Below are 121,896 nucleotides of genomic sequence, written 5' to 3'. Positions count from 1 at the left end.
GATGACATGCATGGAGGAAGACAGACTTGTCATATTGAATTCTTAGTTTAACAGACATTTCAGAAGGCAAGTTTATGCAGACTTGGTGCATGTTTGGAGAAGATAGTTTTCCATTTAGTTTCAAGTAGAATTTCAAGCAGTCTTAAAGTTTGGTTGCAAAAGCACCATTATGTATACAGTTGTTTCAAAGCAGTTCTTCCAGCCTACAATGTGGTCACCACTAAGAAGTACTTAGTTTTCACAAATTAGCAAGCTTTGAATCTGGCACTACTACATTAATTTGGAGGTCTGGTTTTGGTGACTATTGGTGTTCTTTTGATGCCATTAAACAACAGAGATAGACAGACTAGTAATTCAGTGTTACTTACACACAATGCATCAAGCCTTGGGCACGTGTGGGTCTACTCACAGGTCATGTTTTTTGGGCCTGCAATGACTCAACTTGCAGTCAATTCAAGCTTTAGGCTATGTCTTCATTAGCAAGTAATACACTGCAGTAGGGGCAGAGCTGTAAAGCAGAATGGTTGGTGCTGAGAACCTGACATCCCTGCACTATCATCTTTGAAGTTTTTATTTCAGCCTAGAAATAAAAGACTTTTCTGTTTCAGCCCAGACCCTGGTCTGGTCCAGCTGAATACCAATTAAACAGGTCAAATGCAGTTAGAGGCATTCCAAGAGCATATTTCTTGCTCCAGTTTGTGCAGCGAGAACAGTGCACTAACAAGCCACATCATGGTAAAGGGTCTGCTAGCTTGGAAAGCATAGAAAAAGCTCTTAGTTAAACATTAAGGTAACTAAAAATGTTTTTTATATACTTAGTGCAATGTTCCTGCTGGTTTCCATTTTGCAAGTGTTAATTCACAGAACACTTAAGATCAGTCAGTACATATAATAATCTTGAAACAATTATTCTAGGTTCTGCTCCCCCCATTTTCCAGGTGCAGGTGTCTTTTTGATGTCATATCCAAGAGAGCCATCACTAAGAGTATTATGGTTGCATAGCAACCTCAATGTGATAAATAACTGGTTTAAAGCACTCCTTTGCTGTGTATTTCTTTTCCGACAGGAGCCAAACAGTTTCCTACCACTGCAACTAATAAAACTCTTGAAGAAAAACATATGCGGTCTTTTATGACTAAATAAGAAGTTTCTTTATTAAAATATCTTGTTATTTCTGGGCACTATCACCAGATTACTGCACCAAGTTAGTTAATCTTAAAGTACTCAGTATTCCAGCATTATAATTTCTCTGCAAACAGAACACCAAGCCCCATCTTGTCTCTCCCCCTGCTTGGATTATCGGTTGAAAGCACAAAAGAAATATTCTATGTATGAAGGTAGAAGTGAAGTAATATGGTACTAGTAATCCAGCTGTAATTTCCAAAAGCATTAGTTTTTTATGTAGTCAGCTATAATGAAAAAAGTCTTCTCTACAGAACAACACCTAAACATGGACATACACAACATACAAGTTATATATTCCCAGTTTTGTTTATTTTCATGGAATGCTAATTTAGTTACAATATGGCAGTTCATAACTACTGAAATGTGACATTAATTCATCTCCAATGCTGCAGAACAGTCTTGATTTATATATATTGTTTTAAAACAATCTTATTTTACATAGTTGAGGTCTCTGGTGGTTTTTAAGCTCTGATGCTTAAGCACACAGCAAGCTACAAACCTTAGGTTTTATATTTATACATATATTCTATGTATTCAGACAACTGCTGTAAGTTATCTATAATTTAATATTTATAAAAAGTGCATATACTGGTACATATGCACATCTAGAAACACACTTTTACTACTGCCTCCCTTTTATAAAAAGCTGTGTAACATACAGCCATATTATTCTCACTCACTGCTATTAAAGTCCTTTACTATCTTTGTTACACAATTTCAACTATTTAATTCCCTCAAACTGAATGTAGGTATTTCTATGTATATTTTCTCCTAAAGAAAAAAGTCCTCCCTATTCCTTTAAGAAGCTTTAAATCATGCATCAGTTTAGTAAACAGTCACTTTAGCATGGATTTTAGAATCCTAGACAGTGTAAAATCTACTTCTGGAAAATGTCTGTCTGTATATTTAATTTCTTTTAGTTACAAAAAATATATAGGATTGAAACATACTGAATACATGCATCTCTCAAAGTGGCTATATTCTAGCCTTATAGATAAATTAAAAAAGTACACCCCTGCTAATAGGATGCAAACATGGCCTCAATAGGCCATCACCTGTATTTAATATAGCTCATTACATTAAAAAGTTCAAGTCAGCTGTTCTCTCAAGATGGTGTCAAAAGACTGAAGAGCATAATATATTTATGCTCAATATACAAAGGTGGGTGCACATACCTAGTGCCCTTTAATTATTCAATACTTTCAAGGCTTCTAGGCTTTGCCTCTGGTGATACAAGTCCTGAAATGATCTGAATGAAAGTTTAAGTTGAAAATTGTTTTTTAATATACCATAAAAGCAAGTTGTGTTTAAAAGAAAAATGTACACTGAACAACCTGAAGTACTCACTGAAACAACTGTACAAAACTATTATAGATACAGAAAGAAATAATGGTGGACTTAACTTCAAACAGAAGTAACACTTGTTAACATATGTAAAAACTTGCTTTGTTTTATTCTTCTACCAAGTAAGAATTTGCAGCCATTCAGAACAAGTAAAATTCAAACCACCTCACAATGTTTACATTTAAAGTTCTTTTATACAGTGCAAACGTTTAAGACAGAATAACTCCCCAGTGAAACAGGTGACATTACTCAGTGCCAGTCTTTTGAAGATTCTTCTTTCAATAAGTCTATTTACACATTAAGCTAAAGGTTCACTATATATGCTTTGAAGTTTGCTGAATATCAGCAGAAAAATACGTGAACTAGCAGCAGTTGTATTATGAATATATGATGGTTACTTTAATGAATGCATAAAGTTTTCAAGACTGTATTCAGTGTCATACTGTTCTTGATCCCATAGTTCTCCAAGGTTTTCGAGTACTGATTTCATTGATGCTTTCCCAGAAGAGGTAGAGGTATCTGCTTTTTCAGTTTTCCCATCCTTCACAAAAGAAAAAAAATCGTCAATTAATATACAGAATAATGTTTTCAGGAATATACTAAATTCTTCGAGTCTGATGATTCTTTTGGGAAATATCACTTCCTCCTGTTTTTCAGAGAGCTGTCTACTATTCATCATTCCAACTTCAAGTGTTCGTCTGATTAAATTTTACATTTCAAAGCAAAGCTCTTCCCTAAGCTTACTCTATTTTTGGTAGGTATTTGTAAAAATGGTTCTTTACCTTGTCAAGAGTGAACAGATCAAGAAGCTGTTCTGTTCCCATGCTCTGTAGGCTTGCGTTTTCTTGGCTGATCACTGTATTTGCAATATTCATTTTGAACTTTTGAAGACCCATGATCTTCTCCTCCAGAGTTCCCCTGGTTATCAGGCGATATACATTAACAACACGTTTCTGAAAGAAAAAAGCACACTTAGTGAAAAAGTATCTTAGGTATTCAAGAAAGCATAACCTTTTAGTATTCATCGTGGACAGTCTGGAAGCAGTTTGGCTTGGAGTTACCCTTCAGTAATTGTACTCAGTAAGTCTGTCTGATGTTAGATGAAAAGAATGAGACTATGCCAGCATAGAGTAGAGGCACCTGTAATTGCATCTGTACTCAGAAAGTTAAGAATTCACTGCTTTTTACAGCTGTAAAGGGACACTAACAGCAGTCACCCATTCCCTGTCCAGGCATCAGAGAAGGACAACCCTGTGGGGCTTCCCTTCAGTTCCTTGTCTCAGTTGCATCTCTTCCTCGATTGAAGGGTGATTCTTCCCTGGCCTCTCCTCAGCAGCTCAGGAAGTACAGAAGAGAAAGCATACCAAGTTTGGGATAGGATAAGAAAGTACACACTTCAACATCTGGCATACTTGCAAGAAAGCAGTATGAATGGAAGCTTGGTGGAAACCCCTAGATGTCACTTTTATTATATGCTACAACCTTAGCCAAATTCAAAGAAGCAGGAGTTCAGCAAGGGAAAAAAAACTTATGGGACATTAAGAGTTTTTCACCTGCCCAATGCGATGTGCCCGATCCATGGCTTGCAGGTCTCTCATTGGGTTCCAGTCATGTTCCACAAATACTACTGTATCAGCCCCTGTTAAGTTAAGTCCCAATCCACCAACATGAGTGGTGAGCAAAAGAACATCTATAGATGGGTCATTATTAAACCTGCATACAAAAAAAGTTAAGCATGGTAAATGTCATTTAAATAATGAATTTATGAACCTCAACTGCTCTGAGGCAGACAAAAGAACAATTTTGTACCATATAAATAATATAGTTCATTACAGTGGGCCTCATACTGGTTATGGAGGGATATGCTTACCGTGAAACAATGGAATGCCTCTGACCAGCAGGTATGCTGCCATCTAGTCGTAAATAAGTAACTGAAGGTAACTGAGGTCTGAGAAGGTCATGCTCCACTATATCCAGCATGCTTTTAAGTTGACAGAAGATAAGTACTCTGTGCTGGGCCACAACAGCTTCTGTACCGCTTTCTGAAGATCCACCATTCCCCAAACCACAGTCTAGCAACAGCTTAAAGTAAAAGAGCATTAAAGTGTATCATCAAAATGACAGTAGATCTCATGCAAATATTGACATTGATGGACTATCAAAAGTAGAAATAAAAGAGAAACAAATGACAGAAGGAAGTCTGTAAATGACAGTCACTTAAATGACATAATGCAAAGTTTGGCTTCACTGTCAAACTATGAAAAATTTAAGAGTGAACAGAATAGTAATTTTCTTCATTTTGCTTTACTTACAATAGAATTTAAGTATGTAATGCAATCTAACTATCAAGCTAATAGTCTCATGTATAATAAATAGGAGAAAAGTTTTTCTGTAACGAGGGACAGGAGTAACAGAGTAAAAGTAAGGTTTTTGACAAGGCAGCAAAAATTATGTAAATATCATCACCTTGAAGCAAGCTTGTGCTTCCCCCTCTCCCTTAAATTAACAAGAAAAATAGGACATATGCCTAAAAACCCCTTGTACTCTATTTCATTTGCTTCTTAACTAGTGTTTCAAGATCAGTTTTCATATTGGTGAAGTCTTAAACAAAACTTTCTAAATTGTAATATCAGTAGAGACACATTTAGGAAATTTAAGGCACAACATGCAAGTCTACTTACTTGTTTTAAAGCAGACAGCTTAGGTGCATGTTGGATATCTCGAAGGGATGAATTATGAGCTGCAAGTTGCTCTGTAATTCTTTTATATTCTGGATGTTGGCTTGTTAACACTAATGCTGGATGGTTGCATAGCTTCCGTAAGTATTGCAATGCCTTTAATTATTTAAGAAATGAAGTTCAAAGCAATGGTTAGCAACAATGTAGTTACAGAAAAAGGATGAACAAAATTGATTGTAAGTATAGGGGCCACTCAGCCACAGTCCACAGTTTGGACTTTAGGGTATATTTTCATTAAATTGAAGTTGCACATTTATATTAAGAAAACCTGTATTTCAAACTGTATCCAATAACTGTTAGGTTCATAACGATCTTGGTTCCTGTTGCAGGAACAGTACAAAGACTACCATTTCCCACACTTTCATGTGAGTGTGGGATATAGTAGATGGGTTTGAGAGCTGTGCAGAGCCTTTGAGAATTATTGTTTCCACGTAGCCAAGACTTAATCTGCAATTCTCTAAGACCATGAACCTTCATAAATTCAGATCTAACCTTAAGGAAACTACTTTGTTCGTGTTTTAGAATCTTAATTTTGTAGTGTAACAACTGATGACATCAAAATTAGCTCCCCTCTTGTTTTGAGGTTTTGTACTTTTGCTAATCAGTTTTTAATTGAGAATAGTATCCAAGATCCACAAAATAGCTGAACACCAATTGAGCAGAACACATTAAAAAATTTAAGACAGTTTTATATGACTTAAGACACAAAAACATAATTTAAGCATAACAGCTATACATCACATTCCAGGCAGTCTGATGCAAAATCTAAATATTTTACTTAGATCATATGGCCACAAATGTATAAGTTAACTATTTTGATTTTCATTTTTTATTAAACCCAGAAATACAGTTACCAGAAATAAATGAACTAGGTAGTAAAAATTACTGAAGAAATCTGTACCTGAAATACATGACCTGTAGCTTTCAGCTTTGGTTTTTCAGTTTCTTCATTCAGTGAAATTGAAGAAACTGTTTCATCAATATCACATTTGGCACGAGACTTGGCAAAATCTTCATAAAGCTGAACCTGTAGACAAGAGAATGAGTATGTTTTTCCTGACAGAAGTAAGACAAACAGTCATTTTTAGAATTTAGTTCCAAGTTAAAGTTCTGAATTATCGTAAATCAAGAAACCTATTTTATATGTAGCACAAGACCAATGTTAGCAGTGGAATCTCTTGGAATTTATTTTCTTTCAGCTTGGAAAGTATTCTTTAAAAAAAATCTGCAGATGCCTAGATGTTGTTCTTTTAGAACAATGCCAGAAATTAAGCTGAAGAAATACTCTATTGCAACTGGACTGAAATTAGTTTTTAAACATTTACTAGAAAAACTTTTTAGTCCTGTGGTCCCAGAGAATGTCAGAGCTGACATGAGACTGACCCAGGAGTACTGAAGTGGTTCCTTTGTGGTCTTAACTGTGCTGAAAAAACTAAGTTTCCAGCCACTTTTTAAGCATACCTGTAGAGGACTGAGAATACAGTAATAATCTTGAATAATTTTGGGTGGAAGATCTTGCAGTACATCCTCTTTCATTCTCCTTAGCAGGAACGGCAGAACTTGGCGGTGCAGTGCTTCCATTGCAAGAACCCCTAGTGAAAGCAATGGAAGCAGTATTTTAGAAAGAAAAATTTTTTTTCCCCCAAAACATTCAGCGCCCCCCCAATCTCTTATGTTGGAACTGACCTCACTTTCTCTTTTCATTAGCAGTTCTCATTTAAAGGAAGAAGACAAGCAAACCAAGATTTAACATTTGATCCTTACCAGCCTCTTGTTCTCGACTGGAGCTTCGGGCATCTCTACTTGCCAGGATTGGTTTGCCATAACGAGCTGCAAATTGGCGTTCAGTACCCAAAAATCCTGGCATAAGGAAGTCAAACAACGACCACAACTCTAAGACGTTGTTCTGAACATAAAAGAAACATTTGTTAAATTATTTTCAAAAGTAATGAATTGTTACAAGTCAACAGAAACATTTCCATACATATTTAACACTGCCTATAAAACACTACAAACATAACACTTCAACATACTTTTGACCTCCTGAAACTTAGTGGCTCTTTCATGAACCTAAGTTACAGGAAGACCTGTACATGCACTTTAACATATAAATAGACTTTCCGCTGTCTCTGATGTCTTAAGCCACACGCTGAGTTCTTCTGGACAACAAAACTCAGGAGACACCGGTGGTCTTAGTCCTGGATGAGACAGATACTCCACAGACAAGTCATTAAGACAAAGCCCAAAATCTGGAGTTCTCAGAGGTGAGTTTCTTGCTCATTTCACTAGAGGCGTAAGGAAATGCTCTTTCCCCTTCCCTGCCTGCTACTTAAAGAACAAGTGGTAAGGAAAGTCTTGTTGCCAACTTTTGAGCCCTGTTAGTACCACAGATCCTGCACCCATTCCCCTATACATGGGTATACTGGGAAAGGAAAAAGATGTAGTTTCAAGCATTTAGCAATGAAAGGCTTTTTTACAATTTATACTTTGAACAAGACAACTCTGATAAAAAGCACAATAAAAAGGACAGCAAAAGAGATCTCTTTTGGTTGTTTTCTACTACTCACCCAGCTTCTTAGGAAAAAAGAAAAGCAGTTACCTGGATTGGTGTCCCAGAAAGAATTATCCTGTAATTGGCAGTCAGTTGTTTTACTGCTTTTGACAGCTTTGTTTTTCCATTTTTTATTACATGGCCTTCATCAAGAATGCAGTAATTAAACTTAATATTTCTAGAACAGAAGAACATAGAATTAAGTAGCATTTAAAATTCTAAGCTATTAAAAACCTCAGAAAACAAACCAATTCTTACCTGAAGAAGTCAATGTCATTTCTTACAACATCATATGAAGCCACTATGAGATTGTGTCTTTTCACCTGGTGTTGTAATCTTAAGAAAAGAGAGGAGATCGTAACTAAAGTGTTCCCTACATATGTTATTATTTCAGCCTTTAAAGGTACCATCACAAGTTTTACCATGCCCACAAACTATGCTTCAGCAAGTAGTAGTGAAATGAACTACAAAATTCTGTGTGTGATATTTTACTCTACCCAAGTCATACATGCAAGATACATTACCTTGCTCTCTCAGTAGGAGGTCCTGTATAGTGCAAAGGATTAAGATATTCTTTTGAGCAAAATTTGCCCACTTCATCCACCCAGTGTCCTGTGAGTGTAGGAGGGCACACCACCAAGGAGGGAAGAGGAACACTGTCCACCAGTTTTGTTCTTGCATATTCCTGAGCCCTTTAAGAATATCAAAACAAGTTTGAAAAAACCCTGTTTTTCACAGAACAGTTGAGGTTGGAAGGGACCTCTGGAGGTCATCTGGTCCAACCCCCTGCTCAAGCAGAGCTACCTACAGCCGGTTATCCAGGACTATGTCCTGGGTCATTACCATACGTAAAACCTATCATTGAAGTCTTTAAGATAGAATGGCATTTGTTTAAGCTTACCTAAGGCAATGATCACCTGCAAGAATACAAATGGATTGTAAAGTTTTTCCTAAGCCCATGTCATCACAAAGAATTCCATGAAGTTTGTATTTATTGAGAAATGCCAGCCAGTTCACTCCATCCTGAAATCAGAAAATAAGAGGAATGCCTCAGAAGTAAAAACTGGCTTTTGGCTAGTTAAGCTTCAGTTCAAACATCTGTATGTTCTATCATCCATCACTGCCAAACTATGAGCTTGTTTCCCACCATAAATGCATCCATTACAACCCATTCACTCAAAGCAGAGGGGAATAAAGGGAGAGACATAAGCGGCCAAACAGTACAAGGCCTGGCTTTGCAGTGGTGGGCTGCCACAGTCAGCCTAAGCAAGGCACAGCCCTTTGGCCATTCCCTGAGAAAAGTGACAGAATCCGGGGGGGGGGGGGGGGGAAATCACTAAAAGAAAACCAGTATAAATGGCATGCATTACTTAATTTGTTCTTCCTTACCCAAGAGTCCAAGATACACACTGCACAGCTAAAAACAAAACAAAAAACCCACAAGCAAAAAACCCCAGCACCCACACAACTCCTACGCTTCCATAAAATCCTATCAGACTGGAACTTACTGCTCTTTTAAAATAAAAGTATAAGCTGTTACCTGCTGATATTTTCTGAGCTCTGCTTTGATTGGTACTGGAATTTTATAGTTTTCCAGTTTTTTTCCATCCAGTAATTGTTCCAGAAAGTGACGTTCTTTAGCTTTCATTCGGATTAATTCTTCAGACATGTTTGGTGGATCTGGTATACCAGCCTAGAATAAGATTTTTAAAGCAGTAATGTAAGGGCTACAGTACTTACTTCTCACACAGACAATAAGAAATAAAACCTCATACTAGCTTAGACATTTTAAACAAACAGATGGCAAAGACCTGCAGTCTTCTGAATTGTATCAATCCAAACTCAGTGCTATACTTTTTTGATTCCTTGCAGATCAACTCATCCAGGGTTGGTAGGGTGCAAAAGACAAATTCTGCCCCAAAGGACACACTGAAAAGCTTGATAGAATCGCATAGAAGAGGGGAAATCCTGGTCACGCTTGGAAGATTTTACAAAGACTGAGCTATTCTGCCTCTAATCAGAGAGTTTATCTGGCTGGCTAGTGAATCCTTTGACACCCATTTCTCCTTAGTCACAGTCTACCATCCAAAGTTAGATGGATTTTTGTCCTACAGATGTTAGTAGAATTAGATCTAAAGTGATACTGAAATCCATAGGATGAATTCAAACAGTTGGAAACTATTGGGGAAAAAGAAAAACCTAAACCCCTCCAGGTTTGTAGCAGCAGACCTTGGCTTCCTAGGTACTTCCCATACTAGGCCAGAAGCACAAAGAAGCTATCTAGGGACCAAATATGCTCAGACATTCTTGCTTACTGCTAATATACAGTAGCAAAAGAGGCACTGATATTTTCCATCATCACATCTGTCATCCCAGTTTTCTGGGCCACCTCCATCTTTAGTTAGCTTTACTTCAAAACCCAAGTTACTAATCACTTAGGGAAGGCTCCTGGCTGAAAAGAAAAACTCTATCAAATAATTCCACCATGTATGCGGTTAATAAGGAAGGGGAAAAACTAACTCAGATTTCAGATGTTGGAAGTGCTCCAATAAGGTATTTAAGTATGTACATACACACAGAAAACAGCCTACTCATTCAACTGCTCTTCCTACCCTCCCTTTTAAAAGAACATGTCTGAAGTGTGAATACCATGCCAGTTAATTTGGTTCAAGTATATTGTCAACTTGCAGCATGATTGCTTATCAATAAAACAGGACAGATTAAGTTGAACCGTTTATCTTACAATCCTTCTCTCAGTCATACTTTCATTTTTATGGTTGAATGAATAAAGAAATTGAGAATAAAGATACAGGAAGCTGAGCATAGCTAAGTTCTCAAAACTCATTTACTGCTATTGTTTCCAATTCCTCACAATTAGAAACCAACACAAAAATATAGATGAGAAACTCCAAGCTTATTCAGACCTCTATCACTTCTACTTATCCAGCAGATGAATTCAGGTCTTGCATTTTAGGCAGTATATAAAATGCCAGCAATAAACACAAAAGACTAGATATAGTTCTGCAACAAAACAAAGAGTGTAAGTCATGCTTCAGGGACATGAAAGAGTGCAAATTTTTTTGTTGTTGTTTTAGTAATACCACTATAACTACTGAAAATTGTAAGAGTTTGTCGTATGAAATATCCGCAAGACTACCCTAAAAAGTCTTCCCATTTAAAAAAGTAAAACTGTAACCATAAAACACCACTCCGTAAGTTTTTTCACACAAAGCCTGTGTGAAACTTTGTCTATGAAAACTTGATAATAAAGTTATTTCAATCTCAAAAAAGGATTCCTTAATAAAGTATTTCCCCGTCAAACATCTATTTCCCTAGTCCCTATCAATCTACCCCCTACTCTTTCCACTGAGATGACTCCAACCCCTCTACAGTTATCAATTTAAATTCCTTGTTTGGCCTAACATTTAAAATTGCTAGTATTCAGAAGACTGTCCCACTACAGTACTGGTATTTTCTCTCATTATTAATCTACTTCACTCTAAGTTTGCATATTTCTAAGTTTGCATATTTAATATAGTTCAATATCTGATACTGAACTTCCTTAACTGGAAGGGGAAGTCCTAAGGGAGTTCTTGAGTAACTATGGAAAAGAAACACGAACTGATCATGCATACGTACGCAATTAATAACAAGTATTCTACATTTTTAAGAGATGCTCACTAAATTCTATTAAAATAGCTTTAAAAAAAAAAATCTAAGCTACATGTATTCCATAGGACTGTATTTAGATGCATATGAAGGGCACTGGTGCAAATGGCACTGGAATGAACAGCAGTATGCCAGAAATTCATTTTATACTTTGCTCACTTTCAACTTTTTCAACATTTCAGTGTAAGCATACGGAAAGTAAGTGCTCCATTTAAGGCAGATTGCTAGTTATCAGATTCTAAGTTTCTATTATGCTAAATTAAAAATTGAGATAATAAAAAGACACTAAACCCATTAAACTGACAATTTTTTTTTTTTCATTAGAAACATGCAAATGAATTCCAAACTGTCTTCTATTACCATCTGGTGGTGAAAATAAGTTAGTTAGAAGCCTTGTAGTCCTTGAAGTGCAATATTAGAAAGTGTCTGAGGTATGCAGGTTGTAGTAGGAGTGAAAAACTGAAGCAAATCTGTACTGATTAAACACTACTGGATCATAATACAGATAATATATTGCCCAAAGCTGTAGGGTGGGGCTTTTTGATTTTAAGAACTAGGAATAAGTAACTGTATTGGGTCTAGCTGAGATAGAGTTAATTTTCCCCACAGCAGCCCTCGTAGTGCTGTGCTCTGTATTGGTAGCTAGAAGGGTGTTGATAACACACCAGTGTTTTGGCTACTGCTGAGCAGTGCTCGCACAGCATCAAGGCTGTCTCTCCAACATTGCCCCCCCACCAGTAGGCTGGGGGTGGGCAAGATCTTGGGAGGGGACACAGCCAGGACAGCTGACCCAAACTGACCAAAGGGATATTCCATACCATGACGTCTGCTCAGTATAAAAGCTAGGGGGAGGAGGAGGAAGTGGGGGCATTTGTTTGTTTACGTTTGTCTTCCAGAGCAACCACTACGCATACTGAAACCCTGCTTCCTGGGAAGTGGCCGAACATCGCCTGCTGATGGGAAGTAGAGAATAAAATCTTTTGTTTTCCTTTGCTTTCACGCGCGACCTTTGCTTCTGCTTTATTAAACTGCCCTTATCTCGACCTACGAGCCTTTCATTTTATTTTCTCCCCCTGTCCAGTTGTGGAGGAGGAGTGATAGAGCGGCTTTGGTGGGCACCTGGCATCTGGCCAGGGTCAACCCACTACAGTAACTGTACTTCTCTCCACACTATTTCTATTACTGCTATTTCATTTTCTCCTTTTAAGTCAGTATTGCTTTTTTATGCATTTCTCTTGACCACATACATACCACCACACACACCTAGGGAGAGAGCACCTATAACTCCTAAGACTTTTGAGCCAAATCTAGCAAAAGCAGCATTACCCACAAAATTAATGAATATACAGTTTAACTTCATGTGCACAGTTGAAATGAGTTTCTTATAAAGAGAAATTTTACTTTAGAAAATTACTAACAGAGGGTCCAATTTTACTCATTTTACATTATAAAGGACACATCTTCAATTATCTGATATGGACTCAACATCTGTAAAAACTGTTACTTATTCAGCATTTAATAAGCCAGAACCTTGGACTTTGCAGCTGGTGAAAAAGCGGATACAGGACAGTTCACATACTCAGTATACTTACAACTTGAGCTTACCTCAAGAGGCATTAGTCTAATTAGTGTTGCAAAGCACTGAGTGGCCATAAAACGGACACTGTTTGTCTGATCACTCATTCTACCCAGAACTGGAACCACTAGAAGAACAATATATGGAACAATGCCAACGTCCAGCTGCTCCATTACACCTGGATCAGTTATTAAGGAAATAGTTTTTGCCAGTTCAGGGTTGTCTGACATCAATATATACCTGGCAGATTTCACACTCAATAGGTAAAAGTCATTAATACATTACATTCAGATGAACAAGATTTCTACTAACAAAGCAAGGGGCGGGGAAGTCTGATCTACCCAGTTACATTTAGCCCAGTGAATGCCATGGTTTGAGAAACTGAATTACCTCCACCAAAACTTCATTTGATAGATAAAATAAAAGCAATGGAAATGAAAGTTTCTTTTATTTCTTGTCTACAGGAGGCAAACAGCTTAACATTTTATTTCATTCCTCCTCACATTTTTTTCAGGCAACAGTTTTTGTTCCCCCAAATTATGCAGCTGCAAAGAAGGTTGAAGTTTCTGCATTTTTGAATACTCAAGCAAGGATACATGCAAGTGCTTCAATTGCACCTTCTTGTTTGGTGTTGTCATCTATTGCTCCCAACCATGGTAGAACTTTCTCTAGAAAGATATTCATGGTTTCCATGGTAGCTATTTTGCTCATAACACCGACACAACGAGCAGCCATGTGTCTCACTGCAGTGCTGGGATGTTGAAGGCACATGTAAAGATGAGGCAAATGCTGTATTAACTGAATAGAAGCAGAGGGTGGGGGGAAAAAAGTTAATATGAATTATAAACAAATTACTGAATTATTTTGAAGTAAACAGTCTTTTTAAGTCACTGTTGCCTTCCAAAGAATGCTTGAAATGGCTCCTTCACAAGATCTAATTGTTTAGAATCAAAAAATTGTTTCAGAAGAAAAAGACAATTGAACTTTGAACAAGTATTACTCCCCAATGCAGTTAAAATTCAGAGTAACAAAATATTTAGGGTTTTAGTCAAAATGAAAGTTAAAGCCCTTGATAATTAAGGATGTATCTCACACCGGAAAAATACAGTTCTAAGTACTCAGAACTTTTTATAAAAAAAAAAGAATTATTGCTTAAATACAGATACATAGATTAAGGAATTCCTTCCAGCTAGCAAATTTGTCCTAGACTCATCCCATTTATTTTTAGACAGATGAATTATCCATGTTGGGAGTCTTAGTAACTCTGTGTGACAAGAAAGGCACCCAGAAGGAAATTCACATCTTCCCAAGGGGGTACATGTGTACATACATGTCTTTTTTTCATCAGCACAAATACATTTTTATGTCAGATATCTTAAACAGATGGTCAGGTTTTTCCTAGTGTGGAAGTCCTTAAATACTAGCTTTGATGAACCAATTCCACCCTCTTTGACTTTCTATGATTTTTATTTTTCTTTTTTAAAAACCTGTATACAGTATTAGCACCCCCAAAAACAATCTACACATTAACTACACACCATATATATGTCTATACATAAAATACGTATATATAAAAAAATCTTTCCATATCATATGCTAAATTCACTCAAAATCACTGCAGTATTTTATTAAAATAGATAAGAAACAATTCCATATGTTCCATATGAATCTTCTCCATCTGCTCAGAACTCTACAGCCATTCCTTATACCCATCCTTTCCCATCATAGCCTTTCCAGACAGAGTTCTGGCCTACTTATTCCTTGCATGGGAGCCTTTTTGTGTATTTTTACCATCCTGTTGCCCTTCTCTATGCCTCTTCCAGTGCTACTATATTTATTCTGAAATACAGTGCTGCAGATAGGCTAGTACTGAAAATTGTGTTCAGATGCAGGCATAATGATGACTTTCTTGTTCTTTCTTAACTTCCTTTTTTTTTTTTAACCAGTATTCTACATTCAGCTGGTGCTTTCACAGAACTATCCTAACTCCAGGATCTCTCTTCCTGAGTAGAAATAGTCAGTTCAGAGCCAACTACTGCATGTAAGATGTTAAGTCTTTTACATTGAGTGGTGGGTAAAAAGAAATAATTTTAAAAATTAATCAAATCCAGCCTACTTAGGGGTAAACTGAAGTCTCCCGTAATTTTTGCATTCCCTGCACAGGGAGCCCTTCTGACAACCTTCAGCCTGTTACACAGTAGTCAGGCAGTAAACTGTGCAGTCTTTATTACTACCATTTTCCCCCCACTCTGGCCACACAAACTACATGTCAGTCTATTAGAAGTCAACCCATTTCAGTCAGCCACATAATGCAGCATAACAACATTTTTATCTGTACTTTAATAACAAAGAGAAGGCATCATATTATCAGTCTGTTCTCCAGGTTTAGGAAATCTGGAATTAGAATAAAGCAGAGCTGAGATGCTGATTTCAATGTAACACAATAGCATAAATATTATCATAACTCAAACTTTGGACACTGTCTTGTTTGGGCATCTCATCCAGAAAAGGGTAGGCCAAAGCTAAATTGTAGGCAGGTGTTTGCTTTTGTGGTTTATTCTACAACCTGCATAAACAAATACAGAATTTAACATCCTATAGGACACAGGGAAAAAACAGCTTTAAAACGTAACAGCTTAACTGCTGAAGACAGAAGGCTATGTCTTCAGTTTATCAAGACTAGGATACAGGACTTGGAATACAGGCATGCCAGCAAGTGAATAAAAACACCATTTGAGCAAAATTAGAAAAACATCTAAAAAGAAGCCTTACAAATCAAAGATTTTTAAAAGTGGCAATGAACAGACTGAATTGCTGCATACAAAAGCTGCTTTGGAATATGATTACCAGAGGGTGTAGCTGAGTATCCATTGAAGCTGCTGTTGTTTCAAAAACCTGCAAAGAATTCACTAGCTCCTGGGCAGGAGCATCTCCTTTTTCCAGTAAGGACTTTCGGTCTGTTAAGAACAGAAAAGGTGTTCAGTTTAAGACTGACATACTGCCCCCAGCCTACCAGCCCCCCCCAACTTAAATCAGAAGTGTAATTACCAAAATTATTTATGTGAATGTTGTTCCTTAATGAACCAACCATAGCATCCCAGAGATGTGGCAATCCTGTTGCCATTTCAGCACCAAAATGTTTAGCTATAGTAGATAAGGCAAATTCAGCTCCTCTTCTCTGTACAACATAAGGTTTCTGAGCCTAGAATTAAACAATTTAATGAAGTAGTGAAGACAGATACACTTAAGAATAACAATTATTTTCAAGGAGGCTCCCATTGTTATACAGGCATTCAATTCTGATTGTGTTTATAGCTACCTACAACACATTTGCTGGTCGATTTTTTTCTAAGTTATTTACTTTATACAGTTAAAAAAAGGAAAATCTTTTATAGCAGATTATTTAAATCCTATAAATCTGGGGATTTGGCTTTTGCTGACACAGGCCCGTTTCAGCAAGAGGTTTTCAACTGGTTCCAGTTCCAGAACCTCAGATTGCCAATAGAGGGACACCAAGAACAGTAACATGCTAGCAAAACTTCCCCAAAGCAATACCTGATTTGTTACTAAGCCCCTTCTCTTGCTCCCACCCTCTTCGGAAAGTGGAATTGATAAAAATCACTTTTAACAATTAAGAACAAAATCCACAACACTGTTTAGGAATCACAGTCCTGACTAGGATCTTACTAAAACATGCTGAAGTTTTATATGAATAAAACAGCAACAAAAAAATTTAGCTTATCAAGCATGGAAGTCACACGTACATCCTAAAGCCAGTCATATTTCAAATAGTGTTTTTAATGCTTCAGAGCATCCATTGTGCAGCAAGATGACCGACACTAACATGGGTGATGGGACACAGTCACAGCACAGTTTGTGGAAATCCATTTGCGTGGATTTATATCGAGATATTCATATTCTGTACTAAATGTAAAATATTTCAGGAGTTATTAATTTTCTTAATGACACACCAAAGATTTAAATCATCATCATCGAACATATGCTGCTTGCATCACAGAATTTTATGTCAACTCAGTTCTCTCATGAAAAGATCCTGGACATCCCTATTATAATGCCATCAACTCCAGTGAATTCAAAGTAATGGAAGGAGGAGGTGCATGTGCAAGTTGCAAATGCAAGTTTTTGAAATTTACCTCATCAAGTTCTGTAGGAATGCTTCCACTGCTGCCAGCGGGGAGATCTGCAATTGGGGCTTTTGGAGCTTTTGGAGTAGGACCTCGCCGACTTGTGATGGCAAAAGCAGCTTTCTGATGTCTGTACAATGTAATTATTCCCCTGTGCTTAGTAACTGTATGATGCATCCCATCTTTATCAGAGTTGGGCCCTAAAGGAAAAGAGAGAATAGCTGACAATAATTCAAGCTGCAGTTTAAAACATAGGTGGGAGTGACAGCTACCTACAAGTCATCTGCAGAGCTCAACGTGCTTTAAAACCACCATCAGTATCATAGTCCTCAAGGATGGAAAAATTTAAGTACAGAGTACAGCTACTCTGTTAAGAGCACATTACAGACTTGGCATGAAAATCTAAGTGTGCAAACTGCCACATAAATTCTTATTCAGCAGGAAACACAGGTAACAAAACTTCAGCCAAATATAAAAAGTTTGCACAAGTTTGTTTTTTTTTTTTTTTAAATAAAACAACACATGTTCTAAAGTTTTGTTCTAAAGTTTAAACAAGCTTATGGTCTGTGTCCTTTACAAACAGTTCAAGACTTCTATCATGATACGATAGCAGATGCCATCAGTGTCTTTAGCATAAATAGAAACATCAACAAATCCAATCAGCTTAATTTTCAATCAGATATGAATGGTATTCTACTGTGAGATGAAGGAGGACACATTCATTAAGAAAAAGTAAAACGTGTAATGGTCAAACCTTAAAAGCAGGTTAGAATCTTTGAGAGTATTAAGGTCTTAATTTGTGGCGTTCATTCAATCCATACATTTTCTGCAGGGGACAGTCATTTAAAGAAAATCCATGACCACAGCGTGCACAGGATTATTTGTTCATTTCAAACACTGTCCTCACCTTTTGTTATCTTACTGTTAGCCTATGGAACGTAACACAAGTCAGGCTTTTCTCTAACAGGCTACTCTAATTTCCATACTTATTCTATTTCAATGAAAAGCTTCATAACATATGTAAATGAAATGTGATCATAAGTGGATAATAATTGAACAACAGTAAATAACTGAAAATTGGAACTAAGATCTTTTATATATAAATTTTCTGAAAAGTATACACATTATTAGTTGCACACAGTGTGTAGTTTAAGACACCTAAATGAAGTAATTACTAATAAATGAAGACTCAGTTGCTGGCATTTTAAAAACACTGAAAACAAGACTCACTCAAATACTTATTTTAACAGTTCAGACACAAGCACAGACATAAGAATCCCGGCAGTCTTAGATATCATACCTTTTGAGTTTTCATGGCTACTCTGAGGCTGTGCAGGACATGCTGCTAGTGGGGTAAGATGTGGATCCACACAGAGGGAGTTGCAGAGATTTTTTATAATCTTTGAGTTGGGACAAGGAGACCTTGTTGTACACTGCTGAAGTAACTTTGCTATACATGAAGCCACATAGTTTTGTACAAGTGTATTCTCCTCTTTTTTGATAGCTTCCATTAAGGGTTTTATAACAGGATTTAGTTTTTCTGGAAGTTGCTGCAAGTTCACAACTGCACATGCAGCAAATGTATGGACTCGCAGATGCAACACTTGCCATTCTTGATTTGTTTCTGTAACAGTCATTTGGACTTGTTGTCGTTTACTGTCCAACTGTTGTAGAATTTTAGGATTCAAAGTAAAGGATGATGTCACTTCATGGAAAACAGAAGTAACCTAATAAAAAGGAAGAAAGAGTGTTACAAATCTGTTTCATTTACTGTAAAACAGGATATCCTCTGAAAACCCTGTTTTTCATGACAGAACACAAGTCACTTCACCAGGTATTATCAACTCTATTTTTCTAGCAAATAGCAGGAAATGCTCCAAAATGTAGTTTCTGGAATCTTGAACTGCAGCTCAAGGGGAAAATCAGGTATATTATGAACATTTCAAGTCTAGATTCCCAAAGCTAAAGAGGTGTTTACGTACTCCTCCAAATTTAGATTGTCCCATATCTGCCAGATACATCCAGAAATTCTGGCAATACGTAAGCACGTGACAGATAAGCAAAGGAGAATATGCTATGAATACAAGAGGCTAGAAAGCATGGGCAAGGTCCCGTGCATGAAGAAGTTGTTTCTAAGCTGATTTTCTTTTGAGGAAAGAGACTGGGATAAAAATCTAAGGAACAAGTCAGCACAACACAGTAGTTGCAGGACTTGCCATATCCTCCCCCACTCACAACTGGCTGACTACTGTTGCTTCATCTTTCACAGGAAAGATTAAAAGCAACGTAGAATCATGGAAGTGCTGAACTTATTCTACTGATAGGATAGTTAGGCTCCTAAGTACAGGAAAGATGACAGCTGTTGAGAGGGTTAGTCTGAGGGCGTTTTTTTGCCTTTTACTTTTAAAAGTTCAGGCCAAGTCTTTCAACTATCAGACTTGTACTGCTTCATTCTACAGATACCTCAAGCTCTACTCCACATGACCTTGATGACCGGAATGACCAAAGGATGCAAAAAATATGAATAGCAAGGAGGAGCACAGGGTTTTTCCATCCAATGCATGAAGACCCATACTACAACACAGAGTAGGTTTGGTGTATGTATTTCCAGAAAACTTGAAGAGTTGAAAGGGTGCAGAAGACAGCCATAGAAAACAGCAAATAGTTATGGAATGAGTCTTCTAATCCAGAATGGATCTCTTTTGAAAAAACACGCATTGGTCAAGCAGCCCTATTACTAGACTTAAGAGTAAACAGTTGAGGTATATGAAAACTCATGTACTTCACAGACTATGAGCTCACATGATTATGTCTGGCTTTACCTTGGGAATTTATTCATTTTAGATGGTAGCCATAATCAGACTGGCTGCCAAAATCCCCTCAGCCCATATACACAATTATCTATAACTTGAAAGATACGTTGAGATTTCCAAGTTAATCTACTGCATATTACTACATAAATACTACCATCTGAGAATTTCAAGATCCATCATGCTACAGTCATCATGACCATAATTGTACAAACTTAAACCTTCTCGTATTCTTATCCTTATTCTCAGCATCCCAGTTGCATACACAAACACCCTCCTCCCCTGCCCCACGCTGCACCACATCCATCACCATTCTTTAATCCCCCCAAATCTACACACCCCTCTCACCCCAGACCCTTTTATTTTGCAGGCTCTCAAATCCACAAGCTCGCTATTTACATCCTACCTCATCTGTCCATACTCATCTTTCTCTCTGCTTAAGAGGCCAGTTTGGGGTTGGAACAAAAACCTTTTAATACGTTGCCCCAACATTATCAGCTCTATTTTTGCTTACAGAGCTTTTCACGTCAAGAGCTACCTTTTATTAGCACATCTAACACTGATGTTTTCAGATTAAAAAAGACAAAACAATTGAACAGTCAGGAAAAAAACACTTTAAAAAACACACGCTTGGGGGGCCGGGGGGGAGAAGGTCTAGAATTTACACAGTTTATTTACTAGTCTTTTGACAGTGGTTTTGAAGGAGTTCCAGCCTGCTTTGTTTTATTCTGTGTAGATTTCAATAGTGAATCTACACCTGGAATCAGAACACTGTCAGTTTTTTCTCCTGTTAAGTATCTACCTTGTATTCTACTCCATTTTTGGCATAGTCTGTAAACACCGCAGATGAAGCGGTAAACATCTATTACATATCTCAAAGGATGTGTAAAGTCACCACATTATTTCTGAAAGTTACTGTCTATGTAATAATTATGCTGAAGATGTATTTCAAGACAAGAATAGATTTCAAGGAAGGGCAGGCATGCCTCTACTTACCAACTCATTAGCTTGATCTATTGTAAATACACTGCAGTTTACTCTGTTTCCAATGTCAATGTGTGCATCAGCTAACAATGAGATGAGTTGTTTACATTCATTCTGCATTCGTGTAAAAGGAACAGCAATTTCATCATAATAGAGATGTTCAGAAAGGACCCCAAGTAAACGAGGCTGCACACAAATGGCCACAGTTCTACACTCCTGTAACAGGAAAAGACATAATTTGTACTCCTGAGTAATCACAATTTCTTTTGTTCGGTTTTGGGCACTAAACAGTGCAATCTAGCTACAAAAATCCAGTTTCCAGAGGGACCATTAACATCTGTAACCCTGAATATTAAAGATTATGAACAAAACGTTCAGTCTGCTGCTAGAACAGAAGTGATAGTGAAGACAGTGAAGACAGTCATGTTAAAAGGAAGCATTGACCTTAGATAACACGCATCTTGAGAATAGACTTGTTTGTAGAAGAAATGTGAACATATTTACTGATTCATAGTTCTGACAGTTGGTGTTTAGCTACCGAGTAAGGTATTCCTCCATTGTCTAACAATCAAGATTTTAGTATTTAGATGTATAAATACCATTTTAGCTTATCAACTGAAATTTTATTTCAAGCTAAGTAGCAGACGACAAGCTGTGGATTAAGATAGTAAGTAAAATTTATTTTTGCTGCAGAAACATCCTACCTTTTGCAGGGCTGCCCACTCACAGATTACTAATGCAACACTAATCCTCTGCAAGGCAGATTTAGAATTCAAGTGGAAGAGCAGTAGCTGAGCTAATGATTCAGCTGGCTTTATTTCTTGAGTAACAGTATTTACACCTGGGTCACAAATGCAGCAACAAAGTGCTCCCAGCAACCTGACAAAAGGAGAAAAACAGTCACTTTAATGTTAAAATTACTCTGCAATTAATGATTCAAAATGAAGATGCCAAAAAATTCTACATAATTAGGTTTTGGCAAAAACACTATATAATGAAAAAGATAAATTGCTTTTAAATATTTTTTCAGATTCCAGTAAACTGACTTTGCTGCCATCATCCGAGCTCGCATGACAACGTAATCCCTGGTTGCTGGATCTTCTGCAATGCTGTCTGCCCCAGCAATATATTCCTGAATCACTTCCTTATTCTGGGTTTGACCTTGACGCAGTTTAGCACCTGCCTTTTCCTATGGAATAAAGTTGGGAGAGGTTGAAAGTAAATGTGTTTGTAACAGAAAAGATGAATTCATATTCCATAACATTTCCAATAACCATCGTACCCTGCAGAAGTTGGACTAAGCCAGAATGTTTCTTGGATAACAGACTTCTTAAAGTAGTTAATCACTGTAAATCATCTGTCTGCTAATAACAATTCTGTGGTCCTATAAGATGTATGATATGGTTCCTTCACTATAATATTAAAACTAATACTAAACATATAGCTGATAAACTGAGTCCAAACAGAGGAAAATGGAAACCTCTTTCAGCATGTTTTCAGAAATAACGCAATGCTTTTAGACTTAACTCAGTCCTACAAACAGATGGTTAAGGAACCATGCAAATACAGACTTTATAAAAAGTATTCACAGGGAGCATGCTACATGACAGAACTTTGAATTCTCATTGATAACCTGACAAGAACTATTTTGCTGTACAGACTTGAGGTTTGTAAGATAGGTTACATTTAGAGTTGTAGAAAGGCACCATCACTCCCCTCTAACACCTTTAGAACATGTCTTTATACATAGCTAATCAATTTCCTGCTTTCCGTAGAACAGTTAGTGAGGTCACATTTCACTTACTTTTGATCTGGTTTTTACTTCTAGCAACATGTTTAAGTCAATGGGCAAGTGAGATGGCTGCATCATTAAGCAGAGCCAGGCTCCCATCCATGGACAAGCAGCTGCAACCACATACTGTACAGACGCCTTGTTTAACAGTTCCAGCCATACCTGGGGAAGGAAACATAGTGGAAGTCACGACAAATTTGTACGTGGTCTACGTAAGATCATATATGTGCTGATAAACTGTAGGAACCATCCTATTCTCCTTCACTCTGTAATAAAGCATCACATAGGCTAACTACAAAATAATTAACATGAACACACTATTCTTTATCTGCACAGAAGTGAAGAGGATACGAAAGAGCAGGATACACAAACTCTATATATTTAGGTCATAAGTCATGCAAATACCTTGTGAATAAGATCCAGAATTTCTTGGTTGCTTTCTAAGATACAAAATTGAAATATGTGCCTCAACATGTCTTGCAGAATTGGAGTCAGCCACGTTGAAGAGCTCTGAAACAAGGATATCATTTGATCAAGCAGATTCCAATATGTATCACAGTAAACCACTAGTAACTCTAATTCTTACCTGGTCTTGGGTAGACAGCAGCGTGAATAATGTTTCCAGTGCCGCTTTTCGCACAGAAGATATAGTATGATGCAAGAACGGCCAGACACGTGGGACCAAAACTGTGAGTGATTGCTGAATACTAGTACATGAAGGGGAAATGTAGAGGCAGTGACAGGGATAAAAAACAAACACACAGAGCTAAGTTAATTTTGTTTATCCTCAGTTATAAAGTTTTATCCAAAAGAAAGCTTTTTAAAAAAAGAGAAGTATTGTTGCATATGCTTGGTGATTGTAAGTGAAGGATCAAATTACTATAGCTTAAACATTTAAAATAGTTTGAGTCAGTATCTTTTTTCAGGAAAATACTGTTTTTTCTTAGTGGTATAAAGAACTAGTCAATTCAAGCATGTATTTTTACTGTGTTGTTTCCCAGATTATACTTTGGGCTTTGTTCAACTATTTAGAAAAAAGGGTTTTTTTGGTTTTGTTTTTAATTTATTATTAGGCATTTATGAGTTTAGAGATAATTTAAAACAAGCTTGGCTCTTTTGTGCATGAACTTGCACGTCAACTGATGCAAGTAGTACATCTGAATTAAAGATGGCAGTAGTGACAAAACTTCATTCTTAATTTTGGATTTGGGCAAAAAACAGCTTCAGCAGTGACACTCATACAGGATGAGAAAGATGTGTAAAATATCTACCTTAAGTGCAGATGCTGTGAGTTTACCATGTGTATTACATACTAACATGCAATTCCTTTAATTTGACAGACTCCCAAACAGAGAGGAACTAGGCATTGTCTTCAACCAGTCACAGAATTACTGGTTGTACTATTGATAACAATTTCCAAGTTTGTAGCTTTCTTTAGAACTGTTCCAATAGTAAAGTTCTACAGGTACATGCATGTGTTTTGATGTACATAGTTTGCTCTCTTGTTTGGAGTTTGTCAACAAGGAGCAGACAAACAAGTAGTTTGTGGGCAGGACCACCATATGAGTGCAGCTGATATCCTTTACTAAAATACCCAAGATGAATGGAGAGGGGGGTGGGGGGGGAGTCACATATAAACAATGCCTAGTACCTTTTAATTATTTTGTTGCCTTTTACTAATGTAATGAAAATAGAAGCACTGTCCTAACCTTCACTTTAAGGAAAAGCAAGAGTAAAATTAAAATACTGATTTAAATCAAGCATCTCCTTGGCACATGATTTGAAAGCAACTTTGATTATTCCAATTTGAAAATAACTGGACAGTCAAACCTGCAATACTGAAGCAATTCTAATTAAAAAGTTACCTGCATTTGCGGACCTGAGGATAAGTCAGAAGGGAAGAAAGAAGGATCATGATACTGTTTGTGGAAGCTGTCAAGTCATCCAACTCCAGAAGTGCATCCCACAAGGTATTAAGAATAAAAGGCACCTACACAAATAAGCAGAAGAGGTTATCGTAAAAAAAAAAAAAAAAAAAAAAAAAAAAAATCCAAGTGCTGACTATAAGCGTTATTTTCTTCACTCAGACCAAAAACGACCTTTTCAATCAGAACTGATGGAAAACAATTCAGTCACCTTCTGAGACTGAAGTTGGACCAGGCTTTCCACTACTGGTACTAAAGATGCTGCAGCAACAGCTCGGACATCATCATCCAGATCTTGGAGACCTTCAATTATTGCAGGCAACACTTTAGGCAATAAAGTGTTGATCATGTCCTGCCAAAAAGATCAAAAGCATTTTTAAACTTAACAAGCATATAATGCACTAAGACGTACTCTGAGTGTGTGAATAATCCTGTTATATAAAACAGAAGCTACAGGTCCAAGACTATAATCTAAACATTGTAAGTTGCCATTCATGAAGTAAAACCTACATCATAAATTTGAATGAACTGTAACTCAGCTCAGTTTTGGTGTAAAGAAAGCTCAGTGTTTGCAGAGCACCACCATGAATAGACTAAAACTCTCATAGCACTCAGCTCTGTTATCCTTGCACGTAAAAGTATCTTCAAAACCAGACAAGCATAGTCTCTATAATGTTTTGTGCAAGTAACTTCTCAAGTTACAACAGTACAACTTGCAGATCTCTGCAGCCTGGATATAAAACCGCAGTCACACATCTTATAACCCACATGAGGCTGCAGTGCAAGCAAGCTTGCTTTATCATACCTATCTAATGTTTAGCCACATCCTCAACTTTGAGCAGAGCTTTTTGTTCCAAAGCTCTCTGCAATTTGTCATGAAGGTTATTACCTGACGTACTGCCAAAGCGTACTTTATTCCTAGGAGACCACCATGTCTTACTTCCCACTGTTCCTGTGTAAGCAGCTTCAGGAGAACATCCACAGTTTTATGAACTCCAGTCTCATTCATATGTTTCAATACTACTCCCAAAGTCTGAGCACAAGTCTCACGTACTGGTGCCACCACCTAGGATAAAGTAAATAAAACAGATATTTCTGCATGAAATTTGACTTAGAAAGAAACCAATATGAGTCGAGTCAGATGACCAAAACTGCTATATAAACAAGGTGAAATTTATGTATCGGCTACTTTGTAATAAGCATCTGTGAGCAATTACAACAGACACATGCAGTAACACTGTACAAAGCATAGCTGATCTGCTGCAATGCCTCCTGCAGAAGCCTGCTGATCTACCTGTTCCCTCAGAGACAACTTACTTCATCCGAAACAAAGTCTCCAAATCTGTCTAATGCAAACACACAAAGAAGTCTAATAACCAAGTCTTCTAGCCACTCCTGATGCTGCTGAATCATCTGTGAAAAGAGAAAAATTGAACACCTTGACTATATTTATTCATAAAGGATTTCTGATATGCTTGCTTTAGCTAAAATTTATATAAAAGATACGACAACATGTTTAAATTGGCTGAATATAGTCATCTTGCACAGATAGTCAAGGCAAAATAGTCAGCACTAATTCAGCTCACCTGGCTTATTACAAACATCAGAATTTATTTTTTTTAAAAACACATAGTACCTTTATCAAAAGGCTAGAGAGCACCTTGTAAGGTAGACAGATAATTTTATCCCTACACACCACACAAAGGTAAGGTCATTCAGATAATCTATACTGACTAATATCAACACGCCCTAGGCAAATCAATTAATATGTGTTTGAAGAATATTTACAAATAAACATAAACTATGAAGCAGTACTTCTCCACTGTGGGAGAGTGAAAGGAACTTGCTTTTCAGCCAAGTCTCCTCCAGATTCAACAAAGCAATTTAGACCAAGCTTGTCTTGAAGCTCTGGCCTCTGTTAGAGACCCAATAGCTCTGTAACTTTGAATCTCAGGGCAGAAGCCCCATAAAAGCAACTGCTCAGGCATCATCTTTCATCTCCACTGTTTGCCTATAAGATCACCACTTCGCTTGAAAACTGTAATTTTAATGAACAAAACTTTCATCATATTATGGATTTCATACTCCCATACACGTCAAAGAATTATAGCCTGCATATAGCATGCACAGCAGCCTTTGAACCTAGCCTGGAGTACATGCACTCTTTCCATAAATAGGTAAGAAACTGTTTAAAGTATCTTATCATTGCAGTGTGTGTTATTACTACCCTGCAATCTCCATCGAACAAATACTACTCCACATGGAAGCAAGGAGAGATAGCAGCTTTTGCTTTGCCTATATAAAAAGTATGCTGAAGTAGCTTGATTTACATTTGATAAACATTACCTCCTCATTCTTCAACTCTCTCTAAACCACAAGCTCTCCCAGCTGCTTTTACAGCAGGGAAGTTAATATGAATCTGGATGAAATTCACTATTAGTAAACAAGTTATTACTGTCAGGATATTTTAAAAAAGTGTTTTCCTTTTAAATAGACTATTTAAATACTTCTTCGCATAACAACAAAGCAAGCAGATCGAAAGAGTCACCTTATTATTTAAGGGAATAAAATCAGATGGTCTGAGACACTTCACTAGAGTTACATAATCAACTTGTCAGTTCTGTTTCAGCACACTCTTACCATGACCTGAAAAATAGTATTTTCTAGTATGGAAGCTAGTGTTTCATAACTTTACACACAGTCGACATATCAACAGCTGCGTATACAGTAGTATTGGTTTTTGCACAGGCCTTTTAAAAAGAATGTAAACATTTTATCAGTGCATACAGTAATTTCATCCAGATTATTCTGAGCAGACAAATTTCATGGTTTGTATTCCCCCAGATCACCCACCTCCTGCAAAGCTCAAGTATTTTAAGAAGTCTGTTTTCTAAACTTCATTGAAGCAATGTGTTAAGTCTACATGACTGGCAACTTACCTCTTCTAAAGAGCTATCTCCCATTTTACCACCACTTTTACCGTGAGCTTTAAGTATCTCTCTCAGTCCAGTACCTGCACCATGTCGAACCTAGAAAAGTGAAAAAAGTCAATTTTTAAATATTTAGGAACAGAAGATAAAAACCACACTGGGTAACTGAAACAATACTACTTTATTCTTAATAGAGACGTTTCAAGTGCTGCAGAGTTAGTGGTACTTAGACTTGTGGGAAAAGGTAGTATTTTATTAGATCAAATCATATACTTGAACACTCATCCGTTCAAAACCAACCTGGCTTTTTCCTAAGTATTTGCCAGCTTATGGACAGAAGCAATTAAGAATTGCTTCTGTTTTCTAACACAGAAGATACTGTTATCATATTTGCAGTAATGTAGCCAACAAAGATGGTTTTCATTTAGTTTTACCTCACTATGTTATAAGACACTAGTTTTCAGAGAAAGAACAACTAGAAGATATTACTGGTTTTAGTAAGTTTATAAGCTAAAGAAAAGCAATATTCTCATATTTCTTAAACACTTTATATTTCTCTTTATATTATATATTATATTTATATTTCTCTACAACTCTTTGCATTTCTTAAACAGAGTTTGGATTCCCACTGAATATTTTGGGGTCTGCAAAACAAATTTCTGAGAATTCCTATTCTGCATAGCTTACAAGCCTGCCTTGCTTGACTAAATATTAAAAAAGAAGTGAACAAGTGATATGGGAAAGCAAATTGTAGCCACTTGTATGTTCCCACCAAACATGAACAGTTGAACACACTAGGAAGAGTTTTGGAAATGACGGAAGACCAGCAGAAAGATGTGCCAGACACACCTGTTTCTGGTATTTTTGATACGTAGCTGGACTAGTAACTGGCTAATCAAGAAAAGCCCACTCAATAAACACACAGAAAGCTGCAAAAGCAACTTCTGCAAAAGCAAAAGTTTTGAACCGGGTTTTCACTGAGAGGCCTTTACATAGGTTAGAGCAGAACTTACTCTTCTTTTTTTTTTTTTTTAAGGGCACTTCATATATATGCTTGTTGCTAGCAGAAAATTACTGTATTTCATTTCATGATAGTAACAGCTAGAACTGAGTAGTTGGTAGGTCCTCCCTTTATCAGGATATCTTAGATGAAATGCAAGCATACACATCCCCATATGTACAGCTCAGTGGCTATTGGCAAAAGCTATAAGCAAGCCAATAAAAACCAGCCAGAGAGCCTAGTTTTAAATTCCTAATTGTTCATAATACACCAATCATTTGTTTATTTGGTCCAAGATTGCTTATCAGCTAGTTTTTACAAGCCAGAAGAGGAAGACTTTGCTAGTTAACTTTTCAGCTTCTGCAAACACAAAACAACAGCAAGACAGACAAATGTATAAAGGAAATACCAGTAGTAGGATTCATCTTGCCTGACTTCAGCTCCCTGTAAGCTAGGCAGTCTGAATTAGTCATCCAGGCTGCCTCTAGACATTGCAAGATGCCAGAGGGCCTTTTTATAAACAGGTAGTTTGAGGTAGTTTAACCTGTTTTTCATCCAGAACATACCATAATAATGATTCTGTATTGATCTACTTCCTTAATTAAGGTGTGCGCACCCTATATCAAATGTACTAAGAAAGCTGTAAAAATGTCTGCATTCCAGAAGACAAGTGGACTTTGGCTTCGACTGCAAACAGCCTGCTTTCAAATAAGGTGAGGCTTATTAGCTCAGATGCAGTGATGTGCCACACAAATATAATTATCCTTTTTCTGGGCCCAAAATAATTGTGCTGGTTGCATATGATCCATCTCAGTGTTTCCAAGTTTGAGGTTGGTATGGGCAGAACCAACTTGCTATCACTGAAACTGTGCTACAGATATACCTAAGTATGTTATAGTTGGTGTCAACATTTAATCTTTCAAAAGATCAACTTTTTTATTAAAAAACTGTAGTTAGTTGACAACAGTTATTTCCGTCTTCTGCTCAAGGAAGAGACACCATTGTCAGCTACTTCATATTTTTTGCTTGGAACTGATATCAAAGTTTGTGGAAAATAGTATAAGGATTGAATAAAAGGGTGGCAGAACAGGTTTTACTTCTTGAAAAAGTTGTCTAGGCAACCAAATATATAGTTTTTGTAGTTGGTATTTATTATCATTCTAAAAAAAGTTAAAAGTTCCTTTTTATAAGTGAAGAGAACAACTAATGATTTGTAGCCTACCCCCTGTTACCAAAGGAGTGATTCCCCCCACCTTTCCTATGAGCTTAGCATTAGACAAACATGCCACTGTTGTCAGCAAGACTCACACAATATTCCTTAAACTCTTGATGAATCCAAGCCTGTTTTAATTGCTTAATCTTTTTGACCATAGAGTCATGTGCTTTTATTTTGCTTGAATTTCAGTACTTCCAGAATCCTCACTTACAATCACTGCTTTCCATATCTTTCCCACTCTCCACTTAAGTATACATTACACGTCTGTTTTCATTTCCCCTTTAAATGAGTCTTAAAAAACACTTAAGTTCTCTAAAAGCAGATTTGTCTTGGCTATGTAATCTGTATTTACGATTGATGTAATTTTTGATATCTAGCAAAATGCTTTTAAATCCTATGCATACAATTTTTGTGCTTTTGTTGAAGCCTTTTTTTTTTTACTCTACGGTTACACCTTAGATACTGCACATGTGTCTTACCTCCCAAGAAGGGTTAAAGAGATCATTGCACACCTCTTCACAAAAGCTTTCCAGAGGCCATTCATTTGCCTAAATAAAAAATTATTAGGTACGAGATTAAAAGAGAAAGGGATCAGGCAAACATTTCTTATATTGTATGCCACTTAGATATGTAAAGGTAACAAAGACCTCCAAAAGCTTAAGTATTTTTCTTTGTTACTGGACAGAATTGAAAAAAACAAACCACCTTCTTCCACACTTCAGAAACTTTGCTGATTGGCATTGGATCTTTTAAAAAGCTTATGAAGTTTGTCTCTTAGTAGTGTAACCTCTTCTCTATGGTAATTAATTTTGATGTTCTGGAATTCTGGTTCCCTTTAGGAACCACTCTAAGGCAGAAAATTAGCAAAGTTCCTTATCCTCCCCAGTGATTCTTTAAATTTATGAACATTGCCTTTAAAGAACATAACAGGCAAGTCTCAATTAGAAATTACACTACATAATCAAATCGGGTCATTAATCCAGTAAAAAACACCCCCCTTTTCAAAACACATTCCGCATTTGTGAAAACCAGAAGCATATCCACTATCCCAAAGTTTCCTAAAAGGAAACTGACACAGCTGTGAAAAGGAAATTATGATACTAACATTAGTAAGTTCACACCATCACAAACACAAAGCATTTGAAAGGCTAGCAACCAGCAGCTATTCAGCCTGCAGATATCATCAATCTCTCAAATTCATTTTCCAATCATCGTTTTGCAAATAAGAATTTAATTACTAAACTATGTCTGGAAAAACCTTATTTTTGTGGAATACAGACCAATCAAGATAAAGTCTCTTCAAATAAACTTCTATGTACCGTTTGTATTCTGGTATAGCATTTCTTACAATTTTTCAGCTTTTCAGTCTATTGAAATATGCAAGTTTTTCTAAGACTAAGGTAATTGTTTAAATCTAAAACTACCAAAGATAGAACTTAATTCTAAATTAAGCCTAAAGTAAGGCGAAGATTAAATAAAGTGTACATGAACATTTAGATCAAATTATTTATGGCTCAGTGTAATCCTATCATCTAAGTGTTTAGCACAGTTTTACAGTTTAATACCCAGGTCCGACACCTGTAATCCACCTAGTGAGGTTCATTTGGTTCACAAACTGCTATCAATGGATTAAATGTGTTTTCCTCCTCAATGCTATACACAGTTTGAAGCTCATTTGCTTCATTGCATATAAAAGTAAGCTGGCAATGGCATTCTTTACTCCATTCCTCTTAACACTAAAATGACTAAAGAATTTTGGAGCATAAGGGAGTTTTGTTTTACATTACTCTGCTAAAAAACTGAATGATCGTTCCTGTTAACAGCAGAACAATACATCATACCTCTTCTGGAGCATTTTCTACCAATGTTTTTGAGTCTGTGGCAGGCTGGTTGATGACAACATTTGCAACCTTTCTTCTCTTTTCTTCTGGTTCCCCATCAGTGCTATCATTGCTGAGAAGTAACAAGTATAAGTTTATGAACTGAAAGTATGCTTTAGGGGAAGTGATTACTTCTACAACTGAAGTCTTCAGATACAATAAAATGTGGCAAGAATACAAAACAAAACGGTTTAACACTGAAATATGCAAAACAGTACGTTTACATGTAAAAAAAAAATTCAGTGATGAGACAGCAGAATGCTGTCCCAAATTGGCAATCCTTCTCAGCCTTTTGCAAGAAATACAGAAATTCTTAAATAAAATCGAGGAAAGATAATTTTGTTTACTGCATGTTATAAACACAGGAAGTACAATATGTCACTGTAAACTACAGTGAGGAACACAGCATGCATCAGAAAGTTATATCTGAAATTTTTAGTTATTGTTTATCTTCAATCCCCCATTTTCATGCACTATTCTCAAGCCATATTTAATAACAGGGACAAACCACAAATTTTAACTGTGGCATCCCATTATTTCAAGATCCCCTCTGAAGCTAGGTCCTTAACGAAGCTCTACCGGGAATAAGTACAGCACACAAGCGTTTTACCATCAGCACAATTAGCACATAAACGATTAAGATGCAAAGACTGTAGGAAGTTTTTCAACAGATAAATCAAATCACAATCCCAGCTTAACTGAAATAAAAGCAAACCAGTTCACTATTATACCTCTTCTCATTAGCTTCCACTGCATCTCTGGATCTTTGCTTTGCAAATAGCTTGGCCATTCTTTTGGCTTTATTCTTTTGTCTACTGCTCATACCAGCTCGAAATTCTGAGTCAATTAACTCAGCAGCCTGAAGAGTCTAAAAGAGAAGTCATTCATGTCAATTCTTCTTACAATGAAGGTCTTGAAAAATCCTCAAATCCACACTGCTTTCAACTTCCCCAACCCTCCATCATTTCAAACTCAGAGCAGCAGTTTGACATCAAGTAATACTAATATGCAACTACGGGGTGTAAGAATTCAGGAAGCCAAAGCATACCATATTAGACGTTGATCATCATACTTAAAATATAAAGATTATAACCGCAGAAGCACAAATAAAGCAAACCCACTGTATTATTCCTTGCAGTCAAACAGCCCGAGGTTTTACCTACAGGTTGTTTGTTTACTAGTGAAACTGAAGAAGGAGAATAGTCCAGATCTTCATCATTGAACAGATCTTCAGTGTTCATCCCAATTGCAGCACCCATATCTAGGCCAAGTTTCTTTTGTAACAGTTTCCTCTGTCGTGCTATCCTCTCTTTAGGATCAATTTCACCTTAAAAAAAAAGTTTTTAAAAAAAGGGAAGATGTGTCAGATTTCCAACCAGGTGCATTATTGAAGATTTGCTCAATGAAATAACATAAGAAAGCCAAAAGTTACAGAATTAAGTTGTACTTGGCTAATACATCAATACGATCTTTTAAACCAAATCACACTGGTTCCTAGGAAGACCTTTTCTGCTGCTGAAGCTATACTAGTACTTAAACTGTGATCAATTTTAAAGCAGAAAATAGCTCCCATGAAATTCATTAAATTACACTTGGTCTGCAGAAGTAAAAAACCAAGTTTTCCCCAATTTTTTAGGAAAGTGCACTTTGAAAGGAGTGAATTAACACAGTAAAAAATAAAACCAGCAACTGATTCAAGAACTAGTGCTTTTTTATTAAAAGGTTTCTTTTCCTCCTAAACTTTATCTCCTGTTGGGAAACACAGACCTAAGAAATAATGACCACCAATAAAACCCCTCAAATTATATTCAATCCAATATCCTGTATTAAGGTAGGTTGAATCTGAACCTGTTCTCTGCAGAAACATTCTTCCTTGTAAAATGCACTAGACCCACGTTTCTCCTTTCCTTCTGCCCAAACCAACTCCTGATGGCAATGCAGATGGAAGCATAAGCATGATTTTCGTAGGGTGCTGGAGTCTGTTAACAATCTTATCCTCAAGCTTCATGTGTCAAGCAAGGCTCATTTAGGAAGTTCATAGAAGCTACCTCAAGAATGTTGTGAAGCTTCAACACTTTAGTTACTGGACACCTAGACTTTGGGAGCACCCACATTTACATAAAGAATTTACATTGAAGATTTTAGTGCCCGAGTAGAATAAACCCCCCAAGTAAACCAGAACTTGTACCTTGTAGGGCTGTCAGACTTCACTCTCTTTTTACATGTGCAGTGTGGAAACCAGCCAAGAGATTGGGTTTTTTTTGTCAAATATCTGCACATAAGCTTGTAAGTAAGTGACCAATTGGCAGAATTTTGGGGTATACACCAGGTTGAGTAGTAATTAGTAGTTAATTTTATCTATACCAATAAGCCTATTTTTTTTTTTAAATTGCATTTAACTGAGAAGCAGAGAATACAAAACAGCTTCCATTCTCTAGAAAATATTCTTCCTTTCACAAGTTCATCTTAGGAAAAAGCATCAGAGACTGCTACTTCCAAAGATTATTTAACTTTTTTTATGTCCATTCATGTTGGCTACTTACTTGAAAAGGAAAGCTGCTACAAAACGCAGAAGAGAAAGCAGCCTTTGTACATTTTTCCCAGTTAAAAAAAGCAGCAACTAAAGCTATTTTTAGTTTCATTTTCTTATTTTTTGGTATTTTATTTTTTTTATTTATTTTCATTCATTAAAATATTTACGTGCAATCATATGACACTGGGATAAATATCAGACTTCTATGAACTAAAGTGTCCTATTCCATCTATTTGATTTCTGAACAGGTAGGGTTTCATTAAAAAAAAGATGAAACTTGTACAACACCTTATTAACCTAGCATAAAAGATGGCAAGCAATAAACTAGCAGCAAGGCTTCACAGACAGGATACTGCTTAAGTGTCAGCAGCCATAGGTTCTGTTCCTTGCTGAGCTACTGATCTTCTGTGTACACTGCACAGAACGCACCACACAGAGAACAAGTGAATCAGGGCTATGCAGTCAGAGCAGATTCTTATCTATAGCATCATTTCATTTGGTGCAGAAACTGGAAGATGGACTGGAATTAGAGCAGGAAAGTACAGTAATAGCAAAGAAAAAAAATCTTAGATTAAAATAATTCAATACCATTACACTGATATAAACCAGCTCTCAGCTAAAAAGTTGCATAAAGATACCAGACGAGTCACTTGTAACAAAAGACATCACACAGGCACTGATATTTGACCTTCCAACTCTGACAGGTTTATCACAGTATTTTTCATGCAATCTTTCTATATTTGAAACCTTCAAGCTTTTAAATAAGCCACATCCTACTACTATATGTGGGAACACTGTTTTAATGAAGAACAAGTGGTGATAGTTCCTGCACCTCTTAAAAAAGTCTACAGAAATTTTACAGAAGCCTTTAATATTGCTTTTTCTGCTCCCTCTTTCAGGTTTCCACTCTCCTCTTTCTCCTGTACACATACTAATTCTGATAGGAGAAAAACCAAACAATACGCACCCCCTAAAAAAATAGTTTAACTTGAGAAAGATAATACAAACACGTTATGCTGGGGAATATTTTCTTCCATTATTTCCTAGCATTCTGAGAAACCATGGATGACTAGACTCATAATACTGCCACAACAAACTTTTTCAAATCAGTAAGTTATCTTGTCTGCAAGTAAAATATAAAGATATACCTGATTTATCATCTTGGACTTCAAATTCTGCGCCAGCAGATCCAAGAAGAGATGCACCATGTTTTAACAACCGACATATATCAAATCTGTCAAAACGCAACCGATCTGTTGAAGGTGAGTCTTCCATGGGACTTTCTGAGCCTGGTTCTAGATAGAACATTGAAAATAATATTAAAGGACAATGTGATGAAATTTTTATTCAAAGTTCTGGCAGAAGATTAAGCGAGTGAAAGAGGAAGAAATAATTTCTCTCCTCCAAAGGAATCATCAGACATATAGCATTTTGATTCACAAAGTATAAAGGCTCCATTTCACAAAGACAGACTGAAAAAGCTCACTTAACACACTTAATTGAGTAGAAAAAAATTTTAACGTTTTTCCCTTGATAAATTCAGCTTTTTTAAATCTTGGACACCAACATACCACTAGGTCTTCTCTGTACATATACAGCCAGCTTGCAGTTTGAACTGCATATGGCTCACAAATAGTTCAGACAAGTATCATGCCAACACTGTATCGCATCACCAACAGCCAAGCATCCCTGGTATGGAAGCTGGAGAGTCTTAACAGGTATGGGAGAAAGTCAGCTACCAAGGGATGCTGAAGACTAGTTATCAGCTCTTCTCAAATCCAGTTGCAGGTACAGTGCAGTGAAATATTGATACAGAAGAGATCTGTTCCTCACAAGGTGTCTTATCATTTCCTGGTTATGAATTCACTTCCGAAGTATTCCCTCCCCTCAACACTCAAAGATTAGCGTGTTTTGTGGCTCCTTGTCATGCGCAGCTTAGCATCCAAAAAGATTGGCCATTCCTACATAATCCAGCACGCTCACATCCTGAATTACAACCAGCAATATAAATACAATTGTTGCCGACAAGAAATACAGCATTTAGTTTGGTGTGTTTCATCCCACACTCACACTTATTTATGAAAGCTTGCATTTACAGTAGAGTGAGTCTAAGTACACACAGAACACTGTACAAAATAAGCACCACCTACATTTCTTCAGACCTGAAGAAAAAGTTAACATTTCATTACACATATACAAAAAGAGAAGTGATTTATAGCAAGCCTAAGAACCTAAATGCAACCAATCAGACCACTGTAAAACAGGTATATTTGACTACTACATCAAACAATTTAACTGAAATAAAAGAAACAAATGTCTGCATAGCCAGTTAGCCCTGTTAAATGGTGCCTTTTTCTCAAACACACGTAATTACCTTTTCAATTTCGTATCTGATAGGCAGATATGTCAGAACTGGACAATGCGTGTAACCCATCATTCAAAACAGCTGCTGTACTCTGAGACTGACAAGTTGCCCAATTTCCACGTACAAAAGGAGTGCTGTAAGTAATTCTTGGAACTAGACTGGTGAAATTAACTTCTATCCTTGGTAAAACAGTAGAGTCTATAAATAAAGTTATTAAGTATATGGATAAATGTGATTTGCTGAGAAAGAGTCAGAATGGCTCCTGACAAAAACCTCTCTCATTAATCTGATTATCAATGTCCTTAAAGAGCTCCAACAAGTGGATAGAGGGGATCCAGTGGACATAATATATTCAAAAGCTTTTGGCAAGGTTTCATATAAGAAATGGAAGGAACTAAGTTACCACAGAATTGGGGAAAACATCCTTTTACAGACTGAAAGCTCATTAACGACAGATAAAAGTTAGCTTTAGAGTCCTTCAAGGATCAGTGTTGCAATCGATTCTATCATTCTTTAGTAATGGGAAGGAGATTTCACTACACACTCTTCTCCAAGCATGTACAGGACACTAAGCTGTTTTGGGTAACCAAAAGTCACAATGGCACCAAGGAATCCAAGAAGGAGTCTCAGAACAGACTAATGGGCAGAGAGACAGATAAAGTGCAAAATGAATAACCGAAACCATGCCTACACAGCACTGAATTCGGAACTGGAAGTTAACATTCAATAAAGATCTTGGAGGCACTTCTGACAGTTTTCTGTATTCACCAGCTTATTGGGCAGTGACAGCCAAAACAGCCAACTAAGTACTGGGCATCATCAGAAAGGACACTGAAAACATGACAAAGCACATCATTTTGTCACTATGTATAAATATCAGTGCTCTAGAGATGTAGGTACGCTGTGTGCAGGTCTGTGCATCTCAAGGAGGACACAAGCAAGAAAAATCACAGAGAAGGACAAATCAAGTTATCGAAAAGACAAAGCAGCTCTTATGAGCAAAGACTGAAGAGACTGCAACACTTCAATCTGGAGAGAAGTTGTTGGAGGAGAGCAAATTACAACGGTTTACAAAAATCATAAAGGCAGTGGATAAGGCAAATGTAGAACTTGCTTGTCAAATTCTGTAGGAACAGAACCAGGAGGTACTAAATGAAACAAATATGACATCACCTCAAAACAGATATGAGTGGTGGTGGTGTTTTGGTTTGGTTTTTTTTTTTTTAAATAGTTAGTGAATTTCTGGAACCTGGGCCACTTAAGACTGTGAACACAAACAGTGCCAATGGGTTTAGATAAAATCACTGACAATAGGTCCGTAAGTTGACAATAAAAGCAACTCCAACATCCCTAACATGACAATTTCAAATGCAAAGTGAGTACAAACAGAATAGATTTCAGCAAGCTGCCGTTTCACCTCCCTCAGAAAGGTGCTTTGAGCAAGGGAACAGAGAAGAAAAAGAGTGTCTGCAAAATATCATGACAAAGTTGATTGGTTAAAAGTTTTGCTATTTTACTAGTTATTATTCCTTTTATTTATAAAAGCTTTAGGAGGGTACAGAGCACAAGCACGGGGAACCTAGAAGAAACAAAGGTCAGGCACATTGTTGTAACTGAATATAAACATCTAAAGCCAAAGAGGTTTACTACAGAGTCCATGCTTATAAAAAAGTCTATGCTTATAAAAAACCAGAATGACACAGCTGCCTTGAAAAGTCTCATATCACAGTCAGTTTGCATCAGATAAACAATGAATTCTACATAATTCATTTAAGAAGCACCTTGTTTTGATCTTGGAGTTGGATTCCACTCAGGTACATTTTTCACTATTGCTTCAACAGCCTGGCCAGCTGCAATACGAGTATCCCAATTCGTACTTCTTAAATACACCAACACCTTTAAGGAGAGATTAATAAGTAAGTATTTGCTTAAAATGTACTTTCAGAAAATCCATCAGCTGTTATGCTCTATTAAAACACACTTACTTTGAACGCTATGGATTAAGACAACATTCAAAACAACAAAAACAAAGGTCAAGAAAACAAAGAAATGCAAGCAGCCTTCTCTATATTGCTCGCTGCTTAGCAGAACTCTTGCCATAGCCAGACATTAAGAATTTATAAGATATATTTAGTCCCATCAGTCAAACTCAACCTTTGTTTCCTCCAGCTACTGAAGAAGGCCTGAGACTTTTGTTTTTTGCTTTCTAAAAGGAAGTGTTCAAAAGAGATTAATGGACCTTAAAACTCTGAAGTCATTTAACCCAAGAAGAGGGACAACATGGGTCACTTGAAGCAACATATGCTCTTCTAAACTAATTTACCACTATGTCTCAAATCTGGAAAACCTCTTTCTTTTTCTGGAAGTGGTTTGATATTCATGATTCCTTAGCCACTCTGTTGATACCATCAGTTGTGGTGAGGGCACCTGTTCAATAAGAGCAGAATTGAGGTCACACAGCCATCTCCAGCTGTCAGATACGCACTATTTTTGGTGTTTTTACTAGACTTGGCCAGATTGAAGTCTCAAACTAGTGGAAATCTCTTTCCACTTTCCAGCCCTTTTAAAGGCATGCAGCCTCCTATATTTTTAATGCTGTATCACACAAGTAACAATCTGTAAAGGCAGAAACAGAAATTTTTATAAGGCAGTAGAGCTTCTCTTTATAGAAGAAAATCTGAACTTACAGCAAACACTGAATATCAATACTGAATGCAAAGTGAAACCTCACTTAGTAACCATTTCAGAGGCTGACAAAACAGCAGGCTTAAGAGAGGCAGTCTCCTATTTTCAGAGAACACAAGACTACTATGCTTTTTCTTCTTCTCACAGAACCCACACCCCTTTAAACTAGTTTTATTCTCACCATTAAAGTACTGGGGGAAGAAAAAAAAAAAAAAGATGCTTACTTTAGATAAGAGATTATTCAGTTCATGAGGATGCAGTTTCACTACCTCCCCAAGTTGCTGTGCAGCTGCTTTTCTTGTTACTGGTGTTGTACCGGTGTCCAGTAAAATAAAGAGACGATCAAGCCTAAATATGATTGACAAAAACCGAAAATGTTATGCTATTCATAGTTCAGCTGCTTATTTCTATTAATATACCCCCACATTTTTCAGTTTATCTAATGCAAACAGAAGAAATGTTTGCCTGAAGACTGTCAACTGACAGGGTGACAAATGTACTTTTTTCCTAATAGTAAGCGTAGTTGTTCTAAAAGCACATTTAATTTGGTAAGCAAAAAAATTAACAGAGAAATTGTTAGAAACATTAGTTTAAAAAAATCTGCAGTTACAAGAAAAAATTAGATTGTTCCCTTCTTTGTTCTGTGATAGAACATTTTCAATCTTGAAAAATAAATACTGTTAAGTTGTAAATTATCTTCATCAAATTCTGACAGAGAAAGCAAAGGGCTCAACTGCTCGTATTGTGCATTATCATTTCTTTTGAAGACATAGCCTGTGATCTATAATATCAAACTCTGCTTTTCCAGGTTACCACAAATTTTTACTTTTCACATATTTTTCCCCCCTAACTACCTGTAATATATAAGACCAAACTTGTTGTTGTATTTACAGCTTTGAAATAATCCGATACCTCTGGCCTTCCCATGAAATACAAGAATTTAACCAGCAGATCTGTTTTCACAGTAACTCTGTATTTAGTGAAAGAGACCCCGATCATCTATTTTCAGAATAGTTAGCTTATTTCTGTAGAGTTACTGAATGAGAAAGTCATCATATAAAAAAAGCACATAAACATAGAGACTACTTAAATAATCAAATCAATGATGGAAGTAACAAATGTTCCTTATTCCCTCCACTATAAGTGGGACAGTTAGAATTCTCTTTACAGGGTGTCTAGTTTATCCATTAGTTATCGGACAGTATGAGGTTATTACTGAATGTGAGTCTAGAATCTATCCACATAGTGCAATCAGAATTGTCCCTTCTAGCCTTAATCATAAAAATACTCCTCCAAATATTGCAACAATATGAAGCTGGAATTTACACAGCAGTGAAGCTCACCTAGATCAGCCTAACGAAATAAGGATACAGGTACCCTGAACAACTCCCCTTCCTCATAAACCCGTACCCTAGGTTTGAGCAAATACAGGAAAGGACAACTGTGTTGCCTGTTAGTCTGTTGCTACTAATTACATTTCACCAAAATTGCCTTTAACATTAGTTCCAATCATTTTAAAAAAACAAACAAAACCCCCCTCTTTCCAACATCACTGGATTTTGTATTTTCTTTGACATGCTTAAACCGCACTTACTCCTGAAAGTATCTTATGTGTCACAACGCATTAGAAACAGCAGTGCTACAGAGCCAAGGCAGTAATGTCACAGTAGTAGTTCCAAAACGCAAATGCTCTCACAACTAGAGGTACTAGATTAAATATCCGTTAGATTAAAAAAAATTTCTAACTGAAAGTATTTCAAATCATTCTAGTATTTTAGACACACTTCTGATATTTGCCAGCTTTGAAATAATTATCTTCCTGCTACCATAACAGGTGAGCCCATTTCAATTTCTGTACATAAAACTGGAGTTTCAATTGCTGTGATTTACCAGTTAGTAAATTGTTTTGAAGTTACATAAAAATGAAAACCCAAACATATCTAAACCAGCAGTTTTGAGTGATTAGACAGTCATGGACGAAAGCAAAAGCTTTACAGATCCAACTCTTCCAAATCACTGATAGTGGACTAGTCAGGAGGAACACACCAGATACTTAATTATTTACCAGTATTTTTTCCCTAGTGCATTTGACAGTAATAACCCAACCTGATTTGCAGCACTCAGTATTATTCAGTACAAAATATGCTAGCTTGCAGAGCAACCACAGCTTGCTCTAACTTGCTTGTTCTCTCATTCTTAAACTCACCCCTTTCATTCTTCATCTCTCCGTGAAACTTCAGTGTTCCATAGTCCAGAAGTTTGCCATTTAGCACCACCCACGCCTTTAACTATCAAAGTATCTTTTTTTCATCTCCAAAGTCAAGCAGAATGTGCAACTTCGACCACTTCCTCAGCTAGAACTCTTCATGTGTCAAAACAGGAGGAAACCACTATGACGGCCTACCCTCAAAAAAACTCAAGCTTAATTCCAATCTTAGTTACAACACTAGATCTTCACTCCTAAAATCCACAACTTTTTGAAGCTGTATTACCTACAAAATACAGTTGTTTGGTGGTTGTTGTTGTTTTTTAACCTGCAGTATGCTTGGTTTGTAATTTGTGATTTTAAATTGTAATATGCTTAACTTACACACAAATGCAAAACAAAACAAAACAAATCTTTCTATTGTCTCACATCACTATAGGAAGCTTTCAGCGTTCAACCCCAGCAAAATAAATGGAAACAGGATTAGAAAATACAGCTAACAATATCTGACTAACAGTACTCCTGGTCATGCTAACCATTCTTCCTTTCCCTCCCCCAGACTATCCTGATGTACAAATCCCAAACAGTTAGTATTTTGGAGGTATTAAGAGTCTTAAATTAAGTTTCGGTGTTGCTGCAGCAGCATATGGCAGAGCCTGAATTCTCCTGCTCCAGCTGGAAGGGCAGCACTGAGAAAGTTGCCACTGATCAGCAGTGCTAGTTGTTTTTTTTTTTTTTAATTAAAGTTTTCATTCTTGGTTTCATTAACAATGAAAAAATACTAAAAATTCTAAACAAATTAATTTTGAGGACCTGCAGTTTGGAAAGAAATTTCCTAAGTTCTGACAAGGTTTTCGTGCTCAGAACGAACTAACAGTCTCTAAACTAGTTCTTAAAGCCAAACACAACTAAGTTTTCTAATGGCATGTGGTTCTCTGCCTCTCATGCTAGACAGTGCTGCAAGCAGAGCACTGTGTGGCTCACATCATTCACAAATGTAACACAGAAGTTGGAATCAGCGTGGTAGAGTGAAATGCTCTACCATGCAGATAAAATTTTTAATTATTTTATGAAAGAGTTCAACACAGGCTGTCAGAAAAGTTGTTCTAAGCATATGGAAGACAACACACACACAAGAGAAATACAGGCAGTACTTAGGGGAAGAAAAAAATTAAAAAGAAAACCAGAGAGATTTATGGGTTGTTATGAAAAATCTGAATACCAATGAATGCTAAAAATGAAATATATCTCTAAAACGACTTCTCCTGCATGTTAACTGCTGTAATCAGAGCTTAAAAATACAAAGTCCTTCACTTTTAACTCATAAGCAATGGTTTAGATAATCCTTCTGACTGTAATCTTCCAATCCTGAGTCAACTACATCTCACCAATAGGACAGCACCATACACCACCTCTATGCGAACTCGTGCTGTATGAGCTCACTACAAAGCACTAACTTGTTCAAAGAGATAGATACCTTTTTCCTCTCACTTGAGAAATGTGAGATTTTCTGATCACTGCTGAAGTGTATCAGCAAGACAGAACTTGGAGCAGCAATTCAAAGTTCTTATGAAAAGCATTACTTTTAAACTAAGTATTTTTTCTTCTAAGAAATACAACATGAGCTTTTACACTGACACAGAGTTCATTAGAAATGTTTCTGACACAAAGACATCAATTCAGGTGCTTAAGGACAGGCATCTAGTAGCATTTGAGACACTTCAGAATGAGTCATCCACATGGGGTCGGCAGACATGACACCGGATGCAGGAGATCCTTGTCATTCTGAAGTGGCAAGGACACATTATACCATCTAAACTGGCACCAGAGACCTAAATTAGGCAAGTGGATCGTCCCCACGTAAATATTCCAAGTCATCAAACCCAGAGCATTTCATTAAAGCACACTAGTTTTGAAAAGACTAAAGCTTGAATTCTTACTTTCAGAACAGAACCGCCTGACAGATGCTCAAGGATAATCAGTAGGTCTGTGATCAGCATATCAACTGGAACAGCCATCCCAAATGAGATCAGACTCTTCCACCACTAGACTACCACTCAAACAATTTTATCTAACAATCCTAAAAAAAACATAAAGCAATTCTTAGGGAAAGATTGCAGGCAAGAAGAATTCTAACAGTAAACAATTTCATTTGCATTGCTATTAATCAGAATAGCAAGGTTGGCTGTCATAAAGGGGGACATCATCTCTCTAATCAACATTGTTATGAAGAATGATTATGCATACAGGCTTAGTTCAGTTAACTAAAGGGGGTTTTCTGAATAGAAGTACATAGAAACTATTATTGACCCCCAGTTACTAAACATAACAACTCTTTTGCTCCAGTGCATTATCACAGCAAAGACTACAAATAAAAAAATCACAAAAGACAAACATGAGGGCAAGTACTTTCACAAAGCCACCACAACTAACTCAGTGGCACTCTCCAGGTAGCATGGTGATTCCATGTTCTAGTCACTGCTTTCCAATCAGTTTCGCGTATTCAGCATTAACGTAATTTAGACATGACTGTACCCAGGCACAGTAGGCAAATGTTGCAACAAATGACCTGTTCTGTTCTTCATGCTAATCTTCAGTTCTTTGCTGCCTAAAGGTATGTCTCCAAACAGAGGGCTGATCTCCATTTGAAGGGACAGTTACCATAATATTTAAAGTGAACCTTATGGCACTCCTGTGGAAACCGGATGATGTGGACTTGCAAGCCCTTCGGCTATAGAGGCATTAGAAAGCTAGTAGTCGGATAGTTAATGACCAGGTCAAGATACAGAGGTTATCCACAGTATCTCCAAAATGTTTCCAAGAGACAACATATGCAGCTGAATTATATAAAGATCCCGATCATCCCAGTGTAAGCATTCTGACTGGATTGGGTCCCCACAGGACTTCAGGTAGGGAATCTTCCAATTTGTTGATTTCAATGAGTCGAGGCTTGAAAGGGACAGTGAACTGATCACTGCTGCCAATGAAGTGATCTGTTTGGACTCTACATCTCTGTGTGCGCCAGTATATTTAACTGGCCAGGGAACAGTCTCTGACAGTAAAGGCCAACTGGTACAGAACAGCTCATAACTATCCTAGCATATCCTCCAACCCATTAAAATTGTGCGACTGTACAAAAAACCCTTACTGGCGCAGTCCCTGGAACACTCTAATGTCCAACTCTGCGTAGAGCTCTTTGGAAAACTGCTAGCTAGCACCCATCAGAAGGCAAGGGAATACTCTTAGGAGTTTACAGTATAAATCACATTTCAACACCCAGGAGCTTCCTCCCAGGCACTATTTCTTAGTACAGAAATAGCCCAGACACCTAGAAAACATCACTAAATTAAAATTTAGACTTGACAAGGGTTGACACTCACTGTGAAATTCAACCTAAGTTCTAATGGAGATGCCTTAGCTTTTCTTGTTGACCTCATAATCCTTTGGTGTTGTTTCATCATTTGGTCAAACCCCACCTTGGTCAGCTTCACAGCTCAAAAAAGTCAAGCCCCTACTAAAGCACACAAACTGTTAAGTAAACAACTTTCCAATATACAAGCGAGAAAAAAAAAAAATCACTGAACAGAATTCAGAACAAAAAAGCATGATGATACACATAAAGAATGGATTGTGATTTTACTTCTCAAAGCTGGGAGACTGTGGAGTAAATAGTTATGAAGGTGGGGCTATGGACAACAGAGAAATTTTGTTTCCTACAGAACAGTGCAAGGGACACCTGGAATGAAACAACAGCTCCATGACCACACTGGTCACAGTATTATATACTGCATATGGAAGCCAACCGAATGCTAGAATTAGTATAATTAATTCCATATCGAATGTATATTTCATATAATATATGATCCATAGCATTAGGCTGAACAAGTTTTATTTGTAAACTATTACATATGTATCTACATCCAACAATGTAGCGCAAAAATGTATGACCAGTTATATTACAAAAACTGTGAGAAAGAATAGGGAATTAAAACAGCTGTAAAGACATACTAATACAAGAAGTGTATCAACAAGTTATATAGTGAATGCCTTGGTGAGAATTCAACTTCTAGCTGCTGGAGCAGGTGAGAATTCTTATCAGAGTGCAATCCTGACTTTCAACTTCCATTTCAGTCTGTTAGGTGTCTGAGAAATTTTACAGCTCTACCTCATTTGGGCAGTAGTGCACATGCTACTTCTGCTTCCCGCCTCCCCATGACTGTGTCGGCACTCCCTCCCACAAACAGCAACAGGGAAGGCAGACCACTGTTCTGGTCTTCAAGTTAATCTCCATCAGTGAGAGAAGAGTTACACTATTTTTCCCCCTCTTTTGAGTCAGAACTCCTGTAATCACATTGGTTACAGAGCGTCTACCTATTCTGACGGTACAGGCATATGCCTTTAAGTAGTAGTGAAAACATACTTCTTGTTCAGTTTAACTCTTGCTTTTCATGCAAGAGTAGCCATGAAGTAACAGCTTCCAAACAAGCTAGAAGCTGAATTCTTTCTTTAGAAAGTTTGTGATAACCCCAAAAGAACATTTCTAAAAGGTACACAGGGCCCATAAAAGATTTTGGATAATTTTGGTATCTTGTAAAAACTTCAACCTCCCAATGATGCAGTATTAAACTTGAAATGTTACATAAGTAATGATGCCAGCCAGTGCAGCCATTTGTTCTTGGGAAGTCACAGCCCTACGCTTCAGAAGCCAAGGGCAACATATAAGGCCCACTTATTTTCCAGGAGCTTTACTATCATAGCCTTCTGACATTATTATTTACATTAAAATAAAAACTAGGTTCTTAATCTACATATTACCAGTTACACAAAAATCCAAGTAAATGAAAACACTGAAAACTCTAGAAACTACTATTAAACCAGATCAAGAATGGCTTGCAAGAGCAGCAAGTTGTTACGCTCTCCCGTAGTTGCTTAAGGAAGTGTCTTGAAAATACCCTGAAGAGGTTGTCTTTAAGGTATTTCAGGGTGAACTTAAAGATATACCTATTAAAATCAAATTGTTTATTCTTAATGCATCTTACCAGCTTCATGCATTTCATCACATTTTAAAAGCATATTTGTTCTCCTTCGTACTGTGAAGGACCTCAAAAATAGGAGAAAGCCATTAACAGCCTTGGTGTTGGAATAATGATACATGAGGTGCCTTTGAACACATTAAAGAAAATAGAAAAAAGTTTTATTAGATATTGAAAGGGACTATCAACACTTTATTATCTACTGAAACTCAATCACCCTGAGTAATCTATGAACATTGTCATTTTCCTTAAATTGGCAGTATTACTTTTTCATCTAAAGTATCTCAAAAGATCACTAGTGAGTCATTGTATTTATTCACTTGGATCACATACTTTGTAGGAATGAAGCTGAAGCAAAACTCTTCACTTCCTTTTTTCTTTCTCAGTTCCACTATCAAGAATTTTTTTTTTAATTAACTATGCAAACATTATACTACTTCATATATACTTTTAAGACTGGAGACAGGAGATAAAGCCTACCAAATTAGTTTGTGCATTCACAGAAAGAACATCAACCTTCCCACCCACCTACACATACTTCTGGAGGATGGCGTTCATTAGTTAGTCTTTTCAGCATAAAACTACCAAAGATATGAGCATATACAAAGCAACTATTCTGCAACATCTTTTGGTATGAGGTATCTACTGTTCTGCTTCTAGGTCTGTTTTCTAGTGTATCATCACAGTGTTATATAGAAGCAAGTCTTCAGTCCATGTAACAGCAGAATCTGGTAAAAGAAGCATGTATACATATAATGCAGAATAAAGTATCAGAACCTCTTTTGTCAATAGATTACAAGTAAGTGACAATTATTTTTAAGATGACCTCACTAATAGCAAAGCTGCAAATTCTCCATCCAATTTTGAGATATTTCAAAGCATTCCCTGTATTTGTTTAGATCTTCCTGAACAGACCAGCATTTTGAGAAAGGTTTTCAATTGGCCAAATAGCAGAAAATAAACTTTACTGGGAAAACAACCACTTGATAATTTACTGTTTTGAGAATGTAAAAACACCCCTCCCCCCACCTCCAAAACTGGTTATTTTTAAAAATATGGTTCCAATACAGAACTAACCCTAATGAAGTTTTTTGTTAGTATCAATGTTTGGTATGCACTCAGCAAAGACTACAGTCCTTGGAGAAAGATTAATTTGAATCAACTTCTCCCTCACTCTCCACACTTGTATAGTAAGAATCATTCAACAATAAAGTATTATGTTGGTCTTTCAAAAATATAAAATGTAACTGTAACTACCTAGAGGAAAAGTGCAGATCTCTACAATTAAATGGAGCTGGTACAGAAGCTGGAACAACTATACCCTTTACAGAAACATAGCTATGTGGTATATAAGTGTACAAAACAATTATTTGTAATATGTCTGAAAGGAAAGGACCTTAGAAATTCAATGTTCTGAAGTAAAAAGTGAAGAATAAAAATTTATTTTATTTACAAAAGCAACACTGACATTATATCATCAGTGTTCCTATGGTCCAGCTGCCAAAAGGTTCATTTGTAAAGAGTTGCTGTCTAATTTCAAAGGGATACGGACAGGTTTTGCTGTAGCTATTAAAAACATGTGTGAGGCCAAATTTACACAGTATCACTTCTTACAATTATAGAAACATTGGAGTTCGCCAGGAACAACCAAGATGTTACAGAACTCCAAAATGTGTAATTCTTTTACCTAATTTACATGTGGAATTGAAACAATTCTAGACCAACTCACAAGTATTACAGCACCTTAATTAGAGTTCTATACCTTATGTTCAACTTGTGTAACATTTTGATCTTAAAAGTGTACTCTGAAGCAATGTATCATGTGACATTATTAACACACCAACTTTTTAGTGCTCCATGCTGAAGCTTAGAATGAGCCTTATACAAAACAGAATTTTTTTTCCTGTCAGTTACTAGACCAAACAGGCATTAACTAAATCTTTGCGTAGAGCACTACTGCTTTTCACTAAAGCCATGTGGGTTTAGAGAAATACAGAAACATTGGTGACTGAATCTGAAACCAATTTTTACAGTACACACAACCTCAGCATACAGCTGAAAAGCTGTATCTTGATATTCCAGTTAGCCCCCATATCACATGTACGTTAGCACAGTTATTTAAGCAGACTGCCCCCGACCTAATGTAATTAGAATGCTACTCTATTTTACATGATGGCTTACAGTAGTATTTTAACATACATAGTAGTCTTGTTACAGCAATCCTTACTACTGCCAGATTCTTATGGACAGCTTTGGGGAAAAAAACCCACCCCTCTAATATATAACAAGTTGATAAAAAATAAGAGTAGAATAAGATAAAGGGATACTTTGTAGAAACTACAAAGCTCAAACTAAAACACCTGCTACTAGAAGTCTTAAAGGGTGTATTGCTGCTACAAATTTTGATTAATAATGGATTTCCATTATAAATGTGCACACCTTTACTTTGCTACATAGAACTGTAAACTTATTCATACACAGCTTCAGAAATAGAATTTACTTTTGTTATAACATTTTGGAAGTACAGAGATACTACCAACACGTGACTTGAAGCTAATCTATCACAAGGTTAATTTGGATTTATGGTTTCCTTTCAACTATCCTGTTAGGAAGCTTAACATGCCCATTCCACACAAAAAAAGATGGCAGGAATTTGTGCTCAGCATTTTTTATAAAACAGCTCTATTAAGACATATCTCTGTATCTGTGAATACTTTAAATGCTGGCACATCCCAGCGCACATGTGTGTAAGCAGATACTACCCAACATCTTGAGGCAGAGCCAGAACACACTAATCACTTTTCTCCATGGAAGCCTGTTTTATTCCGGTTACTTTACAACTAAGGGCTCTGAAAGGCAAAACCGTTTCTTGCCAGTTTTCGAGACTCGATATCATTATCCCCTATTCCCTAGCGGTTTAACCCGAGGAAGGACTGGCCAACAAAACGAAGGTGTCGAATTCAGGAGGAAGCCCGAGAGGCCCCAGGCAGAGCCCCTGCGGCCTGAGGAAGGGAGGGGGCTTCCCTGTGCGCCAGGCACGGGAGTTACCCCAGGCCAGGAAGCAAACCCAGGCGCCGGAGCACGCAGCTACCCCCAAATCCCACCGAGGCGGCCCATGCACCCGAGGAGCGTGGAGGTCCCGGCGAGGCCTCCGCAGGCTCCCGAAGCGAAAGGAAGTGGAAACCGGGCACCCGTCTTCACCCCCGCACCCCCCAAAGCCAGGCCACACGGAGGGACGGCGACTCCGGGCCGCCGCTGCGGGCTCCCCTTCCCCCCTCGTTTCCAGCTGCTACCGACCTGGAGACGGCCATGGCCGCCTGGAGCTGGGCCTCGCGGGAGGCGAGCAGCGGGACAGCAGGCGGGGGGGGCCGGCGCCGCTCTCCCAAGGAGAAGGGCGCAGGGCCTAGCTCGGGCCTCTCGGGCGCCGCACCCGGCCTCGGCCCCGCCGGTGATCCGCGGGGAGCGGCTGAGCGCAGCTGTGGCCGGCAACGGTCAGAGTTTCGCTCCCCCCGGGGGGGCAGCAGCGGCGCGGGCGGGAGCGGTGCACAACCCTCGGAGCACGAGTTAAAGCTTCTATTCCCCCATCGCTGGGGCGAAGCCCAATGCCTGGTTTTATATGAGCAGCCATCTTGTATTTATTCCCTTCCTCCATGATAGCCGCTTCCTGATTGGCAAGAGCGCCCGGCCGCAGCCAATGGAGAGAGCGCTTCTAAGAGCAAGGAGGGCGGGCGCACGCAGCGCCCGGACTGAGCAGGACCAGCCATGGAGCCTGCTGAGCCGGCTGGGGGGGCGCCGGCCTCCGGCGGGGCGTACCATCTGCACGTGTGTGTGGGGAGGCTCAAAGGAGAGCGCCCCAGTCCCTCACCCCGAGGGGAGAAGAGAGGCACCAGAAGGCGAAGTACATGCGCTTCCTTGCCAGTCCACCGGGTGGTGGCGCTTCTCCCCCGCCAGCATGGCGGGAGAGGGCAGCCGGGAACCCGGCTAGCTCACGCCGCACTCCCCACTCGCCGAAGTGCGCTGCCCCTCGGCTTACGCCCGGTGCTGCAGCGCGGACGCTCCGCCCACGAAGACTACGGCTCCCGGCGTGCAGCGCGCTCAGCGCGGCGCTCCCTGCGCGGGGACGCAGCCTCGGCGCCTCCGGGGGCCGGGCCTGGCCGAGCGGGCGGCAGCCCCCGCCTGCCGTGCCTGCCCGCCCCCGCAGGGAGGTGGGCCCTCGGGGCGGGTGGTCGCCTCACAGCGGTTCACTTGCGTTACTCACAAGGGTTTATTAACCGGCACCAGCCCCCCGCCCCCCCAAGGCAGGAAGGGGGCATCTGAGCCGCTCCCGAGTCACCGACCGCGTTTCCTTCCACTTCCTGCCGTCTCCTTTTTCACTGAGGCAGGCAGCTCCGTCCTCCCGGCCCGGCTGGGCTCCGGGCGGCCTGTAGAGCAGAACGAGACTTAAAAGATCCCCAGGATCCCACCCGGCAGTCTCCTCCGCCCGGGGAGTACCCTGGGCAGCTGGCCGCAGTTCCCCGTAACTCTTGGGAAAGAAGGCCGAGCTTTCCAAGTGCATGCTATCAGCTTCGATCGGATCCAGAGAAACACGAATTAAGACATCAGCCTTTGACTAATCATTTAAATTAATGATCCCAGACAGGGGCGTAAATTTAGCACACATACGTAACCCTTCATGTGATAAGTTGAAAGCACAATAATAGATTTTTCTTTCCTGTAAGTGATGCATAAACGTGCATAAATACATGAATTTGCATAATACTGTATGATAAAGTTTTCCTGTGAAGCCCATTGTGGTGCGTATTTCATACTAAACCTTTCTATAGGGATTTCTGCTTGCCCCAGCCTTTCTACTGGATGGTTTCCCTTTCCCTGTAGTAGTTAACTCTTCATGTATGGGTTTGCTCATTCATTCCCCACTAACACATGCATATTCCAAATAGACATACTAATGCCATCTGCAGGTTCACTGTCTTTTTATAGTTCTATAAACAAGACACGGGTACGTAATACCTCCATCTATTCTTATCCACGCGGGTCCAGCCTATGCTCGAGTCCTCTAGAAAGGTTTGCCCCGGGTGCCTCTTTCCTGTCTGTTCCCTCTCCTGTCCTTTGGTGGGAGCTCTGTGGTGACTAGGAGCTGGCGTTACAGTGGCAACCAAACACCAGCAATATGAGTCAGCCCAAGGCCCCTGCATCACAGAATGTGGCCAGAGCAAACCACAGACTTCATTTTCAGTGGTAGACACGGTTTTGGTCACAGTGCTACACTCAATAACCCAGATAATGCCTTTTCTCTTCCTTGTCATGGCTCCGATGTAGTAACTACCTTTAGATAGCTCAATATGCCTCCTGTAGCAGAATACACACACACACAAAACCCCACAGTGGGTTTAGTTGGAGGCCAAGAGCTTCTTACTGAAGTACTCCAAAACTATGCGCACCTTCCTTTCTGCCATTATATACCATCATGTGTTGCAGGTGCATCTGCCTGGGTCCCTGACCCATGATCTGAGGCACATGTCTACTCCTGTCCCATGTATGTACGTGTTTTCACATCATGGGGTGCCTGCTATTTAGCCATGTGATGGGGAGGAATGGCAGGCAGTTGGGGTAGGGAGCAGCAAGGAGCAGGCTAAGGGTGGATATATTTTTCTTGCATGTTCGATGCTGTTGACACAGATGTATAGCGTCCCTGATAATATTTCTGCATTTGTTTAGCCAGGAATCAGCAGCCATCCTGTCCTGCTGTGGGCGTTATTGAAATGACCCTCAGGTGCTACTTCCAAGTCTAACACCCTATTTCCTCTTAGGTTCCTTAAAAACATTTTGTGCATTGTTTTAACAGCAGTCAAGGCAGAGGGCACATCAAACATGCAATAAAATTTGTTTTGAACAGCTCCATAGGGGTTATCCTACCTGATAAAAATAAGTGCAGGGAAAATATTGGTGGTGGGTCTTATGCACTGAGTACTTGCTGAAATGGTGATAAACTGCAGTCCAAGCAAAACAATCTGCAAAAGACAGAAAGAATGATCCGTTATTTACCTAATAGTAGGCATTCTGGACTGAAACACAATTCATTCAAGTTTCACACCATATATTTTTGTATTTTGATGTGACGTTTATGTAAAGCACATCATTACTTAACTATTCACCTGTATCTTCTGCTCAGTCCTTTTCCTACACCCTGTGAAAACCAATTCTTCTTTGTCCATGCATCTGTTCACCTGCTCTGTAAGTCATACCAATCCTTTTTGCACATTTGTTTCCTTGTGACTCATTTTTCAAGTAGCCATACATTTTCTCCTGTTTCTTTTTGCGTATGTTAAAAGAATCCCCCCTGCAAATCTGCTGTGTGTGAGTACTCTCTCAAACCTATTCGTAAATTAGATAAAACTCAATATTATTTCCAGTCTGTTGGTATGTTATGAACATTACTTCCTGTACTGATCTCAATTATTTTTATTTTGTTTTCCTTCTCCTGCCAGCTGTGTCCACCTGTGAACTCTTATTGCTTAGTCTGCAGATTCATAGTGACTGCAGCTTTCTTATTTGCTATGTATGCCTACAGAGCCCAGGGAAAAAATGGTGCAACCTCCAAGTGTTACAGCTGTGCAAATAGTAGATGACAGAGGCACAGTTTTCCTGGTGGAATCCCTCCTGATTAGACCTGACATACCGCAATCTTCTACATGTTCTAGTCTTCTAGTTTTATTTTTCCAGTTCGTTTTTTGTGTCCTGAAGCTTTGTAGATTTGTATTGCTTAGGATCACACCAGCTTCTCTGTAACTGTAGGTATAACATTTCATACCTCCTAGTCTGGTAAAAAATATTATTTTTCTAATAGTTTGCACATATTTTAGTGGCTGTCATTTGATTTCTAAATTCCCTTGGAAATCTTGTCTGAAGAGAAGCTAGTCTTAGAAGCTTGTCCCTGCTTAGCAGTTTGTTCAGACATCTTCTCTGCTGGTGTCTTAATCAGTATCATTATTTTGATTATCTGGAAAAAAATTGCTCTGAGATAAATTTATGTATTATGATCTTATGCAAGTAAATTGTGCAGGTTCTTTGCAACATGTATTTCTTAATGATGCTTTCTGTTCTGAGGTCTGCAAACTAACCAGTTATCTTGTAGACTATTTCTAACACACTTTAAAATTCTTATTTATTTTTATATATTTAAATGTTTCTTCTTCAAGTATTATTTAATCTTCCTAGGTTTTATTTTACATTTTATCTCTGTAGGTTAGGCCCCTTTTTACTGGTGTCACTAAACTCAGATTTCTGATGGCTGAAGGATATTTTTTTCCTTAAACAATCTCTTGTTTCTTGCTAATACTTTTTATTGCTATTCTGCTTATTTTTTATTTAAAGGTGTATTTATCTTTTATCATCTAAGCTTCACTAGTTTCCATGCCAACTCTCATGCTTTTAATTGTCTCATTTTTACTCCAAGGAAATTTTTGACTAGCTACATAACCTTCTTGAAAGCCTCTTTAAAAAGTGGCAACTGGTACATGGTCTTCCTTTTAAGTTCTTCACCATAAGTGATGGTGGCTGGAGGCTGGATGCTGACTGATAGCTTTCATATTCCAAAAAGCACCTCACAGATACCAATGAAATGCTGTATTCTGAGAGACAAATCAGGGTGAAGGCACTGCCACCCACCACACAATTAGCAACATTTGTGAAAAAAGTTTGATGGGCTCCAATTTCTCAACATTGAACAGGATTGTAGCAGCAATCACTTAGTGAAAATCACCAACACCTAAAAGGTTCCAAATGTCACCAGAGCTGTATAATTATCTCATTAGATTTCATTACCTCTGATCATATTTAACATTGTACATTCAGGACAATTTTCCTGAATGAGAGGCTCCTGATATGACAAATAGAGAGAGAAAACTTGTGATTCTCTTTTGTGATCTTCTGTTCCCAGGGATTTTATCTTCATGAGATTGCATGGACTTGTTCAGAAGTGGTGCTCCTTGCCCATCTCCATTATAGACAGATACTCTGTACAACTGATCAACGTTGCTGTACAAGGTTGTACAACCACCTCATTTTTGTTAGCCATGGTGTGTAATTTCTCCAGCATTTAGTTCCATGATCTCAAACTTCTCATTTTCTAACTCAGCTCTACCTTCCACCCTATTTTATAACAGATAAAGACTTAAATTACTGATATTCTTTGGACACACTCTATGTATGAAAACTGGAAGTTTCTTAATTTTGTCTAGCTGTTATCCATGCTCCTGATTTAAATAAATATTTTATAGTTTGGGTAGTTTATTGTTCCTGTGGCATGTTTTTTAGGAAATGGTATAATCTATCCATGTCATACAGTTGTTCTTTTTTCCAAACAAACTTTTATGTTTACATTTAAATGCTCCCTCTTTCACCTCTTCCTGCAGGGTGTTATTAGTAACTACACCACTCCCTATGTCAAGAAAGTGACTAAAGTATATGTACATTCACTAAATCTAGCTTATGAACTCTGAAGTATTAGGAGATTAACAATAGTAACTCACATGGACAATTGCATCTTTATACTTGATCTCTCACTGACATTTAGGAGAGCAGAGATCTCCATTTATATAGAGGAATTTATATATATGTTTATAATGCACATATACATACATTTATACATAGATATACATACATATATAAAAATTAATTTAATGTTTCATATCCAGAAAGAAGACTGAAGGGGAGAAAAGCTCCTGTCAAGTATCTAAGTGGGCTTTTTTGGATCAAGGTAACAGGCGAAAATGAGCCACTGTTAGAGACAAAGAGAAATGGAAATAATGAGGTCAAACTCTTCCTATAACTCTGCAGGTCTTTCTATGTAGGCCTGTGGAAAAATGCAACATGAAAATAACATGAGAGAAACAAGTAGAGACCTTTTATTAAGTTCTTCTATTATTTAAGCTTGTGTGGCTGCAAGGTTTTTTTCTTTATTCAATTTCAGTAGTCAGATTGTTCTTTTTTCATGAGCTAAGGCAAGAGGGACATTAGCTTGTGCAGTTAAAAAAAAAAAGTGCATATAATTCCAGTGTGCACAAACTGAATACAAAGAGCATAAATAGAAAAGCACCTCTGTCATCAGGGACATAAGGATTCAGAAACACACTATAATGCTGAATAAACAGGGCCTGAGGTTTCACATCTAGTCCAGCTCTTTCCAAAAGCTGTTGCTTTTCAAAGACAGAAAAGAAAGCTAATCTGTGGCCATCGTCACAAGTTCTGCCACAGTTAATGAGTTTAAATTAGATTTATAAACAAGTCTGGTGAACATATCCTTTGCTTTCCGTATATTTTATTATAACAACTATATTAAATGATAGAAAACAATTAACGTTTTTCTTTTAATTTGTACACACTGTTTCTCAGAATATATTTTAGGCCTATTAAAGATTTCTGGTGTGTAACTCTTGAAAATCAGAATTTGCCATTCACCATATACCAGAATTGCTATTAAATAGCTCAAACATGATGTAGATACCAGGATATGGTGGTCCCATTTTTCATCTGGGGTGTGCAGACAAGGATGAATCAGCTGTAGCATTCACTTTGCAATACCTGTTTATACTTTCTTTCTTCTGTTTACTATGTGCATCCTGAAGATGGACTGAGATGTGATTAACAGATATCAACAATAGCTTGTACCCTCTTATCTTCTCCTTAAAGGATTAATTTTGCTGTATAAACTTTTGTTTGCTAGTATAACTTGCAAAGTAAAAACTGCTCTCTGTGTTAGAAGAGGTCCTTTGAAGAACTGCGTGAGGATCATCCTCATCTGTGTCAACTTTTATCTATCTTGGGGGCTCTTTCATCTTCCTTTGTGGAACATTGAGTCCTGACCATTCCTCATAAATGAAGACAATGTCTCCTGCTTTCAGTATGACTCTGCATTGACTTGCTTGTTGTACTTCTTATAGAGGCAGTTACTTCAGATTTGTTTGTTACACTTTAACTAATTCATCACTGTAAGTTTTGTGTGATGGGTGCAGTAATAGCAACATTATAGTGTGTTTTGATACTGTCCTGAAAGTGTGCAATAAGACAGGTATGTATTTGTAATAAAGAAATTTGATTTGATTCTCAGATTCCTCAAATGATGGGATTCCTGATGCCCAGTAAAAACCTAGCTTGTTTTCAATGTGTGAAACAGATTTGTGGAGTAGTTTCTTACTTGATGGTCTGAAATTCTCACTGGATTCTGGAGGGAATATCTTCAGGATATTATACTACACATAGACTAGATTTAAAGCTTAAAGGGAAGCCTTAATTAGTTTTAAGCTCCCACATGACTTTGTTGCAGGATTAGAGGTCTGAGTGCTCCTGTATTCTTTTGATAACTGTTATTTACATCAGCACGGCGCTCACACAGAGCCACAGGCACAGCTTAGGAGACCCAGATAAGAAGTTGCCAGGAGCTCCTCCTCCAGCACGTGCCCTCTTTTTATACCCAGTAATCTTTCACCAGCTTTTTACACATGCATCTTTTGCACATTTCTTCCCTCACACTGATAACTCTCTCCCCCTGACATTTTAATTTTCATTTTCCGTCCTCCTTCATTTTTCTCTTTTAGAATTTCTTTTTTTACTGTCCTCCCCTCCCATCCCCCCATTGTCTTCTCACCTCAGGAGAAAGGAGAACCAAGTTGCCTCCTCACCTGGTTCCTTTTTGTCATCTATTTTTTCTGACTCCCCACAAGAAGAAGAAAGGGATCTGCAGGTTTGGTAATTGCTGTCCACTGGAACCAGTAGAGCATGGTCTGCTGACAACTGGAGCAAGTAAGAGTCAGCCTGGAGAGGAAGCAAACACTAGTGGTTGATAACAGCATGGAAGCTATTGCTTTTTGTTTGCACACACTTTTAAAATAAACTGCTGTTCACAGTGGCCAGGGATTCATATCCCCTTGCTGAACCCCAGACGGGGAATACATTCCTTCTTTCCCCAGCATTGAGCAGATTCTAAACCACAAATGATCTTTGGGTGTCTGCATTTCTGGATGCCTCATGTGAGACATCTTAAGAAGGAACTGTTCTTCAGAAGCTAGCGCTCAGGTCATTTAACCGCTGGTCCTGGCACACTGGTTGTAGTAGCGCACCCCAAATTTGAATCGTAATACATCACTGCTCACTTTTGCACATGAAAAAAAGCCTGCAGCTTGCTAGCAGTTATTTTAAATGCAAATAAACAGGAAAGGATCCTAATTGTACTTGTGGCTCCTTGTAGATCATGTACCTTTTGCCCCCGCTGAGAGAAAAATAGTCACATGCAAACCTTTCTAGCTCTTTTCTTTGATAACTGTTTATTCTTCACACGCAAAACTAAATTAGCTGTACATGTAATGCAGATTTCTACATATAAATTTAGCCATATCCCTGTGTTCTAGTTTTCTGCTGGAACTGACCTCTCTTTTTCCCCAGCCCTTCTTGGGAGTCAGCCTTCTGCATGGAGCTCATCTGAACTTTCTCCCAGCACTTTCCAGGAACCACCTGAACATTTCCTAACTCAGTATGATCACACCTCAGGGTCAGCTGGCCCCATGGCTTCACCACCCGATAAAAATCCAACCTCCAATTAAATCATGACTTCAGGACAACAACAGAAGAGGAGGTTTTCTGTGAGTTCAGAGTTCAATAGTTATATATATTAAAACTCCTACAATTCCTTCAAATACTTTTGTGCTACCTCTGGATTTTCTGTATCCTTGTGTTTTTCTTCCAGATTTCACACTCAGGGCAGTGGGAAACCAACATTGTCCATCCAAGTCTTGCTTTTTATTGCTCTGTGATAGAACAACAGCTATTTCTACGTTTGCTGAGAACATGCACAAAAGAGGCCAGCAACATTTTGTGACATTTTTGTAGAACTGTGAAATAAATAAAAGTGTTGGGGGTTTTTTGTGTGATTTTTTTATGAGTGCCACTGCAATATAATATTCAGCTAAAAAACAAGCAGCATTTTATTTCATTTAATTTCATTCTCCACCATGTAGATCAATTAGTAATTGAATACTACAGATGCGAATATGCAGTGATGACTCAGCTGTGGAATTTGAGATAAATGTCAGTAACAGTTTGTAATGTATTATGTGGGCTTAGCTCTGCCTAATTCCATTAGGAACAATAGGGCAGAAAGCCTTATCCTAAATTCTAAAAAAAAAAAAAAAAAAAAATATATATACACACACACATACACACAAACCCAACTTTGGCTGTTTTCATATAGTCATCTCAAAGCCATTTGTGTAAACATCATGTCTATTAATTTTGCTTGAAAAGAGAAATCCAACAGAGTTATGAAAGTGACATTTATTTTGTCAGGTAACAGGAATTATACTATGTGACTGTTTGTATCTAAACCCTCAAAGGGTCCTACAGGAACTGACCAAGGACCGGTAACAGCTAGTGCTGATCCTAACTACTTAGGCCACGTTTCTCTTTGCACTGAGCTTTGCAGTGCACCAGCTGTTCAGCTCTCCAGGGAGTCCTAGCACCCCCAGCCTGAAGTAACAAAGCATTGACTGTAGGGTCACTTCAACCCTAAAAAACATAACTCAAACCCCAAAACAAAAATATGAAGGGCAAATGTTTGCTCTTTATTCATGTTATGAATACTGCATACATAGTATAAAAAAACCCCCAAATGCTTGTAATACCAGTCCCTGATTCTTAGCTCCCTGCTGGAGAGCACCAGGAAGGGTTTTTTGTTGTCATTTTTTTAAAGAATCTGGCAATATAGTAGCCCGTGTTGCAGATCTTCCTCGCCTCCAAATGAAGCCTAGTTGAAGACTCTTGGCTTACCCCTCATTAAAAAAAAAAAAAAAAAAAAAGAGAAAAAAACCCGCAAGCGAACAAATGCCTTTTCTTAACATTTAGTGCTCAGTTCTACAACCCGTTATATAGAGAGCTTAATTCCTGAGACTACATGAATGGGGCTCACAATCACAGATTTAATGGGAAATACAATTGACTAGCTGCTGTGAAAACGAATAAAAAACTATTTACTTTGTACAATGAACAAAGCCAGAGTTGTTCTACCAGTTGCAAAGGCAATGAAGCATTTTTGCAGTTTGAATTTATATGCACAGAATCCTTCGATTTTGGGAACTTTTTGCATGTGTTACAAAACAATAGGAGTTGCCAGATGTTCCACACTTTTCAAATCTAGTCCTTATTTAGTAGTCATAGAACCATGGATTCAGAAATCTGGGTTTTATGCTGCTGCTAGAAGGCAAAAAAGCTCTTTGGGTTCTGGCTATGAACACTTCCCCCCCTCCCAGTTTTCTAGTGTATACCTAACATACTCTTGCTTTATGCTTTACAGCTATGCTGCTTTTGAGGCAGTTTCTTAACTGCATGACTTAATTATCTAGCATTCATTTTAATTGTTTATTTTAATATCATGGTCTAGTTTTATCCTGATTTACTGTGATGCCTTTAAAAATATTAATTAAAATGTAATAATAATGAAAAATGTAATTTTTAAAAATTTACCTAAGTATTACATGAATACTGTTTTCCATCCTATGAACTAAGATTTCTTTATCCACAGAAGGAGCTGCTGGCATGAATTTAGTTACCGTTTGTTGCACTACCTTCTTGAGACCCACTGAAGTGGCAGTTCAGAGCAGACTGTTCAATACGTGACTCTTAAAAGTAACTTACCTGAAGAGGTTATTCTTCTGTTCTGATTACATTACTCTGCTGTGCTGTAAAAAGAAACTAGTAAAAAATAGAACTGGAGAGTAAGACAGATATGACTGACAAACAAGGAGGTGTAAGTATATAGGCACCGGTGATCTTGGCCAGTTGAGACAGGTAAGCTGATGATACGTGAGCTACCTCATTTGGATGTGTTGCTGAGAAAATTGTGACATTTACCTGCACTGGGCTATTCTGAAACATACATAACCTATGGGATCAGGAAAAAATATACAATCAGGATGGGATATTCAGATTACTGAAAAGCACGTTTGACATTTGGAGTATTCCAACTCCATTTGCTTCCACGTTGTTAGCAACCTGGGAAAAATTCTGCTATGAAAAAAGAGTGCAACTAGGTCAGTTCAGTTGATGGTACAGAAAATCTGGAATTAAACTGCAATGCTACAGAGATTATTAGCGATAATTCAAACTGCTATTTTCAAATTAAAGGATGAAGCAGACATAAATTTGCTTCATTCATTTCATAGTATTTTTTCTATAGTCTCAATGCTAGTCTACCTGATAGTGCAGTATTTTATTATGACTTTTGCATCCGGAAGTTACATACATTTTAAAGAAATGTAAAACAAAAGACACAACTACAATCACTCAGAAAGTTGTTTGTTTTAAGGTACAGGGTTCCAATTTCACTAAAAGGAAGGACTACTTTAATTCCATGTGTACTGAGGCCTTGTCTCCAACTACACTTAACAAATACACCCTAATAAATTTAAAGAACCAAACATCAGTAGAAGCTAATCTTAAATACAGACCAGTTCTCTACTACTGAAATTTGCATTTTCATAATTTGTTTTAAAAAAAAAAAAATTGGTCCATGTACAAAGTAAAATGGGTAAAAGTAAGTCTAAGCTGAGCAAACATTGTCCTTTTTATTCAGTTCCAGTTATAGCGGTCTCTTGCAGGTAAATCATAATGTGTTCTCTCTTCCTCTTCAGGTCCATAATCTAATGGCAGACCATAATTATAATCAACTGTTACAACTGGTAATCTTTTGCTTTGTTCCATCTCTCTGGTAGTTTCACCTTGAAAAGGTTTTCTTTCGTAGTCTATTGAACTATCTTCTTGGTGTACAGATGAAGATGGATGCATTGTTCGTGAAGAATATGGTGCAAATCTGTTTTTTCCTCTATTAAATTCATCTGACGGATGCATTCTCCTATTGTCTTCAGGACAATTTGGTCGATTACTGTAAGAAGAACAAATATGAACAGTGAAATCCTTAGAGATAAAACAGTTGATTTATTGTTGGTGGCCACCATTAGAAATTAAACTTGTGTAAACTTGAAAGAACAATTCAAACCGTCATTCTTGTTTTTACCCCCTAAAGTTAAAATCCTCTCTATTGGATGTTGCAAACTTGTTTATATTAATTTTTCAATTCTAGTGATTAAAATTACAGCTCTTTATAGTAAGTAATTCTACTAGAAGATGTTTTGTTTCAAGTGCTTTTTCTAATTAAAATTTCCTGTTTACTGAGGGTTTCTTTACCTAGGGGCCATTTTTGTTCCTAAGCCCATGTTTTCATTTTTGTGAATAATATGTAATAGTAGCTCTCTAGTACATAGTCTCAACAGGCAATAATATGTTTTGGATTTATACCTCCAAATGTTTTAATTATTAATTCTTCTGCAATAGAAGAATCACTCTCCTACAAAATTGTCGTGGTTTAGGCCCAGCCAGCAACAAAGCACCAGGCAGTCGCTCGCTCACTCCTCCCCCCGGTGGGATGGTGGAGGAGAAAATATAACGAAAGGCTCGTGAGTTGAGACAAGGAGAGGGAGGGATCACTCGCCAATTATGGTCACAGGCAAAACAGACTCAACTTGGGGAAAAAGAAATCAATTTAATTTGTTACCAATCGAATCAGAGTAGGATAATGAGAAATAGAACCATAACTTAAAAACATACCTTCCCCCCACCCCTCCCTTCTTCCCAGGCTCAGCTTTGCTCCTGATTCCTCTACCTCCTCTCCCCCAGCGGCGCAGGGGGACGGGGAATGGGGGCTGTGGTCAGTTCATCACACGTTGTTTCTGCTGCTTCTTCCTCCTCGGGGGGAGGACTCCTCACACTCTTCCCCTGCTCCAGCATGGGGTTCCTCTCATGGGGGTCAGCCCTCCATGAGCTTCTCCAACCCAAGTCCTTTCCACGGGCTGCAGTCCTCCACGAACTGCTCCAGCGTGGGCTTTCCCACAGAGTCACAGCCTTCTCCAGGCCCAGCCACCTGCTCCAGCGTGGGGTCCTCCACGGGCTGCAGGGGAATCTCTGCTCCAGCGCACCTCCTCCCTCTCCTTCACTGACCTCAGTCTCTGCAGAGTTGTTTCTCTCACATCCCACTCCCCTCTCCGCTGCAGCTTTTTCAGCAGTCTTTTTTTCCCCCTTCTTAAATATGCTGTCGCAGAGGCGCTACCGCTGTTGCTGATTGGCTTGGCCTTGGCCAGAGGCGGGTCCGACTTGGAGCCGGGGAAGCTTCTAGAAGCTTCTCATGGGAGACACCCCTGTAGCCCCTCCCCTGCTACCAAAACCCCGCCACACAAACCCAACACAAAAATACATATGGAAGGATCTAAAAATGCATATACGATATATATACTTTTTGTTTTGGATTCTCATTACTTTCAACTACCTTCCTTACTTTGTAAAATAAGTGGTGTATAAAGCCAATTCAGAACAATCTTTGTAATGTTAAAATCTCCTCCCTCACTGAACCATAGATTAATTTAGACTGGAGCAGGTGGCCCTAATTAGATGAGCTGGTGCAGGGGCCATGTCCAGCTGAGTTCTGAGTATCAGAAAGGATGGGCATTTCACAGCTGCTGTGGGCAACCTGTTTCAGTGTCTGACCATCCCTCCCAGTAAAACTCATTAGCTTGTTGTAGACAGCAGTTAAGAGTTATACATAGCATCTGTATTTTGCTTTTTTGCTTACTGACAATAGCTCTTCATATTTTGTAGTACGTTAGCTTGAACTGTGCTTGTCATGTCAGTGACTTACGTCAGGGATTCTCAAACCATTTCATGATCACAAACTCAATATAGATGGACCACAAATTAGTCACATTATTTGCTCAGTGTTCAGATTCAATGGTTTAAACTGCATTTAAGCAAAAATACTAACATCAATTTTTACACTGTGTGGTTAATTTGTATTTTTTAGCTAGGAAACTGGGGCAGTAACAGTATAAAGGTAAGTCAGAAAACAACGTATGAAATCTGGTATTTACCTATAACTTCTGTTAAAGTCATCATTATCAGACCCATAATCTCTGTGAAGTGAAGGAGATGAGGAGAAATGAGGTTCTGGTACATTTTCATGGGAAGAAAAAGATTGACTTCTGCAAATAACCAAAAGAATCGCATGTTAAGAAGGGTACCAACGGTTGTAAGCTTTTGAAAAATACGTGTTTATCAAATGAAATAAAAATCTTTTTACTTTTAATTAAAATTTACTTAAAATTTTAATAAAAACTATCTTAATTGTAGCCTCAAAATTGTAGGCTTCATTGTAATGATATCCTCTGTTTCAACTGTACTATGGAAGAAATTAAATCAAACTTTACTAGCCCAACAAATATTTGAAATACATTCCGAAATATTAAAAATATTTTGAAATATTATGTCAGAATCGAATAGGTTTAGTAATAAGTGATACATGTATTTGGGAGAATATGACGCAAGTTCAGAAGCAAAGGGATTTCTAACAAATTATTAACTCATGGAATAAACAGATGCAAGGCAAACTTCCTTGTAGCATTACTGCTTTTATCTCTGGCTGAGGGCATAAATAAAGGTTCATATCCTCTTCTGTTTTGAGGACTGCTTTTTAAATGTAAGTTTCTATACGAAAAAAAGTGGGACAAAGAGTTTTGTTTCAAGGTGACTCTAAAAAGGTAAAGGAAACACATAAGCTTTAAAGAAGCACAACCTTCTAATTTAGGAAACATTGGCTTTCAAAGCTGCAACACTCCAGCTTACATCAAACCCTTCCATAAGTCAAAATAAAAAGAGTAAATTAACTGATCATTTATATATGATTTTAAAAGGATGATTAATTGATTTCAAATTAATTTATTTTAAAAAATAATTAATTTGAAATTTAATTTAAAAGTGCTGAGGTTTACACTTTTATTCTCTAATTCTGGTCTTACAGCTCAAGGATGCTTTACCTGTCTGAACACCATTCATGTGGCAAGTCATCGTGACCTGGATGATCGTGAAAAGGTCTTGGCCTTTGTCCATGCCCTTTATTAACATAATCAAAATCTTTTAACTGAGTCTCTTCCTGTAAGTCATCATAAGGCTGATGGTCATGAAAAGGTCTGTGCCTTTGTCCAGGACCTTTATTAACATAATCTTTTAGTTGCATCTCTGTCTGTAAGTCATTGTGAGGCTGGTGATCATTGAAAGGTCTCAACCTCTGCCCACGACCCCTATTAACAAATTCAAAATCTCCCAATTGCATCTGTGGCTGTAAGTCATCATGTGACTGACAGTCATGGAAAGATCTTAGTCTTTGGCCAGGACCTTTGTTGACACAATCTAACTCTTTCAACTGCATCTGAGTCTGAAATTCATCACGAGATTGGTGGTCATGGAACAGTCTTTGTCTCTGGCCACGGCCCCTGCTACCAAAATCAAAATCCTTTGACTGCCTGTCTTCCTGCAAATCATTATGAGATGGATGGTCAGGAAAAGATCTCTGCCTTTGTCCATGGCCTCTGTTAAATTCAATGTCCCTCGATTGTCTCTCTGCCTGTAAATCATCATGAAAGTGGTGTCCATGAAAAGGTCTCAACCTTTGTCCAGGTCCCTTGTTACTGAAGTCTAGGTCCTTCAGCTGCATGTCTTCTTGATAATCATCATAAAACTGGTGATCAGGAAAGGGTCTTCGCCTCTGTCCTGGTCCCCTATTGTAGTCCAAATTTCTCATCTGCATCGGTGCTCTTAAATCATCCTGAGTCTGATGGTCATGAAATGGTCTTCGTCTTTGTCCAGATCCCTTATTAATGAAATCAAAATCTCTCAACTGTATCTGTCCTTGCAAATCATTGTGAGAGTGGTCATCATAAATTCTTAATCTTTTCCCAGACCTGTAAAGAAGTTTTTGTCTTAAACAGAACATCATACTTGTAAGTGCTACACGTCAATGAAAACAAGTTTTTTTAACCAAGAATTGATATGAAAGACATTGCAAATATATAGGTATCAAAGCTACTAAGAATCCAAACTGTAAGTAAGATTATAAAACTTTCAATGTCATAGTAGAAGCTGCGACAAACATTCAATTGTAATTCTCTAGTGCTTGTTAAACAGGCAAAACCAGTGATTCCAAATTAATTAAAAATAATTGCAGATTACCTCAGAATAATAAAGAAGGACAGGCAAAGTAAAATTCTAAATTTTTCCAAGTGAACTAATTACTTACGGACTTCTAATACCACACATTCCCTTTCTTTCCCTTATCTTTTCACTGTTTCGCCAAATTCTGTAAATGTATTTTGCATGAGTAGGCTATATTCATAAAATCTCTTTTAAATTAGAGTATCTATAGTATTTTCAGTAAGAAACAATTATCTTCCCCCTGTGTGGTTTTTTTGGCTTTTAATTCCATGTTTCAGCCTATTACCCCTGAAAATCTTCATTTGGGAACCGCTCTACAGGTCCTTCCATTGCATGTGGTGGGGGAATAATATCTTCATCTGAATCCCATACATCCATTCCAAGGTTACTAAGAAGAATAAAAACATCCCACATAAGCTTCCTTGTTTAAAGCATACTATTGAAAGAGAAGAAAAAACCCACATAAAATTCGTCAGTTCAGAATGATAGAAATTTTTGTATGTTAAGTTAAATTTACAGACATTCATAACTTAGCAAATTTTAATCTTGTAAATTTATTTGGGGAAGGGCTGCAGGGAAAGCAAAGAGAATACCTAAACTTCATAGGCTTGGAGCACCATCCTAAAGGATGTGAGACAAGCACCATACCTATTCAAAAATCTGACATGGGACTAACTTAATCATGCACAGACTATAAAACAATGATAGCAGTAAAACAAAGGGAATTAAATTAAAAAGACGCAAATCAGTCAGGTATTAATTTTAAAATCAATTTACTGCTACAAGGTATCATTGGCACAAATAACTTAGGAAAATGTAAAGGTTAGCTATTCTTAGGTGAATATGAGAAGCATAAAATTCTTACATACCAGGGATACAACTACTATGAACAGAGGAGTTGAGAACAATCTTCCACTTTCCCACACTCTTTTATTCCTAAAACTGTTCTACTTTTTTTTTTTTTTAAATATCTGGTTCTACCATGCCAACAGCAGCAGGCAGATCATAGAGCTTATAAAGATATCTTTGCAGCGGCTCCTTTCGGGTTATAATGAGAGAATACAGACTCAATACACTTGTCACAGTATGATAAAACCACACCAATGTTCGATAGTAGTTGTCAGGTTAAAAAAAATCTTTTGAACCATATAAATTCAAAAGATGAATGAAGTATACTGCACTTCATGTTACTCATATCAGAAGTCTTACAATATATGTGTAGTTGCATTAAAGGTTTAAGAGGGGGTTCATTTTGGCTTACGACTGGAAGTGAACTTTTAAAAATACCAGCAGACATACTGGAAAATCTTAAGCATACAACTAAAAGCTTTTGTTTACCTTCTCATTGGTTGTGTTCTGAGATCTGTGAGATACACAAGACCATCCATGCGATGACCTCTAGCCTCACCAAAAGCTAAAGAAAAAAAGATACAAGTCTAATGAAATGAACTCAAACTGATCCACAAAAATGTGAAAGGCAAGTTTCTGTTCACCATGAGATGCTGAATTTGAAACAATTCTAACTTGATATTAAATACTTCAGCAAGCTGGCATCATTGCAGCATTTTTTTTTTTTTTAACCAACTGAAACTACTAGTGGTAGCAACCTATGACTGAAAACCCTTCAAAGCAAAAGGAAAAAAAGATATTTTAATCATCTGAAACATACTCCTACTATGCTGTCAATTTGCTAATGCTCAAGTCTTGCCTGGAATAGAATCAACAGTCAGATAAAATCGTCTATGGAAGCCACCACATGAAATAACTCTAAAGGTACTAAAATGGAATTGTAGTATTTGTGAATACAATCGTAGTAATTGTGAATTACAACCCAAACTGTGCCTTAGTTCAAACTGTATAAATACCTTGGATTGCTGCCTCTGGATCCCAGCCTTCAACATCTATAAGATATCTGAAGAAAAATATGATTATATTATTGTCCCAAAGTGATTACAGATTAATATAAGGACACTATCTTTTGTGAACAATGATTTCTGTTTTTATACAACCCTTACCTACATATAAGGTAGCCAGTTCTATTAATTCCATTAGTACAGTGAACGCCAATGAGTTTCTCTATCAAAAAGGAAAACACAGTCTTTAATAGTTCAGAAAGTGAAATTACTAAAAAATTAGCGCAAGACAAAAGAAAAAAAAGCTGTACGTTTCTAGCAAAGTAATGATAAATAATGCTTGCTATTTACAAAATTATACTGTCACGCCTGTAAAAGAATAGACACATCCAGACTTTGTCCTTTTCATGCTGGATCTCTAGCAGCAGTTAGCTCACTACTTCCAAACCTGTGAAGACTGAGATTAACTCTGCAGAACGTAGGAAAAAAAAAAAGAGGAGTGATGACAGGTAAAGTGGCTGGCCTCAGCCAGAACTGCAGTAACAGGAGAAAAGAATAAAATATGGTTTTGAAAGTAAATCTAAACAAGCAAATATAAAATTGAGGAACTTAACTTACAGACTCTCATAAAACTCACAAAAAGAAGAAAATACACATAATGCCCCTAGTGTCTAGGAGTATGAAATACATGGAGAAGAGAAGCACCAGTAATCTCTAAAGAAATCTTGTCATTTTTGGAAAGGTTATACTAATCAGCTAAAGGCTAAAAAGCAGAACAACTATTGCTAGAGTGTTTCAAATGAGGTATTTCCAACAGAAACAGGGAAACACTAATATGGTCATGCAAGGCACTGATAAAACCTCATCCAGACTATCCCATACAATTCTACTTACCCATATTTAATGAAAAAAAAAAAATCAAATTGAAATAAGTATAGAAAGGGCTACTATGATGGTCACAAAAGAAGTTTATGAGAAGGGACCTAGTAAGCTTGTCTTATTTAGTCTGTAAAAGCAAATCTGAGATACTGAATATAATAACAGGGATGGAAAACAAGAATACTTAAGGGCAAAGTTGGCATAAGAATAAATGTATATTAACTGAGAGTTTTAGTCTAGATTTTAGAAGAGAAACTTTAATCATCAGAAGAACAAAGTTGTGGCAGAGACAAAGTAGTGACAGATGGTCTTTGAAATGGGACTTTGATAAATTTTTTAATGAGATAAAATATAACTGTTTCTCACAGGACAGTCACATTGCCATATAAGTTTATTGTAAGTTGGTGTCCTAACAATTCAGACACTAAAAAAACCCCAACTTCTCAAAAATTATTTGTAAGAAGAATCTTGAGAAATTGTAGGGGTAATCTAGAACAGAGGGCAAGTTACAATGAGTAAGTTAACATAAAAATGAAAGTTCTCCCAACTCTGAAGTTACATAAGCCCTGCTAAAATGGTCTTACTAGCTGGAACTGCAGGTCTTCATCCAGTAACAAATTAGGAATTGATTCTCTCAATTCTGAGAATCAGAAATAATTAGATTCAAATACAGACTATTCTTTGTCACACAAAAAATCACTAGATCAAAACCAGAACAAAACTAACATTCTCCAAGTACTTTCCCTAAGCCAAAAAAGAGCAAAGGAAGAACTTACACACTAACTTCCTGAGCAAGGACAAAGGACTCTTCTTACACCTTTTAATTTTCCCAGCACTTCTAATTCAGGCTGTCATACCTGAGATTTAGGTCAAAGCTCTTTCACAAAACAGAGCTGACCATCCACAGCAAAACCATGGTTATGCTCTGCAGCAAAAACTGTATGCACTTGGGCAGTTAATATCTCTACCTTCTCACAAAAAATGCCAAAGTAACCACAGCAAATAGCATGAAAAAGCTTGAAAGAATGGTCCTCCAATATTGGGTAGACAAACAGTTAAAATCTGCCTACAAAGAATCCCTAGCAAAAAAAGTGAGAAGGCAAAAGCTGCAAACAGGCTGTGGCAAAATACACGCAAATTTATTTCCACAAAAAGTGCCTTATACTATCTCAGCAAGAACTGTACTATTGCATAAACACTAAAACAGCAGCAGAGCCACACTGTGGAAACATTGACACTGGGTCTGTAATATGATTTTTAAGAATTGTTAGGATATGAGGGCAATAATGGACTCATAAATCAAAAAACTGCTGCATCAGACTAAATGGTCTTAAGTTGCTCACACGTATCAGTGCCTAGTGCCATCAGAGAAACCCTGTGCTATTTAGAACATCCATAAAGGGCTGGCAGCTACAACACTAAGCTGATGGTAGACAATTTGGGTCAGACAGATGAAAGCCTTGTTGCAGTTACTTTGACACATAACACAAATATAATACTATTAGGAAGGGCATTTAAGTTACTAGTTATTTTTGAAAAAGACATGTTTTGAATGCAAAAAAGATATATAGTGGTTCACATAATGGATCTTATCATGATAATAAAGTAGAAAGTGCTATGGAAGGTCTGAGATCTCTGATGTCATAAATATCTATTGAAATTAATAAATGATACCATTAGCACTGAAATAAAATTTTTTTGGTTTTACAGCATAAGATGCTGATATTTACCATTTCCTGCATTTTCCCATAGGAATTTTCTGACCCATTTTTTGAACTGTAGGATAGTAGCATTATCGGGGACTTCAAGTCCAACAGTATAAAGTTTCTTATACTGCACACTTTTAGGTAAATCCTAGCAACAAGAAGAAAAAAAAAAAGGTGAAAATTATTGAAGTCTTGCATCAATGACAAACCTTAAGCAGTATCTTACATAATGCCAATGTAAAACAGTAGTTCAAATCCTGAATAGAAACCGGAAACAATCTTGACACAATTCTATAGAGACACACTCTCAGAAACTACCATTTACATTTCCACTTTAAAGACCTGATCTCAAACAAAGAACAGTTTCTACAGAAGACTTACTTATCCCTGCTAATAAGGCAGCACATTAACTAAAGAGAGCAGATTCTGGTCATTCCATTCTAACCCATTTTACAATTATTAGCAATGTTTGTCCCTCCCACCCACAATCATATATATACTCACATATTCACCCCTTAATGCTTACACAGCCCATATACATTCAAAGATTAGCATTCAGTTATAACACTGCTATTTATTCTCCTTTTCAATAGGAGGCTGATTAATCACAATTGTTTGGACCATACTGGTAAAAAATCTGAAATTTATAAAGTAGTTTAAAAATGTACACTTTCTTAGTGGATGCCACTGAAGATCAGTAAAAAAAGACCTTAGGAATAAATGAGAATGTCTTCAGGACACAGACTGTAAGTCTTCTGCATCTTTTCTGCGGTGCCTGGCACTGAAGTCTTTATCCGTTACTCTGAGTTAACATAATACAAATAAGCCACAAATGCTACTAGTTGGGAGAAGGAGTTATTTCCTCTGTGATAAAACATTTAGTTTCTATTGGAGACACAAAATAAGTCTAGATGGCTCACTTGTCTATTCCAATTCAAGGTAAGCAAACGTGTAAATACTTTAAAACAAATGTTGCAGTAACTATTTTATTTTGTTATTATGCTTATATTACCTTAACTTCATAGTATCGTGTCGTATATGTTAAATCAATAATTAATCCAAGCTCCACATTTAGGGCTTTCATTGCAGCAATTAAGTCTTTTGGTGTAAATTTCTGGGTTGGGGTAAGCCTCTGGTTAATTGCCTACAATGAAAATGGAAAAGAAAGATTTTCCTTTTAAGTTCTAATAACAAGACATTTGTAATATTCAGCTGTTTTAATTAGGACTAGGAAACATCAGTATTCAAAAGGGAATGTTTGCAGTATCAGAACCATATCCATGTACTATACGGATAAAAGGAACCTAATAAAAAGAAAGCAAGAATTTATTGTGTATTCCTATTCAGATGAAAATGCAAGAAAATGTGTGAGAATTTCCACTTGTACAATGTTAACAAACATTATTAAAATAAGCACTAATTTGATGGACACAAAAATCCTGCAAAATGCAGCATGTATATACTGATTTTTAAGTAACTAAACATCAGCAAAAAGCAAAACACTACAATCCACTTTCCCCCAAACATACTTTGTCCTGCACAGTAACACAAAATTAACAGTGTATTTCACATAAAACATTAGAAGTTGTGGTACAAGAGTTCATTTCTTCTAAAGGTTTTAACTTTCTCCGCACAAATGTTGTGCAGACATTTTTATCCCTGCTTCATCTCTTGGCAGAGTATACTTGCATGTCATTTAGCACTGGGAAATATTAAATAAGACTAAAATATGGTGACTAAGCAAGCTGTGTGTTGGTGGGTAATGAATAATTAATTTCATTTGACAGAAACAGTGGGGAAAATGTTCACTCGCCCTATTGTAGCTGTGTTTTTTGAAATGTGTTCTTCACTTTAGATATGAATATGCCTCATATATGCAAGACAGGATTTTCCCTGAATAGTGCGCTTGTCCATTGTGAGAGCCTTTTGACACAGGCTCAGCCACAACCAATAAAGACAATGGCAAAAGATGCAGCAGCCTCAACCACCTCTCAGTTCCTTTGTCAACAAGAAATTCAAGTAGACTGGACTCAGAACTAATGGAAAGGAAGGCAGCCACAGACCTCTTAGAACCACAGATGCTACAGGGTAACTAACCATTCCTTCTTTTGACTGTATGGATTATAATCTAAGATGCTAGCAAGCACTTATCTCGAGTCTGGAAACAGAGACAGAAAACCAAATTAAAGAATAAACAGCAGGACAGTCCTATCAAAGCTGGTATGTGATTAGGAAGCTTGAGCTAAAAAGAGTAGGGTAGAAAGCATATAGAAGTATTCAGTCCTATGTATTTCAGATACTGGTGCACTGCTGAAAAAACAGTGGAGGTTGTTGAGGTTCAAACAAAATGAACGTGAGTCAGTTATCTCACCGCTATTCAGCAGTGACTTTTAGCAAAATCTGAAACTGAACTTACTAACTTTGAGGTGACAACGGTGAATCTGCAAAAGGTCTATGGTAGAACGTTAAAGAATTTTTCCCTTTACTATGTGAAGTCACACAAACTGAGGTGGAATACAATTTACAAAAATAAGATATCTCTAAACATATTGCTTGATTGAGTAAACAGTTAAATGTGTTATGAAAGACTATGTTTTGAAAGACTATTTGGAATTTTCTGAAAAACTCCTGCTGAGTATTCAGTAGTTTAGGTGTTTAATTGGGCTTTGAGAATGTAAGAAATCTGTACCAATTCTAAAATGCTTCTAATGGCATGGGAAAGAACTTGCCCAGTCCTTACTATACTACAATGTTACTGTTAGCATTACAATGATGATCTGAAAGGAAAGACAGAACATCCTTCCAAGTAAACCCATGATCTTAAAGCCTTTACTAGCAGCACATCTTCTGCTAAAACAACAACCCTTGAGTCTTGAAATACTGAAAATATGTTTTCTCCCTTTGGGTGAAATCACCAATCATCAATTTCCTATTAGGTAGCAAAGAAGGAAACTCCTGCATATTTAAGAGGTCTGTTCCACCAATTTAATAATAGGACTTCTGACAGACTATGACCAATCAGGTCTTCAGCATTTCCAGACAGATTTACTGACCTCCACCATCTTTGCAAAGACATCACAGCTTAGCCAGTTGTGCATTTTATGTGTATTCTGCCACAAACTCCATGAGCTTCAAGCACAGTCTCTGGCAGGCTTGTCACTTCTATATCTTGCATAGTTGAGACTGAACAAACTGAAGGGACAGAAATGTTACAGATTTTGCTTTCTTGGACTTTATATCTGGCCAAGTTCAAAGACAGCTTCACAGAACAGGCATCTATGCCCCAGTGAGATCAGTAGGACTGGAAGTGAGCAACACACTGACATAGAGTGTCTACTTGTGACATAGTGCTATAAACATTCTCTGAGAATGTCTGCCCTTTTTATGATCTCTGGTGGAGCTCCTTCCAGACTATCACAGGAGCTATAGGGAAAGAGTAAAGTTAGCAATGAAGTATCTTCCTCTGAAATCTGGAGGGACAGGGACAGGGAACTGGAAATATATGCACTGAACAAATCCTGCTAGAATAGTGCATCTATGCAAAAATTTGGTGCTGGATCAAGTGGAACTACAGGAGCTGATGATGTAAAAAATCCTCTCTCAAATACCCCAATAGCAAGGAAGCTAATTATAAATCTACTGAATTTTATATTCACTGCCAGATCTGTTCCCTGGCGGTCTTGGTAGAAAGACACAGGACTACTGTACAATCCATCAGTACCATGTAGAACATGATCAATGTCAAGTATGAGATCCTTGGTGTCAAAGGAACCAAACCATCATACTAAAGCTGTAAAAGCAGGTGCAGGAAGCAAACCATGCAAGCACTGCACTTCAATCATTGCTGATAAAAGTGAACTGAATGGTGACTGAAAACGTAATGGGCACTAATGTACCCGAAGAATCAAATTTTTGTATGTGAATACTAGAGTGCAATCTGTAGACAACAGCTTAGACAGAATATTTACTCTTAACTGCTAAGGTTATTGTCTAGCCACTGAACTTTAAAACAGCTTAGAAACTTTTATTTCCTGTGTATCTGAAGCAAGGACTTGTAAGAGTTAGTTTATACAGCATTTGTGTTAATTTATACAGAAGGGCAAATTTGCCCTATTTGCCCTAATCCGTCCAAATTTGCCCTATGCCTCAATCCACCAAAGAACTGAAGAGTCTAAAAAAGACAGCCTCCACATTTTGTATTGTCACAAAGAATTAAAAGATCTGACTCACTGTATTTAATAGATTAAGATGGCACTCCATGTTAGTAAGAATCTAAAGGAAGTACTAACACATTAATAAAAGAAATCTATGAAGGCTTCTTTTTTAAATATACTGCATTCCTCCAGATCACTGAAGTTTTTTGCTTATGAAACTGGTAATCTGAATCTATAATTTTATAAGTACTGCAGTGGCTGGTATCCTTTAATGAGTGCTTGATTTCCGTAAAATTATATTTTGGCTTACATTGCCTAGATTGTTATTCATATCATAACCTCTTCAATAGGATTTTCTTACAACAGTCATGAAAAGATGTTAAATAAGATAATGAATTTAGGCCACTTAATAGTGATCAAATGAATTGTGCTGATTAGAGATTTTATGATTTTTAAAAGATATATAAAAAGAGTAACACCAAATACAAATTTTAAAAGAAAGAGAAAAAATATAGAATATTATGTAAAAAATCCACTAGTAGATGACTGGAAGGGCTAAATCTGAATAAATTATTTTTTCATAAAACTTTCCTGAAGTTTGCATGAATATTCATGCTATTCTTCATTACTTTTGCACTGTATCTAATAGAGCCAATCTGCAGTTACATTTTATACATACCCCTTTTAAAGGTACTTTGAATGCAATAAATCTAGTTCCTGGTATAGGCTGTCCAACTGGTGTCAAACTCCGCCATCTGTAATGAAACAAATATTTATTTTAAAATATTTTCAAATGACATGATTCAACAGAAGACACCTGCAGCTTCATGTGAAACAAACAAAAAAGATACTTCCTCTAAGGATTAAAACTTTGGTAAAACAAAGCATATAAAAATTATGCTCCTTTAAAATTATAACAGTTATTTCAAACTATGTGAAGTATCTTACAAATATCAGGCAAATCTGGTGCCATATTTCACATAGTTTGAATATAACAGTTATTTCAAACTTCTCCAAGCAGATAGTTACCTTGTTTTCCTATAATGGGCCATGCAGCTACTAGCATAATCTATTACGATTTTGATTTCCAAACAGCAGGATCCAATAGTTCCTAAAATTCCTTGACCACATAAGCAAGCAATCATAACCGATGTGCAGGAGTTTGAAAAAATGACCAATTAAATCCTGATATTGTAAGTAAAATCTTTTTTAAAATCCATCTTCCATTAGTAACCTGCCTGTTTCACCAAGAAACTAAGATCTTTTTAGAATAACTATAAAAATTTGTTATTATGTATTTGAATAAAACTAATAGATCAGCATTATTTTGGGATAAAAGAAACAGGGAGTTGCCTAAAAGATGCTGGAAGAATATGAACAGAATATTGCTACATCACTGATCCGGGCAGAAGCTTATTTAGCACACTACACAGCTTAAATAAAGACATTTTTATTGTCTGCAAGTCTAAAGTGAATCTTTATTCTCCATAGAGCACCACCACGAAGAAAATACTTCTTAGAGATAATGAGCACGATTGCTGTTATCATACAGTAGAATTATGTCCCCAAATCTGCAATTATTCCATGAAGTGGTTTCAAGGTATCATCAGGACATTTGGAAACAGTCTTTTTCCTTCCTTCTTCAACTTCCAAAAAATTCCTCCCCTCAAAATGGTAGGACAGCATTTACAAACAAGTAGCACCAATATAAAGCTAAGCAGATGGGTAAGGTTCAACAGGTAAAAAACTATTGTTATATTATAGTTGGTGGAAATTTTTCAACTTGGCTGAATCAAACACCTTTAAAAAGTTATCATATGCTCACATCAATCATTTAATTGACAATGAGATGTAGTTTACTTTCATTAAAAATACAAAGCTTCTAACTTTTGCAAATGTGTTTACTTTGCAATATGCTTCTTTTTCAAAGAAACACTCTTGACTGCGCTTTCTCATGGTACTTTGAAAAATACAGAGAATACTCCATCACACCAAAACTTAGCAAAAATCACCTACTAATATGAAGATTTGTTACAACACTCAAAATACTAGTAATTCCAAAACCACAAAGAACTGGTATTCACAAATTCTACATGGTACTGAAAAAACTCTTGATGTATCACATTTCAGAGATTTCAGGTTTTTTAAAAAGTATGAAAAGCTTTATCTGAAGAGGAAAACAAGTTAATCAGCCGATCAATTTTACCTTCAAAGAAGTAACTTACTAAATTTAGGACTTTCATTTCTTCTCCTCATGTGAGGACAAATTATCTCTATGACCACAGAAGATGCAGCCGGATGACTTAAAATCTACATAGCCTTTTTGCATTTTCGGCTAGTACCTCAACTATTAAAATACAAAACATTTTCATAAGATTCTTTAGCACTGGTGCCCATTCACTTACAATTTTCTGAATTAATGTTTAAATTAATCTCTCCCTTTAAAGGGAGCATCCAACAGCTTCTAGATTCCTTTCTGATTTCCATAAAACCACATCATTTACGAAATAAACTGAATACTCTATTTTAAAATATTCTAACCACTGAGTATTTTGCTTTGTTCACAATCCCATATGGGACCATAACAAAAACTAGATGTTGGCTGGCAAAACTCTCAATGAAATATCCATAATTATACTTGTCATAGTATATAAATAATAACATTACCATTCATAGATGCTTGGAAGTAACAAAGGAAACACTTATAGCATGGTGACTGGAAACATAACTGATACTAACAAATCATGTAACAATCTACTACATCAATGTCTTCAGCACTAACTTATCTTTTCATCTTCATCACGAGCTAAAGAACAGATTGAGGCTCACAATGTAGACATACAGATGCTTAGTTTAATGGGTAACAAATGAAATAACAAAGAAGTAATAACAACTCATCATTAGGAAGGCTGTTGCAAACAGCTGTCACGTAGAAAACAGATACAAGGTCAGAAGGTGTAAGAGCAAGCTAGATTAAATCACTGAGAGGTGTTTGCAGTAAAACCTTTTACTAAATTCTAAATTATTGCAGGAACTTTGTACCTCATAATTGCAACGAGGGAACAAAAACAGTCTCCTACTTCATATATTCCCTTAGTTTAGGATAGTTGCATACAGGGAAAAAAAAAAGAGCACATTCTCAATCACTGTAGTTTGAAAACCATTACTCAAAAAATCACATATTGTGTATTATAGAGGAAAAGTGTTCTAACTTGAGAAGTCTTCCTAAGTGAACTTTCAAGCTTGTAAACTTTGGAGTCTGGTAGTTGTACACTAGTTGCAAAATATGAAAACAAAAATCTGAGACTATGTTCCATTTATTCTAGTTTTAGATAGATAAATTGTATATGAATCAATTAAGATCACAAACAGTGTAAATGGACAGAAGATATTACTGAAGCTAACAAAAACCACAACATAATGAAATATCTTAGTTGCAAGAAGTGCTCAGTTAAAAAAATATTAAACAAAATCTACAGAAAAACTGTGAAATCCGCCCTGTGCATAGTTTAATTTTATCTCATTCACTTCATCTTAGAAAGGTACTAAATGCTGTGAACCTTATTTAGATGTATATTTAATCTGAACTACTGTTAAAATTAATGACAGTCAGGTTTAATACCAGCTCCTGCCTCTTGCTAATTTTAATAACTATGGAAATTACATGTCTTTATTTAAAACAAGGAAATAATCTTCCTGCTTTTGCTCTTAAACTTCCAAATAGAATTAGAAAATGGGCTGTACCTACAGATATAGCAACTAGTGCAGCAAATGCTGTCATAGAGATAAAAAAACAAGAATACAGTATTTTTTCTTCAACTTCGTTGCATTACTCTTTGGTGTTACCTCTACCAGTAAAATGTACAAAATGCTTTACAAAAGTAGGATTTAATCTGCCAGCCAGCCATATTCACATATACATGTTTAGAAACATTTTGAAGGAAGGCAGAAGTAAAAAATCCCAATCACAAAAGACCAATTACCTTACGTAGTAAGACAATTTAAAAGCTGCCATAAATTAGAAATTCAGATCTTTTTTAACCTGCTTTCTCTTGGAAAGCTACGAGTGGAAATCTACCATGATTATCATAAATACGAGCAATTAGGAGCCAATAAGAAATGATCAAAAAAATGCTTAAAAATCTTATTTTCTTTAATTAGCAATGTAAAAAAGGCTTTGTAAAAATTCTGACTTTTTTCAGATTAAGGGATTGATAGAACAATGCACTAGGATTACACAGTTTGTTGTCAGACCTTAATAAACTTGGGTTTTTATTCTCCTGTATTTAAAGCCATTTAAATCCTCCCAGAAAAAAATCTGCAAAATCAGCAAGAAACTCAAAAGCTGCTGACAGCTCTATGGTAGAAAATGAGCAGAAGGCACTCTTCATCAAAAAATATAAAGGGTATGCATTCCACGTTATCTTTAAAGTGATATTTAAAAAGGAATTTCAGCATACTGCTGCAGAACTAAAAATTATCTCAAATTAAAAACAGAAGACTGAAATTAAGCAAAGGTTGTCTAAGGAAATAAATTCAGATTTGTTTTGTTGTCAACAAAGGAATATGGTTGGGAATTATAGGTGACAGAGACTAAAGAAAGTAAAACTGTTACAGAAGTCTAGATAAAGGCAGAAATGACCAAAGACAAGTGAGCTGCAGGTGGTCACATAAACAGGAGTTACAGGAGCAAAGACATAAATAAGCATTTTAACAAGTATGAATGAGAATTGTGACACGATTTGTGTCCTGCTTGAATGTAAGCGGAAGGAAGAAAGCCAGGAGTCAAACGTGTTATCACAAGACTTGGCACCATCATCATTCCTGTACCAATGACTAAAAGATAATAGAGGCTTGAGTGAAAAACAAGCTGGACATGAAGTAGCTGAAAAGACAGCAGGAAGAGTTTCCTGAAAGAGGCAGTGGTATATTACTGAGACACACACATGAAATTTATTCCTATGCCTAGAAATAAATCTAGGCATTTGCATCACAGAGGTAATAGCTTTGGCCATAGAACCGATGGCATTCACATTAGAAAGATGTTGTGATATGAATCTAAAATGGAATCATGTAAATTCAGAGGAACACTGCAGCTTCTCAACGCAAATAATAGTCAGAAAAAGACATATCCAGGAAGAAACTGAAGTTTGAGAACTTCTGTACAAAACCCACAATGGTTGTCAAATTGCAGACAATCTAGGTCAGCATACATTAAAGTAAACTATCATCTTAAAATCTGTGATATTTCTGGTCCTTTCACAAAACAAACCTCCTTCAGAATCTCAAGAAGTGTGTAAAAAGAACTGCAAATCAAACTCTTAAGTTTGCATCAAAATAGCTATGATAGGCTTTTATGGGCCCAATATGGTAATTAAAATTTTTCTGAACACTAAACTATCCAAAGCCACAAAAAACCCAGAATTTGCATGTTCAAATAGAAAAGTAATTGAGAGAACAGCACTTAAATAAAAAGTGACATATTGCGCACACATGATACATTTTCAACTACAGCTTTATTTTTCTAAGTTTTCAAACAGGTAAACAATCCATGGACTACAGGCAGATCAAGACCTGAAAGTCAACAAAACATATAAATTAACCAATTATTTAACTATTTAGCTTTTGCAGTTCCCACTTCCCTATCATGTTTTGTCTTCATCACTCCCCAACTACCATCAATTATCTTAAAACACAAGCAGAATTTTGCCTGCTGTTCTAAACAGAAGAATCACTTCTTGGTTAAGAAGTGTTAAACTAAAAAATCATTCTCCTTTCCTTTTGAAATTTCTGTGATGCTTGAATGGCTTCCAGTTAAATAAATAAATACAATTATTACTGATACTACAGACTCTAGTTAGCTAATCTGTTAGAGGTTTTTAAGTCTTGTTTACATGAAAATATATTACTCTGCTTACCCATTTTAATTTAAATGAAAAGCAAGCATGTTTTATTGTTTTTCTTTAAAAATTTCAGAGATATTTAGTAAAACAAGAGAAAAGAAACTAGCTTCATGCATCCTAGTAAAAGTTTACAAGATATGCAATCTAGATTAACCCAAGAATCTAGCGGCAATATGCTTTGTAACAGCAGCAACCAGTGAAATGGCCTCTGTTTGAGGACAAAAGAAAAAACCAAACAGCAACAAAAACTTAGAAAAACAATCAGCTCCAAGACCAGTCAACTGAGGATCATCAACAGGGCCTGCATAGCAGCCTCCAGCTTCAAGTGGGATAACAGAAGACATTATAGAAATGCCCATGATAAAGACAAGCTTACAGTAAATTTGAATAAGGCAAAATTTAGTATTCATTCTGCAGCCTCTTTAGTTAAGCTCAAAGATATGTTGAACACCAAGATAATAATCCAAGCAAAGAACGTTATAATAGCTATATTTTGCACAAATCTTGCTATTAAAAACCAAAAAATAAATGTGATAGCAAAGATTTTTATGTAAGTTTTTAAACATACAAAACTACGTATCAATGAACTGCAAAACACAGCACAGATTGTAAATATCAGTAGTATCTGTAATTATTCAACACAATTTTGAAATCTAGTTAAGAAAAGTTTATTCATTCGATATGAGCATAATTTGTAGTTGTTAAAGTAAATCTTACTATGCATCAGTTCTAAAACTTAGAAAATTATACTGGAAATTATAGCTACTATATCCCCTTAACAGAAATGTTAAACTAAAATATGACAAAACTGTGTGTTCCACACCTGGCTCCACTAAAAGTTTTAACTGAAGCAGATAAAATATGCAGCTGTATGTAATTCATACTCAATCACTTAAACAGATGGATGCCTTACTATTTATTTTCTTCTGTGATTTTTTTTAAGGAAAAATAGTTTGTTACACATAAAGATATTACATACATTTTTAATGGCAAGCTAGACAAGAAAGCTACTAAATAATTCATAGGTACAATACGATGGAACCACTGAATTGGAAATAATTTGAAAGTTTCATCTCTTTAGTTTGTCAGATCTCAGTGACAGAGTTATATAAAAATATAGAGCACAGCAAACTGTCAACAGATACCCTACAAGTTCTTTATGGCTAACAGAAGTTGTTGGTCTTTCTGAAGCCTAAACCCACTTTACATCACCTACGAAACTGATGTTTACATTAATATATGCTAAAAAAATGAATAAAATCCTTATACGGTAATACCTCTACAGAGTAATTATGGTATTTTTGACAGGAAAAAACCTTAAGTATAAAAGGAAGCGCTCTCATCCTACATTTCCAAGTGTATTATATTCAGTTCAGCAATAACGTGTTCCAGTATTCCAGAGTAAGAGAAACTAGTACTGAACTCAAGGCATCAATTCAGAATGATTTTCATCTAATAGTTAAAAATTAGTGTTCGTAAAACAGTGTAAATAAGTATATATTACTCAAAAGCTACAGTGGGTGGAGAAGTAAGTTCAGAGAGCAGTATCTGAAGCTATGCTTAACAATTCAAGGGTTTCTACAATCCTGGAGCCCCTCAAGAGCATCTATGATTATGAAGCAGTGATAAGTTTAGAACTTCTGGGAAAGTGAATTCTAAAATGCTCAAAAATGATAATTATTGTAACTGTAGAGAAACTCAACTCTGAAATACTGTCACCTGCAGCAAGATCATTTAGAAAATACTACTCGGAACCTCTTCTTTCTTTGGCTACTGATACTGCATGATATACACACAGCTCTATTTCCCAAGTGGCTTCCATACCTCTATAGACACCAGATTCAACACTATTCTGTTGAAGAAAAGATAGCCGTACAAAGACCATGACACGCTGTCAACACAGAACACATACTGAACAGGTCAAAAGTGGAAGGGACGGAATATAACTCTTAATCATTTGTTACTACATAGATTTCTCACTTTGCTTTTATTCAACCCCTGTAAGTGGGATACAAATAATTCATAGCTTGTAAAAAAATAGCATGGATGTAAAGCATGGGAGAAAAGCTTCCTTACCATGTCAATAAGTAATTGCATAACTTTGTACTTGTTGTGGTGTACTGTAACACAAGATAAGGGCCTTCAACTCTTATAGCAATGTTATCATTACTCAGGTATTATAAGTAATTTCTCTCCATCCCACATTTTTAAATGCAAACGTTCTATGCCTGATGGTATGAAGCACTTTTACTTTACAAATAAACTCTCACCTTACGGTAACCCTTCTCTCCCATCCCCTCTTGAACACGCACAATCAGTTATGCCATAGTCTTTAACATTCCTGTCTAAATGAAAATGCTGATGCTTTTAAGCCTACACAGGAACAATTCAGTTAAACAAGTATGTTTATGGTCCATAGGCAGAAATAATTCAGCTTTGTCCTTATAATAACATCCCACTCCTGTTATTTTTTTATATCATTTAAGGGAAACATGCAAGAAGGCGACATTTCTGCAGATGCTTTTCAGAACTGAATCTGAGTTTATGACATTATACCCACAGTAGGATTTTGGATGCTGAAGCACAAACACGTATAAATCTGTAAAAACATCGTAGTATTTTATGGCTGTTTGTTATGTAACTTGAACTCCTTTTACTGGCTGGTTCTCCACTAAAACATCATAGTATACAACTACTGAAGGACAATACCATTGCAGATACTGTGAAGAACCAGAACTTGACTCCGTGGTGGAAACGGCAGTGCAAGGGGCCACTTGAATCCCTCTCTTATACTCATGTCTCACTTCATTACAAAATTACTTGTCCAGCACTACTTTCTAGGATTGAGACTGCAATGGACACTGTGCACCTTAGCTCTGCTTAGCTCCTTTCCCCTTCTGGGAAAAGCGAGAAACGCTTTTCGCTATAAAGAAATACAGGAAGTCTTACTTCTACCTCCTCCTCTCACCGATGGAGCAAAGACGGTGCAAATAGCATCAGATCAAACATTCTGGGCTAGGGCTGAGTGACAGGGACACAAGAACAAGAGCGGGCCAAGAAGAACAAGGTACAAGACCGGCAGTGCAGATCCAGTGGCAACGCTGGCAATTAATACCACTTTAATATTACTTTAGGTGTGAGCACACTCAAAGTGCTGATATCTAGCAAGGTTGTGCAGTGCTATAGCACAACCCTTACATAAAGGCAACTTTAATTATGCTGCAGGCACAGTATTGTAAAAGGTGATAGTAATTAGCTGACCAGTTAAAAAAAATTCACCATTTCTTGTTTAGTCGCATTATTCCTAGCTACTTACAACTTAACTGAAACCTCAAATTTATTGTATTGCTTTAATTAGCATAATGGAATTTGGATTAAAACTGTTAAGAACTGTATACCGAATTGAGGCAGTAACAGAAAGACAATTTTAAAAAATGTCTATATGTAGTGTGACTTTCTTTTGTTTATCTACTACAGTGTTTCTCTTGCAATATCATTAAAAACAAAACAGTTACTGTTAGATTTATTGCTATTACAATACTGTGATATGATTGAGGTTGTACTTCCACAGCACGCTACCGTCTGGACTGGTCCTTATGCTATAGTGTACCACAATCTCATTTCTGCCAACAGTTATTTCTGGGGCCAGTAAATTGCACATGCAGGATCACCTAGGTTAAAATTAGTTTTCCTTAAGTCCTCTTCCAGGGTTCACTGCTATTTTTTCCTGGTGTACTAAACTAATTCACAGTGAAGAACTACAACATGCTGTGCTAGCACAAGGATGACATCAATATACTGCTGCATGGGATTGGGAGACTGACAATTCCTTAAACTCCTTTACTGCCAAAAACCCAATACTGTAGATGTCTAGCCTGATTCATTAATAATATCAAAAAGTAAGTATCTGGAGGAGCTGAAAGCAGTTCAGCATCATGAGCTTTGTCAGATGGTAACACTAACTTTGTAACCAATTACTCCACAGTAGATGTTTCTCTCCTTGAAAGATACACAGGTATTAGTTTCCAATCAGAAGCCAAAAGTACAGTCCACTGGTTCTTCCATACCTAAGAGAAGAAATGCATGCAGCCTGAAAGCTGCTCGAGTTCAAATGCAAGAGGGAAAAAGAAGGGAGAAATGAGAACCCAGTTCTCAAAGTTTTAGTAATAATTTCAAAGTATGGAGAAAACAAGGAGGACAGTTATTCTTTCAGGCTTTCTGCATCACTGCTTGCAAACCTAACCCACTTTAGCTCCAGTTTGTCCAACTTTTAACTGAAATTTCATAGAAACTTTCAGAGAAAGGCATGCTTAAATAGCTTTTCTTAAATCTTATTCTAATTTTAATCCCTGAGTTTGTCAGCTATGAAAAAACTTCGAAGTTTCTTAAAGTTATTTTTAAAGTTTTGTTCATCTTTTGTTTCTATTTATTGCTTTTAGGCCAACATATTTTGCAGGATATCATGCTTTTTGTATTTTATTGCTCCTCCTAAGAATGTTCTTAATAAACTTATTTAACACTTCCCCTGAAACCAGGATGTCAACCTTTCCTCAAATAATGTATAAACTGCAAGTTATCGTCCCATTACAGTGTGCCTTTATATCTCAGCACACCCTCCTATCCAAGAAGTTTGTACTGATGTCAGCAGTAACACATGGGTTAAACTTCTAAACTTGGACTTCCTCTTTTTTTTTTTTTTTCAGTAGAGCTGGAGAATGGAACTGTATCTGTTATAAACGAGATCATTCTATGGTCCCCATATGCACTCCCAATCAACTCGTCGGAAAGCCTGTATAGTGCATTTGGGTTTTTTTAATTATTATTTTTGCTGATAAAATATTTTTATTGTCCTCTTGCTAAAAACAAAAACGCAGGATGTTTCTGGACCTGAATCCATGAAAATATTCCTTGATCACATGCATGCAACCACCTGCTCCCACCTTATCAGCTCTTCCTCCACTCCTGGTAGCAAACATCTGAGTAGTCAGAAGGACGGACTACTCTCCCATGTTCCCAGTAAGTATACATCTGGGGGTAAGAAGGTTAGGAAGAAGGGACTGTGTTTGGCTGATGAAGGAGAAGTGTTCACAGAGAGGCTGGAGCATTATACTCACCTGGGGGATGAAGGGCTGGGTTGTTCCTGTCTTGGAGAAGATACCTACCTTACCTGGCTGTAGGTGGTGAAGATGCTTGTGGCAAGAAAGCACCTGGGGCAGTCAGTGCCCCTTCTCTGTGGGCAGGACTGTGCCCGCTCCTGCCTCTTGCTTAGTGTGAAGGATACTTACCCATCGGGGATAGTATTCTTCTTTACCATGCTGAAAGCAGGAGCAGGCAGAGCAGGAGACAGCGGTGAAAGTGGGCACTGCAGCAAAGGAGAGAGAACCGCGCAGTTAACACGGTGCTGATCTCTTTCTCCATCAGTGGGCCTTTTCACAGGGCTGACTCTCAAGTAAAATAAACCAAGCAGTCAGCTGGGGCTTGAAGCCATCCTGAACAAGTTCTGCAGCTTGCAAGCTAGCCTATTTTCTCCAGCGCTACAGTACGACAAGAGGGAAAGACAACAACTCACCTCTCCTCTCCAGGAGACCAAAAGAAACAGAGAGGAGAGGCAGCAGGTTTCTCTCTAACTCTAGCAGCAGCACTGCAGGAATGAAGATCTTCCTGGCAGTCCCTTCCGTCCCTCTGCTGTGTTTTGGAGCAGTCTGTTCTGCCCTCGTGCTCCCACAGCCAGAACTCCTGTCTCAACGAGAAGAAACTCCAGGCAGCTGCAAGAGGCGAGGCCGGCACCTCAGCAAGGGAAGGACCATCACCTGCCCCACTCTAACCTAGACGGGTCCGATCCCGCTAGATCCTGGGCACCGTCAGCGCCCGCCGATCTCAGTGGGACGAGGGCAGGGAGGAGAGGGGCGAGGGGAGCTCCCCCCCTCCGCGGAGGGCCCATGTCCGCCGCTCCAAAGACGCTTGAGGCTGGCGTGAGGCTCCCTCCTCAAAGCCCATGTCCCCGCGAACGCACGGAGCCCCAGGCAGGACCGCCTCCGAGGCCAGCTCGGGGCGCTCTCTTAGCGGGAGGCGGCTGAGCTCGGGGGAGGGAAAAAGAAACCGGGGCGGGGTGGGGGGGGGAGGTCGCGGCCCGACTGCGGGGGGCCGGGCAGTCGGTTGTCGGAGAGGGGGTGGGCTGTGCGGAGAAGGGCGCGGGCTGCAGCAGGAGTCGCTAACAGGGAAAGGCCCGAGCGCCGGCGAGGCGGGGCGGGGAGGACCGGGGCTGCGGGCGGCCCGTACCCTGACAGGATTTCCCTTGCAGAGGAAGGTTGCGAGACAGAACGTTCCCGAAAGGGTCTCGACTGCGCCTGCGCGGCAGCCGGCCAGCTTGCTGCGGCGGGGGGGGAATGCGCCTGCTCCTCTGGAGCCGGGCCGGGGAGCCCCAAGAGCGCGTGCGCGGCGGCCGGTGAGCCGGGGGCGCCGCTCCGAAGTGCGCAATGAGCGGCCGGCCAATGGGGGCGTGTGTGTGTGCCTCTGCGCGTGTGCGGCAAGCCCCTGGGTGAAGGGGCAAGCCTAGGGGCGCATGCGTGTCCGGTGGGGCGTGGGGATAGGGTGTAGGGAGGGGTTGGAGCGCATGCGCGGCGGCTGGTGGCGCGAAGTGCTTTCTGGTGCAGGTCCGGGGGGAGGAGGGTCGGCGTTTTTGGTGGAGGGGGTGCTGGGGCGTGGCTGTTGCGGCGACTGGTGAGGGGTCCTTCGGCTCCTTCCGGGCTTCATGCTGGGTGGGTGGCAAGAGACGGGTGTGTTTTTTCTCGGGGGGAGGTTTTCTGTCAGGTGCAGTCCTGGAATTCGGGCTCGGCGGCCCGGTCGAGCCGCTGAGTGAGCCGTTGCCGGACGCTCAGCGGGGCTGTGGAGGCCTGAAGGAGTCTGTGAGGGGAAAACGCACGGAGCAGGCGGGTCGGGAAGGATATGCTGGCCTCGTCTTACATCGACAGATGCAGTACATCCCCGTCCACACCTTTCCTCTCGGAAGAGATGCCAGCTCCTGCTCTCGGGGCCACTTTCGACTCTTTCTCACTGTGTTTTCGTCATTTTTTTTTGACTCGGTCTGTCTGCAGATTGCTCTCCTGTGTCATGCCTGCTGCCTCTGGCTTGCAGCAGTATCCTGTTCACGTCTTGCTGTTCAGAAGGTGGATAGGTGAGAGGGCATGCCCTGCTCTTTTTAGAATGGAAGGCACATGGGGATGAAGGAGAGGCAATCGGTGAGCCGGTGCTGGATCACTTATTTTAATGTGCAGTCTGTGGTATTAGCTTTAATTTTCATTTAAATGGCCTTTAAGTCGTTTCTGAAACTTCTCCAAGTATTTGTCATTTTAAAAAGTAGTTGATAACTTACAGTGTATTAATGTACAAACACTGTGAGATGATAACAGCCTTTTTGCACTTCCCATTCACTTATTTATATGAGACAGAAGTTGCCAGTGTTAAATTTCAGAGTAGAAGTTCTTTACCGCATAATTGGTAAGCCTGCGTATTAATTACAGAGCTGCAATTTAGTCTGAAATTATTGTGCTGGTATTAGAGAAACAACAACTTTAGTTCTGTTTGTCAAGACAGTAAACTTTTAACGTTTCTAAGACTTGAGTATTACAGATTTCAGCAGTCTTGTGGTTTTGGGGTTTTTTTTAAGTTAATGCACTGGAGAAAAAACCCAACTATGACTCCTGAATATACATTAGTGTCTTATTGCTTCTTTCACTCCTTTATTGCACACTTCAAAGCAAAGTTTATATAACTTTTTGTTTACGCTGCTGAATTGAATGCACTCTGAAGCAGCAGTGCTCCTTTTTCTGGTATACATGTTACAACTTACTTGTTTTGTAATGCAGATACTTCAAAAAAATGGATCCTGATCAGAAACAAAATGAAAAGTCATCAGATGAAATAATTAAGGGAAATAATTTTTAAAATGCCAGGTTTTATATTTTTGTTCACACTACTGTAAAGTAACTAGAAAAATACATAGCAAATGTGTGAGTTCCTTAAGTGTTCTGTTTTGCCGGAAGTCTTCACTTTCTGCCTTTTTTCCACATTCATGTAAGAAATGTTTCATGACTGATTTCACTAAATCTGTGGAATGAGAGCAGAAGGTCTGTAGTTAATGCTTTAGAACTGAGAGTTCAGTTTAGAAAGCGGGTAGTAATCTTTTTGATATGCATAAGAATAGAAATAGCTTGATGTTCTTTAAAACAGAAAGCAACAACCCGCAGACTCCCCCAAAACTCAATTTGAAGCTGAAAGATTGTGACATTGTTCCATGTAGAATTGCTAGTCTTAACTAAATCCATTTGATGTGTACAGGAAAACAATTCTTAAGTATCTGATCATGCCTTCAGTGAGGCATTATTAGCTTAACCAAGCGACTATGCATACAGTAAGTTTTCTGTGAGAGCAGTCATGTTCATTCTCTTTGCTGAAGTGCTGTCTGAACACGCCTGTGCAGTTTATTTTGAGAGAATGGGGACAGCTATTCCACGGTATTGCATCACTTGGCTTTCTGCACTACTATTTTGTGATATTGTAGCAGTTGGCTCACAAGCACCCTGAAGCATTCAGTATAGAATGGGCCAGTGTCTTCTCTGCTTTTAGAGAAAAGTGTGATGTAGGAAAATGGATTGAACTGCTTCTATGAAGACGTTTGTGTTGTAACTGCACTGCAAAAAAAAAAAAAGTGTACTGAAGAGGTTATTGAATTTGTATCTGCTAAGAGTAAAATAGCGGTTTTTAGAAAATGAAATTGGCATTGTATCTTTTAATTAGTTGGGTAGTTGTTGGGTTCTGTAAAGCATTTGTTTCTTAGAAATAACTGTGATGATTTGCATGCTTACTACAATTGTGGAAAAGTTTATTATTGTGAAATCTGATCAATAGGAGTACAAGAGGTTTTCTTAAGTTTTTTGTTTCTGTTTTTGAGTACAGAACTTATTGACAGTCTGAGAATAGTAAAATGCAGATTATATCTTGGGTTTTCTTCAGGTTTGTGAGCGTTGTGAAAGCTAGTCATATTTTAGCCATCAAGTATAACATAGCCATCAATGTTTCATAGCAGTATTTTCAAGAGTTTATGCAAGGATAGTGCTATGTTGTCTTTTTCACTTCCAGAAACAGAAAAAAAAAAATTCCTGTGTCTTCAAGAAAGAAAACATAAAACCTGTAGTCCTAAAATACTTTAATCTGAGGGAAAGCCAAAGACCATAGTGTAACTCATAATGCTTTAGAAGAATCTTGTGGGATCATAAGGTGCTCTTGTTAAGAGAGGGCCATAAATTCTTGAAATTCTCATAACACTTCATCTTTGAAGAATAGTTGAATTTGACTTTCTTACACTTAACTATAAAGTATTCCTTCTGAAACCTAATACTTTAAATGCTAAATCATTTGTTTAATGTCCTCTTTATTTTGCTAGAAAACATATGCTTGTCAGTAAGGTCCTTCTAAGCAAGGTGTGACGTAGTGAATGCAATCACTTCTTTGCCTAGTAAGTTACAAAGCCAACATCAGAGGAAAAAGTTTTAGAACCTATAGTAAGATTTAAGTAAAATAGTCTTCATAGCCCTAGAGTAAGAAGGCTGATATATTTGGTCTGGTATGTAACTTTTAACAAAGAAAATGCCTGTTTTCTTGTTTCTGTCTCTTCTGAATATTTTGCGTAGGATACTTCCAGAGGTTGCCACATCAAGTTAGAGAGAGTACAGCAGGCAAACAGGTAATTAGCAGTCATTCAGCCAGGTAGTGCAAACAAGGAAAAGCAGACAGTAATCAGAACTCCTCAGCTCCACAGTTTAAGTAGGATGTCAAGGCACTGATTGATTTTAGGGACTTCTGAGCTGTTACCTTGTGCGTTATAGCAATTTATTATGAACTTTATTGTAGTCTTCTACTAGTGATGTGTATTCTATAAATAGTGAGCATATAATCCATCTCTACAACACTATTTTAGCCAGAAAGAAGAAAGAATCTTGGGGGAAAAAAAATCTTCAAGGACAGAGTTAAAAAAAAAAAAAAGGTACTTTGTTAATGTTACCTTTTAATAGAGTGTAACCAAATGTCACTGTATTGAAAGGCAAAAATACTTCATCATCATCATTTCTCAGGTAATTAAGATGCTGTGATTCTTGTATGTAGTTTTAGAATGCCTTATGTGTCAGTATGAATGACAGCAGTTATGTAAATAGTACAAATAAGCAGTGATGCTCTTCTCTAGTAGTTATGCAGTTTTAACACATCTAGAGAAAAAAAAAAATCTATTAGTGGTCTTATAATTTAAAATTGGCTTTAAGTCTAATTTATGAAAACAATAATATTGCTATTTTCTCAACAAAGTGTATTTATTACTGTTAGCAGAACTATCCTCTAAGGAACTGAAGTTTTAAAAATTATATTTCATAAGAAAATACTTTTGGACCCTTTTAAAATAACTTTTTCTTCAAAGTGAAGGTCATTGGATTCTTGTTTTAAACAAGCTTTGTTTAATTGTTAATACTAAATTTTCTATTTCTTTGGAATTTGAGTCATATTTGGATTATATAATTTTTTTGTTTGGAAACTTGTAAAATGGCATTATTTTAGACAACAAGAAGAATATTTTTAATCTAAGCTTTGAACAGCTTTGATTACTGTCTGAACCTGGAGAAATGGTTGCTAAATTCTGTTGTGTTGAATTATTTTGAGGTTTGTTTCATAGATGCCTGCAGTGAGGGGTGGGAAAAACATGTTATTTTTCAGCATGAGTCCCTTTATATCTCAGGTTGCTCAATTGAATTGATTTACATCTATATTAAAAGTTATAATACAAGCAAGCATCCTGCTCTACTTGCATCTCTCTGGAGATGGAGAATCCACTTCCTCCTCTTAGTTTATACCCATATTTAATCACTAACATATTTTATTTATAGTTTGTATTCAGTTTCTTGGCCTTATTTCTCTTTTTCTACAAGAGTAGTCATTTTGGACATGGTAAGTTCTTCTTTCAGTGTGCTTAAGAAGATTGAAATACGACTTGAATACTACATAATTTATTACAGTTCTCAAATCCTTCTATAAGAAACTTTCCCAGCCTTCTAAGCATTATTTTGCAGCTTTTTACTGTATTGTTTCATGTTTTCCTCTGTCGTGTTTTAAAATATGGACCCCTGTGTTAAGCGTTGGCTAGGTCAGTACTATATAGATGTGTAATTCCTCTGCACTCTTACGTTTTTACTGTTTCTACAACCAAAGATTATACCTGCTCTTTTTGGTTTACATTTACATGAAATTTTATCTGCATTTTTATTTTTTTTTTTGCTAACTTCTGGTTAATTTTTTACAGTGACTGCTTTTTCAGGATACCTTTTGTAGATGTGATGTACATTTCTTGCATAGTGCAGCTTTGTTATTAAAAAGTACCTTGTATGAGTGTATGTGGCTTGAAGAATATGCATTGCTTTAGTTCTGTGAGAATTTACCCTTCTTTCATCCATTTTGTTCTGTCACCTGTACAGTTTTCTTTGAGATTTTTATATTTTCTTTATTTGATTGAAAAACAGTAAAAGGTATTGGCCTGTGCAGTAAGCCTTTTCATCTGTAGGTCACAAGGGCTCTCTAGGTTCAGGTCAAGTTCTTGTTATCACTCAACCCTATTTAGACACAGTTTTCTGGTAGTAGCACTAAATGTACTTTGAAATTATGGCGCATTCCCAAAGCTTGTGCTTTTCTTTGCTGTCAGTTGAGTGTAGTGTCAGATGTGATAGCAGCATGGATTAAATAGCGTATCTCCTTCACAGCTAGAGCTAATGCCAAATTCTTTTCTTACTAAATGTTTCAAAATAGACCATCTCCTTAGTCAAGTAATGCAGATATAAAAAACAGCTAATCATCTTCCTTGCTTAAGCCAATTTATTTTTGTTTTTAGTGTCCTTGAAATTTCATTGAGTGGTACTGTTTGGTTTGCTTAATTATTCCCATGTACTCCCACACACTACTCTGAGTTGTCATCAGTGGATGACAGCCAGAGTGGTTGCTGGTGCTAGAAGCATGTTTTGAAAATTTAAACTATGATTTACGGTTAAACAGCTGTCGTAATGTTGGTCCTCGTAATTTGTTTATTAATATGTTTTGACATCTGCTTGATACTGTATCATTTAACATGGATCATGGAGCATGTACATTAAATATTTTAAGCAAATATTTTGAATTTGTTATTCTTTGCTCTGTTTTGTTTCCTCAAAGACTTTATTCACTGTTGTCCTAGGGTAAGTGCTTTCATACTGCAGTTTTGAGATGCCTTATTTATGAAACTTACAAATATACTTTCCATATACTGTTTCTGATGTTTTTCATGTTGGATTATTCCTCTTGGCTTTCAATACAAACTGATAATTCATACCTGTTCATTTTATTTTGCATATTTCTTTTAGTATGACTTCACTTTTTTGATCTCCTGTTACTAAACGTTAGATAAGCACTTACATTTTTAATTGAATCATTCTTTGAAGTTGTGGAGTCTTTATTATTTTTAATCAAAGAAGAGTCTTTGGGATAATGAAAATTGAAAAGTAGAAAATAGGAAATTCTTTTAATAGCAATGCTGGTATCAATCTGTAATAGCTCTTGTTTTGTTTTTGAATGTAAATAGTGTGGATTTGCATCAGTGTAGCTGATGAGAGCAGAGTCCCTTTTGAAAAGGGAAAACTTGCATCCAGTGATTTGACTTGGATTTTTTCAAAGAAATACTTGTGCGTTTTAGAGGGATGTCTGTATGCAGTTTGATTATATTGTTAGATTGAAGAAGGGTCAAGTAGTCACAGCTGAGCTGTGCTGTAAACCAATTATCTTCAAAAGCTAACTTTGACATTCAGAACAAATTTAAAACAGCCATCTGAACAGCAGCTGTGTTCTCTTTTTAATGGTACAGTGTGATACTATGTAATATTCCTGATTAATTTAATGTTAAATACTGGTTTGAATGAATGTGATAGGTTCTTTACAGCAGTTTTCTGGTTATTAATCTCTCTTCCTGTATTGTGAACCAAGAAGCCTGCATTTTAGTCTGATTTTTTTTAAGAATATAATAATAAATCAGAAACAATGCAGATCAAAAATAAAAAATTTATTTTTATTTTCATTGTATAAAGTGGTAGTCTCAATTCGGAAATACCCTCCCCCTTTGCAATCTGCTCTGAAACAGATTTGAGCTGTAACCACCAGAGGGAGCAAATTGCATGGTTGGGACTTGACTAAAAATGTCTTCAGTTGTCAATTGTCGGCTAGGAACTAGCCTGTGGCTAATTCACACTCCTGATTTTTGTGTCAGAAAATAATCCATTTGGAAATTAACAATAAATGTTAAATCTCAAATGTCAGAAACATTTGGCATTTTAGTTTATTAATATTTATATTCCCTAATAAAAATGTGACAGTAGTTGGTCAAATAGTTAACAAATAGGAAAAAATTATATGGGATTTACATTTTATTTTAAAGCATTGAAAGCTTTTCCTGATTTGTTTTTAATAGTTTACTGAAGACATTGAGTATGTTGGTAGACCACAAATGGAAGAACTTGTAAATCAGAACCTACAGGAAGGTACTGCAATAAAAATACTTATTTACATATTTCCTGCTATTGTGCAGCAAAACTTAACCAGTCAGCTAGAAGTCTATTAATTTTTATTTTTGCATGCTTACATTGAATAGTCCCATTGAACTCAGTGGCAATTCCCATGGTTTAAGGTAGAGGTTTCTGAATTTAATTTCCTCATATTCACTCATCAGAGTAATACTAGCTCCAGATGGTGTATGAGGCCTTATTTCTGAGGAGGGATGCCTCTAAACTTCTGTAAATACTTTCACTCCTTTAAAAGAGAAACCCATGCTGCTGTCTTTCCCATCACCGTCACGTCAGCCTCAACTTTCCACCTACCTTAACAGTGTCAGTACAGTGGCTGGAAAATAGAGGGTGGACACAAGGTCTGTTACCATGTACAGAAGGAAGCTGCCATGAAGCATGATGACCATGACGATCTTAGTCATATGGTTTAGTTTTAGGTAGTCCTGTGAGGAGCAGGGAGTTGGACTCGATGATGGGTCCCTTCCAACTTGAGGTACTCTATGATTCTATGAACAGAAGTGGCCCATGTGGAGATACTTACTCTTTGGGTTAAGTTTGTATCTTTGTACAAGCAGGATTATGAGCTGCACAGGCGCGCCACTTTGAAGTGGTTTGTATGTCATACATGCAACTGTTGCAGACAGACTAAAAATAATTTATTTCTGTACCCTGTTTCCAGCAGTCCTGACTACGTGTGTACAGAGGCCTGTAGCACTTGCTTGGAGACAATATAAAACCAAGTACCGCTTTAAGGATGCGGTGATTTAGTACATATTATCATTGTTTAAAAAGGGCTAATAATTTGGTGTTTCTGAGTGTACTTTTGTGTTTCAAGCAATCTTGAGATGTAACATTGACCAGAGAGAATTGGAAAAAACTTCAGGCGGGGTGGGAGAGGGAAGTATTTACATACCCTGCAGATATCTTCAGTGCCAAAGCACAGAACAAAATACTGGTTTAAATTAAAAAATCGAGATACGTCTGTGTTTTCTCATCTCAATTCACCTAGCATCAGTTCTGTGAATATAATAGGTTTGAGGATGTGTATTGTTCTGCTTCTTTAGTCTTGCTTCAGTATGAAATTATTTGAGAAGTCTAATCTCAGTATCTGTGGTTGTTCAACACTAGCTTGTATAAAAAGTATTTGAGTCTTGTCAAACCTGAATTTCAAAACTATGTTGGAGATACTTGATTTATATTGGCCTTGCTAATTAACAGGCAATGCTTGTTAGACATTTGAAAGTTGTTAATTGTGAATTTATCATTCAAATCTGAAGTTTACACTACATAATCTAAACTGGAGAGGTGTTTCAGTGATGTCAATCCTGCTTTCTTTTAAGTGAATGGTTCTTTCAGATGCACAAAAATAGTATGTTAATTTAGCCACTTTAAATGGTATCTCCTTGTTTAGATTATAGCAGATTGTAATAAAAGAAGGGCAAGATAACTTTTTGGCGAGTGCTTGAAATCAACTGATCATCCCTGCAGTTGTCTTTCTCCCCCAGACAATTTTGTAAGTAGTAGTACAGTAATAGAGTATAATTGATGTCATGTTGGACAGGGTGGTTTTTAAGTTATTAAACAGAGGACTCCCCCCTGTTTTGTAAAGGAAAGTTTAAGCTTTAAATAGTTCGAATTCATAAGTCAAAACTTGGCTGAGGTAATTTTTCTAATACTTTCTGATGTTGCATTGAATTTTGTGTGAATGTGGTGGTGAGGGGTTGCTCCTTCCCTTTTCTTATAGTTATTTATCACACAAGGTCTGCCAAACTGAAGCCTCAGCAGGAGGAACAGAGAACATCTCCCACTGCACTGAGTTCCATGCTGTCGTAGTTAGGCTTCTGTCTTTTGGCAGTTTGATAAAGATGCAGTTGTGCTACTATCTAGCCCCTGCTGTGACTGTATTTAAACATACTTCCAGATTTTTTTTGACAAATTTTTATGGCGGATGTGCTCAGTTGTCTTTTAAGTGTCTTAAATGAAAATCATTTTTCAAGGTGAATGGTCTAACAAAACCTGACCCAATATATACTAAACCTTAAGAAAAAAGTTAAAACTGCAATTAAAAAAAAAATTAGGTTTTACTTGGATTGTGGAATGTACTTTAAGTTAATTTGAGTTCTGTAGAATCTTCTTGTCAGTTACTTGATAGGATTTTTGTTCCAGGTTAAAACACTGAGTGCTACAAAAAATAGGAGAAAATTTAGAAACAATCAGAGTAAGCAGAAAGACTCTAGCTGACTACAAATGGCAAATAAGATAGTATAACTTTGAAAATAATCAAGCTTACTATATTAGAATGTATTACTTTCAGCTTCAGTTTTTCTTTTAAGACAATATGTATGTTTTCAGTCTGTTTTTTATAAATACTTATGGCTAAATATGCTGAGAGGTTATAAAAGATTGCAGATTTTCTTCGCTTAATTTAAAATAAAAAATAATCCTTTATGAAATCGCTAAACTTTGTGCGACATTCTCCGTATACCTCTCCTTTTGTTTCATAAGCGTTTACTGTATGTACAGTATAGTATAACATTTTTCCCCAGTAAAGAAAGAGGGAAAGGGGGAGTAACAACTCCCACAGTTGTCTGACCATTTTGCTTGGATATTGTACCTCATAGTGTAATGGATTATTTGTTTTAATTTATTGCTTAATGCTGATAGTTTGCTCAGTATGAAACTGGAGAAAATATTCATCCACCTCAAAAAAAGTAATTTCTTAACTGATCAAATGGTACAATTCAAACATACAGCTATACAACAGATAATCATGTGAGTTTGCAGAGAAGTGTTCTAGCATGGGAGCAATCTCTTTCAAGTATGTATCTCAGAAATATGCACTCAAAGCACAAATCTATGAAATGCAAATTCATTGTACAATATACATTTATTCAAACAATTATTTGCATGAGCATCTATAGATGCTTATGACTGAGATCAGAAACAATGTCTTTGCAAATGGACTTTGTGAAGCGTTACCACTTGTTCAAATATTTGTAGTTTCAGGTGCATGTATTAATTTGAGTACAGATGTATCACTTCTAATAAAAGTAGTTGATATGTGTATTGACTAGAAACGTTTCTTTTCTTTGGAACTCTTTTCCCTCAGATGAATTTGAAACTCAGAAAAAGCAGGAAGCTAGGTTCCCATCATTGCTATTACAGCTGGAGAGTGTGAGCTAGGGAATATTGCAGTGAGTGGTGAGAAGGTGAATAAGAACACGAAGCAAAGTTTGTTTACAGTCCTAAGCTACGCAGAGTGATAAAAGTCAAAAAACAAACGTGAAGATTGCAGAAGATTTGCATGGCTAAGCAAGAAAATGGCACATGGCATAGAGGAAACAATAATTCCAGCTCTTTGTGCACCGTGATAACTTACGACCTAGTAAAAGTTTCTCAAGTTTTGAAATTTTACAGTTACATTAGATGTGACGACATCAGATTAGTGCTCAGTGGTGGTCAGGAAAGAAATGAGTGCTGTGAATTACTAGGAACGGAATAGGGAATAGAAGAGTATATTGTTATGCCACTTAATAAACCTAGACTGCCCCACATTTTCAAATAGTATTGCAGTTCTGCCCCTCATCTCAAATATGGAAAACTTTCTTCAAAAACGAAAGAGAAGGATAATGAGATGAATTTAAAGGTATGCCCTTATATTAGGAATTACAGTTGAATGTGCCAGTATATGCTAACCTGGAAAGGAGATGGCTTAGAAGGGGAAAGAACATGATGAATGTCTATAAAAACATTAATTGAATGCCGAAGATGAACAGTGCACAACTGTTCCCTTTCTCTTCAAACAGAAAGGTTAGACAAGCATTGTCAGATGAATTGTCAGGGCCAAGTTAGTACCAAACGAAAGGAGAGAGTCCTTCCCAGAGTGGAAGACCATATTCCAGAATATTGTTAGGGCTAAAAATTTATACAGGTTCAAAAAGGGACTGGATAAACTAATGGAAGAAATCTGTTATGAACTGTTGCACACGAAGGTACTGAATTTTAACAGGTACGCAAAATACAGACTACCTAATGCTGAAAGAGTACTTAAAGTATCATTTACTTGCTCTGCAGATGTATTTATTGTCTTTATTGGAGATTGAATAATGCCTAGATAGACCTGTAGTCCGACCTATTATGGTTTTTATTAATTTTTTTTTTGCAGCTACTCTGCCCCTTATGCTGTGTCATAAGACACAAAATGGCACTGCTATTAACTGGAAAATCTGATGTAGCATACATGATGTGCATTTAGAGTGACATTTCTATACATCACTGTATACTTAATGATACCACTCTGACTGTAACATCTGGAAGAACAAGTTTTCCTTAGGATATATAAATATTTATTTTACTGAGATCAGTAAGGAAACTTGTATATGTACTTAGGTGTATTATCAAATATATTATGAAAAAAAGTATATGAATGGTTACTCACTTGTATTGTGTCAGTAGTTGAAGTACATTTGTGGAACTTACTAGGACAACTAGATGTCCTGGTCCTGCTGTAGCTGCACTGTGACCCCATTTTAGTTTCTCTAAGTGCATGTTCACACACAATCTCTGTCTTCACAATTCCTCTACTCTTAGAGCAAATCAAGGATTACAGTGCCCTCTACAGCAACTGTGCTTTTTTAACCAGGTCAAGCTAGGTACAGATACTTGCCAAGTATCCTGCCTGAAAGCTGGGACCAGTAATAAACAGTGGTTCAGAAAAGCTTTTAAAAACTTTTCTGACTTCTTTACTTCTGGGATTCTAGGTAGGCCTACTTATAAATTCAGTCTTCAGCAATTTCTAGTTGACTTTCTTCCCTGCTGCTCAGACACTCTTCATCCATCCTGCAGCTGTTTGTTTCTGTTTCCTGACTAAATCTCTTCCTCTCACTTCCTCTCTAGCTCCTGTGGATTATAAACCACGTGCTTGAGCACAGAATAACCGGAAATGAACTCCACAGTGTAGGATTTATGCCTTGTTCTTTCTGTATTGGTAAAGAGGACTATTACAATTTACCTTCTTGTCCATTCTTCTGCATCTTTACTTCCTCTGCAATTAAGTTGTGGTAGTATACAAAGTAATCATCTAATATAAGGGTTCTTGGGTAGTCCAAGATCCTTCAGAGCAGAACTTATTCTGGAGTTAGTGTACTTTATTGTTACCACATGTTACAGACTGGAGAATCTTTACAAATCATAGAGATTAACAAGTAATTTAGGAAAATGCCATTTTAGGTACTCTTTGCAGTCAGTGTACAGTATCATGCTGTTGTTTAATGAAAAGGAAGTAAATCCCTATGTAACTTAGTTTCAGCTATAACTTGTGTTATAGAAGGAGTTAATTTGTCCATCTAATTATGAATGAATAGCAAAAGGAATGTTTGGATCCATTCCAGAACCATCCTAAAGTGTGCGGCTTATGTGATTCTGATTCTGTGATTATCCAGAAATTTGTGGGCAAAAAGAAATATCATGGCAAAACATTCCTGTACTTTCTTGTACTTGTTAGTTTGTTCTGCCTTTTGTTATCCACAACAAAAGATGTGAACAGAGGAGAAGAAACACGGTTCAGAAGCTACAAGTATTTTATAAAAATATTTTAAAATGGAAAGCAAGTCTCCAGCACATCAGTGTCTTCCTTACAGTTAGTTTTAAAAGTGATATCTGATATTCATCAGATATTCAGCTTTTGGATACCAAATTGATCTGAATCTTAAGATACAGTTACCTAATTTACTTTCACTGTGAACATCTCTGCCATGCATTGTCCTCCTATAACTCTCTTTAAGGTTCAGAGAAATACTGTTGCTTGTAGGGAGGCTGACATCAATCCTCAAGAATTGAAAACATAAGATATTCTATCAATAACTGAATGACAGGAGTGTGATTAGTTCAGCTGATACAAATCTTAAAAAAAAAATCACTTAAATTACAAACCTGGTTGATAAATTTCATTAAATGTATTTTAAGAATACTAATGTGTTAGTATCAGATAATAGTTCGGTAAAAATTATCAAGTACAGTATCAGTCATCATACATTAAATGTATTAAGATTTGGATAAAAATTAGACCTTAAAAAAACTGTCACTAAATGGATAAATTGTTACTACACAGAAGCACTCTTAGTGAAATCAATAATAAGCCTGAATATTTTTCAGTGATCTGAAATTTCAGTATTTTTTTTCCTCAGTCATCTGAAAGTGATTTAAAATCATTGCTGAGAAAAATCTGCTTCTGGATAATGGCACTCGTACGTAATGGTGCAGATCTTTTCATGACTCAGTTATGAAAGTGTACATTTGCAGCCATTAAAAAGTCATTAATGCTTAAAAAATGGGAGGGTATATCTACAAAATATAACTGTGTTCTGGACAGTGACTTTGAAAAGAATTTAGAGGTCAAATAACTGCAATGTCAGAGTAAAAGTGGCTAATGCTGTTAATGGTACGTCTTTACTCTTTTGTACTGAAATGGCTTAGTGGTACTTCATTAACTTACGAGGTATTACTGGAATAATCACAGTAAGGTTGTGAAGTGCCCAGTTGCTATGAAAATTGTCACCAGACAAGGTGGGCTGAAATTCTTAGCCGTTACCAATAATGATGTTAAAAGCCAAGAGGTATTGAAACAGGCAGAGTTTAGCTGTGATCTGCAAGTTAAACTTACAGATTGAGATGTTGGAAGTTACTAATAGGCATGTTGTGCAAATTCATTGTGTTTGCTTATGTCATAATTTAAAGATACTATCTGCAGCTTAGATAGGCCTATTAAACTAATTTTGAAGTTCATAGCCCCAGTATTGAAAGCAATATCCTTTCAGTATAGAATTCCATGAATGTTAGCCTTAGTATTTACTAGGTGACTTTATCCTTTTAGAGATCATGCTGAAGCCCAAGTTAATAGGGCTACACTTTTGCAAGTATCCAATGGAATTATGTTAAGTTAGCTTGCCTGTATTCCTACAAATTGCTTCAGTTTTGGATTGCTTTGTAGCCTGGAAAGACTTGATGGATTAATTTCTAAGCGTGTAGCCTTCTTTGGTTCAGAAGTTTGTAATAAGTAAATCAAACAGAAAGGAATATTAAATGTTATCCAGCCCTTTGTTAGGAACAGATTGTTAGACCACTAGTCTGTATTAGGGTAAGGATTTTGCTTGGAAATTCCTTTTCTTTAGCTCAGTCTATCAGAATCACAGACACTTTGTGGTTTCTCATGTTTGTTCAGGCCATAGAGGATTTTTCTCCTCTGAGTTTCTTAAATTGTAACAGGACTAGATAAGGCTTGCCCCCGCCCCCTCATTTCCCCTTTTCTCTCCATTATAAGAGAGACACACTGTTTGAGAACCCTTCTAGAATAACGTGTACAATTCCAGTTGCCTGTGTTCAAGGAGGATGAGCACAGAACAGAACTGGTGCACCAGAATGCTGGGAATTGCTGATTGTGAGAGCAGACAGCTCTTCTGAGCAGAAGCTAAGATCTGGGAGCGGTTGTGGTCAGGGATTTATGGAGGAGGTTGAGGTGGCTGCAACTTCCCCTTCTCATCTTTAGCATTGCTTATTGAGGCTCATGCTCCTAGACATGTGATGGGGGGAACAGCTATGCAGCTTTTCCTTAGTTGCTTTATTTAAGTGGAGCAGGAAGAGAAACCCAGAAAAGGAAGACTGATTTAAATTAAAAGACAGCATTGGTGTAAGAACAGATGTCCATGAATATGTTTAAGTTCACAGACATGACTTGCAAGCTTTAAACCTTGTCAGACCAAGGTTTCAGAGCAATTTGATGAAAGGGTTTATATGGCATATTTGCTTATGATAATAAGGTATTGGACTTAATGACCTGGGGATCTCCTGCAGCACAGTGTTTTTATGAAAGCTTCCATCTATGAGAAGTTGTTTCAAGATTTTTGTAACAGATTTCAGTCCAAGTCATTTCCCTTGCCTCATAGAGTTCTGTAGTAGTCTGTGGTTATTAAGGCTCTGCTATTTCCCCTAGGGATTCTTATGGAGACCTGTAAGGATTGTGGAGATTGCTAATTTTTTTTTCTTAAAGTTTTTAAGAAAAATTATTTGAAGTGAAATTAACATGCTTTGTAGTAGAAGTGTCCGAGTCCATGACTGTACCATTTCTGTAGTAAGTTTTATTACACCTATAGTAGGCGATAGCTTAAAAGAAGCAGATGAAGTCTGAGTTGGGTTCTGAACACCACTGTCTTTATCCTGAATGGAGACACCAAGGGATATGTCTTTTTCCTACAAAAAAAAAAATCCTCTCTGAACTCTGATCTGACAGGCTGCCAATACTGACCTCTGCCTGTTCTTGTTAAGTATTTGTCTGTGAATTATATGCTTTCTGGAGGTTTTAGAGAATTGAGTTTTTCCCCTCCATTAACTCTAAATTCAAGAAAGCATCCTCCTTCAGGAAAATAATTAAGCACATACTTATCAACCATTCAGATGTTAAAATGCAGGTGAGGTGCTATGCCTGTGAGGTAGTGAAGTGTAAATTTTGTTTGAAAGCCATGTTGTTGCTATTGTCAATTAAAATTCAGTGGAAGTTTTGCTTCATTTGGAGGGGGGAGAGGGGTGTGACCTTTCAAATATATTTAAAAAAAATACATACATGCGCAATTTTATTGAATGGCTTTTTCTCTTCTGTCAACAAATTTTGACTGAGATGTACCTTTCTTTCTAGATGAAAAAGAGAAACTACATCCTTTGATGTGAGGCAAACTCATGCATGCTTTATCATGGGCAGCTGATGAAGGAAGTGCTTTCCTGTAGCACCTGTTTCTCAGCTGATAAATTCTGCTTGATGAGGTGGTAATGAATCATATATTTTTAAGGTTTATCAGGATTCTCATCTGTTAGGATTTCACATTCAGAACTGTGGGAAATGTTTGTATGATGGTTTAGGGTTTCTTAGTGCTTCCTGGTTGATTTTTTTTTTCTTAATAGCTATAACATTAAAGCAGATAACCTGATTAATTTGCCAGAATTGAAAATGTGTTCTAAAAATTGTATACATTATAAGAAATTTCTGATGCAATAAACATTTGTTCCTTTAAATGTTCTGCAATTAATGCTAGATGGTTTTATTTTAATGTGCCAAGAAATATAAATGCAGAAATAGCTACTGGAATTTGATGGCTCAGTAACACATAAACTTATTGAATGGGCCAAAGCAGTTGAGCTTGACCCCAGATATCCTGAGTATTTGTGTATGATGGTGTTCATGTATGATGGAACTGATTATGGTTATGTTTAACAGATTTTGATAGAACATTTTTACATGTTTTCTAGAAGAAAATACATATTTGTACTGTGTTAGGAGATGGGGTACTTGTGTGAAAACTATTAATAGTATCTACAAGTTCTTTGGCTTCAAGATTACAAATAACAGGGACTGAGTTAAGGCTAATCATGTTTTTAAAAAGTTTAATAGATAAAAGCAAAGCATGGGAACAAACTTAAGCAGTTATCATAGTTGTTTAAAACCCCAATGCAGAACTGTTGCCTGAGATTAGGTGTTGTACCAGAGTAATAAAACCAAATTGAGAAAGCTGTATCTTTTGCTGCAGTTACATAAAGGTCACTTCTATGACTGGGATAAAGGTCCTGTCCTTTGCAGGATGCACAGATGTCTTGCGCATGCTCAGTAACTCTGGGATCTTCTGGACGCATTAGGTTGCATGTACGCAGATTAACTCTAGAGGATACAGACTGTAATTCGGATGTGTGGGCAGTTTTGGATTTACGCTGCATATCCTGTATCGTTCATCTACTTGTGCTCCGTACATCTGGTGCATCTAGTAACTCTAATGGGGATAGCAGGTATCTGATAAACCAGTGAAAAGAGAAAAATTCAGTGAAATTATTTGGCAAGAAACATCTTTAATTTACAGTACTGCTCATTAGAAAAGGGCAGTTGGTCATTTCTTGGATGATTTTTGTGATGCAGAAAAAATATTTATGTACATTTTGAAGTAAAAGTACAACAAAGCAAGTAGAACAAGCATTAACGTATTCTTTTACTTTTAAAAATTCACTCCAGTAAAAAAAAGTAGGGATTTGTTTACAACCAAAAGACACTACAGCTTGGCCTGATAAATAATTTCTGCTCAGATAAGCCACAAACTAGCATATGCTTATGCTATTGGTACTAGTCAGAAACATATGTTATCAGAAGTCTTGAGGAAATTTGTGCAAAGGCTGTAAAGGTTAATTAAAAAAAAAAGTTATTTTGAAATCAAGACAATTTGTAAAATCCTCCAGCCTTGCTCTTGCATTCTCTCATAGTATGCAGGATCCAAGGAACAAACCATTCCAAAATACTTTTGTCTTGAACAGCTGCAAGAAGAATTTAACTTTGTTACTGAGGAAGATATTAAAAAGTGTAAATGCTTCCAGCTGTTGCAATTTACAACTTTAGGTAGGTAAACTTATGCTATTTTCAAGTACCTCTGTTTGTAGGGAGATAACACAATATTTCAGGAATTTAGTATTTCAGATACAGTCTTTGTTTTAACTTATATGTGACAAATTGCATTAACTTTAATCTTTGACTATATTTTCTGAATCCAGCTTTCCTGTTCCTTTATATGTTCATGTAGCAGAGAATTTAGTTCATTATTAACTTAGGTGCTGATTCATATCTATGTATGCTACCTCCTTTATTTGCTACTTTAAACACATTTGGATTAACTGTAATTAGAAGCATATTAGATATATTTGTTAACAGTACAAATTATGTGATCCAAATCCAATAAGAATTTTATTATAGCTTGCAAAATTTTACTCATAGGTATTAGGGCTAACTACTATGATACTTTGAACAAAATAAACTATTTTTCCCTCAACTTATATGTCCTCAAAGTGAAGCTCTGGGGAAAAACTCTTAAATGTAGTTGAAAACTAACATTTTGATTAGATACTGCATCTAGCATGCTGATTTTTGTAGACTGGAAGACTTCTCACACATTCTTTATGGACAGGACTGTATATCCCATGAAACATTGTGAGCTCTCACGCTGAGCTGCCACAATTTATCATGAGAGATGAAGCTCTGAGGCAGAGCAAGAGTCAGCAAAGGCAATGGCACTAAAGTAGTATGGACATTATTCCATTTAAATGTTTCTGGTTTTGGAAAAATTTTGGGTAGTGTTGAACTTTTCAGCTACAATTAGAAATTTCCCAAGAAACCTGACATTCTCTGAAATACTTTTGCTGTTGAAATTCTGGGTTGATTTCTTCAACAAGCCAACTGATATGAACTTCTGTCCTTTCCTTCATTAAAAAGTCTTATAGTTGCTCTTTCAGTTAGTCATTTTAAGAATTGGATATCATGATGGAATATCTGTCATACCGCTAGAAGAGTTGTCCTAATAAGTAGTTATTCACAATGTTTTGTTTCTGTCATGTACATCCAGTTTAAACTTATCAAGATTCAACTTCCTGGAATCATTTTTTGGTATGCCCGTATCTGCTAGTTTAGGACCCCATACTAGATATGTTCTTGTGTAGACACTGATAGACTGTTGGTAACACTCTCTCTATAATGTTAAATTGACTTTCTTCAGTCTGTCTCTAGAATGCAACTTTTCTTGTAAATTTTTCTTGCAACTCTTTCTGAAGCTTTCCCATTCATTAAATTCATGAATTAGGGATTTTTTTTTTTTAATAAATATTTTCATAGTGCTCTGTCTTTATGCCAAGATTAGCAATGAAATTCTTGGTTCTGAAACTTTCATGCAGAGGATGGGTGTATTCTGGGAGTTATTAGCTTTTGAGGTCCATTTTAATGGAGATTTTCTGTAGAGTTTCCTGCTAGTGTTTATGTTTTTCTTCATTGTTGCCCTTAGGGCCAGAAAAAATTGTATGGATTCCCAAGTCATACAGTGAACTTAAATGGAAATAAAGCCTGTGATAACGATTGGTATAAACAACTGACACAAATATTGATAATGAAGTATAAACGACTGATGTAAAATATTGATAATATGAAGTATCTGCTATCTCAATTCTCAAACCCTTTGTGGCATGGTGACCTTTTGAAAAATCATTTCCTGAGTAACTACTTCCCGTTATTATCATGATAGGCATTATAAAATTATTTTAGACCTTTTTTGTAAGCATAATTATCCACATATGTGCTGCAGTATCAGTGACAGCTGTGCACAGGGCTATTCATTGGATGCTTACTTGAAGAGCTGTAGATTTTTAAAATTCTAGTAATTTCAAAGAAATGTATAATTGCATGTGCAGATGCCAGAAGCAGCTAGCTGAGTCGCCTACTCATCTATTGAATATCTTAGGGCTAAACTGCCAGGTAGAAGAGGGAGCTGAAAGGTATCAGTAGGTGGCAGAAAAACACTAGTATCGTAGTGAAGAAAAGGGTTGCTTTACCTGTGTAACCAGAACCTGACATCTCTGCCTTCATAATATTTTAAAGTTTTGATCGTCTTTCTCTTCTTTGAGCTCTAGACCCCCTGTCAATACTTCTGTCTTGGTGTTTTCTGTCTTGACAACCTTTTCCTATATCGCCATATTACTGTTCTCCAGTTAGTTCAAAATCTGCCATCAGAGGGAACTTTTCAGATGCTTTGATGCAAAGTAGACAGCTCCTCTTTGTGATGCTCAGGGAAGATTGAGAGCTGGTGAAACGAGAAAGTGTTCACAACACTGTGAGAACCCTTCGTCTGATACAGGAGTTCCTCTAGGATACTGCAACTATAATTTGGAATAGTTATTTTGCTGTTCTGTGGGGGTTTTTTGCTAGAGGTCATTTTTGTATCAGTTTGAAAAGGTGAACTCTGAGCTTAGGACTCTTGAGTCTTTGATCTGCACAGCACCGTCTTGCATCCAGCAGTGCTTATTAGTTCAAAGCGCAATGCTGTATGAAAATGATGTATCTGACTTCCATGGGCTTTGGAAATGGTATGACTGCATCAGCACTATGCTGCATCTTGAGCTAAGAAAACTGGCTAGATCCAAGCTAGCATATGAGGAACCAGTTCTGGTATCTATACCTGCAGCACTGTTAGTTGTTACTTGTTCAATCTGCTGACAAATAGTTTTAGCTTTGTGTTCTCAATTATAACATCTTTGCATTTTGATAGGATGTGTCTGAAGTGTTGCAATGGCCACTCATATGAGAAGGAATTGGCTTGGATCAGTTACAATTCTGTTCTCAGCTCCTCTGGAGCAATTGAAAGTAATATGAAATTAAATATAAAATATTCCTATGGTATTCACAAAACTCCGTAGGAGGTTTGGTTGTTATAAAAGCAAGGTGATAAGATTTTTAAATTTTCAGAGTGATAATATTCTACAGTGTCCAGCAGTACATATTATAACAACTGCAGTGGGTATTATTGTTTGTGGGTACTCGTTGTGTCTTTGTATGTCTTAGAGCTGATGCGAAGACAGCCCCTGACTTTGCTACCGTGATTCCAAAATAGCCTTTCCCAAAAACTTTTAAGGAAGCACTTCTTTTGTCTGATTTGTGAATACAATGAAAGGTGGGGGCATGTTTCCCTCATGATGAGGAGAACGTGAAGGCCTGAAGGAGGAACTGAAATGAAGTTTGTCTGAGCAACACAAAGAGTTCAAAGAATACAAAGTTCAGTCACAATATTTGGATTATTCTATTCAAGCTCCAGACTGCATTCAGCCATAGCTGATGCCTATCATGAGAACATGCACAGTAGGAAGTTTGGGAGAAAAGAGTGAATTAAGGGGTATTTAGAATATAGCTGTTTTTGTAATAAAATTTTTAATCAGCTATTTTACCGATTCCTTTTATTTAAATTACCTTTGTCAATCTGAATAGGATCATGGAAAGTGAACTGCGGAATACTGGAGGTCTTAACATCATAGAATAGAATCATAGAAACATTCAGGTTGGAAAAGACCCTTAAGATCAAGTCCAACTGTAAACTTAACGCTACCAAGTCAATTTCATTTTACAAGTTCCTTAGATTTTAATATTTAAATGTATCATTCCAAGATTTCTCTTCCACTTCTCTGAGACTAGAAGACTAGCAAAAGACTGTTTCCCAAGAGAATTTGTCACAGGATGTGTCCTCCTGGGAGAAGTCCACTACTGTTCTTCTCTTCAAGTGTTGGTGTCCTTTTCCAGAACTTAGTGAGTAGAATCCTTTGAGGAAGATATAAACAATTATTATTTCCTTTTATTTCATATGATATAATTTGAGTCAAGTGGATTTAATACCTTAAATACCATCTCTTATACTGTATTAAAGTGATTTTAAGTAATATAGACCTGTGAGCAAAAACATGTCATTGTAGTGCATTTCATGTGACTATACCACAAGTTTTACTTGGATACACCTTGAATAAGACATTTATTTCCTACAGAAGTGTGTGATGAACAGAATTTTAAAGATAATACAATTTTGAACCATCATTGCAACAATCAAACCTCAACTATCATCCACTGAAAATAGTTCAAAATAATTTTAATTGAATATCAGTTTAGTAGGTATGTTTATTCATTAAGAATTGCAAAATAGGATGGATTAATGCCTTGGAGCACACAGTATTATTTACCTACATGATTTTCCTCTGTAGTCAGGCTTTGAAGTTACAAATCAAAGTAATTTGTATGTTCTAGTTTATAGGCCACTAAGAAGAAACAGTTCTTCAAAGAGCGTATATTTTTAAAAGAAATGTAAAGCACAATTTCCAAACAGAAGAAATAATAACTTGTGGTTTTAACAACGAAGGCAGAAGAGTTTTAGTAATGAACTGTATTAAAGTTGCTGAATCTGCCACAAGAGCTATTGAAATAAAGCTAAGTAAATACGAGTTTAGTTTTTAGCATCCAGTAAAAAAACCAGAACTTGTGAAATTAGTCTGACTGACAATTTAACACTATAATTGATAACTTGCTGGTAGTGGCTATGGAAGCTTATCCAGTAGAGTGTAATTTTTATCATAATTCCTATAGATGGTTTTTAAATAATGTGGATTGTGGTTCATTCACTACTGTTTATTATGTGCATACTCTGTTTAAATATATTTTAATTTTTGTAGTTCCTTTTTTCTTGACTTGTATCTTTAATACCTTATGGATCAAACACACTGGATGAAAATCATGTTGATATTTAGAGGACACAAGAAGTAAAAATTGCATAATAAATAATGAATGTAAATGAGGTGGGAGATTACTGAAACAATCTGGTTTAAGTTCATTTAAATTCTTGCAGCATAATTATTTGCTTTACAGAGAGGAAAGAAGTAAAATCTTTAATTGCTAGCTAAATACGGACTATATGATTTGCTATGATAGTCAAACCTGTGTATGGAAATAACCATATAATAATACAGTTCCAGGAGAGTTTTCAAGCTGAATTATGCTAACCCTGGCAACTCTTTCCTCAGAGAGCTCTGGAGGAAGTGTGTGGGGCAGAGGAAGAAAGGGATTCTTTTAAAAACACACAGTTTTTTTGTATCTAGGAGAGAAACAATATTACAGAGAGGGGACAGCATTTCTGGTAAACAGTTTATTCCTTATACTTTTGCATATAGTATTGCACCAGCTTGGCTGTGGGAAATAAGAACAACATGCAGTACTCTTGTGTAAATGTTTTCTGTATTTTTGGGGCAAAAGCATGGGTGCTTTTGGGAATGTCTGTTTTAGAAGCAAGTCTTTAATTCAATAAATGTTCGCACATTTTTACTTCTGTGCCTAAGAAAAGCATACAGCATATTAAGTGCTTAGCAGAATCAAATATACATCTATTATACCACAAAAATTTATTGAAAAGTAACTGCTTTACTGTATCAAGTCTAGGAAAGTCCTCTGCTTTCTGCATTTAGTCAGATTGGCTAAGTGGAAGGTGCAAGAAATCCTGTCATAGACACTTATTGACTAATTTGCGTTAAGAGATATTTCTTCCTTACTTCCATTAGTATTTGGCTTAAATCCTGAATGATTTCATTAGCTACGTAAATGTTCAATCGCTTGAAAATCCTGCTAAGTTCTTGCCCTCATTGAAAGCTGTGATAATTTGTTCTAGTTAATTTTGTATTTAAATACATTGCCTTTCAGTTCCACTAAATGTTCCTTGTTTTTCTGTTTTTTTAATAATGGAGACATGAATAAGAACACCAATTTTACCCCGTCTGTCCTATTATTTTGCACCCCTCTACTCTTTGCTCTTACTAGATTCTTCTTTAAGCAATACCCATTTTTTCAGTTTGTCAGTGCAGTCACTGCAATGGTATGTGAGGTAAAATTAAATACTTACGCAAGTTGATGCCTTTAATCCTGTTTTTTCAACATACAGTAGTATTTATGAGACAGCTGTAATTTGTGCTGTAATTATTCTTTTGACATATGAAAGACTTTGATCTATTCAGAGTTGTCCTGCACCTTTTTCAAAGGAAAGAGAACAATTTGTAAAAGGTTGCAGAAAAAAGCGCTGCTTTAAACCTATGTTTTATAGTCTTACTGCAAGTATGTAAGAAAGCTAAATAGCCTTTTTACTTTCTTTTCCACTGGAAGCGTACATCATTGCTGATACCAATTTTGTGTTGATATAGGGGAAAAAATGGCATTTGTACTAACTCTGGAAAAATTCTTTTGGAATCCCTTAATGGGGCTGTATTGCAAAGGGATATGTTACAAGCAGTTCGCTACATTTTTATTGCCTCCAGATTGTTGACTGCTTTGTCATCGGGGAGAATGTAAGAATGTGGAGTTAAATCAGCAGGGAGATAGAATGGTTTCCTGTTAAATATAAACCAATGCATGTACTAACATAAGTTTAAACAGGAATATATAAACAGGGTATGGCTTGTGGAAACAAACAAAACAGGCAGCATTCTCAAAGAGAAAGTGGTGATGGAAGTGCTTCCAAGCTACTTTTGTGTTCTCACAATCTAGTTGATCGAGGAAGTGGAAAAAATTCTTGATGTATCTCAGCCTTTGTGGTCTCTCCTAGGTGTAGTGCTGCATGCTTGCTACCTTTTTATCAACTAGTTCTCCAAAGTCTTAGGAGACTTTACAAGAAATTCTCAAAACAGACTTACAACAATCTCTGTGTTGAGGGAGGATCCCTTTAGAGCACATAATCTGAACCTGGGTATAGAAGCCTGATAGGGACTTTACTAGTAGAGAACCTGTTTCCCAGTAGTATCTCATCCTGTTTTCACATCTGTCATTCAACAGTCTTTTGGATGCATGACTACACACCCACTCCTTCATCTGTCAATGAAGATAGTCTTCTAGGTATTCATAATCTCTGCTAGAAGGGCATGGAATATCCAAGTCCTTGGAGACTGTCCTTATTGCGCCACAATGAACCAGCACTAAGATAAGATACAAGCACTGAGGTATGATGCAAGGCCAGAAGCATAGAACCGCTCTCCAAAATACAGGCACTTTTCCTGGAAACTCAGTCTCTGTGGCATTTCAGAAGAATTTCTCCATCTCTGGAGATCGGCAGCGATGCCATCTGGAGTGCCCTTTACCCTCCTGCAAAATCTATGCATCTAAACATATTGCAACACTTGGCAAAACATGACTGTTGTCGGTGTTCTAAAAACAAACAAAACAACTAGAAAACTCTTCTCTAAGTAACATAGTTGATAGGTGGTTGGAATGCAAATGTGCATATAGTTGACCTCTGCAGAAAAGGGTAAAGCAGAACACCATTTGGCAAAATCTTTCACAACGTTGTGCTGACAATAGGCAGATTCACAATCTGCCCTTCTCTTCTGCCGTGGAGTCCCATTAATAAATCTGTAGGTCAAACTGAAAGGAGGGTAGGTCTTAAAAATACCCAGTCTGATGGGCTTGAGTATTGGAACATCCATAGTGTAACTGTGCCAATGTGTCAATACACATACAATAATTTTTGGTTACTTCTATTCAATTGTTTTAATTTTCTGAAAATTTCTAAGTAATGCTTTACATATCTTTCTTTGTTTTCTTAACTATGATAAAGATACCTAGATACCTGAAGATACATAGAAAAAGGTGTTTAAGGAGAAAATAATTCTTGACAAATAAGAGCTTGCTTACCAGATAAACTGATTGAGTCCATAAAAGGTAATTGTAAAATGCTTCATTTAAACTACAAGCATTGCACTTATAGTAGAGCATCTTGTTTTAACTAGAGAGTGGTTATTGATAAAGATATGTAACAATTTTTTTTCCCTTAAATAAGCCTTCCAAGTTGCAGTTACAGCTGTAATATTTTTTTTCCAGTTATCAGATACCATACATGCATTTTCAGTTAGTAAATGAAGCTGTATATCAAACCGGCACTCATTTTTTCAGAAATTCCCAGCAAAGAATTTCTCTTGACATGTATTTTCATCCATATCCAAATAATATTTTGTTCTTGAGGGTCTCCTTAGTTTCTCTGATCAATCATGAATAAGTATCCTTTAGTTAAATTATAACATTTAAAAACAAAGTTACTGTTGCTTCCCTCTCATGGAATAAGATAATAGACTAGAATATTTCAGTTGGAAGGGACATACAACAATCATCTAGATAAGGAATGAAAACTAGGAAAAGAAGCTTTTTGGTTGCAAAATGTGGCAAGACCATAACACATCTTTTCAGTACCACAAGAAATAAGCCAGTGTGTTATGTTGTTATAGGAAGATTCTAATTATGTTATCTGTGGAATAAACTATATATTGGTGTTGTAATGGCTGTAAATCTCCTAGTAATTAATGACTGATTAGCATGAAAAAATTCCTACGGAATATATGGCCTTAGAGTGGTCTTTTAAATGATTCAGAGTATGGAAAATGCATACTTTCTTTTAAGAGAGCTTTAATGGGTTGTTCTATGGAAGTGTTCTTTTATCTTGCTCTTTCAGGAGAGTAAATTCAAATGTTCAAAGAAAAGCAAGTAGTATTTCTAAACAGTTTTAGAACGCATATACCAGCTAATAGGTGTGATAACCTATTAGCTTGCACTGATGAATATGAACATTATATACTGAATCTCAGGTTTGCAGTTTTAATACCTCTAAGTCTTCCTTAAGTCTCCCTTCTCTTGGTAGGACTGGCAGCAGAAGCCTGCATCCTTGGTTGCACTGAGAATTTTTAAAACCTGGAGCTACTTTCTATATAGTACTCTTTAATTATTCAGTTATAAGTTGGTTTTTTGGGTTTTTTTGAATGTTTAGTACCAAATGCTTTCCTTTGTCAGAATGCATGTCTTGTTTATTGAAGTTATAGAAATTTATTACGTAACATTTAATTACAGGGAAAGAGCAAAATGTGTAATGTAAACTTCACAAATATATGTGCTTGTGCCATAACTTCTAAAATATCATTGTAATGGGGACTAAAAATAACTGTGTATTTTGTTACTGCTGCCTTTACTTGGTGTTTTAAAAAATTGCTGTTGACAACCTTGTAATAAAATAAGACTAACTGAGCACTTGTGTTCAGTCAGATAAGGCCTTATCTACTCAAGAGACTTTTGTTCCTGTGAACATTCAGAATGTAGAGCTAATAAATTATTAAAGGAGGATGCTACATTACTTTCTGGCTTATATATTCTTAACAGCAGTATTACAGTTGCAAAAAATCTCTATTTCTGGTGATGTGCCAGTCACTAAAATCTTAACTTTAAATTTCATCTTTTAAGCTAATTTGCAATGCTGGAAGAATATAAATATCCTCATATTTAATGTAGATAATGAATGTGGGTCATGGGAAGCAGAGATAAAACTTCTTGTTATGTACAAACACAAAAAGTCTCAGACTTGCAATTTAAAATCTGAAGTTGAGACTTCCAGTGAAATATTGAAGTGAAAAGTAGCTGGCAGTCCTTGTACTTGTTAGAGACTCATAAAGGTCTTGGGTAGTTCCTCTTGTAATTACAGTCAAAAACATAAAAATTTGAGATTTCAAGGAGACAGTCTAGACAGACTTGACTTTTGCTGCCCTAAGGGTGAGGACAAAACTTTCCAGATCAAAGTATCAGTCTAATATGCATGCCACCAACATACTGGAGCACTGCCCTTGTTCCTTAGTGGGAGAGAGTAGAGCTTGCTCTCCCTCTGTCTCTAGGCCCTCTAGAAGGGTTTTCACAATCGGAGTTTGTTCCTAAATGGATGGGTGCAAGCTAACAGAGACCTCACAATTTCATTTTCTAACTTTAGAGGAATTAAATTCTATGTAACCCACTTAATTTTTGGAGCTCTAGCCATAATCACATAGCCTTGCTACAAATGTGAAATGGGCACATTATTAGGAAGAACTAGAATATCTTTTAGTAAGGAGCAGTTATCAGAAATTGTAAGCATCCAAAAATATTTCTGCTAGGATGCATCACATGATTTTATGCCGTTTTCAGCATGATTGAGCCTTCACACCTATTGTAAATAACTGAAACACTTGTAGCTCTTTGCAAAAGGCTATTCCCACGTCTCCAAAATGATTTCTAGTATTAGAAGTATGACATTCACTGCTTTTTTTTTTTAAAAGAGAACAAAATTAATTTACCCCCCTGCTCTTGAACTACTATGGTTCTTTTGTTCTTGATTTCTTTGTTACAGCTGTGCACTAGACACATTGTTGAAGTGTACAATGTTTAGCATATGCTGTGGGTGCAATTAGTTTTAAAGCCCTTTCCTGCATGATTTCCTCCTTTTTTTTTTTTTTTTTTTTTTTAAATTGTGAAGTCAGTGTTCCTGAAGTTTATTGTAGTGTCACAGAAAGGGTGGGGAGAAAGAAGAAAGTCCTTACATCTTCAGCCCATACACAGGGATGATGCAAGACAGATTACGGTCAGTTTATATATTTAAACACACCCCCACACCCCCCAAGCATAACACACACTGCAGCCTTCTTACTCAAAACTAGTTTTATTTTTAAAAATAAGTTGAATGCATAGCACTCACAAAGATTCCATTGTTTTGGACATTTTGCATTTAGGAGCACCATTCTTATTTATGCCATAAAAAACACATTTTGGTTCTAATAGAAAGAACAGTGTATTTTTAATGTACACTGGTAAAGCCCTTTTAAATAACATATTGAAACTGTTCAGTGTACATTTTCTCTGTAGTCATTATGCAGCTGTAGTGTCAGAAAAAACTCAGACTAAGTAATAAATTAAAAACAAACAGCATGTAGTGGATCTTTTTACAGTTGACCTAATGTCTTAAAATAGTAAAATAAAAAATACCCTATTAAATGTAAATTTGCAGTATTAACTAACTGAATAAGCCCCCCGCCCATCATAATTCCAGTGTTAAGTATTAGTTAAATTTTTATATATCAAATGCCTATGGGATAAATTTACTAATACCCCAAAAAAGAAGAGCCTATACTGCTGTGTCACAAATAAAGATGACAAGTTAGCTGATTTAAAGATTTTTACAGAAAAAATTGCTACAGGCATGTGCTGTTATTTCAAGTCATGGTCTATTACAAGACTGTACATTCATAGCATCAGAGGTAGTTAGAGCACTGAGGACTTGGATATAGCATTGCAACAAAATGAAACCAGCAGAAAGAAGTCCATTTCCCTCTTAAATGGGTAACAACGCTGAATAAAAAGCATGGCATCTTACGAGGTGGAAATTCTACTTAACACTGCTCTCAGACATGGGGACATATTCATTAAGAGATGAAGAGAGGAGAGAAAAAAACCCACAAAACCAAACTAACTTGCACTTTAATTAAGAATTGACCACACTATGCCTATTTCAAAGTTGATTCTCTAGCATAAAGCAGAGAGGGTTATCTCTTTCATTCACCCTCCTATCCCTCTTGACTTGCACATATATGCTACAAAAGCCCACAACAAAAATTGGGATTTATGCAAAAAAACAACACAAGAGAAACAGGATTTCTTCTCCTCAACAATAAATAGGTTTTTGTAGCATATTATCATTCAGCCCCAGAAAGAATGAACACAGCTGTCCTCCCTCCATTCTGAACATTATGGTAAGGACCCCTCTCCTGTGATAAAGCCTTCATCTTAATATTGATAATGTATCTTAATTGCCCCTGCTTTCAAAACAAGTCTCTGTAAGATTCACAATACTTCAGTGTCATTAGATGGTACACAATTTTAAGTGCTGCCACTAAGACAGGGGAGAAGAAAGTGGTAAAAGAACAAATAAAACAAACAAAAAAAGCCTTAAGCCCACGTACTATAAAGATATTTTAAAGTAGTAAGAATCCTGTCATCCATACCTCTTCCTCCCATATTCTACCACAGGAGAAAGTCAGGTATCTTCTTGTATTTTAAAAAAAAAATAAATCCTCCATTAATATCTCTACCACCATTTTCATCCAAGAGTTGGATGAGTGAAGCTTTCTACCCTCAGACTATCCACTCCACAGGAGATAGTGTAATTTCATAAAGTTATGTAATTAGCACCTTAGTTGCAATAAAGCAGTTCACTCTGCAATATATTTTTGATCCACCCGTTTAGAAGAGTAAATCTCTGCATTTTCTTCTGGAACTCCCAAATAGTGGAAGAAAAAGTTGCCTCACTATTACCTGAGAATTTCCCTCCACTATAAGCCTGACAGAACTGGATTTCTATAAGCATTTAACTGTCCTTTTTTTGTACGAGTGACACCGTCAGTACAATTGGAGGATGCTTTCTGTTGGTTAATAATACATGTGTGTTTGTGTGTGTGTACACAAAGGAATCACAGCCACTGTAGTAGTTCTGGTACAGTACAAGTTCAGCTGAAACTTTCTCTTTTCTTCAGTTACTCAATACCACACTGCTGGGCAGTAGTTCACATCTATATTCTGTGAACACTAACATATCCCTTTGGTACTCCGTGTATAGATGCCCTGAAGAAAAGCCACACCACTTGCTATAGTCTCTTCCCTCTCTACCTTCCTCCCTCAAGTTATACCCAACTAAGTGTACAAACCAGCAGCACAGAGTAATGAGTAGAAAATTCCCTGAGTTAGTATGAAAGAGTTACTTTAAACATAGAAAGGATAGGGAGGAGAAAAGAAGCATACACATATGTCTATCCTGTGAGGTACAAAACTTAAAAACTAGCCAAAATACCAGTTAACTCAAATGCCTTAGCCTAAAACAAATATCCAACACAAGTGCTGAAAAAGGGGCAAGAGTATGGAGTTAGCCAGATGAGATTTGTTTCTTCCTGTGGTCCCCATGTATCTGGAGAACTCTGGCATTCAATGGATTCTTAAGTTTCAGTAAATTTAAAGTAAGTGTTAATACTGTATGGTGGTATTACATAAATGTCTTCAAAATAATACTGCATATCTCCTTCATTAAAAGGTAAGTCTGTAGTTAGTCCACAGCTAGTTTTCTTTTGACTAGTATTTCAAAAATGTGCGTTAGAAACACAGAGTATTCCGAGTGCCAGAGTAAGAACTTAGTACCCTCAGGTATACACATTCTTTTTAGAGGGTGTTCTGTGTGCTTATTTTTTTGCAGTCTGTATTTGAGCTACGGTACTGGTTGCCAATCCAGTTGCTTTTTTCTGGAAAGACACTTTTTTTATTCAATTTGTTGCCCTCAAACTTATTTGAGGTTTAACAAAAAACCAAAACAATTCCCCCAACACAAACTTCCCACCCCAAACAAACAAGCACAAAACCATTTTGTACTTATCACCTCTCAAAGCAGGGAGTAATACAGGAATATCGTCCGTTCACTTGGTAACTCCTGTTGTAGGAGACACTTATACATGGCTTCACTTCTAGTGGAACAGCTAGTGACATTGCAGCACCAGTCTGTACATGGCCTCGAGCCTGAACACTAGACTGTAAGGCAGCAGGGCAAGTCTGAAGTGGGTAAGATGCTGTATGATTAGATGATAATATCTGTTGACAGTTTTGCTGCTGTGATGTCTGATGGTGATACTGTAATGAAGATTGATGGGCTTGGACATACTGTGGTATGTGCTGTTGAGCATTAGCCTGCTGGGGAGTTGGAGCTGGGGTCTGAAATACATTAGGTTGGGCAGACTGAGCATGTTGTCCTTTTTGCTTGTTTGCTTCCTTCACATCATTATCATGCGCACTAAAACAAATTGAGAAGACAGAATACATGAAAATAGATATTAAAATGATTTAAACTCTTTTGGGTTAACTTTTAAGAGCACTCTAAAAAATGGTGCAATTATCTGACAGCTTCCAAAGCTTTTAAAAAAAAGAAAGAGAAAATAGTTTTAGCCTACCCTTTAAAATCATCTAAGGTTTTAAAATTTGTTTCTTTAGGATACAGTTTCTTTTCAGCATTTCACTTCATTGCATAGCAATATAAAATGCAGATAAAAGCCAAGTACAATACAAATAATACAGCACTATCTAAAATTACCAGTGCAATAAAGTCTGCTAGTGTACTGCAATAAAGTGCCAGATTACCAGAACCTGAAATTAAAACTTACTTGCTGCTTCTACCTCATTTAAATTTGGTAACAGATATAGGGTTTTTAAAGATCTACATTACAGTACTTAAAGATCATATATATATTGATATTGGATCCTGTTCTGGGGAGTGGAAATGCATTTTTTTTTTTAACTCCTCTCACCTTTTTTCTAGCCCACCCAGTACTTAAGTTAGACAGTTTACCTCACCTGAATTCCCTTTAATTTACACCTGTCTGAAATGTCTTTAGACACACTCTTTCTCTTGCTCTTATGCCGAGGTTAAGCAGGTGCCACCTACACACTTCAGTCAAGCCTAAAATCATCTAAATTTTTTGCTACTGCCTATACAGGGCAGATCTCTTGAAGACAGTTGGGGTTCAACCCCTCACCAATTTTTCCTAAACGATTGCTAGCTTTCTATGGTGCACTGCAAAGATGACTGAAGGGCTTCGCCGCTCCTCCCTCCCCCCTGCAAGTGTTCCAGAGCAATACTGAAAACACTTCTGCAACAGCATGTGCATGCTTTAGGTACTATTCCTTTCATTACACACATTAGTGAAGCCAAAAGAGGCCATCAGGGGTGATAATGTCACACTTACAAGGAAGATGTGATTCTTCCAGATACAGCTGTTCCTGTGCTTCTACAGAGCACAACTGTGTTTAGATCTGGGCAAGAGCAAACTTCTGTAGGAGGAAAGCAGTTATGGCAGGCATAGGTTTTGATCTTAAGGTTTAGAATAAAAGAACTGATTGTATAACATCCCTTCCCAGTAAGGTTCACTTGGTATTCGTTGGCATTTTTATCTCATGTCAGCTGTATCTCTCTACTGTAGTGCAAAAATGGATACAGCAAAAATAGATACAACCTCCTGGTCATTTCCTCCCCTCAAAGTTGGCCACTCAAACAGTCTGCATGTTTGACCCATAATCTGTTTGGAGCATCCCTTGAACTTCCAAGGCAGAAAGTCTTCAGAGTAAGTAGGAGCTCCTATGCCTTCGGTACTCTTCACTATCTCTTTTTGCTCTCTGAGCAGACTACAGAGATTAGGAACAAGCTATTTAACAGATTCTCAAAGCATGCCAGAAGATGTTCAGTGGAAATGCAAGGCTGAGGTTTGTTTGTTGAAAGAACAGGAAAGAGGTTAGATCCGATAAGGTTTTCTTTTTTGGAAAGAACAAAAGAGTTATTACCTAACAATATTACCTAATACTTAAGTATTTTTAGAATAGAAAAATTGAAATTCAGACAGAAATTTACTTTCAGTGCTAACAGCAATTAAGCATACCAACAGATGTGGAAATGGGCTTAAAAGAAGCTGCTGCTGTTAACTTACATTAATAGTCGCTCAATACATGGCACTAGGAAATCCCAAGAGTATGCAGTAAGATGATGCAGTCGGGTAGGCCATGTTGGTGAGAGACGCAAGATAATCCTTGAAGAAGCTACACACGCAGTAGCAACTAAAGAAGGGGCATAATTTAAAAATGCATGATCTAGAAAGAAGGAATACGAAAAAGATTCATTTAAGTTGGACATTGTCTGTCAAGACAACAAAGGAGTCATTACCTGAAATATGTAACTCACCTTGCAGTGATACTTCCAGAAAGTAATCAGCATATTTTGCCATATATAACTTAGTCTTCTCTAAGCAAACCATTGGCCAGCCATCATGAAGATCAGTCTCATGGACAGCAATAGAAAGATAATAGTCGATGAAATGAGCAGCAGTTGGGAGGCACAAATTCCACTGAAATGTTTCTAGCAACAACAACTCCATATGAAGCAAATTCTGTTTTGTTAGTACCAAATTCATGTTAGTCATACAACCCAAGCTGTTCAGCTGTTCAAGTTTGGGAACACTGTCTTCCTTTTCTTCAAATTTACCTTCAGGTGAACAGAAACAGGGGGAAAAAAGGTTCAGCACAAGTGAACTATAAAACAGATTGTATCTAATGTCTGCGTTCATATTTCAATTCTACTATGTCAAACAAGCTTGAGACTTTCCTGCAGATGCAAAACTCAAATGGAAGATGTCATCAGAGACAAAAAGGAGTATGTACTATAAAGGGCTAAATTTCAGCAGATAATGTCAAACACTGTGTAGGATATTGTGCAGTGCCATGTTTCCTGCTGGTTTTCCCGCCCCGGCACACAGAAGCCGTTTGCCAAGAGCGGAAGTAAGCTGTATTAGGACACCACCAGCACTGCATACGCAAGTTTTTGTCACCAAATTATTGTATAATGTGTCCCCATCATCAATGAAATACCACTGTGATATGACTTGGCATACATAACACCACAGCATTTAGTTTTAATAACCCTCCTGCCCCCACACACTCTTTTTGTTTCTAAAACTCATTAGAGTATAACTAGAGCTCTAGCCAACGTGGCTGCTTTTAATGCCTGTTATGGTAGGTACGGTTTTAGATTTGATAGCTGGTAAGCTGCTCCAGCAGTTCAAACAAGTGGATTTCAGCAATGTGCATCTGAAAACCTACACTGCCATATATACTGTTTCAACTTTAACAGTGCTAGTAGCTTCAGCTTTCCTTGGACTTTAACTTGTCAGGCCTGTATGTTTTTAGCCTGAAGCAAAACTGTGTATGTAGAAAATCCATTAATAAGAGAAACAAGTGTCACATTTCCATACAGTTTGCCATATGGTTGTGCTATTTCAATTTCATTGCAAATTCTTTCCATCTTACACTCTCTATTCAGTACTACATGATATGTTGTAAATGCACATTTTTAGAGAGTTTTGCAGGACTGAACATACTGAACATTTGCTTTTTTTCAACAGTGGAGGTACTTATACAGGACTTAATCCAATGCCAGTCCCAGTCTGTTAGTTTTTGTTTCCCATACTCTAGTAATTACAGGAATAAAAGCTTCAGGAGTCACATAATAATTTCTCTTATTACTTCTATAACCTTATCAGATATATCACAGTGTGATTTGTCCAACTTATCGCACCACTGATTAAACTGCTTGTTTAAGCCACACAGGGCAAAAGTTTAAAATAGCATTCTGGTTTGCGCTTTCTGAACCAATTCATACACTGCTTCTCAGAAGAGTGAGTACTCCAGGCTTTCAGAGCTCTACTTGCAGCTTGTCATGAAAGATGGCAGAGGTGATTTTTTTTTTAAAATTATAATTCTCTTCAGAACATGAATTTCATTTGAAAAATCTGGCATTAGTCCAAAGCCAATCCATTTTCCTAAATGGATTACACTGGTTTCTGAGGCAAGGTTTTCATACTCAGCACCTCATCCTTTGCCAAGAGAAGATTGCTGGCTGGTGGCGTCCAGTCAAAGTTTACCCCCAGAATAATCTGAAATAACCCTTTTCTTGTTTAACTGTTCTGCTGAATAGCTGTATTGGTGGAGGCAGGGAATGCAATGAAAGGAAGCAGTATACCAAAAATAGCCAACACCTCAGCGCTCTCGTTTTCTAGCAAAGAGGGCCTAGAGCTACAATGCGATATATCTTACTTGAGAAAATGAAAATAGATTCAGAGAAACAGATCAGCAGAAACTGAACCAACAGTTAGTTCTGCTGCCAGGACCTGCTTCTCTGAATCTATTGGTTTAAGAACAAGTGCCAGCAGGTATCCCAGCAAACTACACCCATATTTCTTTGGGGACATCTAAGAGGGGTCCACAAATGTCAAAAGGTGGATACACACCAGAATAATCTAGCCAAGGTCAATATAAGCAGCACTGTTCATAATAAGTGTTTGTAATTAATTCTGTCTTCACAGT

At 37.1% G+C, this 121,896-nt stretch overlaps 3 protein-coding genes across 5 annotated transcripts in view; all 3 read right to left on the bottom strand.

Annotated features, from left to right (window-relative positions):
• Positions 1-1,154: 1,154 nt before the first annotated feature.
• On the bottom strand, positions 1,155-50,142 carry BTAF1 (B-TFIID TATA-box binding protein associated factor 1). 2 transcript variants are annotated; one of them, XM_050898582.1, is made up of 38 exons: positions 49,865-50,142; positions 39,553-39,676; positions 38,425-38,539; positions 35,427-35,573; positions 32,909-33,072; positions 32,477-32,613; positions 31,707-31,818; positions 30,345-30,413; positions 27,659-27,748; positions 26,037-26,132; positions 25,609-25,785; positions 24,931-25,071; positions 24,660-24,784; positions 23,381-23,501; positions 23,200-23,304; positions 22,807-22,956; positions 22,049-22,191; positions 21,707-21,881; positions 21,015-21,218; positions 18,509-18,935; positions 17,218-17,408; positions 16,112-16,265; positions 15,911-16,020; positions 13,660-13,861; positions 13,093-13,241; positions 9,359-9,511; positions 8,720-8,841; positions 8,343-8,510; positions 8,077-8,154; positions 7,867-7,996; positions 7,032-7,173; positions 6,729-6,859; positions 6,169-6,294; positions 5,211-5,363; positions 4,400-4,611; positions 4,083-4,242; positions 3,312-3,482; positions 1,155-3,070 (listed from the first exon to the last, which is right to left on the bottom strand). In XM_050898582.1, the coding sequence occupies exons 1-38, from the start codon at positions 49,876-49,878 to the stop codon at positions 2,924-2,926; spliced, it is 5,535 nt and encodes a 1,844-aa protein (XP_050754539.1). In that variant the 5' UTR covers positions 49,879-50,142; the 3' UTR covers positions 1,155-2,923. The 2 variants fall into 2 exon arrangements, with proteins under 2 accessions (XP_050754539.1, XP_050754540.1); XM_050898583.1 differs by lacking the exons at positions 1,155-3,070; positions 4,083-4,242 and having other exon boundaries at positions 3,388-3,482.
• Positions 50,143-60,810: 10,668 nt separating this feature from the next.
• LOC127018071 (uncharacterized) lies at positions 60,811-85,905 on the bottom strand. The gene is made up of 12 exons (XM_050899420.1): positions 85,712-85,905; positions 85,428-85,504; positions 74,919-74,994; positions 71,098-71,229; positions 70,110-70,233; positions 67,663-67,723; positions 67,513-67,559; positions 66,986-67,061; positions 65,934-66,035; positions 64,474-65,397; positions 63,532-63,642; positions 60,811-61,496 (listed from the first exon to the last, which is right to left on the bottom strand). The coding sequence occupies exons 2-12, from the start codon at positions 85,454-85,456 to the stop codon at positions 61,184-61,186; spliced, it is 1,995 nt and encodes a 664-aa protein (XP_050755377.1). The 5' UTR covers positions 85,457-85,504; positions 85,712-85,905; the 3' UTR covers positions 60,811-61,183.
• A 28,701-nt stretch (positions 85,906-114,606) lies between these two features.
• Positions 114,607-121,896, bottom strand: part of CCNJ (cyclin J) — a 9,990-nt gene continuing 2,700 nt past the window's right edge. Inside the window, exons 3-5 of one of the 2 annotated variants that reach the window (XM_050899349.1) lie at positions 119,720-120,019; positions 119,469-119,628; positions 114,607-117,784 (exon numbers count right to left, since the gene is read on the bottom strand). In XM_050899349.1, coding sequence (XP_050755306.1) covers positions 117,373-117,784; positions 119,469-119,628; positions 119,720-120,019 — 872 coding nt within the window. In that variant the 3' untranslated portion in view covers positions 114,607-117,372. The remainder of the gene's footprint in view (positions 117,785-119,468; positions 119,629-119,719; positions 120,020-121,896) is intronic. The other variant, XM_050899350.1, reaches the window with a different exon arrangement.

This window comes from Gymnogyps californianus, chromosome 6, assembly GCF_018139145.2.
Source record: "Gymnogyps californianus isolate 813 chromosome 6, ASM1813914v2, whole genome shotgun sequence".
In the NCBI taxonomy this organism is placed as follows: domain Eukaryota; kingdom Metazoa; phylum Chordata; class Aves; order Accipitriformes; family Cathartidae; genus Gymnogyps; species Gymnogyps californianus.
The sequence above is the reverse complement of the archived record's forward strand: the minus strand, read 5'-3'. Positions and strand labels throughout refer to the sequence as shown.

What these genes read in the sequence shown, in the direction of transcription:
- LOC127018071 (XM_050899420.1), bottom strand. Translation starts at nt 85,456, where the DNA reads ATGGTAAAGAAGAATACTATCCCCGATGG. An exon ending in AAGAATACTATCCCCGATGG is followed by an intron (nt 74,995 to 85,427) that starts GTAAGTATCCTT and finishes GTTTCATTACAG; the next exon opens with ATGGCGGAGTTTGACACCAG. An exon ending in TCAAAGTACCTTTAAAAGGG is followed by an intron (nt 71,230 to 74,918) that starts GTATGTATAAAA and finishes TTTTCATTGTAG; the next exon opens with GCAATTAACCAGAGGCTTAC.
- BTAF1 (XM_050898582.1), bottom strand. An exon ending in TCCAACTTCAGTCTCAGAAG is followed by an intron (nt 24,785 to 24,930) that starts GTGACTGAATTG and finishes TTATTTGTGTAG; the next exon opens with GTGCCTTTTATTCTTAATAC. An exon ending in TGCAATTGAAGCACTTGCAT is followed by an intron (nt 13,242 to 13,659) that starts GTATCCTTGCTT and finishes TAACTGATCCAG; the next exon opens with GTGTAATGGAGCAGCTGGAC.